The 121,896-nt window shown below is 29.0% G+C and overlaps 7 protein-coding genes across 8 annotated transcripts; 3 read left to right on the forward strand and 4 right to left on the reverse strand.

Annotated features, from left to right (window-relative positions):
- Positions 1-6,160: 6,160 nt before the first annotated feature.
- LOC116767109 (venom allergen 5-like) lies at positions 6,161-9,161 on the reverse strand. The gene is made up of 5 exons (XM_032657288.2): positions 8,921-9,161; positions 8,264-8,385; positions 7,124-7,384; positions 6,823-7,018; positions 6,161-6,702 (listed from the first exon to the last, which is right to left on the reverse strand). Exons 1-5 carry the CDS (start codon positions 9,000-9,002, stop codon positions 6,425-6,427), a joined length of 939 nt encoding a protein of 312 aa, XP_032513179.1. The 5' UTR covers positions 9,003-9,161; the 3' UTR covers positions 6,161-6,424.
- A 23,655-nt stretch (positions 9,162-32,816) lies between these two features.
- On the reverse strand, positions 32,817-42,922 carry LOC116767067 (serine protease nudel). The gene is made up of 22 exons (XM_032657221.2): positions 42,873-42,922; positions 42,672-42,782; positions 42,182-42,432; positions 41,480-41,637; positions 41,220-41,347; positions 40,955-41,135; positions 40,310-40,632; positions 39,748-40,046; positions 39,553-39,668; positions 39,317-39,476; positions 38,040-39,231; positions 37,448-37,617; positions 36,966-37,079; positions 36,595-36,772; positions 35,956-36,375; positions 35,467-35,655; positions 35,247-35,394; positions 34,995-35,154; positions 34,256-34,450; positions 33,923-34,154; positions 33,586-33,714; positions 32,817-33,341 (listed from the first exon to the last, which is right to left on the reverse strand). The coding sequence occupies exons 1-22, from the start codon at positions 42,911-42,913 to the stop codon at positions 33,029-33,031; spliced, it is 5,208 nt and encodes a 1,735-aa protein (XP_032513112.2). The 5' UTR covers positions 42,914-42,922; the 3' UTR covers positions 32,817-33,028.
- A 200-nt stretch (positions 42,923-43,122) lies between these two features.
- LOC133318956 (uncharacterized) lies at positions 43,123-45,126 on the reverse strand. Its single transcript, XM_061521610.1, has 4 exons — positions 45,047-45,126; positions 44,069-44,138; positions 43,871-43,984; positions 43,123-43,793 (listed from the first exon to the last, which is right to left on the reverse strand). The coding sequence occupies exons 2-4, from the start codon at positions 44,133-44,135 to the stop codon at positions 43,123-43,125; spliced, it is 852 nt and encodes a 283-aa protein (XP_061377594.1). The 5' UTR covers positions 44,136-44,138; positions 45,047-45,126.
- A 335-nt stretch (positions 45,127-45,461) lies between these two features.
- On the forward strand, positions 45,462-46,635 carry LOC116766905 (2-iminobutanoate/2-iminopropanoate deaminase-like). The gene is made up of 3 exons (XM_032657049.2): positions 45,462-45,687; positions 45,949-46,175; positions 46,312-46,635. The coding sequence occupies exons 1-3, from the start codon at positions 45,611-45,613 to the stop codon at positions 46,452-46,454; spliced, it is 447 nt and encodes a 148-aa protein (XP_032512940.1). The 5' UTR covers positions 45,462-45,610; the 3' UTR covers positions 46,455-46,635.
- Positions 46,636-49,519: 2,884 nt separating this feature from the next.
- Positions 49,520-58,984, forward strand: LOC116766996 (uncharacterized). Of its 2 annotated transcripts, XM_061521621.1 has the most exons (7): positions 49,520-49,588; positions 50,256-50,483; positions 50,912-51,105; positions 57,479-57,600; positions 57,879-58,054; positions 58,290-58,325; positions 58,474-58,984. In XM_061521621.1, the coding sequence occupies exons 2-7, from the start codon at positions 50,298-50,300 to the stop codon at positions 58,882-58,884; spliced, it is 1,125 nt and encodes a 374-aa protein (XP_061377605.1). In that variant the 5' UTR covers positions 49,520-49,588; positions 50,256-50,297; the 3' UTR covers positions 58,885-58,984. The 2 variants fall into 2 exon arrangements, with proteins under 2 accessions (XP_061377605.1, XP_032513030.2); XM_032657139.2 differs by lacking the exon at positions 58,290-58,325.
- Positions 58,985-65,615: 6,631 nt separating this feature from the next.
- On the forward strand, positions 65,616-85,773 carry LOC116767057 (corticotropin-releasing factor-binding protein). Its single transcript, XM_032657208.2, has 7 exons — positions 65,616-65,972; positions 75,364-75,463; positions 76,058-76,218; positions 79,791-79,986; positions 80,474-80,652; positions 82,396-82,504; positions 85,334-85,773. Exons 1-7 carry the CDS (start codon positions 65,898-65,900, stop codon positions 85,483-85,485), a joined length of 972 nt encoding a protein of 323 aa, XP_032513099.2. The 5' UTR covers positions 65,616-65,897; the 3' UTR covers positions 85,486-85,773.
- Positions 85,774-88,837: 3,064 nt separating this feature from the next.
- Positions 88,838-118,658, reverse strand: LOC116767117 (acetylcholinesterase-like). The gene is made up of 7 exons (XM_032657296.2): positions 118,515-118,658; positions 99,816-101,128; positions 97,171-97,313; positions 96,635-96,787; positions 91,945-92,108; positions 90,301-90,458; positions 88,838-90,028 (listed from the first exon to the last, which is right to left on the reverse strand). The coding sequence occupies exons 2-7, from the start codon at positions 100,999-101,001 to the stop codon at positions 89,916-89,918; spliced, it is 1,917 nt and encodes a 638-aa protein (XP_032513187.1). The 5' UTR covers positions 101,002-101,128; positions 118,515-118,658; the 3' UTR covers positions 88,838-89,915.
- Positions 118,659-121,896: the final 3,238 nt, after the last annotated feature.

Consider the following 121,896-nt stretch of genomic DNA (forward strand, 5'->3'; position numbering starts at 1 on the left):
AGCAACCACTGTTCTAGGTTTCTTCATAATATTAATTTAATTTATCTTGTTTCATTTTTCACAATTTTTTTGTTTAGAAAATGTTGCAATTTTTAGTTGTTGTCATTCTTAGCGTGGAGTATCAATGTCAGTGAAGACTTTGGATTTTAATTCACCAGAATTTAGTTATGAGTGGTGATATGATTAAGTATTTTACTTCCTCTTCCGTTGGATAAAACCAAATAATAAATACGAAAGTTTGTGTTTGTATATATATTATATATTAATGTGTTTGTTACAAATCACGCAAAAGGAAAGGAAAGAATATAATAATTATTTAAAGAATAGAGAATACACATGAAATTTAACTTACGAAATGAACAAGCCCTTAGAGCAAGTCTCGGGAATCACTCATCTCGTTAAAATTTATAATCAAATAAAATAAATCGCTTTGCACACATATTTGATTATTCTGCAATAAAATAATATTATTGCTTTAATTTAGTGGATAAATAAATTGTTGTTGACGTAGAAAATCTAAGCCCAAAAACCGTGATTCCACGCACGTATTCGAAAGCTTGCACATAAATAAGGGCTGAAACAATTTACCTACCATCAGTGACGTATTCTTACAGCTGTTTGCTTCGTTTAATAAACCAGCAGCGTATGTACGTGTCAAGAATTGTTTGGTGGATCGTTCATAAATGTAACATAGTGAAGTCTAATATAAATACTTACAAATTGTGCAACTATAATAATTAATAAATTTGATACAAACTAACAGACTCCGTGTGCTTGTCCTATTTCATTTAAATAAATTTATAATTTTGTACTAAAAAACTAAATACTTGTATTAATCTTTAACCTTTTTTTTAAAGTGAATAGAAAATAAAAATCTGTTTAAATTTAATAAAAATATACGTAGAAAAAATGTATCAAATATTTAATAAAGCTTTTCCGTTCATACATCTCACAGCACTTTTGTATAGGCACAAACAGCAATTGCGTTTCACATGACAAAGTGGACACTCGACAGGTTTCGAATCATTTGATGTAGCCTCGGGTGTTGTCATCGACACTGCTTCGCTATAACTAATATAGTTCGAGTAACTTTTAACTGCCAAGAAATTATGACTGTATTTATTTCTTATTAATAAGTTTACTCATTATGTATATGTATAAATAAAATAAATAAGGTTTTTGATACGAGTTTCAGTTAAATGATACTAATATTTTTCGGATAAAGTAAGCGTGATTTATTTTTGTAAAAAACTACATACTCCCGACGTTTCGGTTACTTTTCAGCAACCGTGATCACGGGCAGACTAGATGTGAGTGTCTGTCAGTTGGTTCTGTTATTTATCATCTACAGCCATCGATTTCTTAAGCCATCCACAGTTGAGCGACAACTTGCGATATCACGATACGTGAAGGAAGTTACTGACAGAATAGGCAACATCTTGATGAATGTTTCGATCAAGACTATTTACAAACCACATAAGAAAGTGAGAAAGTTCTTGAGACCTATCAATAGTATCATTCCTTTGCAACCAACCGGTGTTTACAAAGTCGATTGTGACTATGGCTTGTCATACATTGGACAGACAAAGAGAAGCATCGGTACAAGGGTGAAAGAAGGCATCTCAGACATCAAAAACAGGCGCGCGTCGAAGTCAGCAGTCTGTGAACACACAATGGACAAACCAGGCCACTACATTCGGTTTGATAAACCACAAATCCTCGCTCGTGAAGACAAGTATATACCGAGGTTAATCCGCGAGGCTATTGAAATTAAAAAACATCCCAATTTCAATAGAGAAGATGGCTGGAATCTATCAAATACCTGGGACCCCATTCTTAAAAATATAAAATCCCATGTCCGTAACCACACCGTAGCACCACCGCAGCACCACCGCACCACCGCACTGCCGGCATCCAGAGCGGTACGCCAGAAAATTAAGAAATCGATGGCGGTACATGATAAATAACAAGGACCAACTGACAAACATTTACATCTCGTCTGCCCGTGATCACGGTTGCTGAAAAATAACCGAAACGTTGGGAGTATGTAGTTTTTTACAAAAATAAATCACGCGTAGTTTATCCGAAAAATATTAGTTTCATTTAAATGAATAAAACTCGCGAAAATCTTAGATCTCATTACGTGTTTCAGTTCTCCGGATAAATTCAAGGTAATTAATTATAATTCACTAAAACTTTAATTTATAATTTTCATTTACTCAAGTAATACCTACGTATGTCCTTTGAAACTGCTAAATAATTTATTTTTAAAGGCCTTAATAAAATTGATTTTTTTCTTAATATATCATCAAAGTTAGTACAGAGTATAACTTATTCTTCTTATTTCTAATTCAATTCCATTAGGACTTATACTTGTTTCAAATTTTAGGCGGCCAGTAGAGCAAACAAGTCCAACGTGGGCGTCAATTGCTTATATTAACTGACCCTGTAGCACGTATTTATAGCTTTTGTATTTCGATATATTTACTATGCAGAATGCAGATTGAAATTGAGAGTTAAACACGTATTTTTACTATGCAGATTGAAATTGAGGGTTAAAATTTTTATTTTTATATCTTATGTTCTAATAATACCACTTCCATTTCCTATTTTCATGTTATTAAGATATGTTGTATGTAATTTCGATTTTCATAACCCAAATGTAATTTTTAATTGAATTCTTACGAGACAAAAATCAGTTTCGATCACAACGTAAAACTACTTTAATTAGTCATAAATTAGTAGCAATCTCACAAATTCACAAACTTTCTCGTTGTCAATAATAATTGTTGCAATTATTAATTTTCTATTGCATCTCATGCGTCTTGACCTCCTTCATTAATTCGTAAGGTTCACTGTATTAATTAACTTTGAATTTGTATGTAGTTTTTTGGTATAAATATCATTTGATCAATTGTGGTTGCAAGAAAAACAGACACGCAGACAGGCTACAAATTTGAAACCACAACCTCAACTCGCCTAATTGAAACATTAACTCGGCCACAGCACAAGAAAAATAAAGTATCCATGTTAATTGTGTTTGGTTTTGTTTAATTCACCGTCATTTTAACGAATCTCGTACTTTACAAAGACAAACATACCTTTTAACATTAAGCCCTTTGTGGGTGATATCTACTTAATTATGATTTATTTACTTTTTTCAGTTACAACTTTATTACACAAAGAATTTGTGGGAGGAATCTCTAAATATAGTTACTGCTGTATATTAAGATAATCCTTTTTAGATTCATTAATAAAATCTAGAGGATAAAAAATTTACATGTCTTGTATAGCTGTATAACAGTGTACAAAATAGTCCTAGTTATTATGTATTATTTATAAAAGAAAACCAACTGATAACTTTATGGCCCTTTTAAGGGTGCGCGAGCAATATCCACGTTTCTGCAAATGTAACGTGTGTTGGATTGAAGTGTAAAGTTTTCGCAAAATGTATTTTTAGATATATAATATTTCAGGAGAAGGTTTCATGGGCCTTATTCGAGTACTTTTTAACTTAAATTTATGATAATGTCTAAAAATGGGTAGGATGTAAATATTAAAGAGTACGTTTAGATTATTCCTACAAAATTTTATAGAAATCAAGCAAAATTATTTCATGTTTCCATTAATTAAATAGATTAACATATCCAAAATCTATATAAAATTCAGAATGAACTTTTAAACTTGAAAGTTAATTATACAAAACATAAAGAGACTTGAAGAAAAACAAGCACTATTTTTCCATACTTTCATTTGCATTACACGACAACCGTTACCGGATGTTTATTAACACGATGACGATGGCCATGGCTAGACCAAGTTAAGTCAATAAAATCAAATTTAAAATTACATTCACAAATTATATGAATTATATCAAAGATTACTGCTCATATAAATATTATTAACTTGGATATAACTATGCAGTTTCGAGAGATAAAATGGTTGGTGTAATATTATAATGTACATATATTGTGAAGGATGGATAATTTTTGTAATAACACATAAATTAAGGTGATATAATTTGATATATAATAGCCACAACCCGGTTTAGCGGATTGTGGCTTCAACTGGAAACCTATTACTCATTAATATACGAGAGCAAATTTATCGTAGAAAGATATTGCTATATACAAAAGCCCATGAACATGCAAAGCAATATTCACAAACAGCTTTACCTAGCTGCCCTCTATGAACTTCTACATACACTAATTATACTTTAGTAGGCAAAACACCAAAGAGTTCTTTGGTTTGTGCAACAGATGACAGTATAAATATTTAAATGTTAACCAATGATAACAAGAAAAATAATTTAAATTTGGAACTGAAAATAAGAGCAGAAAAAAAGGTGTTAAAGACAAAATATTTTATTACAAATCATTACTTGTCATATTTTAATTTTCTAATAATTTTAAACATTTATTATTATACAATTTTATAAGTGATAACAAATGGAATTTAATCTGAATAAGAAAAATATATTAAAATAGAATATAAAACACTTCTATGATAGCGACAGCAATTATGTAATCATAATTTTCGCGTTTTTATCTCGAATGTAAAATGTAAATATTCACAGTGATAGGCTCCACTTTGCATATATAACGATTTTAAAGTCTACACTTCGGTTTTCTCTCACCAAACGAAGTTTTTATCAAATAAGTGTAAATTAACCTTTCGAAATCAAAATGGTCTCTTTACCGGCTGTGTGAATCTAATATAGATATTTAGTTTTATTTAAATTATCATAATTTCTCAATAATTGATCATAAGAGACGTGAAACATTGAATTAAACTGATTATGAGGATCCTAGGTCAATAGATACAAATCCAAGGTTTGATAAAATAAATATATACACAACAAATATATGTTTTCCTTCCCATTTATAATGTCCTTAATAATGTAGTTAGTAGCACTCAGATATTGCAGACATTCAAATCAATTTGAAAAACAATGTTTCGGGTAACTAATAATTATTAATTGATATCTATTAATTATTAAACCTGAAGCAATATTTTACATAATATTATGTCTCGTTTCAGTTAGTACCCTGTATAGAAAAAAAACCGACAGAGTCCAAAATCTGCTTTTTTAAGAAATCGAAGAAATAAAAAGATAGAAGTAAATACATACCATCTTTTCTTTATAACGGGCGCGGGCGTGCAAAAGAAGTACATATACATACACATATACAGTCGAAAACTATAACCCTCCTTCGATCGCAGTCGGGTAAAAAGACATTGACTTTGACACCTCTAGCAATATTTGTTCAAACTTTTTACGTAACGTAGAGGCTGAGGACAACCGCCGGTTCAAGGCTTAGTTGTTGTCAAGGTGAACTCAACAATTATGAAGTATTTTAAATAATGTGAAAATACGCTCATAAGGTTTATTTATTGGTAATCAAATGTTTAATAGATTTTTCCTGATTAAGATTTTCACATAACTTTTCATTTTAGAATAGCGTCTTGTTTTAGCTCTACCGTAACATTTTCAAATTAGTTATAGGAGAAAAAAGTCTTCCTAGTTTTATTTAGTGTACATCCTTTTAACTGGGTCCCAATTTCTAAACGTTACAAAGATAAGCCAACTTTTTTTTTCAATATTATTATGTAGTGATTTACGTAATCTAATCAGAGAAACTATTAAAAATATCTGATATATCAAGTAATTGATTCATTCATTTTTAAATAAACAGAAGTTATAGCATTTTAATCAATATACGACAGCAATATCAGACTTTGTTGTATGGAGAGAATATTTATTTTGCACCAGATCAATCACTGTTAGCTTATCCTTCTGTTGTCTGTCTACTTTGTAAACTCTGACGTGAATACAAATACGACAACCAATACATATTCTAGTGTAGTTAATCAGTACAAGCGAACATCACTTAGTTCTTGTTTAACAACATAATATTTGTGTTTGATTTTATATGTAAAGAGCAAAGTTTAAACTTTAAAAGATTTCAATACATTTTTAAACATTGCTGTCTTCTTACTTTGCATGGTAAACCGTTTCTTTTTTCCTTTTCATATTAGTATCGGGGCTTTATTTATAGTATTGTAAATAACAAAACTCTCTTTATTGACTAAAATATTCTATATTACATTATAAAGTAACATTGAATAAAAAAATAAATTAATATTATAAATTTTATTATTAAATAAAAATTCACTAAATAACAATATACTTTACGTTTGATTAATACTAGAAGGTTATTCTCGACAGCGTATTGTTAAATTCTATAGAACCTTCAATGTTTACGTACAATAAACTGCTATAGACCTTATGTTCCTTGTAAAACCAAGGAATGTATCTACTATGTTCCGAAGGCTGCGTATAACAGATTCGAAAAATCAGTCAAGTCACTCTTTTATAGTAGTGATACAATACTGCTATTAGTTTTAAGTACTATTTTGTAAATTACAAGAAGACATTGCCAAGCCGAAAGCCCTGAGACTTCGGTTTGGTAAACAAATTTGAAGCAGTCTTGAAAATACTGATTAAAGGCCTGAAGGTAGAAGTTTCTTGGTAGTAATTTCTTGGTGGTTGATATTGATATTGATATTCGTTGTTGAATTGTTTGAAAAATTGGAAGTTATAGCCTGGAGCTTCCGCTGTGCTGTCGGGAATGACATTCGAGATGTAACCATTATTATTGTCCACGTTTTGGTAACTTGAAGTGGCAGTATAGCTCGTTGCTGAAATAAAAAGAAAGGATTACTTTACGGAATCTTGAAGCTTATATAAAATTCATTTATTGCAGAGAATCGATAAAATTGTTTGAAATATTTAAATATAAGAATAGATTCATAACTTACAGCAAAGACCAGAATATTTCCTTGAATCAGCGAGACCATGGGCGCTGCAAGATGGGCTGCCCTTCTCGTAAGGATTTGATCCGATCACATTTCCACCGGGCCCGTAGTTACAAACATACAGCTTAGTGTATCCTCGGCTAGGGTCGTAATAGAAAGTGTAGCCACAACCAACATGTGATGTTTCTCCCCATACGAGCTACAATAAATATAACAAATCATTATTATGACCATTCACAAACAAAAGTATCGAAAGTATCATTTATTTATTTTAAAATTAGAAGCATTTGGAGTTCTCATTTACCTGAGAATAATGGCCGGTTCCATGACCACCATTGATGGGTTTGAAACCGTAAATTTTAACTTCATCGAACCATGCGTCAATTTGCTTCATGAAGTCTGGTTCGGAGTCTGATTGGTCAGATGGTGGGCGGGTTGTCCAAGTGGCTGCCAAATTTTGCCCCACAGGGAAACGTCCAACATCTCGTTGAGATGCACGATCATGTGCTGGCGTACACTGATCAGACCAGCGCTGTGCTGTCGCCGCAAGTTCATCGTCCCATACCTAATAACAATAAACGTAAGTTGTTTTATGGAAGTGAATTTTGAAGTAACATAATAAGAAAAGTTTATTTAATGGCATTCTATGTACGCTCAGGACGCTGAACCTTCCCGAGGTCAATGTCATAGACTCTAATGTTAATAATGTTACGCTCATACGATCACTTTCGATTAATCTCCCGCTTACAACAAACTCTTTGAAAATGTTTAAGTAAACATATTAAAATGAAAAGTGTCTTTTTAATAATTAAAAATGTATTATTATGATTTCAACTGTGTTTTAAAGCAAATTGATATATTAATTTCGCTTCCAATCTTTTAATTCAAACGACGAAATACAAATTAGCCTCATTAACTTTTAGTATCCCGTTAATTTTTTTTTTTATTATAATTAAATTTTTCCTGTGTGGTCATTTTGCTTTGTTTAATAATAAAATACATACATATGTATATATTTGATGCTGCACATCAAACTGAATTGATATTTTATGCAAAACGAAATGGTGTCACGTTTAAATAAAATTTACGAAAAATCATTAAAATACTTCATTGTGAATATATTTGACATCAATGTTCCGAATTATTTTTATTTAATCATAAAACTTGTTTTATTTATTTTTATTGGGAGAATTTGTCAAACCCTCTCACTGGATTTGTTGGAATACGTTGAAAATATATATATTTTTTTATAATACAACGGATATATAAGAGATATGGTACAAACTAACAATATTTTGTGAATAAATTTATTGTGACATTTTAAATTTTTATTACTTCATTCATACCCTTAACCATTTTGTGATGATCGTTAAAATTTCAACATTTTGTTAAGCATTGATTTTTTACACTTTACGTTGGCTAATATTTTAATTTTATTACATACCATTTCCATCATATTGGCTGCTGGAGGCTGACTTGACACTTGACCCAAAGCTACGGACTGCCTTAGACGGTTGTGTGCATCTACGATAGCTTGCTTCTCATATGCAGTTAGTCCTCCAGATCCTTAAGAAAGAAAAAAAAAACATACAAAATTAATCCTTATATCGTAAAAATTCATTGTATTTTTATTCGAAGCTCAAAAATTCTCTAATTATAAAAAAAAAAATCATAGTGATCATGATCTTTAATATCTATGTGTCAAGGTAAAAGATAATACAATTTCGTCTATGATTTCATAATTCTACACCCAAATTCAAAGGACCCGTGCGTGTTAAGGTGTCTCCATCAATAAAATTTTATTATCTTGTTTGATACGAGTATGCAAAAGAGATATTCTGATTAAAATTCACTCTTGTAATCTAGACTTAGTGGCGGTGGCTTAATTTATTAGTGATATAACTATAATTAAAAAAAAAAATCGTATTAGTAAAGACAAAACTTTATTTTATAAAATGTTAGGGGTAGAAATTTACTCTGGACAAATAATTACCAAAAACATTCAATGAATACAGTTATTGATTCTGTTTGAAGAAGTAATATCTAATACTAAAATTAAAGTGTAAATAAATAAATGAAATGTAAATCTATTTCAACTTACGTAACATCTGCTTTCCAGGTCCACAACCCTCTGTTCCTGCGAGGAATGCTCCCAAAACAAACACTAGGGATATCATCTTCATATTTTTTCACAACACTTAACTGAAATTAAAACACTTCTTACTTTTGAGATTCGTAACAAAAGCTTCCACTTATATTTACGAAACTTCAAATATAATTAACCGGTAACCGCTGCACAGTGCGTGCGGCGCGCTCTCCGGATTTTAGCAATCTAGTGTTGTTAATAGCTGGGCGCGCGCTTAAATATCATCCGCCCCGTTACCATGGAGACATCGAGACGCCACCACACGTTGATTCTGAACATAGCTGCTCTAACACCAAGTCGTGCCTACTGCCAGTTTCATTCCAATAATGTTATACCTTTAAAAAACTATACTATTCCAAAATGTTATTTACAAAAACACGTTAGTTAACATCAAGTATCATATATATAGCTTATGTAGGGTTTTCAGTTATGAAATAAATAAAGGTTAAGCGGACGTCGTTCAGCTACTTTTTATCTGCAGTAATAATTTAAAACTCATTATTCGGCAGCCGCTTGTTGTCAATGAAATCGAGTTCTTGTGATACGTCTGAGCCAAAGGTGGAAATATGTTGACAGATATTGGTCGGAACGGAAGTGGTCTTTAAGTAAAATTATAGGTGGCTAAAAACAAGGAAAGAATAACACAGCCATTTATGAGTCAGAGGCTACTTAATTTTATGGTTTTCACAATATAAGGGAAGATGGTCTCATAGGCATGTAAACAGTAAAATTTCGTGTTGCATTTTTGCATGCTCGATGCCATCTTTGTTTATAAAGAAATGAATAAAGTTCTTTTCATACTTTAAAATAATTATTTATTTTTCACTCCTATTCTAATAGTCATAATATTAAACATATTATGTTATATAATATATAGGAGTCTATTCTGTTATTATTTATAGTATAATAGGAGTTTATTCTTATATAAAAGATCATTATCTGTTAGTTGAGTTTCAATAATTAATACTAAAAAAACAATGTTCCGTTCAAAAAATTATATTATTCAGAGCTGATTAAAAATCATATAAAATAAAAAGTTTAAGCGCTTTATAAGATTCAAGTTTTTTAATTAAATATTTAAAATCACTTTTAAATATTAAAATGACACGTTCTAGGAGCCACCTTGTCTGTTGGCAACTGATCCGGTTTATCAGTTGAGTTGGATTTTGCCTGTAGTTATTTTATTTGCATATTAATAACCTTCATTTTACAAAAATACATGATGGGTATTTAAAAATTTGAAACAAAATTGAGATCGTTTACTTAAATTAAGTATTATATTTCAAAATATTGCTATTTGTTCCTTTTTGGGGTTCTGTACTTCAGACGTGAAAACGGAATCTTTAGATTATTATCTTTTCAAAAGCGCGCTGTCAGGAATATTGCGATGTATGAAATTGTAATATATATCAAACACTTATTTACTCTATCGTTTGAAATAATGAAAAGCTAAAATTATTTGACAAACACAATCTAAATAAAAGGTTTTTAACGTATTATGTATTTCACATAATAATGCTCGTCAGGATGTTAAGATCTAAAGAAATTTCTAGTTGAGGAAAGAGCATGATATTGTGGTAAACTGAATGCCGTGTACTTTACGTCAAGTAAATAATTTTAAATTATATCACAAAATAAATATTTCTTTATGGTTCTTAAATGATTCAAGATTTATCTTCATTTGTATTAACTTATTAATGATAATAAAAATTGTAATCTTTATTTTTCTTTAAAAAAAAACGACTGCTTTAATTAATAGCTTAAAACGATATTAATATAATATTTCTTTATAATCAAATAATTTTTTTTTTATACGGAACCAATAAATTGCAAAATAAGACTTGCAACTTCCAACATTTTTAGAATGATTATGCGATCATTTTTTTTATATCCTATTTTAAATACGTCTAGTCAATAATATATAAATATCATTTTTATATCGTACAAAAGGATAAAGTTTTAAAAAAGGGTAAATTAATTCGGTTAATATATTATTGTATCGATAGGCAAATTGACAGTTTGATGAAAGTTTCTAGAGTTTCGTCGGATTTATCAAACCTTGTTCCTTTGACCTTTAAATAAGCGGTCGTATAATATTATTAAATAAACCAGTAACCAGATAATAGGCTGTCAAAATTAATAAGTTTTTTTATGAAATATTTTTTACTACGATCCTTACAACTATTATGTAAAAATAGCTAACTGAGCATATTTTTTTTAACATAAAATTACTCAATTCATGAATTGAAATTACGACACTCGTTGTTTATGCTAAAGCAGTAACCGCTATAAATGAGACATTAAAATTAGGTAGCTTAAAATCAGGAAAACCTTAAAACCTGCCTTATCAAATTATTGTAGTCCTCTTTATTTGGGACGAAGTTAACAGACGAGTATAACATTTTATTTATGCATTTGTACGAATGAGTAATTGTTCAAATTATTAAAATCCTTGATTTATGATATCTTTGACAGTGTTTGCTTTATATAAATACGGAAGCTCGGTCAGAGTAGATGCATCACTCGGCATAAATTATGTAAATTATTCACATTTAACTGTTTGATTGTCAAATAATAAATCAGCTTTTAAGAGGGAAAGCCTAAATAGACAAGGACAAGACAAGTATGTAAGTAAGTAATTTACAGTGGAAGAATGTTATTCTGTTTGGTCACAAAACTAGGCGGTTGACTTTATTTTAACGCTATTTTAAACTTTATTACCCATATCTATACTTATTTAATTAATAATCAATAATAATCCTATAGTATGTTTTTTAAAATCTTTGTAGAATCAGCCTTATACAGTTTTTTTTAGAACACGATGTCTCGTCATGTTTCCTTAGATATATGTGCGGAGATGATTTCAATCCCATCAGTCATACATGATCATTTACACTCTGTATTAGGATTATTTGGTTTACGATAAATAAACAAATGTCATTATTGTAGTATCAGCCATATTTAGACCGAGTACTTATTCAAAATATTACCTGGGGAAACACAAAACGATTTTAATGTATTACAGCATTATTATTATACAATAGTTATAACAATAAATTTGAAAAGAATTTTGTGACAATCGCTGCAATTACCCTGAAAATAACGAATTTTTTTATGAACTCACGATCTTAAGGATCCTTTATTCAAAGATGTTGTTAACAATTTTTTTTTTTGAACAGACGATGCAAAAGACGTGTTTCATTTAATATATTATAAAATCATGACTCGTATCAGGAAATGATATAAGGATGGGTTTGAAGTTAATGTCTTACGTTGTCAGCCGTAACAAATGTATAGAGAATATAAAGATATCAAACAATCAGATAATTTATTTTTTTTACATATAATTCATCTTTATCTATAAAGTTTAAATGCCAATATGTTAATAATTATACTTATAAAAAAGTTCCTTAAGATAAACCACAGAAACGTAAAAAACTTTGCTGTTTTGTTTCGTGTGGAGCGTTTCGTTTTGCGAGTTATTCTTGTGTATTCACATTCATATAACCTTTTTTTTAACGCAAAGTGATTAAATCTACACACAATTATTAAAATTTAATATCTCAATAAATAAAAGTAATATGTTAAAATTTAATATCAGTTGTTAAAATTTAATATCAATTGTTAAAATTTAATATCTTCAGTATTTATTATTAAAACTTCTAAATTAGTCTAACTTCTAAAGACTTTAAATGTCCACTTTACATCATTCATCATTAAGCTTAGTCTTAGTTTACAGCGTTACAGCGTTAGTTAGTCTAAGTCTTAGTCTAACACGTAGCGTAAACATTTTTCACACATTAAAAAGTATAAAATTAAGTTATTGAATGAAAAACTCTCGACTCCTCGTATGTAGTGTTAAGATGCATACTTAGACTATGCATACTTATTTATAAAATAATTTTAAATAAGTGAACATAGCGTGTGATGTTTGGTGAGCATGTTTGACCATCACCAACACATTACATCCTGCTAAAATCTTTTCCAAATATTATACGCAACACCGTTTATAATACAATAAATATCATACAAGTTAGTGTTAATACCAGTTAGAAGTATATTATGTACTTATAATGTTTATATGCTTTATCTGTTTTATAGGTATACTAAAAATCTTTATCTATGATAGTTACATATTAAAACAAACATATTAATTGTTAATGAAATGGTTATTTCAGTAGAACTGTACAGATAATCATATATTAAATGCAAAATCACAGTACAAAATCTCGATCCAGTCGCCACACTGTCTGAATATCGAGGTTATTAAATTAATAAATCAATTCAGCAAAATAACTTTAAGATAAATATCAAGCTATTAAATCGGACGCTTCATTAATAATTAAAAACAGCCTTTAAACATATGATTTGTTTTCTTCTATTTAAGAACAGATTAATGATAACGATTTAAAAAACGGTAGTCGTTTTGGAAGGGTCATGGTAAATTTTTATAAGTTAGGAAATTTTGTAGTAGTTTTATTCCATTTTATGTCTTAATTACGAAATTATACAATAAGGGAACGAGATGAAATATTTATAAACTTTCGAATAAACATAGATTAATTGATAATAATAATTTATGCATAATAGATCATTAGTTTTGTTTACCTCACATATTTTTTTACCAAAAGGAAAAGATTTATTTTGGTGTCGGAACTTGTTTAAGATTTTAATTTCTCAGAAACTCGCTCTTGTTCCAAAAATATTAATGATGCATGACCTAATAAAATAATGTGTTATTTGATATTAAACAATATTTATTGGATTTTATAACGAGAGTTATGTTTAAAAGAGATCATTTATTTTTGTCTTAATAAATTCGATCGCAGTCATTTCTGATAAGGATGTACATTTGAAAAATACATTAATTGGCAACTGTCCTCAAGTAATAGTACATGCAGTCATGGCAAACTGATTTCCGTCATATGAAAGTATAAACAAATATTTGCTTCTCGGAACCGAGAACTACTTTCCCATTAATCATCAATAATATACATACATACTTTTACCAGACTGACAATGACAATTCTGAATAAGTACTTTCTCTATTTGATTGACAGTAATCACACACTTCCATACTTACAAAGAGACTTAAAAATATGTTACGAATACTAGTTTTGCATGTGGCTCTGCTGGATTTTTTAAGTAAAATAATCTTATTTCTTTTCCTATACCTTTTTCAATATTAGTAGAAACTTCTGATACGAAAGGCTGAATAAGCGAGAAGATACAATGAACAAAACAAGTTGACGATTATTATATTCATAATATTAGTAACACACATTCTTTGTATGTTTTTAGATATAAGAATGATAATATTATATTGTTTCAATGAAAAATACGTAAATATTGTCACAATTTATAATGTAACGTCAGCTTGCAATGTCATAGTAAAAGTATTTTATGATACGCATATTTTTCCTAAGTTGTAGTGACCTTTAAGTATCACCCCAATTAAATAAAATTGTGTCCAAAATAAAAGAAGCAGATTTAGTTAAAGGCTAAAACTATTATTAAGCTACACTTAATTGAATGCATATTTTTTTACAAAGGCCAACAGAAACATACAGCTCACTATGGATGTGACATAAATTATTTTATTTAATGCCAATAGACAGGTAAGAAATAAAAAAAGTTTGTCACTTTTATTACTGAAATGTAATAGTGAAGTGAAAGTGCAAGAAGAAATTGTTAGTCCAACAATTTTCCTGTGGTATTTAATTGGTAATTCAGAGTAAATGAATTCCGATATTATAATGAATCACAGCGACTTATAGCCATATAATTAAAGGATCGGATTTGCCAGTTTGTTAAACTAATTTTATTTAATTAATTTAATGAACAGCGAAGAATTCGTTCGCATAACGTGAGTAATCATATGGACAATTGCGGTGAGCTGGTGGTAAAAGTAGGTTGCATTCTTCTTCACATAGTTTTACCAGGAAATTTCCTGGCCTAAATTGAATGAGTCACTGCAATGAGGTTGCTGACCGCAAGACTTGGGCCGTGATTATGCTGACCTCCGATTGTTTTCAAGAAAATAGGGAAAGTAAATAGCATTTTATAAACAATTTAAGTTCAATTATAATAACTTTAATATTGGGAATGATTGCACCATAATCTTAGGATTTAATCTTTTATTATTAATATACATATATGTATATTGCAAGGCTTGTTTTTAAGAATTATACTTATATAATTACTTCTTTTAATCAATCAAGTAATTAATTACATAACTCACTGAAATTTAGGTAATTAAAAATTACTTCGATAAAATCACAAATTAAATTAATACTTTTGATTGTTTATCTTATTTTCCTATTAAATTATTTAATTACATACTATTATTCTTTTTATATTTAGATTTATTCCACTATACTTGAAGTGTGTATAACAATAGGAGTTAGTGATTAAAAGATTTCTATTTAAAATAACTAAACAATTATGCAGCAAAAGGCTCAGAACACAGATGAAATTCACTTCAGATTTTTTTTATATATAGTACAGTAAAAACGACTTACCCACAGCTATCACAGTAAAAAAAATAATACAACGTTAGAATATCACTGAAACACGACATTTATCCATCGAATAGATACAATTTTCCCTGCAAGCTTCCTCACCGCTGCACTTATAAGCGCTTTGTGAACCGGTAAGTCAGTCGATAAAATATGAAAATGTATGGATACGTGATGTAATCGGGAATCGTGATACTCGACTTCTTTTGGAGACATCTTTACGATATATCAAAAGAATGTCCAAAAAATCACGCCTCTTTATATTCCATTTTTGTGAAATGAATAAATCAGATGATAAATTGCCGATAACAGAGGCTTTTACTGTAAAGTAGATGGCTGGTTACGAGAGTATTAAATAGATTGTCATTTTAAACGTGTATTATCTTTGGTAAAGGGGGAATACAAATTAATTTATTATATTGCTTCTTTATTGGGGCCATGTCATAAAGGGTAACGCTTTTTACTTATATGATAACCTCGACCAAATGTCTAGAAAGTGACAGACTGCGGTTTGAACTTCGATCAGAGACGAAGTCAGTGAAGTTAAGGACTCAACCAGAGCAAAATCAAAAGAGCTGTTACATAACAGCTCTTTATTGAAGCATACTTCCAATATTTTAAATGAATCCGAAATTCTTCTAATGGAAAATAAATTTTTATATAGTACCATTACTAAAATTAATACAAACAGTAAAAAATTGGGACAAATAATCATCTCAGAGTTAAAAGAGATATAACGATACTAATCATATTCTTAAACACGTAAAAAGCTTAAAATGAGGTTGATAATTTAAAATAACGTTTAAGTTGAAATGTCATAAAAACGGTACACTCAAAAAATAACCGTTATGAATATAAGGTACTGAACCGTATAAGGTTTTATTCTGCTTTATTCTAATTTTAAAATTATAATATCTATTACTTACAGAAAACAAATTCGTTTGATTTCCCTTGTAACTTAATAAGAAAACAGCGATATTGGATTTAAATAGCTATATTATTTTGATTGAAGAGTAATAAAGTTTATACAATGTGGATAGGCCGTGACGATCGTAGGGACATTTTCCTTATTTATTAAGTACAGCCTTCAGCTTTAATAACATACACATCCGGATGGTTGATAAATTGCACTGAAATTAATTAAATTTTTACGTAATTATAATCTAATTGAAACTTTTATTACTTCTTTTAATTGTTTTTTTTTTTCTTGTTTTTGTAACCTTATAAAACAATTAAACGATAAAATACAATTCTAACAAAAATAAACAGTTACACTGTAAAAAAAATATTAAAAGCTTTTATGATCACATTTAATTTTTAAAAATAAACCTGATAATTCTACAAATGGCTTATTTGTATGAATAAAATAAATTCAATTGAGACTTCGTAAGAACGAACTTAAGCACATCTCGATTTCGTCGTTTGATACCTGTCTTGGTTTAAGGGGAATACAAAAATTGGATCTTAAAAATCAAATGACTTCCGCACGAGAAAAATATAAGCTGATGGCTGAATCGATAATGTGTCATAACTTACTTTGTGACCGACAGTGTAATAAAAATATTGTTTTGTCTTTTGTTTTTAAAACAAAATACTTGAAATTGGTAAATGAAACGCAAGAACTAAAAAGAAATTACACTGGTATTTATTTACGATGTCACGTTTTAGTCTTTGCTTAACTTTACATAACAACTGTATGTTAAAACAAACACAACGTGTTTGCATGTTGTAGGAACAATTTGTTTTAGGTAGAGATATTATTATACTAATAGTTAATTGTTATTAATTAATATAATGTATTTTTTAGATATATTGCGTGCTAGAATGGCTGAAATTCGTTAAACGATCCTCACTGCGTAGGAAAATGTCTTAAAATCAGTATAATCAATCTTGTTTTCTAATAAAAAGCTTCAAATTATTTTTTTTATATTATTAAATAGGGTATTTTTTTATAGTTTTAAATAATATACCTAATTATAATTTTTATAATAAACGGACCTATCAACTCAAAATACTTCAATGAGTTTTAATAACACTTAAACCGATCGTATTTAATTTGACTTCAGATGTAAAATTTTAATGAACACCGCATGTATGGACCGTATGTACAGATTTACAACATGTTTACATTTTTTTAAAGGAAACATATAACGAAAGCTGTCTACTTGTCGAAATTCTTTACGATCAATTTTGCACATACATAGCCGGCGATAATGGATACCAAAATGATAGAATTCGTTAAGACACTGTGGAAATTCACCCATGTTTTATTTATATCTGTTTAACATTAATTGTTTTCTATATGTTATTAAATAAATATATGGAAAGTTCCGATTTGTACCAACATACTAATTTATTACCCATTGCCAAGTGCTTTGACAATAGTAAGTCAGAGTCTAAAGAAGATAATTAGATATATAGTGCTAGGTGCTGTGAAATGAAGTATGTTTAGCATTGAAGAGAAGCGTCTGTCGGACACGTGTTTCGATATTTGTGTAACAAATTTACGTGTATTTTTATTTGTAAATGATTAAAAAAAAATTGCATGTCCATTTTATAATATTTAACACTTTTGAAGTACATTTCGGACGAACTTGAATATGTGACAAGGAAGGAAAAAAGACAGTTTCTGATGAAGTCATGTTGCAAGTTCAATGAAACAAACTCTCTTTCTTTCATTAAGAAATCCATTATAAAGCCAAATTAATCCTTTGTCACGCAGATTAGAAACTTAATAAATTATTTATTTAAAAATTCATTATTATTTCTTCCACGTTAATACAAAAATAAAAAAGTACAATTTTTAATTGATGAATCTCCTTTAAAATATAATGTGATCTTGTCTGGAAAATTCTCAAATTTTATCTTTATTTTATTTATAAATGTTATGAAACCGCTTTTGCTATAAATAATAAAATTTTCACGACATCCAAGTAATGGATAATGTTTTGAAGAGAATAACAACAGACAGTATAAACATGTGAATGTTTTTTGTCACGCCTATTTACATTCAAACTCAGTCGTAGAAAATACAAAAAAATTAATGTTTGCTTTCCACATATGTTAATTAGATGTTGGCAACGTTCCGCACATAAATAAATCTTTCTTGTTAATTTGACGCAAAAACAGTGCAAATTTAAGTGCGAGCATTTGTGAGCATGTTTGTTTGATGAAGGTGTATCTCATGCGTCATTTGTAACTAAACATCAAAATTTTTGTCTTTCAAAATTGTGTCCAAAAGACATTTATTTAAGTATTGCTATCAGTGATCGGAACATATCTTTTATGACGTAAATTCGAAGCACATTCAATAATAACAATAGGATTATGATATTGTCAAACAGGAAGATCCTGTTCTTTTGGTAAAATATTTTTCATTAATATATATGATAATTCATAATACGAAAAATGTGTTATATCAAAAAGCACCGCCTGTGATTAATTGATATGCGTGGTCCTTTATTAAGGCGAGGATGGATGTCCGACATACTGAACTTTTGACCAATGACCTTAACATTTTGTTCTACTGTAATCTTTATCATTGACATTTATTATAATTCAGTAACTCATAATTGCCATAGCTTGCTCGAACACTGACACACATAAATCAAAAGTATCATAAAAGAATTGATATAATTAATTTCGATACGTTGATACAGTTAGTGTTCCATAGACATTAATTATGCAATCCAATAAAGATAGCAATGTTTATATTTAAATATTGCATATAATTATAACAGCTAAAACAATTTTTATCAGGTTATAAATAATGAAATATGTTTTCAATTTATTATTGCTTTATTTAATATTGATTCTAAATGTCACGCATATAAAACGATCTTTTTATTAATCTTCAAAATTCAATAATAAAATAAAGGACAAGTGCAAGTCGGTCATGCAGAAGCGGTGTTCTGTACTTATACTCATCGAAGATAGTTTATTATTTTTTCTTTTTTTTCTTTACATATGATATATTTATATAACTAACTACACACAAACATTATTTTTTTTTTACAAATTTAAAATAAACGTTTCCTCAAACATAACAATGACATGCAAATTAATGACAATTTAAAAAATCTATATAATACAGATTTTCTTGTGTGTTCTTTTTGAAATTCAATAAATGTAATAACTGTCACTTTTAAAACGATTCTTTTTTATTACTGCTTTTCTAAATTCACTATAACCGGTTTTTCTCCACAAAAAGAACCCTATTTATTACTTCTTTTTACCTTAATTTTTCTTTTCAGCTACGGTGCTGTGATTACTTTCTTACTTTTATAATATATTGCATTATTTCTGGATAACAACACATTATAAAAAAAAAATATTATTATTATATTCGCATGAGAAATCATGATTTTGCTAGATAGCACTTCAAACAAAAACATAGAAATGATATTTATAAATTAAGGAGTTCCGCAGCTGTTTTAGAAATAAATAAAAAATATATATTTTATATTGATTAAGTAATCAGAGCATAAGGTAATGGTAGTCTTTTTTTACTTGAATAATTAAAATTTTTATTTCATATATTTTTTTATATTAAGGAGTGTACATTTTTACAATAATTATAAAAAGTATTAAAATATCGTTCAATAACTTTATCTTTATGTTCATGAATGGTGGTATTATAATAATTCACCTTAAATAGGCTTAAATACTTTAAAATTAATCCGTAATTTTATATATATTATAATATTAAATAGTTCGGGAACGGTTGTTTTATAAGCTGATAAACATGAAGTATTATGATGTAACACTTATTTAAAATGCTCTAATAAAAAACTAATTTAAAAAAACTACTTATTTTTTTTTAATCTTAATAGGATTTCTTTCTTTTGGCTTTTTATTAACCTTAAAATATATTTTGACGATCAATAAAATAAGAGTATTAATTGGTGTTAATTATTTTCCACATAACTGCTTAGTGGAGAGCGTAACCTTATGTAAGTTGTTTTTTTTTATAATATGCAAATTTATCAAGATATTAGAGCTCGGACTGTTTTCGAGTGTCATTATTCGTTTTGGGTTGTATAAGGTTCAGTACCAAAAAAACAAAATACGAAATAAGAAACGTATCGATTTCATAGTGTTTATTATTCTTAAAATTTTTTGTTTTTCAATTAATATAACATTGGCTCAGTGGTAAGTGCATAACAAATACATTTATATTACTATTCATATTTAAAATTTTATAAGAGATACAAAAAAATAATATAAAGCGAAATAAATAATTTTGTTGGCGTTATTTTTGTTTCTGATCACATTAAAACTTACATTGGGCCTTGTGTAAAGTTCGTTACAAAGGACTAGAGTTCAAGGTGAAATTAAGTAATCAAATATGCAAATTGTAACTCTATTGATTATGTTTGATTAATTGTGATATTTAAGAACTCTAATTAGACAAAGTCAATAAATCTGAACACTATCACACCTGGAGGTGATTTTAATATTTTTATCTATTTAAAAATATTTTATATATTTAATAGATACTATTCAATTTATTTTAAAAAGAAATTATTTTTTTTAAATTCTACAATAAAAAATATATAAACATAATCAAGTGATAAAGAGGAACAATCTAAATTTGTACTCGACGTATAATATTCGGTCTATATATGGTTATATTTGTTTTCTTCTCTCAGTTTTATCGACCTTAACATTATTTGGAAGTCATTTTGAAGTGAGTATTTTGTCAGGAAACATTTTATTTCATAAATAAAAACGTAATTGGTGACCCGGTGTATTTCCGTCCGTGTTATACAAAATTATTGACCACTATTTTATCCTTAATAATTTATTATTTTAACATTTTCACTAACATGAATATGTTGTCATTGTGTACAAGATTTAAAGGCGATTTCAGTGAGTACAGTATGTGTATATGTTGTCCGAAGACAAAAAAGGAATCTATGGAATTACATCCATAGAGGTTAATTGATTGTAAGTTGACTATGTTAAAGTAACGGTAAACTTTTTTTATTTGTTAAAGAAAGTCAGTATTTCCTTATAGTTTTGATATCATATTAAAATATATTTTCGTTGACGATCTGAATAAAATGAAACCTAACAATGCCGACTTCATTCATAATAAATAATGATTCCAGCGCCTTTATGTCAAAGTAGGTATTGTTACGGTAAAAAGTGTTAAAAATTGGAACATCTTTGTGAAAAACACATTAAATATCCATGTTACATACTATTAAAACGATTTTTTTCTGTATATTGTGCTACTTTTCTTTCAAAGCTTTAAATACTGTTTTCATGATAGAATTCAAACAGAAGATATTGTTTAAATTCCAGTCTTAAGAACAACATGATTCAAAAGTACTGAACACAAATATGAAAGTGCGTCATGACCACGATGACATGTATGAGTTGTCTCAACCACATGATTTCTTTGATTTCCATATAAAAGTGTAAAAATACGGAAAACCTTGAGCATATTTCAATATTGCAATTATTTGGTGCATTAATATTAGTTAAAGAGAATTCGTCAAAAATTCAATTTACGGAAAAATCTGATGCATTCCAGATAGCACGAATATTGAAAAGAAATGAGCAGATTATGCCGTTTAAAATAAATCAATAAATAAACGAGCAAATAGTAAGGCATTTCAGTAATTGGCGCAAAAAGCGTTTAATGCTACTTTTACAGCGGATGATATATACAAACTAAATCTACTTTTAAGTTCTCAGCTCATATAAAAACATACAAAACTTTAAACACTTTGCACCATACAAACAAGTCTATTATACATTTCATTTGTAGGTAAATGGCTTAAAAATAAATTATAGTACAATCGAAAGTTTAGGATTTGATTTATATAATATGACAAAGATTAGCGTTTCTGTCCACAGAACGAGATAAGTACCGTTAGATTTGTCTAAGAGGATAATAAATTAATAGCTTCGCCTTATTTAACAGGCCTTTCACCGTATTTATATTTCATGCTTCTTAATTAAAAAACAGTTAAATTCGTTTTACGGTGACATAAAATAGTAAAAGTAATTCTTAAATTAGATGCCGTAAAAGTAAATTAATTTTAAAGCATGTGTAGAAAATGCAGATTATATATCATTCGATGAAAAACTAGAATTTAATGAAAAATTTTCGTTATTTTGGAAATCAAATACATTAATATATAAAATTTCCTTGCTATAACTTCTTTTTAAAAGTAATTCTGAATAAGATACCAGAAATTTTGACTGACGTTCTCATATAGATATTGTTTAGTAAAAGTAAATTGATTGGAATCATATCTTTTGTGACACGTTTAGCCCTTCTATATGGACAAGCTTATTTTATACATAATACAAATTTCTTGATACTAAGTCTGAGATACAAAACTTACTACAAAAATATTCGGAACCCCCACTAGGTTAACTAGTTCCATCACTGATTATATTTACCGGTTAATCGGGTCTCATTTTACTCACAAAATTTTAAGCAGAACTGTAAGTGTCATAATAAAAAGCACATTGACCTCCGAATTATTCCTCTTGGTGATATATTATTGGACGTTATTACAATACACTAGTATCATATTTTATTTGATATGATATTTACGACTCATTTAGATTGGTCGACGTTTTGCCCTCATAATATGTAAATGGGTATACTGTAGACAGTATGGCAACAGAGCACCGGTCGAGACACCTGATGATAATAATCAAAGTTAATTAAGATTTTTTTCGGAATAATTTTAAAATATTATATGCTCTGATGTTTGAGCTTATTAAAATTTTTATTTTATTTTTCTTTACCGAAAAGAAAGTTGATCTTATCAGCGAAACCATGCGGGAGTCGAATTAAGATAACAGCCTTTCAAGTTGTCACAGACGGTTTCGTTCCACTTAAACTCGTTCAGATCGACTTAACCTACACTTTAATGTATCGATTTCAAATAATGGTTTTATTGAAATATCATTCTTTTTTATATAAAAAGAATAATAGAAATATATAATAATTATTATTTGTTGATTGAAAATAAACTTTGACATTGAAATTAAATTTCAGTAAGTACATCAGCATTAAACTGAAGCACCCGACCTTATAAATTTGTCCTTGGTATGAAAAGTCAATATCATTTATTTTTAAAGATTTTATACAGTTTGATTTTATTTATTTGTCAATATGGATATTGCTTTATTATCATTCGAAAGCCTGATTGTCTCAAATAGATTCTCGGAAAACATAAAGTTTATGGCGGTTCTGACCGATCAAAATAAAAAACCTTATTATTTTTCTATTTTGGACTAGCGTATAATAAAATTAACATATGTAATAAGATACAACAAAATTATTTTATTATTTCAAATTATACTATTTTTATTACATTATTAAGTGTGCTTTGTTTATTGGTCGAAATGATCTGAAGTTATTAGATTAAATTGCCGTGTTAAATTTCTTTTTATAATTATAATGATTTACAACACGTAAAAACTTCGCTAATAAACAAAGAAATGAGTAAGGTTCATTAAAATGTTATACAATGTTATATTCTTTACCAAATTCTCCTCAATTTATCTGTGACAAAATAGTTATTTAATAGATTTAAAGACAATGAGAAACAGACACAAAATGTAAATGTATTAAACATCTGTTAGATAGTATTTTACTTCATATTAAAGGAACGTCGTAAATTTTTATGCCTTTTTGTATTAAGTTTACTTTAGCACCTTGTTAGCCTTCGACGTTTATGTCGACCCGATACCTACCGCAGCCTCTCCGTATAATACTTACAGACTTACAAATTGTAAGAATATTGTAAAAAAAATGTTCCGTGTTAATAACATCGTACGTAAAATTATCATTTTAATTGATGATGTTCGTTTGAAGTCTCTCTTTTTGTCACAAATTGTGTTTTACGGATTCCATAGTATTTTTTAATACTGTAACTTTTATTATATATTTTTTTTGATTTAATGACGAAATGAAAGTTGTATTATATGTTAATAAATTTGAAAATATTTCACCATCTCCCAGCTTAAGCATCCTAAACAAAAAAATATATGTATAAATAAAGTAAAAAATGAGTCACTCTTATATTTAACGTATTTTTTTAAAGGAAAATAACTAATATAGTATTTAAAAAAGATTCATAGAAAATCTTATTATTGTTTTTTGTTAGAAACATTTTATACTTTGCCACAAAGTAAATTTCTTATCAGAAAACACCGACTAAATTAAAAAAACATACTGCTTTCTTTAGCCGTTACTAAGTTATCGTAATTGCTTTTAGAGTTGAGATTAGAATTCAAAAGGACTGCTTTTGGGTCATCCATAATTAACTCTTAATTTGAATTATCTTGAAAGTAGAATTTTATTCGCATTTTAACAAAGGAAGGGAATCGATGACTCAACTTATATGTTCCCTTTTGAATAAATCAATGACTCATTTACTAGTTTGGTTTGATGACACCGATGTAAAGCTTGTCGTGTACCGCTTACTTTTTTTTATTTGACATTTTAATATTCAGAGTTTAGCGACTTTAATTATTATTTTTCATTAATCAAGGAATCAATTAGATATTGCCTTTTATTAAAAAAAAATAATAATAAATAACAAAATGAATCTATACGAATTAATTTACTTATGTATGTATATGCAATCAAATTTTATTATTTTGTTTAGTTTAATACAACACAATATCAACTGTAAGCATGTTTTATTAAGTCATGGACAAGTGTTTTTCTGATTAAATAAACTAAAAGTAACTATTACCTATAATAAAATGCATACCAACTCATCGTTTCTTCCGTCAGGTGAGATTAAGGGGTTTAAAGCTGAATTCTATGAAGAAAAGATGTTTAATTATTGTGAAAACATAACACATACATTCTAATTTCATAAATATCCATACAAACATAATAAAGCCTTTAATAAACCCTTAATTCTTCTGAAAAAAAAACAACGCAGAACCTCCATTCCATTAGGATGGTTAAAAATATATTTATAACGCTTAGTCACGTCATTTACATTTATAAAAGAAATATAGGTTTTATGTCATATAATATAACGATTATAAAAAGATTATCTTTAGCTGTAGCACAAGTCTAAAAATGCCGTGCCTAGGTCAATAGTTCAAACGCAGTAACTATAATTCTTATTTTTAACAGTTTCTATGTATATGAATGAATTTTATAAATGACAGTGAAATAGTTATGATCTCAGTCAATATGACTCACCTAATTCATATTCTTAAATAAAATGACGAACTCGTTTGTAAAAGGAGAAGAAAAACACGATTCTAAACACAAAATTCTATATTTCTTAACAAGCCGTGCAAAGTTTCTTCTAAAGTGATTAAAAATATCCAAGTTCATTAATATCGTTATTGCATGACTAATTCTACACATTGGTGGACTTAAACTAATTGATTTTTACCCGAGCCAATCAGAATAACATTCTGTTTTTAAAAATCTAATTTATGTTAAAAGTCTAGTTTAATATAAACTCACGAATACCTATTTCAATATTATCAATCTTATTATTTTACTGAAATTCTTTTGTGTACATATAAATATTTTTACGACAAGATGCAATCATTAATGTCCTTTATGATTATAGATTTCTTTTTGTTAGATTTTAATAGAAATACAGTTAGAGTATCGCTTACATTAATTGGCATGTTCAATATCAAAAGGCCAAAATAATATAACTTATTTAGTTCCTAGGATATACACCTGAATATTTTAGCATAAATAACACTTTTTTTTTAAATTATAACTTTTTTTAAATTATAACTTTATTAGTCTTTTTTTTTAACTTCTTTACTTTAAAATCCGGACGGTAAAAGTTTTGAGGGTTCCGTACTGAGAAATTTATTAATTGGTGTATGAATTTGAAATTAAAAAAAGAAATTACTCTAAAAGGAAATAGAAAATAAGTCACGATTTTGAGATTTTATCCTTTTTCTTTAAATTATCTTCGATATCTATTTATTTTCCACAAATTTAATGTCCCTAAACTACATAAAAGGCACATACAGGTTTTAATTTAATTAAATTTAAATAAAAAAATAAAAAGCCTTAACTTTAATATAAACATAGATATCCACTTCCGTCCAGTGAATTCTCTGAGTCTCCCCACGAGTAAAACAGTACTGAATAGCTTTGTATAACTTAAAAGGACGACAAGCATTACATTCCTAGTGTGTTAACTGATTTTGAATAAAATTAAAGTCTATAATAGCTAGAAAACCTAATGCAAAAAGAATTGTCTTAATCAGCTTATAGCAGATGTAAAATTACTCATTCAAAAACACATTTAAAATGTACACAAATAAGTCAATTAATTATCTTATATATCATTCTTACAGGTTACGAGGCAAAATATTGAAACGTGAAAAAAATACATAAAAAGATACGTTTGATTGGGACAAAAACTTGTACATTTTTGCAAAATGCTTCTATAGGTCAAGTGTTATTACTTGAAGTTGTCGGAAGCTTCAAATGTATATTTATATTTTTGAGTATAATTCATTAGAAGTCGTTTTTAAACAGTCAACAGTCAAGTTATTTTGTGAATGCAATTTATACTTATTTGGCGATAGGCAAAACAGCCCATCATATTTATTTATTTTTATTTCGCCGTATCTTTCAAGAGATATATACGAGTATGCATATAACATGATAATTCCTATTTATCTACATATTTTATATATGTTAAAATTATTCATTTATTTCAATTTCATTAAATTAAATAATATTGCTTTCAAATGTCACAGTGTTTGAAATCAGTTATGTTAAAAATACTATTTTTTAATATTTATTTTATACTTTTTTTTCAAACTTATTGTAGAAGTAGTACAAATAAGACATGAATTTGCTATAACACACTAAAGTCCTCTAAACCATTAACTTAGTACTCCATATTGTTAATTTGTGGCGGAACCTTCAATACAAAAATGTCAATCGAACTTGGCTTGCTTTTTTTATTGGCTTGCTTCGATAAAAATCGCCAATAAATGTTGACTGACGGATTTATTACTTGCGCAAGGCGATGTTGCGTCGAGCTCTTCCTGATTAAGATATTACCTATATTTTGTGTCAAACTAATAAAATAGAGTTCTCTGAATTAAAGTTATTACATACATATTGTCTATGTCGGACTTAATTGATATTTATAGTTAGAGGACTATTAACAACGTCAGAACAGTAACGACGTAATGCAGGTTTCGTTTTTTTTTTCATTTCTAGCTTATTAAGTTATAACACCCGTCAAACGAATCAATTTACAAGTAAAATAAAACGAGAGTCAATCAAAAGGTTGTTGTAAATTTATAGAATAACAATTAATAATTTTTTGACGTGTTTATTAACCTTCAAATGCTGTTATGTTATTTTCTATATAGAAAAAAAAAAAAACAAAAAAAGATCTCTGTGACCTATGGAAGTATAAAAATTTGATATTTTTTAATGAAAATTTTGTTCACTATTAGTTGAAGATTTTTTTTATTCAGTTCTTTATTGTATTTCGAATAATAGATATAACTGGGACTATAGAGAATAATATTAAATCAACAGTAAATTTGGTTATTTAAAAAAAGTTTTGAATAAATTTTAACACTTACATTTAATCAAAACTCATACTGGCACTATAGCGAAATTATAAATGTAAAAATAATAATAAAATATATTAAATAAATAATAAATTTGTTTATTTTAAAAATAGTTTTGGATCAATTTTAACAATGTTACATTAATCGAAACTCAAACTTTCGGAATACTACATGTTACTGTTAACGTTTAGTAATCCGAAAGTATTAGTTTCATTAATGTTACATTTTCTTATGATGACACTGGACATTCGACAATAGAAACTTGAGAGAAGATTTACAATATAAAACTATTGATACTATTTTTGTAAATGATTTTATGAAAGTAATATATTAAAAAGTTTCTTATATTGGACATATAACATATTAACGTTTACTACAATTTTTTTTTATTGGACTGTGGAATTTAAAATTCACAAAGTATTCATTTATAAATGAATGGTGCAAAAAATAAATACATTTTCCCATTTAATATTTCGCTTTACTTTGTAAATATATAATTGAGATATAATAACATAAAAATTTATCAGAATATTGTAATAAAACATATAAATAAGTTACGAGAAAAAAATATATGACTAAACGGACGGAATTTTTTATAAAAAATTACTTCATTATAAAGTATAAGCGGTGACATACTTATAAAATGATTCAATAAAGAAAATAAAATTGCATGTTAAATAAAATTTTGTTTTGTATAATTATCTTCGTTCCACTATTATCTTGTATCATATGAGTAATGGTGAACGCTTTTATCAGTTGAAAAGGAAAGAATTTTAAAATAAATTACCTACTTTAAGAAGCACATGCTCCCGATAAATGTTACGGTCAGCTTTAATGCGGCGTTATTGATCTTACACACCGCCCTGTTATTGATGTGATATCCTCTCAGTGATGAGTACAAGGATTTATTCCATAAATATTGTTTCGAATAATTTAAATTGAATTACAAGCGGATATTGAAGAAACCAACTGATATTAGATAGAAGATCCAGAAAAATGATTATTCTACAATAACTCCACTAGCAATTTTTTGTAAACATTCAGTGTAAGTCGGTTTATCTATACCGTTTTACTGATGATCTACTAAATAAATTTCAATAGAGTTTCAAATGAAAGTGTGAAAAAGCTTCAGCAATTCAAACGAATATTTTTTTTAAACGATAAACAAAAATAACATGAAGGCAGCAGTCGACAAAAGCTAGTATCAATAAATAAAAAAGTATTTACCTATGGACTGACGAAGGAGCGGGTGTTTTAATACTTAATGGAAATTTAAATAATTAATTACTCTTAAAACGTATGTACATTTAAAATTTTACCACAACATATGTTTAGCGTGGTCGAGGTTGCTGGAATCAACAGTTATAATACATTAAATAAATATTTGTTTCCCACTCTCTACTTCTATATCACGTTAGAAATAAAATCAATGTAAAATTTGTTATAATCAACCACATGTCCTTTTAGCACGTCTCATAAACACAGTAAGATCTTATTGTCACATCAAGTAAGACAGCAATAAAATGCAGCTGCGTATCTATTCCTTTGCTATTGAGCAGTCATAAACTGAGCGTGTAATTATGAATAATAAATTATATTTATTGCGAATCTTTTCTTTATTAACATTTAACATTATACTTCAAGCTGTTTATGTCATGCGAAGCTGATTTTCAAGTTAACTTCAGTATTATTTTACTTCCGTCTTTTTAATAAGCGCATTGATAACTAAATCTGAGCTTTTAATACTTCTACACAACTTTATTCCAACTAAAGGTCAGGGCGGCACAGACTACTCAGTAATTAAAGGTTATCTTTGATGATAACCATCAAAAAAATAGTTGGCTACGTGAATGTTTAAAAAAGCCGCCGATTCTCAGCGAACCTTGGCACGAAGGACCTAGCCGACAAAAAGTCAACCTATACGTTTATCACTCTTTGAGTTCGGTTAACATTAAAATTTGCTGTTTCCTCAGAGGCGAAATTCTTAATTGTCTGTAATTATATCGCCAATTTATATTATATTTACATGCTCCGTGAATACCATTTTCCAATTTCAGTTTATTTATCATTCGTATAATTAATGCGTTCGTCTCTTCTTTAAACTTAAATACGTCCCTTTTTTTTACAAATACAATGATGCACTTCATTGTTACACAAGTTTAAATAAGAGTTCGAGTGTTTAAGAAGAAAAATTATATTAGCTTATCTGTTCGTATCTACGAACGAAGCTATAAACGATCCATTAGTTTGCAAAGTCGTTAATTTTATTGAATGTTCTTTTTTTGATACAAATGTGTCTTTTATGTTTAACACCTTAATATATGTTTCCCGTGTTTATGACCGCACCTCTTAGATGTTATAAATAAGGACAATAAAATCTAAGAAAAAATATAACATAATTAACTAAAACTGGAATGATTTGATACTTAATTATTTATGCAAAATAATAACAGTACCTATCATAATTTTTAACCTCGTCCTTATTTACAGTTAGGTAAAATTCACAAGTACCTAACTGTTCATCGCATGTTCCATTGATACAACATATTTCATTCAAAGGATCATTCAAATATTTAAACTTTGCCTGCATAAAGGCAGTAAATACAGAAGCCGTCAGAATTGTCCTGTCCACCGCTAACTTTAAAATATATTTGGCGGCGCAAATTAAAAGAAAAGAATTATAATAGTGATTTATCACCGATATTATCATACAATGGGCTTACACAATTTATATGACTTTATTGAATGATAATATAATAGCTACATGAAAAATTTATATTTACCGTCTGGACTTTTTTTCTCTAAGCATTATGAACTGTCGCCATGTGTTTCTGTTATTAGCATAACGTCTTTTTATTAATATTCTCATTTTAACAGTATTCGGAGCAGACTCAATGGCGTCTGAATATTTATTCGGAATAGGCGTAAGTTTCTGTTGAATTTATGATATCATTTTAGGCGCTGTTGAATGTTTATTATTTAAATATTAATATTTATCATACATTTATAAATCACATGAACAGTTGTTTTACCATGTTAGCTTTATCGGAAAACCTACTTATGTTATAAATGTTTAATTTTGAAAAAAGTCATGGGTGTAGCTCGTGTACACTATTTTATTAAATAGATTATCATTTTCAATTAAAATAGTGTAATTGATTTATTGCGTAGGCTGTAATACACAAATAATTATATATTTTTTCATTAAGCTAAAACAGCTGTGCTATATGAAATAGATATTAATAGCTATGTACATTATTTTATTATACCTATATAAATATATTATCTTAATATATAAGAATTATAAAACCATGCCCTATGTCGTAGTTATAACTATTAATGAAGTCTTTTGAATCCATATTCTTCGTAGTAGTTATTTTGCATAATCTAATAAGATTTTGATTTTGAGCAACATACCTATCTTATAAATGTAATTTAATTCACAAAACAGAGGCCCTATAGGGTAAAATCAATGAAATCTTATCGAGTTTTGTATACAAAATATTAAAATTATATACATCCAATATATTTAATTCATATAATAAACTCTCAATCAGGTTTCATCGAACCAGTTTTAATATGAGTTTTTATCTAAAGACATATTTTATGTAAATTCGTCATTCCATTTTGGTGGCATAATTCTTTTCTAATGTTAAATAGAATGTATGAATCATTATATATTTTATCCTTATGCACATTAACAGATACAAAAATTTGACATTCTTGACCCCCCGAACTGGATTTGGAACAACATATAATACAAGTATATTACGATTTGATATGTCTCTATATATGGCCATATTAGATAACTACTTGTGTCTTATATGTGAATTCATTCCGTTTCTACAAATTGTTCTTACCACTTTTTGTTCATTTTATTTCTATAATTTAGTAATAAAATAAATATCTAAAATGTTCTTGAACTTTATTATATGGAGATTAATGTTTTTGTTAACCGAGTGCGTGGTTTAATTCTTCTGTTACAATAAAGTCGTGCTTTTTAAATGTTACTACGATACTTATAGTTCATTACGTGTTATTAATGTCAGAGATAATGTTTAAGCACATATTTTAATTTACTTCACCGTCATGACGTCCTTCCAGTTATGTGATATTTGCAATAATATTAACAGATCAGAGTAATATGTGTTTTAAATGAGTGAGAGTTGAGTAAAAATTAATTAAGGAAAAGATATTTTTAGTTAGTGGTTTTTAGCACAGGTATACCCTGGGAGACTACTCCAGAGCTAGTCCAGAGTCCAGAGTTAGTTACTATAGTCAAGACTCTGACTATAGTCGTGTTTTAATTTCTCTTTCACGTTTTCAGCATTCATTATTACAACAACAAAATTATAGTATCATTTTTAAGTAGATATCATAAGACAACAAGAACATATATGTAAGGTCTACAGATTAACAAATCAACACATAATATGTAGTTCCTTTAATATTCTATATTATCAGTGGATGTATTGCATGAAAAAAGTACTTCTTTTAGTTTCCCAATATTTTTGTTTTCATAAGAATAAAATTAATTGTATTAGTTAAGTTTTAAACTCAATTAGTAATAAGTTGTCATTTAAATTGGTTAGTTAATAATCATCTACTTTCTATATAATATGTTTATTTTATACTTGAGGCTTAATGATTATATCAAGATATTTTTTAAAACGATTTTATTATTACAAAACATTCATGATGTAACTTAGTTCGTTGCTAACAAAAAATTATATATATTTTTTCATTTAAATAATTACCTGGTAGATAAATATATCTCTTACAAAGTGACATCTACAGTTCTTCATTAAGTGACATCTACAGTTGCTTTGAGAAACAAAACAAAATGTTTCACAATAGAACTTGTAGTCAGTTTAGGGTATCAAACATAGATGGCGGATAAGTAATAAGGTAATAATAGACATTTATTATTAAAATTACTTTTACTGAGCGGAATTAAATTACCTACCAAATTCTAAAGACATTCTATAAAAACTGGATAACACTCTTTTATATCTTGAGTCACAGCGCGGGCGATAGGATTCGGTGTGTTTCTCAATTTTATTATTGTGTTATTATTTAGCATTACATCAGAAAACATGTCGATAACAATATTGTTGTAGGGATTTGGCATTCCTTTAGGATCTGGCAGTTGTTTTGCGTGTCCGCCAATGAAACCTAACTCTCTACAAATAGCTTCTAGTTCTGATTTCGTATGGTTTTGTTTGGTATAGCATTTCGAATACCACACGCCGTGGGAGCGAATTATTACTTCGCCAATGCCGTGCCTGTAATATAATGTCATATTAATAAGATTGAACAAATTATGGTTCGTGCTTAACATTACAGATATCTCCATGAAGTTAAGATGATGCGATACGTAATATGAAATCAATCAAAAAAATTAAAAATAAAGTTATCCTTCACAGATTAAGTAGTTTATCCTTCATGTACCCATTAATTATGACTGATTATTAACAGTTCTTCCCTCTTTATGGTTTTAAATCAATAAATATGGGGTTGAATACTTACGGTGTTCCCTGAGCCGAGCTCAAACCTATACAGGTTCGCTCATCATCTCCATTTGGACAATCAAGTACACCGTCACAAACCATGTCAGTTGCTACGCAGTAGTCCTCGTCAATCGACATTCCTGTGCACCTATATAAATACAATGAGCAATTGCATATATCAACAAAACTGTCGTTTCTAAATAATTGTAGAGGTATAAAGCGGTAAAACTATAAACTGGAAATATATAAAATGTAACTGATCTTGGAAATAAAGAGACTGTGGAAACGCTTTATATTATGTAGTTCAGTCCTCTGTGACGTAGGTAGTAAAAAAAAGAATATATTTTATTACTTACTTGTACGCCTTTTTTGCGAAACATTTACAGAATGTGGGATCTTCGTCACTCCTGTCGTGACAGTGAAGAATTCCGTCACAAAGTCTTGAAGGCATAACCCTCCTCAAGTAATCTGAACATAAAGTTTGACCAGGCTCATCGGTGCCATCACCGCAATCATTGCGGCCGTCCTTGAACAATTCTTTGGGTATACATTGACCATTATGACATTTTAACTGACCAACCGGACATTCTGAAAATAAATAAATAAAGACAATATTTAATTTTAAATTAACCTAAATGTTAAAATCTAACTGGAAATAAACTTTCTATGGTCAAAACTTAAAAACTTACCACATCCACGATAAAATGGATTTTGTGTACAAACATCATGTTTTTTCCGACATGATTCTTTAGATTCATCCGAAGAATCTTCACAATTCGTGACCCCATTACATACATCTTGTAACCCTACACAATGCCCTCTTTGACACCGGACTCCTTCGCAATTTGTAAACAAATGCCCATCGGAAAGAGGTAATGGTTTATCTATAAATATAAAAGGCTGTTTCAACAGATTTTTATTTATTTAGGTTTCGTCATTTGTAGATCAGATTTAGATAATTTTACTAAAGATTATGTCAAGTAAAACCTTATATTTATGTAAAAATATATTCATTATAAGAATTCTTATTTTCGAAATGCTAAAACAGTACTGTTCTAACTGAATAGTTTAATTACATAAGAAAATTATTTGTGCCTTTTCAAAATTTTCCTAAGAAACTAAAAATTAAAAAAAGGAAAGTAGTAAATAACATATTATTTGAGTAAATTAAGTGTACAAAGACATACGAAATAAATTTCATGGGAAATATTTAGTAATGTCAAGTGTCAACATGTATTATTTAATTATGTAGGGATTAATTATCTGCTGATAGTGATGCAGAAGTAATTTTGTTTCCGTGGAAAAGACCTGATGTAATAAAAATAAGCTGGGACGTGTAGGTAAGGTATAAGCAAAGCTCATTACAAACAAGAAAAATAGTAAACGAAACAACAATTTGATCTTGTTAAAAACTAAAAATTGTTTTACCTTCGAAATATTTTATATCAATTTTTAAATTTCCAATGTCTGTTCCATTTATGCCATCAGTATTTTTACATATTCCCATGTCTTTAACAAACGACGCTGCGGGATACCATCCACGTTTGTTGTGACAACTTATTATACCGGCCCATTTTGCATCTTCAAACTGAATGAAAAATAGGAAAGAAAGAAAGTAATTATACCTAATTAATATTTTAAAATATTAGACAAGAAGGGTATAATAATATTAATACTTACGTTACAATAGCTAGAATTGACTAAAAGATCGAAACATCGATTGTGGGAATTGCATTTATCAGTTTCTTTTAGAAAAACGCTTGACATTTTATTATTCCTATCCTGGCCAACTGCTACGCATATCGTATTATCAGCATCATCGGAATATCTAAAAACATGATAACATTAGACAATATGTTTGAATGTTACATTAAAATATTTTTGGTAAATATAAACTCACAGAGACGTCACTACCATCGGCTTCACCATAGATGTGTATACAGCGGGTTCGTTGAGATGCAGAAGCATAACTTTTCTTTGATATAAATGTTTCTTTGCATCAACTCGATACACTTGCTCATAAGGTCCAACAGTTGATTTAAGAGTTTTGTGAGAACCAAGTATAACTGTTACATAGTGATAACTTAGCCTGTGATTTGAAATTATTGTCTATTTTTTAGCTGTTCACTGATATTAATTGTAATTATACTAATTGTAAGAACTTGTTGGTTATATATATTCAGCTGCTTTAGGAACTTTTAAGGGATATCAATTTGTAGTAAATGTAGACCGAGATTGTCAACAAAGTAACAATCTTCTTCTAAAATGGCTGTTAAATAAAAATCAACATTTCTGCGACAACTACATTAAACTGAGTGAATGGTCAACTTATTCAGCGCCCTAAAGAATAAAAAACCAAAAAAAAAAACATATTAAAATAATAACGTACTCAGAACTCGGTAGGCATACGTGATTTATTAGAACCCAAGACAAATCAACTAAAACTCCAGTGCATTTATATTTTCCGTCCACATATAATTTCGCAATCCATGGCCACATTTGATCAGACATCTTCTTTATTTCGTTCTTGATGTTCACTTCATCAATGCTATCAAAATGAGTGTACAAGGAATGATCGCAAAAAACATAAAGCGACATGCAGGTTTTCGTTATATTAGGAACACATTCCTCTTTAATTATTTGAGGTTCATTTATGACTACATGCGTGGAATCATTGTTTTCACTAGCTGTTCTATAGCTGAAGTGAACGGGCATCCTTAAGTCGATATTTCGTATCGACCTTTTATCTTTCATATGATGAAGTTTTTGTTTCACATTGATATATTTGATAACATATTTATTTGCTGAGCTGCAAAATAATGTATAGAAAACATTTAATGAGATTCATGCTAAGTTAGATATTTGGAAAACTTTTTTTATTATGATTAATTACACCACATTTTTGGTTTATCATTTCTTGTATTTTTTTCAAAAGTTGTAATTGCTATCAAGAAAAGGCAGTCTTAACTCTAAACATGTGAATAAGAATAAAAGGTTTTTGAATTTGAATATAAAAGTATACTTTTACCTAAATCCCAAATAGCGGCATATATGTGTAGCAGCTTCTTCTTGTTCTGAAACCGACATGTTGTCTTCACACACAACATGCCAGCTGTTTTGATACTTTTTAGTCAAGTAACCCTCCAATTTTGCCTCTGGTCTGCCGTGTATATCACGTTCAATATGATTGCCGTTTGTAAGAGCAACTGTTTAAAAAATATTGTTATTTTAAAGTTTCACGTTCTCATTTTATTTCAGAAGACTTTTATTTGTATGCCTTTTTATTACTATACAAAAAATGAATTGTATTCCTTAATCTATTAAAGAATCTAAACCATATATATACCCATGAATTGAACTTTATTTAACCTAAGTTTAGCCAGCTTTATCAATACTTACAGCAGTCCATTTCGTCTTCGCCTGAGGGACATTGTGGTATTCCATCACAAACGTACTTTGAATCGAGACACATTTCACTTAGTTTACATAGAAACTTATCCCCTTCACATGTATCTTTAATAAAAAAAAATATTTGCAGTTTTTTTTGCATTAACTTAGGTCACTTTATGTATTTCTAAAAATATAACTGTCTTTTACAGAATACCGGACCAAAATTTGAGAACTTTGGCAATATAGAAACAAATTTACATAAACTTAATTAAACTATTATAAAACTATAAACCTTGTGGTACCTCTAACCATATATTTTAATCAAAATCTTCGTAACTTTCTTTATTAGATTTATCATAATGACATGATTGATGCACGAAAGTATAGGTATTAGTTTATCTTTCAGATATCGTATGACCATTTCTAACTTTAGTAGAAATAAAATACTAATTTTTTTGTTCAATAATTCACACAGAATCATTATCACTTACAACAATTCACTTCGTCCTGTCCATCGGCACAATCGAAGTGTCCATCACATAACAGTCTATTATCAAAAGTTGTTAGGTAGTCAACACACGTACAATCCTGTTCATCTGAACCATCTTCACAGTCTGCTTTATGATCACAACGAGTCGTGTGGGGGACGATTTGATAAATGCTGAAATAATTTTGATGTACTTAATGAAATGATAACAAGGAAAATTTATTCTATTCAACTCCTCTTTGTGAATTAAGCAAATATATTTTAAAATATTAAAAAAAAAATTTGAATACGTTCATAATAAGTATTTTGAAAATAACAAATGAGTTTCAATAAAAGATGAGAAAAAAAAATTACCAGGCAGTTATTTGAGATTCGTAATATTTCTAATACTTAAAATGAAATACGGAAAATACTGTGACGTAATGATAGAGAGTTAATAATTCCATTGTGAGGGTTGAAAAGAGAATCCAGACTTATTCTTTTATTCAATAATGGCGTTAACGATTTGATTTGTTACAAAATCAAAGTTCTCGCATGGTATAAAACGTATGTAAGCATAAATGATATATCATTTTTATATTATCGTAATTACTTACCGCCTGCATTGAAACTCAGTAGGCGTTGGTATATATTTTTTCTTTTTTGCTGATTGGAGTTCAGTCAGAAACGTGTCTTCATTTTTATCGCTATTAGTGTAAGTAGTATCCATCGGCCTAATGGGTGTTAAATAGTTTTGTTCATGATTCGTTTCCGAATTTATTTGGTCGTATATATTTGGTTCAGTAGTACTTTCATTAAAATTATTGCTACCATTATAAGTTGGCACATAATCATTTGTCGATGGAATAGTCTTATTATATTTATTATCTGCTAAGTTTAAGTTATCCTTTTGATCAATAGTATTATTGAATATATTGTTATTTAAATTATTTTCGTCGGATGTATTAAAATCACTTGATTTTATAGTTACTGTTGTAGAATCAATATCCGAATCTAATCTAGAAATGCCAAGTGGTGATGTTACCAAAGTTTTCTCTGTCACCTTAATATTTGTGAATATTTTCTCTTCTTTTTGAGGGTTATCTAAAATCGAGGACATAGACTCTATTGCGTATCTAGAGTTTAGGTTTATATTTATATCATCAAAATATTTGCTTGTAGTCGTTGTAATAATTGAATCTAATGTAATTGATTCATTTGGATCCAGATCATCTATGGATTCTCCTGAATAATCAGGAGATGGCATTTCTATTGTTGAAGCGTGTTTTATATCATCGTAAAGGGAACTTTGTTCTAAACTTATTTCAGTTGGGAGTGGTATAATATTTGTAAGTTTATCATCATTCTTGATGATAGATTTCTCCGTGGTTACAAACAAAGTAGATTGGTCATGTACTTTTGTATCAGTTATTATATCTTTATTCGATAAAAATGTTGTAGTTTCAAATTCATTTAAATTAGATGAGTTTAATTTCGTATTCACATTGCTATCAGGGACTGAGATAATATTATTACTTGGAAGATTATTGTTTTTTTCATTATCATTTATGTTGATAGTTTCTTGGTTGTTTGTTATATTTGCGACTTTAGCCAATGGATTGAGAAATAAATTATTTGGAAAAATATCTGCTGATCTCACTATTTCACAATTTAGTTCATCTTCGCCATCTAAACAATCTATTATTTTATCACACATCCTCTTTTTTGGCAAGCACTTTGAAATCCCAGAATCACATCTAAATCCCGGACATTCTTGTTTAGGCTGAATTATCGGTAACGCTTTTGATGCTTTAAAAATAAAATAATGTATTTGTTTAATTTTGTACCCAATATAATAATATCTTAATTAAACAAAAATACTCATTTCACTAACCAATGTGGTATCGTATCCAAGAAACAAAAACGCTGACTCTTGTATAAACTCCTGGTTCACCTTTTCGTGCACAACCATCGCCATGACTCACAATACCTGCTACATACCATTGCTGCGGATTGGCAGGATTAGTGCATAGAAGTGGTCCTCCGCTATCTCCCTGTATTTTAAAATACTTAAAAATAGAACAGAAAAGTACGTTCATTTAGAATAAACAACTATTATTTTTTTCATACTTGACAAGAATCTCTACCACCCTCAGCAAGACCTGCGCACATTTCACTGCCACTTTGATCTTCCTCATGTTTGCAGTGCTCCCATACAGGAACTTCTACCTCACGCATATGGTCCGCTATAAAAAGTAGAAAAGTAGCAATTAGAGCAAAAACTGTCTAAAATAATTATTCATTATATTTTTTCAAAATTCTTACGATCAGGGCCACGTTCTACAGTTGCTCCCCAGCCTACAGCTGTACAAGTCGTACCAGCAGGAGGTCCCCACATCCAGTCAGCACCAGCCACTTCAGGTCCAGGTAAGCAAATAGGTCGTACCCAGCGACTAAACTGAATGCCAGGTTTAACTCTCAATAAAGATAAGTCATTCTTCATATCTTCCTGATTGTAATTTTGATTCACTATTACGTGAGTAACACGGTGGTTCTGCTCTTGAGGTGAGAATGAAAACCGACGGAGCATACCGACTTGTACTTCATAGTAATGTTCCCAAAATCTTTGAAAATATTTACAAAAAACTTAGAATATATTACAATGCTTAGGAAAATTTATTGTTTTTTTTTAGCTTTTTTGAGATGTTTCTGAAATAAAACATCCTTATATACAGGTTACTTTAATATGTGTATTTATATTAAACTTTATGATTCTTTGAAGTCAAAGGAAAACTGATAATAAAACATCCATACTATATCTTTTTACAAAATTAAACTTAATTCACTCTTTTACTAGGAATAAAAATAACATTTTGTTATTACTCACTTGTTAACGCAGTGTGCCGCAGACATTATCCAATTTTGGTTAACAATAACGCCTCCACAATGAAACATTCCATCTCTATAAAGTGCTACTACCCACGGCCAGGCAGCTGGTTGACTAGGTTTTCCTCCCACTACTCTACTGTCTGATCTTTTGTTCCTTACATCATTAACCAAATCTTTTCTCAAATAATGGAATGGTTGGGATTGCCAGGCGTTGTTTATTGTATATCTCTTTTTTCGGTCACCGTAATATATCCCAGGGTATGATTCTTGGAAAAGGAATCTTTTATTCCGGCCAAACAGGTTGTCTTCCATATTAGCGTTCTACGGTAAAAAAATCGTAAAAATATATTATATTCATTAATACTATACTAAAATAAGAAATGTTTACTAAGAATAATGAAGTTTCAAAACTGTCATACCTGTAGTCACATGCATAACTATGCATGTGACTACAGGTATGTTTACAATAAGTTTATTGTGGTTGTGAAACTTTTAAAGCTTTAAATCAAATAAATTATTATATTCTAATGACTAAAATAAACCTTAACTAAAAGAGAGAGAGACTAAAATAAAATATTATTGCTGAAGAAGAATAAGTTACTATATCTGAAACTATATATAATAATTATAAATATACACAAACTTGTCTTAAAAATTCTGAGGAAGATAGCACTCGGGTTCCACACAATAAATCAGGACACGTGACGTACACTGCGGAATTGTTCCCGCAAGTATTTGTAGTGTGTATTGATCCTCCCAGCGCCGTGTTTATATACTTAACCTTTATTAAGGGATCTATTTGCACAACTTGAATATAAGGAGGCCTAAAAAGATAATAATTTACATTTTCTTTATATAGCACAAATTTTTAATTAGGTAAATATAAATAAAATATATAATAAACTTACCTTATTATAAGCCCTGTTTCCCGACGACACACATCATGTGCCCACATGTAAGGATTACTACAGACGGCATACCAGTTTCCTTTAAAATTTCTGTGCAGAAAGCCTTCCGTATTTGAAATGGCAAACAGCTGTACGAAATTAAATAAAATATCTTAAATTACCCAAACATAATATTGGTTTTTCGTACTTTCATTAATTTCATTCTGTTATAGATAACAATATCATTTTTTAAGATAAATTTTGGTTCAAAAATTTCTTACGGGTTTTTTGTGTAAGCTCGGTGCTAACAAGCTACAGTCAATTTCGTCTTTCTGATTTGGACAATCCGCAAAGTTGTCACAACGTTGCTCCTTGGAAAAACATGTGTTCTTTGAGTTAACATTTAGATCCTCACAACTGAATGTGTTGTCATTACAACCTGGAAAGAAAAGGAGCCTATTTGTTATTCACAAACGAAGTTTATTTACTCATCCCAAATTCTATTGGCAGTGTAAGGTACAGATGTTGAGTGAGAATATTTGAATAAAGAACAACTTCAGAAAAGGACGAAAGATAACATTGATTCTCTCTAATTTTATCTCTTTTATTTCCTTTAAAAAGTTTATTTATTGCGATATCGAAGCTATTTTAATAAGGTTCAGGGTTTTATAGAAAGTTTTTTTTATTTTCTATTTTTATCAATTATTCCCTTTGGTCTTTGTTTATTTCATACGTGGAATAATTTTGTTTCTTATCTTTCCCATAATATAAATATATAAAACTTGCCATAAAATACAATTAATTAATTTATACAATTTTTTATGATATACGTTGAGTTTGTCAAATATATAAAGAAAGAAAATTTCGATTGATTCACAATATTCGCCGACATTTCATGGGTAACTATGATCGATTTCAATGCCATTTAGTTGATATAACGTGTTGTTCATATGCTGTTACTAGCTTTTTGTATTTATACACACCATTACATCCCATTTCATCTTCACCGAAAGGACAATCAAAATAGCCATCGCAAATTCTAGAATCATCAACCCTTGATCTACAGTCACATTTTGATTCATCGCTGACGTCATCACATTCAACATTACCATCGCACCATTTGTGTTCATCTATACACAAGGCCCCGTTATTACATGAAACAGTTCCAACTGGACATTCTATTTCATTAAATGTCGAATTTGAACCAACAGAGTCTTTGGATGTCATGTCATATCTAAAACGAGTTTTTATATGTAAATTCATTCATTATATGGGAGACATTTTAGTAATACATGAATAAAAATATTATAATTCATTAATTTTAAGTTTTTTTATCACAAGGACATTTCTTTATCTTAAAAAACTGTTTACAAATTTTTGACAAAATATTGTAAATATGTATGTATAACGATCATATGAAAGTAAGTGCATATTTAAAAATTAAAATGATGTAATCTTTAACGCGATACTCACTTTGGTGATAAGAATTTCATAGCGATTCCGATGTCTTGTGGGTGAGGATTTGTCAAAAGTTCTTCTGAATTACGAGTTTGGGCATAATGCGACCTATAATTTGATATGGGCCTAGGAAGAGAAATAAAATTTATAAGATAAGAATAACTATTTTCTGATAAAAATATTTTTATGATGCGTTGTAATAAGTTCAATTCGTACCTTGAGTGGTGCGGATATTGCAGTTGATGATCTGAATACATATCTCCATAACCACCTAATCGAAAATAATTTGTATGAGTATAACTTGGGACAATTCTAAAATTATAAAAAGTAAAGGGGGAAACTTAGCGTTATTAATTGAACTAAAAAAGATTTTAGCAAATATATTACAATATCTCACAGCCTGTGCTAACAGTATATAGTATATTTTTTTGAACTATTTAAGAAAACTAATTCAAATTGATGCTAGTCAAAGTCTAAAATATTTTACACATAATGTAAACTGTGTGAGTAACTTGCCATGGAAATTAGGTTTTATAAGACGAGACATGAGACAGGAATCCGATAATGGTAGGTTGTTTAATCCGTGAGAATTTAAATGTGGAATTGTATCATACATTTGATTAGAAGGACCATAGCCACTAGCATCTTTCTCAAATGGTACACTTTTTGTAGCTCTCTGAAGTGGAACCGGGTTTTTTTTAGAAAGGTCAGTATCAGTGGTGTCTTCCAGTTTATTTGTAATAGCTGACTTATTTTCATTTTCATTTTTTTCATTTTCTTTATTTTCACTGTTATCGGAAAAATTATTGTCGGTCAGAGATTTAAGTTTCATTATAAGATCTCTACAAACATCCTTGTGTGTTGCTTCGTTGCACAAAACATCATGTTCTGAGATAATTTTTCTTGCCTTTTGTACTTGACTGTCCTTAAATTTTATTCTTTCATCTTTGGTATGAACTTGTGTTTTAGAGTTTAAGGAAATAGTTTCTCTTTTTGTTCTTGCTAACGGAAGAATACGTGCTGTTTTATTTTTCGATCTAAACAAAATTATCACTTCCGCGTTATCTTGTGAAAAAGAGCTATTTTGGGTTCCGTTTAATTCTGATACAAATATGATTTCAGTTGTATGAATGCTATCTACAAAAAGAAAAAGAAATTATTTTTTAATTTAAGACTTATTCAAATAAACTTATTGACTTAATCATTTTACTAACCGTCGACTTTTAAAAGTCTCAGAAACAAAACATAGATACCGATAGAAAATATAATTAGTGTGATGATAAATAGCGCTTTTTGAACAGCAGGTATGCACTTGAAACCATTGCGAACTGAAAAATATTATCTATACAGACAAAAGAAATAAAATAAACGGTATTAAAAAAGATTTTCAAATTTGAAATCAACTGTCTCACCTTTATTTGTCTCCGCCAAGTCCATCGGGAGCCCTACAGCTAACTTTTCATTTGTAGTTGTAGCCATGTTCTGTATATATATTATACTTATGTTTAATATTCTAACTGTACTACTATTCAAAATTTTCCTTTTCTCGTTATAAAGTAGGGACAAGTAAAAAGTAACAACTTTTAATATTGTTATAAAGTTTAGCATTTTAAATGTTCCAAGTACCTAATGTTAAAGTATTTAAACTGGACAAAGTCCAGAATATAATACTTTAATGTAATGCTTGATTAAAAGATTACAATTCAGTTTATTGTTCGTTATTTTATATTATACAGCGATATTAAAAATATAAGTGTAAACGAATATGTGAACGAATGTAATATGAGAGTATCGCTAATAAAGTGCTAATAATACGATATGATACATGAATATTGCCTATTTCAATGAAGCCATTCATAAAAACAAAATATTATTGAACTTTCTCTTGATACAACTAGAACTAAATATATATTAGACTTAACAAGCATATTCATATATTTTATATCAAAAAATAAATAGCTATTTCTATTCGTTCTAAAATTTTATTGCAAGTTAATAAAATTACCAAAACGCGTTATTTGAAAAATTCATTTCACAATATATATATATATTATTTTAAGTATTTCAGGAGATAAAACACTTAGGTCTTTATAAATTCGTCGGCCATTTCGATGGATATATATATATAAATATAATATTAGTATGTACGTCAAGTAAAAATGAAATTTTAAAATTTATTTATCAATTTAGCGGTTTACTCTACCAATTTCCAATGTGTCCATAGTTTAAATGATTTGAGGATGTCTTATTGGCAAAGATTTAAAATTAGGTAAGAAAAATTATTAAAAAAAAGATGGCAGGCCCACAAAAATATTAAACACCACAAACAAGCAATTTTCTTTACTCAAAATATTTACTATAAGTAGTGTTACTGTTCAAACAATACTTACAATCGAGTATCTTCAAATATATTGAAAAACACTTCACAGACTACACATGTTTTTTATTTAATAACTAACTGTCTCTTCAAATATCCTACGTTCACTGAGTTCTGCTCCCACAGATTGAGGTAGCAATTTTGTTTGTTCAGGCTTTTTGCAATAATGCTGATTATTTTCATTGTTGTACTTTTCGCATACGACTTGTTATGTACTTAATGCACGTCTCTTTAGCGGGTATTTTGTTAAATAAAATCATTTTTTGCACATTGAAGAGTTAGCAAAAGCTAACGTTTGATTTTCGGAAATATAAAAACAATAATTAACAAAATTATGTTATAGTGGTATAACTAATTATTCATTTCAGTTACTAAGACAACCTATTTAGTAAAAATGAAACAAATTATAAAACCTTACGTGAGATTTAAGTATTTATTTTAAATATTTGATAGAATGTCTCATGTTTGAAGTTTAATTGAATTTTGTAAAATTTTATTTTAATGTAGATATATAGAATTTATTAACCTATATGTTTAGAAAAATTCACGTGGCAGTAGTAAAAAATTATGTTTAACAATGAGCTCTCCTTCAGGCAAAGTTACTAAAGTTATTGTGACATCACCACACATTTACAAACCAGTAGGACCTTACAGGTGTTCCTTTATGATATTTTCATATCTAGTTTTGAATAAAACTGATTTCATCGTAGATATCAAGATTAAAAGAAGTTCGAAGATTTCTTTTATGATGCGCTGCCTTTTGTATCCATTATTGAGTTTTTCATTTTAAAAATTCATAGTGATAGCTTGTATTATTAAAAAAAATATCTCATTTTTAAACAGAAGTAATCATGAGTACTTTAAATATACCTGATGATATTAAAAGTCATATTTTATTTGGAAATTTTGTTTCAGTCAAGCAATTTTAGTGGACAAAACTCTATACATATCAGGAGTGTTAGGTTTAGATACGCAGGCAAAATTAGTAAATGGGGGAGCAGAAGGGCAAACAAGACAGGCTTTGGCCAACCTAAAACATGTCCTTGAAGCCGGTGGCTCTTCATTGGAAGCAGTAGTCAAAACCACCATTCTGCTAGGAAACATAGATGATTTTAAAACTGTCAATGAAATTTATGGCGAGTGTAAGTGATGTGCTAAGCACTTCAGGCTGTTTTTGTTTTGTGTTTTATGATAAAGGAGGTTCCTTCCTTCCGAACTTAAAAATATATATTTTTTTTTCATTATATAAATATATAAATATAAATATATTTTCAACAGTTTTTGTAAAAGACTGTCCAGCTCGAGCTACATTTCAAGTGGGAAAGCTGCCACTAGGTGCAGCTGTGGAGATAGACGCTATAGCCCTCAGTGGAAACCTCACAATTGCTGAAGCAGGCCCATGCCCCTGCAGTAAGGATTAAAACGTGATATACTTTTTTTCTATGGGCTGTTGTTTATAAAACGTTAATAATATTCTGTTTTTGGTAAAACGTACATAAATTATATTTTGTCAATAATTTAACCGTCAATACTTGTTTGTGAAAAGTTTTTGCAAAATTTAATATATAATCACGCTTCAAATAAAATGTTATAACTATTGAAGTCAAAGTTTTTTTTATTGTATGATCACTTTTAAAACGATATATATATATATCGTTATATATATATTGGTTTAAAAAAATATTATAATCTATTGAAATTTTATAATAACAATAAGTCTGCCTTAAGTGTAATGTAAAACAAAGTTTTGTCTAGGATGAAAACAAATTATTTTTAGATTGTGAATATTTATTTTTTATTTTGACTTGATAGAGTTGAAATCAATTGGATCGTGGAATAGGTATTAATAAAGCTTCCATTATAAATCCACGACTATTATAGCTTTGTGTATCTTTTATAAAAGAACTTTTAAATTATATTAATAATAATACAGCAATACAGTTATTGTGCGTATTTCAATACCCAAATGACAGTTTTAGAAATAAATCTGAAAATCCATAAAATATTTGAGTTTGAATTAAAGTCACAACCAGCTTTTTAAATGTGGGGCATTCAATAATAATATTCACTATCTGAATGAAAGAGATATTTTTTATTTTTAGGAGGCAAAAGCAACATATTTCGAATAGGAAATGGAAAGATTCAATAAACAATATTATTTTTATAATTTTTTGTTTGATACAAAGTTATACTAAAAAATAGTCGTGATGGCATGGAGGTTAAAGGACCGCCTCTCATACGTGAGGGCGAGGGTTCGAGACCTGGCAAGTACCAACGTGATCTTCTCCGAGTCATATGTACTTCCTAAGAGTTTTTAGAAGCCACTGATGGACGGCGAAGGAAATCATCGTGAGGAAACCTGGTCTTATAATTTCAAATTATAAGATTGAAATCGCCAACCCGTCTTGAGCAAGCGTGGTGATTAATGCACTAACCTTTTCCATGTGAGAAGAGGCCATTGTTCAGCAGTGGGCTCCGATAGGCTGATGATGATGATGATGATGATTGAAAATATTTTAAAATATACAAAAAAAAGAATATAAAAATTTAGTTGATTATAATAATAATTGACTATATTACGTTAGCTCGGTGGAATCTTAATTAACGATTGATGTCTCTTTAACCTAAACTAAGTTAAGATATCTCTCTTAATTTAGTAACTTATAATATGCTTCGAACGCAACTGTTTCTAATAAATTTAAAAGTTTGAAATCTTAAAAAGAAATTTTAATAGCGAACTTGTAATAAAACTAAAACTATTCTTTGTGTTTGCATATAAAAGTCCCTACAAGCAAAAGAATTGATATTTTGACGGCCTCTAAAAAACTTATTTAGCTGTTTCGTCGGAATAAATTTGCATCAAATGAAATACGATCCAACGTATTATATTAACAGTTTCAAAGACCTGCCGTTTTTATTTGCTTTTCCGGGGCAAATTAATGCCAGTTTACTTTCAAAGAGCTTCGATTTTTTTTTCATTTTTGCGCGCAGTTTTGAAATAACTTATAAAACATAAAAGTTAATATTTATTAAGGCACTTTATAATAGTGAGCAACAAAAATATATTTACCATGCCTTAACAATTTATGTTATTTAGTAGAATTTTGAGTACATACACTAATATATCTACGATAACCATTTCCCTTCACGTTCCACTCCTTGACACTGTTGCTACAATTTACCACCCATAGCGCGGATATTAAAGGGACTTGTATTTCATAACAGAAATTTGTATACGTATATATACTATGTACTTCACATAGTCCAAAAACTATTTAAATTTGTTTCAGTATCTTAAGCATTATCTATTTAAAAAATTAAAAACATAAATCACATTTATTTATTTTTCTTTATTGTCTAATAAATTGTAATTTAATGTCTATTGAGATCTTTGATAATAAATTAGTATCAAAATTGTATGAATAATATTAAACAACGTTCGCTGTCGTTTATGATTCAAGAGTATCGAGATTATCTTTTACAATGATAGATTACAATAAAAGAATTATTCAACAAAAGATCTAATCCTCTTAAATCTTGATGTTGAAGGAATGTCGACTCTTTGTCGTTCAAAGCGTGGGAGTCCCGAACTCAATTAATCCCAGATAGTATAAAAAGAAAAACCTTTTAGCTACAAACGGATCACTTATTTATACATCTCTAAATGTAAAAAAAAACTTTTGCGTCCTTTATATGATTACGGTTGAAAGGAAGAATTTTATCTACAAGGAAAAACAAAGAAGGTCGATGAAAATAGACTGTAACTTATTTGATTATAATCATAATTAGATAGAAATTTCTTGATTTGGCAAAAATAAGTAAAATATAAAAAAAAATACATTTAGTTTCAGTATTAAAGACTTTGACTCTAAAAATAATGTCTCAGTTGCATTGTCAGATGAGCAATCACGAATTTTTTGCTACGTGGCAATAATGCAAATATAAATAAAAAGTAATAAAAGTGCAACAATTCGTTAGAAATTTTTTTTCTTAGATGAATATATCGATAAGAGAAAACACTGAAGTCTCGAAATATTTTTATGATATTTAATGGCTTTTTATATATATAATTTCATTGCAGAATAAAATACCAGGAAAAAAAACTGGGATATTGGCATTTACTGTAAACCAAACACGTAACAAAAAAACGTATTTGTTGATCTTTGAAGAAATTCTTACTTTAAAAAAAAATTAAAACTACTTTGAAAATCTTTATTACACTGTTCAGAAAGTAAATTGTTGATCAGTTTTTTATAATTCCTTGATGTGAATAGGAATTTCTAATTATTGACCTGATTGTTCTTGTGTGCGTATTGAGTTTAACAAATGTCATGTATTAAGGTGAAATTAGTTCACAGGTCTAACGGTCACGGTAATAGATTTGCACAGACCGTCAACTATTAACATGATTTTGTGTGTAACCATGTATAAAATTGCTAACCTTAGGGGACACTATAAAATGAATGTATAGCTAGAATTAGCTTGCTTTCTGTGTTTACAATTGGAAGGAAAGAAAGAACGTTCTATCTGAACTCTACTTAGACTTCATTAGTATGTGAGTTTATTTTAATATATTTGTTCAAAGTTTTAAACATATCTCATTTTCATTATGGGTGAAAATATAGTTATTACTTTTTTAATTTTTTTATATAAACCTACAAAGGGCCTATAGGAAATCAATCCTATTTTTTTAATCACATCATATCTTTGCAGAAAATAATTATCCTTTTATGTTTTCACCACAAGGTAAAAGAATTCGAATGTCAAATTACGCAAATCAACTCATTTCAATGTCAATATTATTTATCAATTTATATATTTTGTTTAGCATTTCACTTTATAACTTTAGTTTATTATATTATCATTCTGTGTAGAATAGAATAATTCATATTTTTCTTACTTGCTTTTAAACACATTTTTTTTTAATACAGCAAAATGTTTGGAGTACATATTGGGAGTATGTGTGTCCTTGTGCCGTCAATGTCTTGTTCATAAAAATATTCTTACGTTAGCTTCTGATTTATATTTAATCTTAAGTGGTAACACTGTAACTAAGATATTGTAGCCAAACATAATTAAAATTATTATTCTAAACAAAAATTATATGTATCCAATAACTGATTTGACTAGTATCGGAATATCGTTTCATATTTTTTTATAAGAACTATTTATAAGTTATTATCTATTTATAATATATTTCTATTAATAATGACTATTCACAGATACAGAAGTAGAGTGGCAAAAGTCACAGGACACAAGAGAAAATGACTTACGTGACGTTGAAAGGCTCCAATATGAAATATACAACTATATTGCTTCTGATATTAATATCGAAATGTCACTGCGATCAGATAAGTGACACGGAATCATATTTAAGTAGGTTCATTGCGGATATGTGGCTCGAGGGATCGGATATTGTTAGAATTATTTGGAGAGATTGTTCGAGGAAGGTAATTAAACTCATATAATATAATACAGAAATTTCTTTAATCGTATTAAATTTTCATATATTATATGTAACAATCTAAAATATTGTATTTGATAATTGTCTAAATTTTATATACAACTCAGATTTTGGCCTAAAAAATAACTCACATACATCTGCAACTTGAACATCAGATAAACTATTACAAAAAAATAATAATTTTATTATAACGTGCATTCTTATGGAGTGACCTATTTTAAATATTAATAAAAGCCATTTCACGTTACACTGTCAACTGCACGAATAATAAATAATATAAAAGCGAGTGGTCACTAATGTATGTATGTATATATATTTGCTGTATGTTTACGTATTATGGTTTGACTTATTTTAAAAATTATATCCTCTTACCATTGAAGTTTGGGTAAGCAAGTTAATTATTTTCGTGTATAGTTGGTGGATGTTAAAGATACGATCGACCACAAAGAAAACTTTCCCAAATTTGTAAGATGTATGAAAAGAAAGACCTTGAGAGCTCTGGACAGATCCCTGAACCCGGACGTTGTGCCCATTGCAGATGGTATCAACTTCGTGAGGTTTGAAATAGTCGATCCTGCTGGGAATCTTGTGCCGGAAAATAATACCAGGTACATAAAATTATAATTTATTTGAAAATGCTACAGCACAAAATTTCTATTAATCTTTCCATTAAATTATTTTCATCATTGAATAGAAATTTTCCGATAAAAAAATATTTTAAATAATTGTATTGAACAAATAATAACTACACATTATTACACTCGATTTGTAAAGTTAGGGTCATCGTTCTTGAAGTAATTTGTCAACGTCATGTTAAACGGGTATCAAGCATAATTGCGTAAGCGCTCCACTTTCATTGTATGGCTAAACAATTCCACATAATTTTAAATTCAAATTCTCTTTTACAATTCGTATTATAAAATAGGTTACAATAATTTATAAATAGTTTTTGTTTTATTTTTGATTTTTTTCTTTTGTAAAATACTAAATGACATCACACTTCTTGAAGCTATCTATTGGTCACATTACATTATATAAGTGCAGTACACTTCGATCACGTAAAACCTTAAGTCTCTTAGAAGCGTGAGTGTTGAAATAACGTGCAACGTCAATGGAAAATATTTTAAAACATTAAAAGTTAAAAATAGTCTATTTGTAACCTTGCGTACCTTCCTGCCCTCTTAAGATCTTTTCTATTTCTTTAGAACTTGAAATATATATAAGCTAATATTGTCTTCCTTCAATGAAGGGTGTCATAAAATGTATTTAGAAAATAATAAAATATGTTCATGTTAAGTTTAATAATGTTTCATTTTTAATGTTATCTGTAAATTCTACTTTCTTAATTTGTAATTTATTTTTTAAACGGTTGAGTCTCCTCTAGTCATATTTCGTGATAATAACAAATATTAATCACCAAAGGCCGGTTTTACCAACACAAGTAACACAATAGTACAAGTGTTGATACCAAGCCTTAGCGTATCAAAATAATTCTAAGCCAAGATTTAGCGTATTCTTTTTACCTTTTAACTGACCTGGATACTTTGTCTAATACGGAAAAAAATTTGGTTTACAGTTGAATTGATTGTATCAAATTACTATTCTGTCATAACTTAATATTGTTCTGATATTATTTTATATTCCGAACCAATCATATTTTTGATCAAAATGGTAACTGTTCAAAATTAATTTAAATTATAACGTAAATAGAATCAATCAAAAGATGGCTTATTTAATATATTATCATTTTTATTTATTTATTGTCATTGAATTATTTATAAGTAATATAATATATACTTATTATTGTGTTATTTTTATCTTTAAATATATGTGAGAGCGAGGGGATCCTCGTGGAACCTTGGCCAAGACCCTAGTCCTTTAAAAGGCTTTCGAGTCTGGGCGTTAAGTACCGATGACGATGGACAGGATTCCATTTTGAAGCAAAGATAGTCTTTACTCAAAATGATACTTGTTCATTGCTAACAAATTCTTACAATGAATGTCAAGAATTGTATAGCGGAGATTCTACCACTGTGGCTCCTAAGAGCGACCAATGTAGAATGAATTCAGTACGATTATGCTTTGACTTTTATATGGTAAATTCTGTATTACAATTGTGGGTACTTGGAAAAAACTAATCACCTGATGTATTAATAAAATTATTAACATCGGTGAAGTGGGTAATATGAAAACAATTATAATGAACGAATACACGAAAAGGAATATTTTCGATACGAGAAGGCTGTCGGCGCGACACGGCCATACTGACGGTTGGTGCGTGCTCAGCGCCAACGTCTAGTTCTCATAATATATTGTGACTTCGAAATCAAATCTAAATATTTCTAGAAATTTCTTTCGATTTTCGATGCAAGGATGCGACTAGAATTTTGGAGAGGTCTATATGTGCATACACTACACGTGTTATGCCATCGGTTTGTAGAATTTTGTAGATGTGATGTGCATACACTACACGTGTCATGCCATCGGTTTGTAGAATTTAGTAGATGTGATGTGCATGCACTACGTGTCATGACATCGGTTTGTAGAATCTTGTAGGTGTGATGTGCATACACTACACGTGTCATGCCATCGGTTTGTAGAATTTTGTAGATGTGATGTGCATACACTACACGTGTTATGCCATCGGTTTGTAGAATTTTGTAGATGTGATGTGCATACACTACACGTGTCATGCCATCGGTTTGTAGAATTTTGTAGATGTGATGTGCATGCACTACGTGTCATGACATCGGTTTGTAGAATCTTGTAGGTGTGATGTGCATACACTACACGTGTCATGCCATCGGTTTGTAGAATTTTGTAGATGTGATGTGCATGCACTACGTGTCATGACATCGGTTTGTAGAATCTTGTAGGTGTGATGTGCATACACTACACGTGTCATGCCATCGGTTTGTAGAATTTTGTAGATGTGATGTGCATGCACTATGTGTCATGACATCGGTTTGTAGAATTTTGTAGATGTGATGTGCATACACTACACGTGTTATGCCATCGGTTTGTAGAATTTTGTAGATGTGATGTGCATGCACTACGTGTCATGACATCGGTTTGTAGAATCTTGTAGGTGTGATGTGCATACACTACACGTGTCATGCCATCGGTTCGTAGAATTTTGTAGATGTGATGTGCATACACTACACGTGTTATGCCATCGGTTTGTAGAATTTTGTAGATGTGATGTGCATACACTACACGTGTCATGCCATCGTTTTGTAGAAGTTTGTAGATTCAGATGCGTATATCCTGTACGTGTCAGAGAACCTGTAAAGTTTTGGAGAATTTGGTAGATGTTGTTTCAATTGGTATTCGTAAGCTTGTTGTCATCAATTTCATCAATCTGCGACACTGCCATCCGTTCGTGTGGGTTAGTTGCTTTAAGCAATTTTTCGTGGTTTTCCTCTTCCTGTAACATGCTTAGAAAAATAACGGTTATTATTAATTCTCTTAGGGTTCGCCAAGACCTAGGTCTAATGTTATATTCCCATCTATGTTTATAAAATTTAGATATTCTAATGGAGCAGTGATGATAATGGAGCAATGATGACGTCGTGTCAGTAAAGTTAATGGAGAAATGCTAATGTTTTATGACTTGTAAAATTTTAACGTTAGCTAAAGTCCAATGCAATATGCCATTCAGAAGTTACCAATTTCTTGATCAACATGAAACAATTTTTCAAGATGGATTGAAGCACTTTACTGATCCATTTGCTCGGCTAATACCTGGCTATACGGAGTAAATTTACTAATTCCAAAACGATCACAGAAAGTTTTAACCTCTCCTAACAACTTACTACCCCTGTCAACGATTATATTTCTGTCAACGATTATATTTCTTTTGGTATACCAAGTTTACTAGCAACGTACACGCGGATGACTTCAAATGCCGAAGAGTGATTTGGTATGGAAAGCAATCCGAGTTGTCTTGATACTGACAAACTTAAACATTTTCATCCATATTATGACCCGAGGGTAATAATATTCACCAGTGATTCTTTAAAATGGACAAGATTCGGACTGAAGTCAGCATTCTGTAGTCTATCACATTTCTTATATTCAACACCAAAATCAAAATTATGAAGGAAATCTCACCAACGGTAAATACGTGAAAGAAGAGCATCAGTAGTTCGTATTCTCCTATAACCGATAGCGTGCTGTCTTTTGTTTTAGGACTTGAATGAGTACTGCCCTATAACCAAGAGAGCTTGCCTCGACATATGTTTCTATAGAAGGGTTTTCTTAAAATATGGAGACAACAGGCTCAGCCGTTAGGAATTATATTATCATATTACGAGTCATCTCTTGTTCGTGAATCGAATTCCAATTATACTTTTCTTGGTTAAGGCGTTATGATGTATACAGAAATTGGTAATAGACTTTCTAAAACTCCCTTTAAGACCGTTGAATTGTATTTCTTGGTTAATGGTTCTGGAAATAGGGAGATTTTATAGAATTTTTTAATTTTTGTCGGCTGGGACGCACTTTTCCTTTTGAAATTACGTTACAGAGTTATTCAACACACTTTTTAGAAGAAAGAGCACTCAATATTAATCGAAAAACTACCGAAGCCATCGGCGAACATATGTCCAAAAAGAGCAAGCAGATGATTTTATTTTCGTCTAAGGTATTAACTATTCAGTATTATTTATTACGTCTATAAGTCTGAATCAATATCAACATTTATGAATGACTACGTTGAAGTTTTTAAATGGATCATTTTTAAGAACGAAACCAATACCAACCCCATATGTAACAATAATGGTGAGGCCGGTTTTTTTTTTTCTAAAAATTTGTTCCCAAGAACATCTCAACAGATCATGAGCTGACAAAACATAAATAAACTGATTATAGTATTATCCGAAAGGAATATGATCAGAACCGAACCGACTCCATCTAGTTCGTTAGTAAATGACGACCAAGGATTTTTTTTTTTTAAAGATGCTCTAATAAAGGCACAACCAGTACCACTATCAAAAAGGGCAGTGAGAGATAAATTTTGAACTTCTTTTACCATAGTGGTGAATGTAGACTGCTATGTTCACTTATTACGAGGAAATAACTTTAGTAATTGACATTACTGTTGCAGTAGCATCCTAAGGGTGACGTTGTTTTGCATCTATAGCAAAATAAGCCCGATCCGATGATAAAATGATAAGATCTAATAATAGTTTGAAGTGAAACGGGAGGTTTCTTGTGATAACCATCGTTAACTCGACTTTTTTAATCTTGCAATGGCAGCTACAAAAATCAGTTTAGGTACGGAATGAGTACTTACGTTCTTAATTTTTGTCACCTGCATTTTCAATAGCAGCTTCCACAAACGGCATTTTTTTGACTTAATTTGTCGTTGGTAACTCTTCGCCATATGTTTCGAACTTCTTGAAAGGAAATTACTTTCATCCGAACTTCCTACTCGTTCAAAGATTCTGGTTCCTCAATAGGAAACAAGATGCCCCAACGTCTTCATCTCAAAAATTGTGGTGCAACGGTTCTCGAGTCTTCAAAAATGTGCGGAGTTGTATGTTGAACCAGGCGATTTCATGTAGACGATCCGGCGGTTGAAAGTGTGGCGTAAGACGTCCCTGCTTCTGATGTGAGAGCGAGGGGATCCTCGTGGAACCTTGGCCAAGACCCTAGTCCTTTAAAAGGCTTTCGAGTCTGGGCGTTAAGTACCGATGACGATGGACAGGATTCCATTTTGAAGCAAAGATAGTCTTTACTCAAAATGATACTTGTTCATTGCTAACAAATTCTTACAATGAATGTCAAGAATTGTATAGCGGAGATTCTACCACTGTGGCTCCTAAGAGCGACCAATGTAGAATGAATTCAGTACGATTATGCTTTGACTTTTATATGGTAAATTCTGTATTACAATTGTGGGTACTTGGAAAAAACTAATCACCTGATGTATTAATAAAATTATTAACATCGGTGAAGTGGGTAATATGAAAACAATTATAATGAACGAATACACGAAAAGGAATATTTTCGATACGAGAAGGCTGTCGGCGCGACATATATATGAATTTGAAATTTTATTTTTCGATTGATTGATGATTGATTGATTGATCGATGATTCGATGGAACATAATTAAACAAATATGATCAAAGTAGACCTTTATCTCAGCGCTTAAATTGTTTGGGGTAAATTCTCCACCTCTTTTGATTAACAAAAATATAGTTTTAATTTCAATCTTGAGCACCAAAATTCTAAAACTATGATCGAAAATAATTATTTTTCCTTACATTTCTTTTTTATACGTTTAGTATAGCAATTATAACTTCTAATATAGATTTATAATTATCTTTTATTTTATATCAGATAAAAGCTAGGCAATGAAGCACCACTAGAACAATTTACACTTATCTAGTAGAAATTAAAGGAACAAAATTTACTTCTTAAAATGTTAACACTTTTTCTAGCTATTTTTTGTTACGAATTGAGGCTAGCGGACGCTATCATTGTTTCAAATCTATGTAGTATTTTAAGTTAGAGAGATAAGTAATGTAGGACAATAAACTAGGTTTTCTTTCTATGTTCGAGTGGAATAAAAAAATAAGCTGTGTTCAAAACGATGCATTTCTTATTCTTATGTAGAGAAATCATGAACACAAAATTTTTTAAATCAATGTTATTTTCCATAACTTTATACATAAAGTGGAGTACAATAGTGGGTATCGTTTAAAATTTAATAATTTAATGTCTCATAGTTACCAAAACTCAAAAGTTGTTTTGAGTATTGATACTATATAGCTTACATGGTAAATTTTCTAAAAACGTATCAGAACCAGAACTTTTTTCGAATATATAAGTGGACCCACAACAAATATATATATTCAAAAATTGCAATAGATATTTTAATTATTTTTACAATTACAACCCAAACGAATACATATGTAGCTGGAATATATACTTGATAATAATAAAGACGTTATTGATAATATTTTAACTTCTAGCTTTTGGACTGAAAAAGAATTAGAAGAAGGCGAATGGAGACACTTGGCTTTGCAACGTATGGCAAAAATTTTCCGTACACACGTCATAAAATTTGACCTAGATGATAATTTTATAAACAAAGGTAAATAAATACCTAATGGAAAACAAGTTAGTGTACATGTACAGGATATTATTCCGGGGATTTACATTTTCCTAATTCGTATTTAAGCACATCAAATTAATTTTGTAATAATTATACATAACTAGGAAAATTGTTTTCCTAGGGAAAACAATTTTCCCAAAGTTAATTAAAACAATTATTTCTTTAAGTGAGTTTTGTTATATTGAGTTAATGCTAAATATGGAATAAATATATTACATGGAATAGTCTGATGTAATAACTCACATTTCAAATTTTAGCGGAATTCCGAGGCAGGAGGCGTCATCATTTGATGACGATGATGATTTTTGGAGTAGTATCCATCGGTATGGTGATTATACCCATGGGTTTTCAATTTTTAGCTGTTCTTGGAGGAAAAGCCTTATTACTGGCGAAAATGGCTCTCATTCTAGCTTCAATACAAGGATTAAAAAAGGTAAATATTTAAGATAATAATCTCATGGTTGTACGATAAACGATTGAACTATTTAACAGCTTAAAGGATATTGACACGGAGAAAAGATATATATTTTATGAAAACAGTTTCTACTTATAGTATCCAAATAGTAATAAAATCCACCCATTAGTAGTACCGCCACAAAGCTTATTAACAACGACGAATGAAGCGAACACACAGCACTAACTTCGATAAAACTAACATTTTCTTTTAGGTAGACACTTTTGATGGGTTTCACGAAAGAGGGAAGGTATGATATAAATCGAATAGCTTCAATAGTTTACGATAACTTTATTTTAACTGATTTAATCTCGCATATAATAAGCACATATAACTGCTAGATTGCTCAATTACTAATCCTACACGGCAATAACCAGGTAACAGATGTTCTGTTCCAGATTGCTGCAAGTCCGTTAAGTTACGGCTTCTACCACTCCTATCCCTTCGATCATTACGACAAGAGAGGACTGAGTGAGCCGTCATCTGTCCAGAAACCACCATTCCCATCATTCAATTTAGAAGATCATATAAAAATTGATAGGGTGCTAAGAGATCCAGACATGAAACTAATTGAAAATGAAAAAGAAACTGGTAAATTTGATGTATCCGAACAAGTTAAGCATAAAGAAAAGCAATTACCTGTTCAAGAAGATATTACAATGCCTCCATCTGTCACACCTTTGGTTAATGACCCATCTCACCATTTAACTGGGCTTGGCGAGGTGCAGGCAGATTATGCTTTGGATTTACCCTACAACGGAATACATTTTCAAAGTTCCGATCCTGTCATTTCACCTAGACATATTTAGAAAACTATTTCTGTCATTATTTATAACTGTAACTGGTATATTTACATATTTTGCACAGATTTTATTCCCAGCTAAACCCGTATATTATTATATTTATTAAAAGTCCTAATTCATTTTATTGAATAATCTATAAAATAGTTTACTTTATAGCTATATTTATGAATAAATGTTTAGTAATTTTAAGTATTTTAATCAAATGTTGATGTAAAATGGTTAAGAAGTTTAAAAAGTGTAAATAATAAATGGTACTATGGTTTTTTCACTTGATCATTTCATTTACCCAAGACAGTACATCGTGTTGACCAGTTGGCGGTAGATATCTTTCCAGCTTGCCTCATAAGTTTATAGACACTAACAAAGATGTAAATGAAAATTTCCAACGTTTTAAAATAATAGAAAAAAATAATCAAGCTAAATCGCAGTCATTCCTATCCTTTGAGCGAATACGGCCATTGTGACCGTGTTACGTAGAATTTTATGACAATCATAACACATAATGGACTCTTTATTTTGAAAGCAATTAACAGCACTTTACATGCCTTTATGTATTTTATTTTATTATCCACTTCAGAGCGGTTTGAAAGATTTTTACACTTAAAACTTTGTGTATATTTTATGTACTATTATAACATATTATACCAATGAATTGTACATGCGAAAATTATACTAAATCTTATTGTTTTTTTTTTTTCTAATATATTAAACCAAATTTTTGATATAATTGATAATATCCAACAGTTTTACATATAATCTGGAAATAATTCTACAATATAAATTATATTAAAAGTAATATTATGAAAGTAAAGTAAATGAGTTATTTATATCTAACGGCTCGTGATAAGTCTTGAAATTATAAGCCAATGTAATATTTGTTATTTATAGTTATATTTTGTAAATTTTCTTACGATACTTTATTCGGTTAGGAACACACTAAAGTGATAAATGGCACACTATAGTGCAAAGTTAAGCTTAACTTTATTAATTCTGGAGATCTTTATAATAATTACTATAGTTGTGTTTGGTGAAATAGTATTCTAATGTATAAACGGTGTTGGGGAATGTTTTTTAAATATAGTTTTACCCCTTATCACTTTAAAATCCCGGTTCTAATTGTACTTACTCATTATAAGATTATGTTCTTGTGAAATCATCTTTGTCATTATATTGAATAAAATAAATAGATAGAAGATGGAATATTCAGAGAAAGTGCATTAATTTCAAAGTTAAGTGCAGACTAACAAAAATCTTGAAAGATATAATAAGTTCTCATAGCGTCGAGACATCAAATCTCCTTTGGTTTTCTTTTAGTTATTAGCATAAACATGAAGGTTTTTACATTTAATTTAAATCTTAACAAGCTCAGGTAAGCATAAAGTTCTTTCAAGGAGCACCAACTACTTTCGTATGCAGCGTTCGTTATAAATTTACAAGTAACTCTAAAGCCTACTTTATTTAGATAATGTTAGCAATACATCTGATAAGTCGGTCATAACTAAAAACTATATCAATTCACTCAACGATACAGTTTTATAACATAATTCAGGCCGAAAACCTGATTATTGTATTCTTTACTTGGTCAGTGAATGTAAAAATGCACCTTTTTGCTTTTGTAATAGATTCCTAAATTAAAACTTATAATAAGCTATTTATGATCTTATAAAATTCTAAGAATATTGTACTCATTTATTTATGTGTGTGTTGTTTAATTTGTAAATACGAATTCATGATTGTGTCATCACTTTTCTCTCAATCATTTGGCAATCGCTGCTGTGTACTCATTTTAAATCAGGTCGAAGAACAAAATTCTCTGTAATTTTTTTAATTATTAGGACGATTTATTTTTTATTATCTACACTTAAACTTTTATAGAACGGTGAAGCTAAATTCTTCATCCACAATGTAAACAAACACAAACGACTCAACTTAGTTCTCAAAACACGTGTTACTATTTATTTTATTTCCTATGAATAAAAAAGTAATTCTGAGATATATCGCTAATAACCAATAGAAGCGCATCATTGTGCATATAAATTTAGAGAACTATTATATGGATTAGTTCGTTATGTGTTACTTAAAATAATACAAAATTCTCAATCTAAAATCCATATCGAGGTTGTTTCTCTCAAACGACTCAATTTAGCTAGCAAAATATGCTTTTCCATTTTTTTATATCCTATCAGTATAAGGATGTCTGGAATATATCGCTAATAACCTATGAAAGCGCATCGCGCATATAGACTGCTATTATAAGACATCAGTTCGTTATTTGTTACTGAAAATAATATAAAATTCTTAATCCAATATATATGTATATATTAAATTGCTATTATATGACATAAATTCGTTATTTGTGTAGAAAAGGACTAATGTTTTTTACATATTTCCATTTTGAAGATTCCAAATTACCTATAAAAATATTTTTCTTTATTTGTAATTTTAAATGTTTTAAACGTGCTATTTGACTATACAAAGTATTCTCACATATTATATATTATATATATAATTTTCAACAAAAACATTATTACCTTATCACCATACGATATATTATAAAACATCTATCTTAGACGTATTTGTCGCCGTACATATTGGTATAATATTTTGTAAATAAACAAAATAGCAAATAAATACATAATGAATTTGGTTATCAGTATGTATAAAACTGTAAAATCTCATAAATATTCGATTAGTGGTATTTAAACGAGATATTCAAGCATCGGCTTCAATGTAACTTATTGATAATGTAAAAGGACAAATTTCCTTAAACCTTTTCTTTTATTTTTTTGAACATTTAAGTTTGGTAGCAATGAGTATTATTGAAATAAAAAATTTCGTTATTTTAGAAAATATAATTTTAATTATGAAATTAGGTTAAATTTTAAGTTTTAACATTATTAAGCGTAAATTGTGTATCGCCTTTGCAAACTATTTTACGATAAAAGAAAATTTACACCTATTACAGCTCACACTTTACCGAAAGTTGAGTTCCTGTAACTATGAAATGATTAATGGCATACTACTTGGCACTTTAATGAAACATCAAATAACTTGTTGAATATAACCCACATTTAAAACTTCGTTATAGATTCCTTTTCAAAATTAATCAGAACGTGGATCATTAATCCGACGTTTGAAAGAGTTCAGCTATGGTCGGTAATAAAGTCGTCAGGCTTATAATAAATTTATTGATTTTGACAAATTCAAAACATAACGCTTTATGACAAGGGTCAAAGATAAAGTCAAGTGAATATTGAATTTATTAACGAATTCGTGGAAATTACTTACTAAGATTTAAAAATGCTCTCTACAGTTAAAATGTTCCAAACTTTTAATACTTTGGAGAAATATGAGTTATTTTCATGTACTTTAAATATTATTAGCTGATTATAGAAAATTACATAACAAATTAATGACTATAATAAATTTGTTCACATAATCTTGTAGTGGCATAGATAAGTTGTTCTGATTTAGAAGTAAAAGATTACGTTTTACTAAATATATTGTAATCAATGTGATGGTCAAGATTATACTCTTATCTTTTAAAGAAAAAAGATCATAATATTAGATTAATATATTTAGTGTTAATAGTACTAATCACATTTTTTAAATGATGAAGTATACTCTTATACATCTAAATCTTACGGAAACAGTATAGTCCAGTAATGAGACTGAATATAATATAGTTCCTTTTCATAAGGAGCTTGCATCATTTTAAGATCGTTGACAACGAGTAAGTGCTTAAAGTATAGTAATAAATGGAGCGTTTTCTAAAAACACTACATAAAATCAGTTTGGGAAATATTCAAAAAGTTGTAATTTAATGATTAAAATATGTAAAAAACAAAATATATTTTTTTAAATTAAGTTTATGTTGTATTAATATTAAGAGTAAACACCAAGATCCTAGTGTAGTATTTACTAGCTAAAACGATTCGCTTTCTAACAGGTTATTACACCTGAATGAAAAATATAAAATAGTTAACATTAGAGATGTTGTCCACTAATATACAGGTAAATACGTTAGTGAGTGCATTTGACGTAGCGGACAGAGACTATATGTTAGAAACACATGATTGATTCAGGTTTAGTTTGCAAAGCTTTGTTTTTATTAGAAAATTCAATATAACAATTTAAAAAACGGAAATATACAAACCCAATATCATTGTCCAAAACAGTATGAGCTCAGATTTTGAATGCCAAAATGACTATGAGGGATCCTATTGTCAGCGTTTAATCCTAGTATTTTATATTGTCACATTTTTTATCCTGAATGAAATAAAAAATAGTGTTTTTAGGTTTAGTATACTTATTTTTTTTGTATAAAAATAACTAGTAGTTGATATAAAATATAAAGAAACTTGCATTCTGCAACTTGATTTGAAGATTGAATTCCATAAAACTTAATTCATATCATCGTTTTATCGAAATAGCTGTTACTTTGATATTTTTTAAATACGTGATAATAATATATTATTTCAGAGTCTACGCAATCCTGAGAACTTAATAATAATACTTTAATGAATTTTATACGATAGTTGATTACATCATATTTTTAAATTATATACAAATGTTGTAACTATTATACTAACGTATAAATATACTGACAATATCAACATATTTATTTCTATTTCAGTAAGTAACTACATACAAATATAAAAATCCCAGACATCTGATTCTAAGAAGTTCATATAAATTTACCATCATCTTCATCATTTATATCATTACTTTACCTTTGTATGAAATATCATTTAGTAAATAGTTTTGTGATATCAGCTAATGGCGTATTGAGCAAATCCGATTGAGATACATTCCAATTAAATGATACACTTATCTTAAGATTATGTTATATATTAAGACTTAATCTCACTATGTATTGAAAACTTTCACAATAGTGGTATGAACTTAGCTGGCAAGTCCTTAATTAAACACAGTTACGTCACAAGTATATTGCAGTGCTTATTACAAAATGCGTTGTCGTGTACACGTTTCAGAGATAATTAAAGATTTTACATTGAACAAATGTTATCATAAAAAAGTCTCATTATGAAGTTAATTTTAAAGTGATTGAGTTGAAGTCGTTTGTTCTAACATTAGAATAGCTTCATCAGTTTAAAATTTAATAAGGTATAGCCGTATACAATAAACTATTAAATGTTACCACAGTTTTCATTGGTACTACTGTGACAGAACGACCACGAAAGGTTGCCATCTAAGGCCTACTTATAGATTCACTTTGACCTTTCACAGCCTTTTAGTTATTATTACTAGTGTTATAACAAAATAAATTATAAAATTGAACCAACTAATCAAATCGGCTTTATAATTTTTCAGTCGATTCAAAAATGTATCCTGAATATAAATGATACAAAAAATCTCATTGTATAAATGGCTAAAATTTAATATCAGAGCAAATTGAAATCAGACAAAAATTTACAAGAGAAATATATTCGTATACTAGCGAGATTTTCAGATTATCCTTATTATACCTTAATAGAAATAAAATATTATTAAATGTTGGTATGAATTATCACACACGAGACGATATTATGTTTTTAATAAATCTTAGCGCTCTTCACATGCTTTTATAATACCAGGACTTCTCTAGGAGACACAATTCATTATATTTAAATATGTCTGCCTTGATAAATATTCAATTTAATTTAAGAAATCTACATTTATGTATTAAAATACAGCAAAAAGTTTATATGCAAGAGAACTCCGTAAAAATTTTAAAATTAATTATGTTCTTTAACTCATTTTCTCTTCTCGTTTACGACTTTCGCTGTTTTAGTATTTCAAGTTTTTTTTATATCTATGACATAATAAAATATAGAATTTTTGATAAAATTTCCATCAAAGGATGCTAATGACTCTACAGAATCAGTTTGCCTAGATTAAATATCTATGTTGACAGAAAATCATGATGTATAAGTATCAGAAGGCTTCAAAAAAAGCGCTCGTCTGACGCGTTTTCGTTATCTCTCTTTACAAGAGTACAGTGTCCCATATTCTATGTCTATTCAGAGATTCTATTTTAAATATTGATGGAAGATGGTTTTGAATGGAATAACTTTCTAAAATTACTTTTTTCATTCAGATATCCCTACTCTACTTCTCCAAATAAATATAAAAATATCTCATTAAGCGAATCGATATGCTAGGTTGAGCTAAGCCCTGAGAATGTTTTAATTCCACATTAAAACCATTTAAATTAATATTTATTCCCATACGTGAGTATGTTGTTATTAGTTATAAGCTTAAACGACAATGTATGTTAATTTTAACGATTTCAAAAACAAACTTGTAGTTACGATATAGAAATAAAAAAATATATATATTTAATATAAATGTGACCAAGAATTTTAAATAAATTTCAAAATACTCGCGTTATTTTATAATCGCACCAAGTTTTGCCGCCACATGTTGGGAGGCCCTTTTTGTTATTGAAACATTTTCAATCTTATCAACTTTGTTTCAATATATTCTAAATTGGAATATCTAGCTCAAAAATATATCCAGATGTTATTGCTTTCCAACTCGATCCGTTGTTTGGATGAGACTTAATCTTTTTAAAAAAATTATTATGATCATTTATTCAACTCTCTCTTTAACATATTTATAGTGACGTAAAAATAAGTCGAACATAATATTTTCGTAGTATTTTAATCTTGATATGAAAACGTGATAAATATTTGCTCTATAACCACTTGTATCTCAATTAAACGTTTGTAAGACAGCGAAGTGTTTGCGTTACAAATAATATAACTGATAAAGCATCGCCCGTGCTGTCATATTTAATATGTCGTCTATCCGCTGAGAGTATTGATGTGTCCGAATTGAAACGATATTAATTTTGAATATAGTGTTGTAATCGGGAGTCAGTAGTAAGGAGCCGGCGCATAACTTTGCGCAGAACATCACATATAAAGGCAGAGGGAAACTCGGTTCATTCACAATTCACGGGACGTTGGAGCCGCTACTCAGTGGAAACTTTGAAAATTACGATAAACTTAAATATGAATATGAGATTCATTTTCTATGTCGTTGCATTCGTGTTTGCTTGGAATGGTTCTAACGGGCTCATGCTGCCGGTAAGTAACCATTTTATACGGTATTATAATTATTTCGTGAAGATTTTGAATAGGGATATTATTAAATATAATATATATATTTTTCTACCGAGGAGACGAGTTGAATAAATGTTTTTAATATTTTTTATATAATTTCATCGTTGTCTTTATAAAGTTTTATAGAAAGAACGAAATAAACACTATTATAATACAAATTTAAGGAGAGTATAAAATGGGAAATCGAGTCAACTTTAGTAAAATTGTCATGATAAATTATAAAATAATAATATTCGTGACGAAATATTCTAATATATATTTATAGGCAGAAGAATTTTTAAAAAATTACTTGAAAGTTTCTTGAAATCACAAAAATTGATTTTAAATTCTAAGGAATTAAATCACTTCCAATAACAAAATCTAATACTGTATTAATTTTTTTTTTTGCATAGTGACATCGAGGTGAACTGAATAGTTCCTTATGTTATGTGAAAATTAAGTAAATCAATGTTAAAGTGTATTTAAATTACCGAAAATCATTTTTCAGATTATTGTTTGTCATATGTATTTAAAGTTTTCAAAACAGAACGAATTCTAATAAAAAAATGTATATATTTTTTAACATTGTTATAATAATTCTAGTCAACTTAATAGAACACGTCCGTCACGGCCTCATTAATCGTCACTTGTCATCGCGGTATGTCTCTTTCTATTCTCAGATTTGTTAAACAACATACCAAAAATGTGAAAACACGTTAAAACAAAAGCTCTGTATTTATTCACAGATTCCATTTTTGTAGTGTGTAAAGAATTTTAGAGAAAATTATTATAATTAAAGCAAATGAAGGTTGAATCAATTAGAAAGTATGATCATGTCATGAATTTTGGAAATTTTGACGTTTTTTTATATATCGAAAATATATTTGATATTTACGTTTTAATTGTTATTTATAAATTTTAATTCAGGTACATTATTTAAGTTGTTCATATCGTAAAATTCGCTTTAAACATACTGAAAGTTTTATGAAAGGTGAAACTAATGCTACGTAAACGTACGAATCCCAAGACGATTGATTGAGTTGAAAAAAAAATCATTTTTGTTTGAACCTGATGCTTCACTAGATACAAACTTAAAAGCAACATATAAAAAATATAATATTTCCCTCACTTCGTATGTACAGAACATAAAACCTTCTTTATAAACTGCTTTTGATGACATTTAATCACAATTTGAATATGACGGTATAAAGTGTGACGTCATATTTTTCCTATTAGAGTAGCTTCTAAATATTGTTAGCAATAATTTCTAGTTAATGGGCGATACGTGGTCACATTTCTATGAAACCCATCGACTACTATGACCATAACTCACATTTATCAATTATCTAATAGCAATGTCATTGATAACATGCAAGAGTATTTTAAGTGGAAATATATTTGGATGAAAATAATATTGAGGTCAAACACATAGACGACTTTTATGTCAATAATTGCAATAAAACAAAAATAAATTTAAATCAGAATCAAATAACGTTCATAGATATGTCTTTAAGATTTATCACTTAAGTTATTAACGTACGATATAGCTGGGAAATTTGAGAAGATTTAGGTATGTTGCATCCGATCATTATAAAATTTACTTGTTACAATTAAAGTAATAAGAGCCATATCTTTATAAACTTAGAGATTTAATTCAATTTAATGTATTTTTTTATTTGTCTTTAATACAAATATGGTTTCTGGATTTATAATATATGCATAATTGTACTTACTTAATAACTTTTTGGTTCATGCATTGCTATTTACTACAAAGCTAACTGTCAAACATACTAAGCAAGCTTTGAAATATCAATTGAATATATATTAATCGTATGTTAGTTATTCGTACGCTTAAACAAACCTCGTTCGCGTTACAAAAGGATGTCAGCATTCTGAATATTATAAATTACAGAACAAACCAACTGGTTTTGGAATTATGTTATGTTATTAATACATAATATGATATTTTTCCCCAAAGTATTCCATACTTGATCCTGAAAGTAAAGGACAGTTCAGTTCAGTTGGGTCAGCAACAGTTTAATTTAGAATTAAAGCTTATTTAATTCAACCGACTGTTTGGTTCAATCATTTTGGTTTTTTATATTAACTGTTATAATTTTAACAATTTTGCCCCTTAACTATTTGGATGTTTATAAAAATAATAATAACAATTCCTATTTAATAATATAAAAAATTTAAAGTTTTTAGTTAAACAAGAAACCAACATGGTTAAAGATAAATGTATAGTTTCATAGATTGAATATAGGACTGCAAGAAAACCGTCCAAAACGTTTAAGATACGAAGAAAATTAAAAAAGTTTGTAACATATTTCGTGTTAAAAATTTGTCACAAGTTCATGGTAGTAATGACACTAAATTCTTTATATACAGTTTGTCTCTTACTTGAAATAAATAAAATTAGAGTACATTTTTCAAGAAAAAAAAAAAGACATCTTCATAAAATTCAGCCCTAACAAGTATAGACTTGACAATATTGCTAAAGGAGAAAAGGTCGATGTGCTATACGAAAGACACTTCAATGCAATTTATTTAATGAAATTGAAATGTTAAGCTACCAGTTGAATACGGATCGAATCCGAAATATAAAATAAATTTTCATGTCTCATAATTTTCCACTCAAAATATAGCCAATTAGTAATTTTTTTTATTTTGAAAAAAAAATAGACGTCTTATTATTATTTACTCAATTAAAATTGCAAATTTACAAAAGTAACAAGAGCTTAAACATTTGTTATTACTTGTCTTCGCAATTTATATCCATCAGATTTTGTTATAAATTTTCAATTCTTTATGCGCCACCATTCTGTGTAAAAAATTAAACCGAGTTTTATTTTTTTAATCTACCTAACGGCAATTTAAAAAAGCTCCCAAATCTGTCTACCCTTTTAGAAAATTACTCAAAACAAACACACAATTCCAATCGGATTTTATATATGAATATTCTATTTTTATATGTCATTCAATTCAACTAGTAATAATTAAGTGTTAGAATTATTAAAATTTTTGTTATGAGCTACTACAAAACATATCTCAATTTTTTCTTCATTTATTATTTGCTACAAAAAGAGATCGCTTGGTTTTGTTGGAATCCTCATCTTATTGGCTAATAATAAACAAAATTTAATAATATACTAGTATTTGATTGTTAAAAGTGTTATATTATTTGGAACATTATAAGATAGTGAAATTGTTCCCATCATACTGTTAAAATCATAATGTTCTGTCATAAAGAATAAGATTCGTCAAATCATAAAACGATTTAATGAAATAATTTCGTTTATTTTGATGAAGATAAATTTAGAAAAGAGAAAATTAATACTAATAAAATATTTATTAAGAATTAACACCAAGTAATTTATTTCAATCTAGTTTAAAATAACAAATTTTTATTTAATGAAGTATTGTATTGTTTTTATAAAATAGATTACTGTTCTCCATTTACCTATATAATTGTTTTAAAATCCTATGTAAATGTTTAAAATTTTTCTATTCGGAAGGAAATCCTAATATTTATTTTTTTCATACGAAATAGATGGAGACATAAAAGAAAATTAAGTTACTTTTACCCCAAAAAACAGCTACCAGGAATGTGTCATCAATAAAAAAACCGTTACAGTTTGCTATCTTTTCTTCGCATTTTATTACTTTGCGTAAATGAATATGAAAGATAAAACCGAAACATCATACAGGCTTAATATAAAATATATATGCATATAATTTTATAACAAAATTAGGTCCTAACAATTGGTGCTGGGGTATCAAAACCTCAAACTTAATTGTATAGAGTAAAAGTAATTAATATGAGGATATTAAAAACAATCTCCAGTTAGTAGAAGATAAACGTCTAGACAGGACCTACAATTAAAATTTTGTTATCATTGTATAAGAAATCATAAAGTTATAAAAACAATCAATTACTTCTGATTTTCAAAGATCAAAGCATTTATTCCTGATAGGTTTGAAGCGTTACAATATTTGAATTTCCTTTAATCTAAAAGGTTTTTTTACGGTTTGACACGGAACATAATTTAATACACATTTATAGGATAAAATTGCCTAATTACAAACAGTAAACAAACACACACATACAGACACACACACGCACACACACACAGATTCAAAGCAAGACAAACTTTCATGTTATTAACATATACAAAATTCGTCTGACAAACGACTAACAAAATATAATTAATCTATTTGTATTCGTTAAAAATGATATACTTAAAGAATGATAAAATGCTAAATTGTGTTCATCTTGTTAATTAATTATGTTCCAACAACTTGGCAACAACTCAATAATGGTTTTAGTCATTGGCCCCGTAAATGAAACAGTTAATAGCTTATCAACAAGGAATTTGAATATAAATTAACAATTAATAGCCTTTGCAAGAAAGTAGGAATGCCCAAGAATAAAAGATAAACTGTACGAAGATTTGTAGTGTTGGCAAAGTAGAATTAGTTTTTGTCATAAGCTAAAAATGTCTTTATAATATTTGCTATTTAATAATATTAGCTATTTTATTGGATACTGCGAACTATTTCCTTGTGTACCAGAAAAATTAAAAATGTGGAAAAGATTGCAGTAAGATTTCTATGCAAATAATATTTCTATAGTTATATATTTTATTTATTGTTATTTATTCAGATCAATCGCACATATTATTAATGATACAAAATAATAAATGTAATTTAAGTTTCCGGATTTAACAAACCAGAATATACAAAAAATTTGATAAGGGATTAAAAGTATTTATTTTATGATCTCTCATAAATTTCACTCACAAAAGTAAGTAACCCTTGTGTATTTAAATAGACCTTTCACCGCAGATTTTATTTTGGTCTTTGATATATAAACAGCCTTTAACATCTATGTTATAATAAATTTAAACTTACGTTAAACTGAACAAGAACATATTTTTATACTTTTCAATATCAACATACCACATATGTTAATAACTAAAATAACTGTTTACCAGTGGCATATTTTAGCAGCTTATGTTTGAAATCACTTCACAGAATGTACTTCGTCGTGGATATCTCTCAGATATTAATTAATCCTGGTGGTAGGATTTCAATTGCACTCTCTGTCAGTAGATTTTTATTTTTTATTTTTATGAAACTATTCCTTACAAGTACTTGAAAGTTGAAACCACATCACCATCTATTGAGAATTTGACAAACATCTTAAAGGTAAAAATATCACTTAGAATTCTTTGAACTTACCTAACTCAAATTATAATTAAAAATATAGGTAGGATTTTCTGGGTTATTGAATTTCATGATGATTTTTATAAAAATAATTCCTAATTGATTTTGTAATTAATACATCAAAGATACATTTTAATAGCCATCTTGTCTGTTAAAGACAGGCTTCATGACATCAACCTTAATTAATATTTATTAGAAAATTTCAAGAATATTTTTATTTTACTAAACTTATGCCTTATAATAAAATTAACAGAGAAGCACCCCTAAGCTGATTGAACACACAGGGAGTAAAGTCTCAATAGTCTACCCAGATCGGCATGATATAGGTACAAAGATTCTATTTTATACGACTTGTTAACAAAATTTATTGTCTGGTATTGTCTAAATATTATGATATCAAATATTTATTTAAAAAATCATTTTTTTTTTCACGATCCAAGATATTTTAATTTTAAATTTTATGTTACATTAATTAATATATATATATATATACATATTGTTATATATTATATAGAAATCACAGACTATATACTTGAAATTCTATATTCTATTCTATAATTCTATCATAACATCTTGGCTATTATCTGTTCTTATTTGTTCAATGATGTCCAATATGTGGAAGAAAAATACTTTACCTGCTGATGATATCAAAGGAAAGCCATCTTAATTATGTCCACATTATTGTATTAAAATTACACAAAGAAGAACGCAATTTTATTCCTTTCACCTAAATATCTTTATAACCAATACCAATTTCTTCAAAAAGACCCGACTACCGATAATTAGAAGAGTTTCCCCATTGTGTAATCGGATGTATTGAAAAATATAGATTGATTTTTTAAAAACCCGCAAACTAACCAAAAGCGATAATAATTTTTTAATTCTCATTTAGGTGCATCAGCTAAAAAAAAAAACCTTTAAAAGTAAAAAAAATATATAGTTGATACAGGAGGAAGAAAACCTATAAATGAATTTTCACTTTTTCTATTTTTCTGTCCCAAATTATTAAGATTTCTTAGTTAAATCTATACGTTTTGAAAAATATTTTTTTAAAGAAGGTAAGAAGGTAATAAAGCGATACGATTTATCCTTCCTCATTCTCGCAGCAAGCGATTGAAACGCTTTGTCTGCGTCAGTTTTTCCATCCACTTACAATTCGGCTACCTTAGAGGCAAGAATTAGGTAATGGGCAATTACTTCAATAGTGCGATAACCACCTTCGGACTTCATTTCCACTTACCATCAGGTAAAATGATAGTCAAGAATTTAAAAAATGAAAAAAGAGCCAAAAGATTTGATTATTTTATCAGGCTTAATCTAAAGTTAAAAATCGAACTAGCAGCCATTTTAAGTTGGTACTAAAACGAGAGTTCTTTCATAAAATATGTTTATATGTAAATAATACTTGTTTAGACGATTGTTCACATATTTTATATAATATAATTTTTCTATTGGTTTCCATTAATCTATTTTAGCTAAATCACACATCACACATTAAGGATAACACTAAAATTAAGCCATTTTTGGGATGATCCACATGTGAAATAATAAATTAATCGTTGGTTGAAGCTAACTCTGCTCGCCTTAAGGGCTGGTCGTAAAAGGAATGCATAATAAAATTCTCTTATAAATTACTGTCTTTCTAAAGGTCTCTCACATTTGAAATGCAAAAAGGAACTAAAACAACCCATCATAATTTCATACTAACATTTTGAAAATTAGGTACTCCGTATACCCTTTTATATGTCTTCTTAAGAGCATGAAGAATAATAGTAGTAAAGACATACTTTCATATATAATAAAGATTTGACCGCGTGTCCTTGTGCATTTTTTTTAAACATTAAACAGATAATAACTGACTGTTTGAAATCAATGTATAATAAACTTTCATGTTTAACCACACTTGTAAACTTCAATTAATAGACCTTTGATGTCTTATGGCTCTGATAAAGTTTACACTCTAACATTAAGAAGCGCACATTCTTGATTGCTAAGTCCACGTAATCCTTTGAGTGTTAATTTGCATGAGATTATACCGAATATCAAGTAAGGAGAATCTCATTAATTGTGTTATTTCTTATTTAAACATCCATTTTAGTCACAAATGGTATTGTGGGTTTTGATGTATTTTATTTTCGCGGATGCTTATTGTTATAGAGTTATTTAATTTCACTTATGGGGTCTTTAAAAATCAGTGTTTGATAAAAGAGATGCCTTTAGAGTAAAATAAAATTTGTATATAAGTAAAATTAAAATTTAATAAAAATATTTAACGTAAACATTTTGTAATTTTTTTTTCTGTGTTACGCTCGTACCTGATATCACAGAATAATGAAAATTTATTTAAATCGATGCATTTTCATAAGTAGGTTCAATTCTGTTTATTTATTATTTTTTTTTGAAATCTATCCTTATAACAACAAGATAACATTTTATTTATTTGTATATCCAGACAAAAAGTAGTACTACACTTCTTATCAAATTTATGTCGTACAAACATAAATGAATTTCCAGATCTATATGGGCTATTGAAGAGATAATGAATTTTATCAACAATAAAAAGTGAGTTAATAAGTATTGCAGCGAAATGTAGAGCATAAAAGTGCGCTAGTTTATCTTTGGTGTTTAAGACTTAAGTCTTACAATTTGAAAATGATTTTTATTTTACACTAGACATTTGAAATAAAAAATTATATGCAGTAAAAATAGGAACGCTTATTTTCACGATTTGTGGTTTTATATTGTTTTAATTGAATATTATAAAATAGTACAATTAAAATAAAGACCAATATCTCACCTTCTGTATACATTATAATCAAGGCAAGAATAAATAGTCTTTGAACAATATTTTACCAGTATTTATAATCTGCTTGTTTTTTAATTTTGAATTTTTAAATTACCCTTGAAAATTTAATGAAATTTGATATGCAGTATCTTGAAATTTAAAAAACTCACGGTAACAACATACAGTTAGTTTCCATAGGCCATTATCAAGGGAGGATCATTTTATTTTCAGTGATTTACCCAGCAATGGACACGTACTATGATGATTTATTATAATAGAATTTTATCATCACATAATACATTTCCTGTGTATACACTTTACTTGCGCCTCACGTCCGTAGCTTTTCCTTCTATATTCACAGCAGACTCACACAAGTATTTTTATATTCAATTTTAATACCCTGCAAGTATTACTACAAACTTTTAGATTTAAGTGTTTATTTAATAATAAAATATATATAATTCTCACAACTATTAACTTCGATAGTACAGTACATAATACACCAATAGTATGTTTTATACATTAAATAAATTAGATTTGTATGTTCCTTTGTTGTAAATGTGTTCCTCAGGAAGAATACATTTATATTTCTTCCAAATAAATTAAATTAGAAAGTAAAAAAAAAATTAGTTTAAAGTTTGAGGTGTATAATATAATTTAATAAATACATACACCTATCATTTATAAAACATAAAAGTAATCTAACGTTTAGTTATACATAGGCTTTGAGGCAAGTGTTTTATTTTTAGCGCACTCGGCATCCTGATTAAATCTGCAAAGTACTCAATAGATGGAAGTGATTATGCATGCGTAGACAAAAGAACGCTAAGATAAAAAGACAAGAAACCATTGAACCTTTATTTCATTAAAAAATAACTATGCTCTTAACGTTATCAGAGCTGTGCTAGAAGGGGGAGAAATCAAATTAAATTAAACCTGAAAATAAACATTTCAAAAGACGAAATTGCCTAAAAACTTGTAAAATATGCCGAAAATAAAAAAAAAAAAACTATATAAGGTTTTGTATTTGGCACCGAAATTTAATAAATGTGCTCGTGGTCGTGTCAGTGAAACATGTGGCTAGCTAATTAAGTTTTCGGATACTGCAACTTATTGTAACCATTTATATTCATTCCAGTTCATTGGTCGCAGTCATTGGAACCTTTTTAAAGAAGAATATTTTTTTTTGTGTTTTTATTAAACATATCTTTATAGGAATAGCTGACTTTTCCTTTAACATAAATTAAATTTACCTAAGATATATTCTGATATTTATAAAAAAAATAATGGGTCTTTGTCTATATAAACTCTATGATTAGCTATTAAAGTAACTAGTATGAAACTAATACCTTTATTCTGTAGGGTTGGAGGGCCCAACGTGGCCCAGCCCAGGCTATGTCGTGGTTCTCCAGGGTGCGTCGCTATCCTCTCCCCTCGCATAGGATCATTGACCCCATCGAAGGTAAGTAAAATGTATTTCCTTCTTCAATAGTGTTTTTAAATGACATATAAAATCATATGTACATTTATTTGTTAAATATTAACTTCTCACTAAAAATATTACAAAGTATTTCTTACGTAGAAATTAGACTGTCTTGAAAATAAATAAACCTTTTTAAGTTATATTTGATTGTTTACGTCCCCAACACTGAATACTGATACTAATAAAATGAAATACAAATATTTGTCATACTATTGGGTTATAAAAACAAAGTTTGATCATATGAATAATAGCCGATAATTGTTTTTGTATGAAATTAATTAATACTAAGGAGAGGAAATTCGTAAAATGTATTACCAAAAGGTTTTTTTATTTTGGAAGCAGAATTTATGAATAAAAGGATTAATCTGTATTTGGGTATAGTGTTACCTTCTATTCCTCTTACCGAATAAAATCCTTTACACCTGTCTCAATTCAAATCTCTTTAAGAAGCTAGCAACAACTAGGAAGAGTTAGTTTATATGCCAAGTACTGTCATTTAACTGCATTTAGAATTAACCGTAACAAACTTAAAGCTATCTAAGGTTTTGTTTAATACTTTACTGAATTATCCAGATTGCTTCCTGGTTACGTCTGAAGAAGGGGAGTTGTTTTTCAAATCGCCTTCCGATGAACCGATTGTTTGCGGCATTTACATGATAGCTGATCCGGATAAACGGATCCAAGTCATCTTTAACTACCTCGACGTGCCATGCGAGAACGGCGGCTTGGTTGCCGTAAGTTTTAATTTCAAACAATTTAAAAAAAAAATTGCCATTTCACTTCAAAATATGTTAAATAGTTTTTAATTCACATTCATAATCACGAAATAATCGTATCCTGTCTATAAATGTGTTTTTTTTTTAATGTTTTAGACATTAACAATGCTCTCTATTTTAAATGATTTATAGCATCTAATAGTAAAATTTCTTATTTTTTCTATTCTTAATATATGTTATTTGTTTAAAATTGTGGTTGCAGACGGCGTAATTAAAAGTTTTTAATTTATTTAATGAGGTTTACCCTTCTCAACCATGTTTGCACACAAATCAAGTATTTCAAAGCATGAACCGCTTGAAGCTAATAACTCTTAACTTCAGCTGTAACAAGGTCGTAGTTATGAAACATGTATTGGTCCCGAAGAAGTTTCAGGAATACAAAATTTAAGCCGCTGAAAACTCGGCAACGCATTAGTTTCAAAGTTGTATTCGACTGCGAATAGCTACTTGCCTTCCGCTAAGCATAAGTAAAAAGGTTTGAAAATAAAATTATTTAAACTATAGTCAATAAAGTATTTATTTTTGCAAACAATATAATTAAAAACGAAACAAATTTTAATTTTCAATTCATAAAATTGCTCTCTATAAAATCACTTAGCTTCATAAGACTCAAATTAAAATATCTTATATCCATTAATTTAAAAGAAAAGTTATAATCTATACAAGCATATTTTACACTAACATTCATTCAATACTACATACCTAATAAAATACCTTAAGATTAACCTTTATCCTAAATAATTCTAAAACAATTACTCCCATAGAAACAATGTCATAATCCATAATGTTTCATGTCAATCTGATTATAACATCAACTTTCTAGGAAAGATAATATTATTATTTTAATTCATCTAGTTACTTTTCACTAACTTATAACTTCACGAGAAGTTTCTTGAGAGAAGTTTTAATATATTTAAATTCGTTACAATGTTAAATTATACTAACTTTTATAATCTTATCTATATAATCGTTTTAACATCGCGACTTAATTTATAACAGGGATCGAATGTGCTTTTATGCTAAGTGTTGACATTAACAATTATTAAAATTAATCATGCTTTCATATTTATCTATTCAGATAGATAGATATTTTTCATAGAGTATACATTTTTTTTTTGGCTTGTCTTTTGCTGTTAGCTCCAGTGGCTTTTACAGCGTCATCGGGGGATGGGGTATCCGAATGGGATGTACTCTTGAAACACAGACTCGAAGGGCCCGGAAAGGTACGCAGATCTGAGGGTACCTTTAAGAAGCCGGACCTTGAGTCAGAACGTCTTTGAAGCGAGTATGGCATCGGAGGATGCCGTTCTCCTATAGTGGAATGCCAATCAAAGTTTCTGTTTCAGAACCTCGTCTTCGCTGGCGAAGTCGATGTGTGTGCGTGTGTGAAACTTTGGTGTGTTAAGAGGAAATTTACCCTGTATTGTCAGTTGTTATATGTCGTCAGGATGTAACAGCACGTCTTCATGACCGCTTTTACCTTTCGGAAAGTTAGAGAACCGAGAGAAATTGGCGGTTTTTCTTAAAGATCGACTTGAAGTGTGTTGCTATTGAAAGATCGGAGTTCCTGATATACCAGAGTGCATGAGGTCATGCAAGTGAATCTATTTTGTAGCACTTTCAATTTGTTCATACCTACAGGACATGGCTAGAACTATACAGGTCTTGTATAGTGTGTCCTTACTTCTAAGGGACATTTGAATACAAAATGACACTTGATTTCGGTAAAAGTAAAATGGTTCTTCTTAATAGGTCACCTTTACCAAGGGGTATAGGTATACAGCTCTGTTCCTTACTATCTGAAAACACGGTGTTCTTTTTGAGATTTATTTCTATCTTTTGTGGGAGAAACGATTAGCATAAGGCATGATCCGTTTCTTAGATTATTCCGAAAATTTTAAGCAATCTAACCGTCGAGTTATCCATCGTTTTAGCAATTAATTGGGTAACGTGAGACATGGCAAGGTTCGCATCCTCTCTTTAGTGTAAGTGTAAAAATAAAAAAAATCGTTTCATATATTCATAATAAGAGTGGTTTTAAACTTAACGTGAGTTGTTATGAATTCAGAAGATAGAGAAATCAGATAAAGCAGTGTTGAGCCTGGTGGGTTCTGATATTCGATACCAATTTAGCTCGTGCTGCAAGTAATGAGAAGTAAATTTATGTGGAGGATGATAATAAACCACTCTTAAGCCGAGTTAATTTATTTTGTAGGTGGTAATTAAACGATACATTTTACAATTCAGTGGGTGTGAATATGAAAGCAGAAATATTCAGTAGATATACAAAATAGGTTTATCAAGTATGTACATAAAACCTAATTGGGTGTAGAATTCATGATAGATAATATAATATATATAATAAAGTTACATACTAGATTTCCAGAAAATGTTTATTGTTTTATGTACATCAAAAACAGTTTTGTATAGTGATGATATATTCTAATACAAATAATTTCGGTGCAAGAAGTAAGTACAATTATCCTAAGTGCAAAAACATATGAAGAAAGTAACTACATAAAATATTAAGTTTATAAACTTAATGAATTTACAATATTTTGAATAATTTATTCAATTTTTTTTAAGTCTTGTTTATGACACTAACATGAAAGTAACATGAAAGTGAGGAATATTAGATTTAAGGAAAAGTGAAAAGTTAAGCAATAATAACGAATAAAGAGATAATTTTATGTGTATATCTTGGAGGATTTAGCAGCTAGAGGATGGACCGTGACCGTTTTCGATGAATAGGAAGGGCTTTGGACTTGATGAATATCAGAATGGGGCAGTTGTTTGTAGTGGCTGTGTAGTTGATTATTTTGTTTATTAATTTTAAATTATGGTTTTTACAGCAATAGCATATAGGAGAACATTCGAGGCTGGGACAGGAGTTGGATATGTAAGAAGAAATAGTGTTCCTAAATCGTGTTTCCTGTCCAGCTATGTTTATTGACTAACGAACTTAAGACACTTCTAGCACTGTATGAAAGAGGAGAACTTTTCACCTCTTGAACCGCATTCACCCTCTAATGATTCAAGCATACTTTCCCCAATTGTGTAATATATAGTAAGTGTAAGTTCATGGAGTAGGAAACTAGGACGGCGTTGGAAAGGAGTGGTGTGCGATTGTTCCCAAGTTTAAATCGTAAGATGAGGTCCGTTTCTGCGTATAATGTGAGTGCTTGATTTTGCCGAGTGAGCAGATTTCAATCGATTATAGATTATATCTGGGTTATTTTTCGATTAAGACGGGTCTGCGGTCGGAATCTAGCTTGGATAGGGTCTTCATTAATTGTATCTTGAGGGTCACCTTAGTCTACTTTTGTTAAAGATGTCCGTTGTTTTTTATTTAATCTTTTTTCACTAATTATTTATTTCTACTAACTTATAAGGGAACAAAAATTTGTGTGTTTAAACGAAAAGCCGATGACAATTTTTGATTATATTTGCTCAAAACTAAAATTTTTATTTATACATAAGCCGATCTTTATTTATGCATATAAGTTTATGAAACACTGTTTTTTGTCTAGTGGGTAGACGGCTGGGAATTGAATGGCCAAGTATGGCCAGCTGATGCCTGGGACGATGACAGGGTCGTGGAGTCCTGCGACAAGCGTCCACAGCGCAAGTTGGTCTCCAAGCAGAACGCTGCCCTTGTGCAGTACAGAGTCCCAGCACGAGGAAAAGGATTTGCTATTACAATAAGACATATTAGAAATCCGAGACGTGAGTTTAAATATTTCTTAATCATTAACTCTGAGTATTTTTACTCTTACTAAATATATTCCAAATTATTATCATTCATATTCCACGTTCCAAATAATGTAATGTTAAAATTAATTTCAATATTTCATTTTATTTAAATAAGTAGTAATTTGTAATATAGTTTTTTTTTACTTTACATGTAAAATAAATAGAAAAGGTAAAAAAGATTTATCTCAATAAAGGCACGTCAACGCTTTTCATAACGCCATATAATGAATAAATGAGATGAAAATGTCAGGTTTATTGATAATAATTGTGACCCAATCTCCTTAACGCTCCATTTATCTAATAGGCTTAGCAAGTGACGAAAGCCGTGATTTTTACTATTCATGAATAAACATAAAATATTAGAATCTACCTTCTTAATACACAAATATTTTCAAATTTATAAAAAAATATATTTTATATTATTAAATATAATTTATTTAAAAATTCTCTTTATTGGCAGCTTGTAACTTAATGCTTTTTGGATCTGATGGTGTATACACTCTTCGGAATCATGGAGAGACAGGGAATTGTTCATTGCTGGCAGTATCTCCAGCTACTGTCCGTGTTTTGGACTTAGACGTGGGGCAGACTGTGAAAAGAAATAGCCTCCTTGAAGTCGAAACTGGAACTATACATCATGTAAGTGTAAACACTTATTTTACAAACCGATATCCTTCTCTTAAAATATACACTTGAAGTTCTTTAACAATTATGTTTTTTGTCGCATTGAGGTATTTATTTAATTTCATCCAAAAAGTAGAAATATTTTAAGGATTAACAAAAAAATTTTTTTTTGTGTCTCTCTTTGTCCTTTATTTAAGAGTGTACATAGGCAAAATACTATAAGCGTATAAAAAATAATTTTATCCATTCAATATACCTTAAGCGCTATTTAATTCAGGGTAAAGCTTGTTTACCGTTGTCCCGAATCCTGAAATTTCGTTAATCCTGTAACATCATATAATGAAACCTTATATTTTTAATACAAAATATTTTATCAAAACCACCGATCCCAGTTAACTAACTAGTTTAAATATGTTAGTCTTTGGAGTATTATATATTTTTTTTGTGACAAAAACCTTTATTTGTCGAGTATTGTTTGTAAAAGAAAGACTAAAGATATATATATAGTATACCACCTGACCTAACAAACGCTGTTTTGCCAACAATTTTTTTTTAAAGACACTTCTAGTATATAAAAAAATAACTAAATTATTGTATGTGAGGATGTGGTAAATGAGTGAAAGAAGCAAGGAGCGCGCTGTGAATGATGATGCAATATAACAATAACAAATTACTAAACATAAATTTTAATTTTTTTATGATATATTCCTAAAAATTATATCATTTTTTAATAATCTTTCTCAATCTTTTAGTGCTATAGCGTGAACAATATTTTTTGTTAGTACGTCTTTAGCTAACACCCACAAACTGGATGATTTACCCACTCGAGAACCTGCCACGCATAATTTTCCGTGTGAAAATGATGGTATGCTCAAATGTAAGGAAAATTTCCGTCAAAAACAGAGATCTTATAATTAAAAACAAAAAAAAATACCAAAAATATTAAAAAAGTAGATGACGATAACTTGGTTTTAATTAGCTGTTTCTCTAACATAACTTATACAGTGATAATTAATTAATCAGTTATCGAGCGTGATCTAAAATGATTAATTATTAAAATGGTTTTTAAAAAATACGGGTAAATGATAAAAGCGTCAGAATTTTGAGTTGTATGTATTTTTTTTGCCTCCTTATAACAAAATAAATAAATTGTCCGAAAAATTAAAATAAACGTTAGGGGTGGATAAAGCTTTCACTTAGTATATGAAAATAGACAGAAGTCGATTCTCAGACCTACTGAATATGCATAAAAAATTTCATTAAAATCGGTAAAACCGTTTCGGAGGAGTCTGCTAACTAACTTTGTGACTCGAGAACTTTATATATAAGATTTATATATATACCATTAATTGTATATTTTTTAGTGTCAAATTTTATTAACTGTTATTCATAAAACCCGTAATTTATATTTCTGTGATTTTTATGTTACATTTATTCATTGATTATTCTAGAACAGAAGAGATGTTTTAGTATTTCTTTAAATTAAATTTAATTTTAAATTTTAATCAAATAATATTTCAAACACATTTAACGTAACTGTAACTAACAGCTATGACTAAAAGTTCCGGAAGCCTTGTTACTGTTGTATTGAGATGTGCTTCTGAATATGTGGCTCTCATTATCTCACTGTCACGTGTTATCCTTCGGTGCTTTTCAAATGAACATGTTATCTAACTAGTTGTTTCAACAAAATTTCAATGTGAAAACGACTTTATGTTTGAGCTAATTAAGTCATGTGTAAACGGTGTGTTTATCTAGTGCACAAAGCGGGGACTTCACGACTACGTAGATATTGGCGGGGCTAGTGGGCTCGACCACACCAAAATGGAAGTGTATGATAGCTTATGTGGACTCGACTCAAACGAAGGTAAGCCGTTAACGTGAGTACATGACAATAGTCCAGTCTCTTCATGTATGAAGCCAGAATTCATATTGAAATATACATAACATAAGGTAGATAAATACATTCAACAGTAATACAAATATATTTATATATATATATATAAACATATATTATATATTATTTCTACCGTGTTATATAATATATTCTTTAACAGTTTCTTGTATTCTAAGTGGTTCGTTTAGTATAAAAAACTACTTTATAACTAAAGTAGCACATTATTTTATTCCACTCGGAGCCTGAACTTATAACCATTTCAAGGGCCCTTTTTCATTCTTCAATCTCTTTAACAACCTGTTGTCAGCTCGGTAAACTTCTTTTCTTTTTCTTCCATACATTAAAAGCATTTGACCTTAACAACAATAAAGCTTAAGAAGATTTAAAATTATTATGTATCCATAGATACTATATTTTAAATTATTATGTACATATATCGATAGAGAGTATATTTTTCCAAAGAACGTTTATATGTACATATTATGAGATAACTTAAATACATAGAAATAATTGGCGCAAAAATTTTACTTTTAGTTTGTAAACTAAATATTTTTAGCAATTCATTACCAATTAATCGGTATTTTGGAGTAACACCTTTTACATACAATTGCAATTGGAAGTCATTAAAATATCGTCTTCACTAACGATTTATATGAAATTTGAAACATAGTTATAAATTTATTGTATTCAAAGATATCTCATTAAATTATTTCAAACCAATTTAGCTTTTCACTTACTAGGATTAAAAAGTGTATTTAAGAAATATATACGATAAGAAATAGTGTATATGCTCCTATAACGAGACGGCGTTATATTATTACAATCTCAATATGTCACACAAGTGCTTTGGATTATGATATAAAAGAATAATAGGGGTTACAAAATATATTATTAATAACGTAAGTGGCACGAAGTGGTCTCTTCTTTCTGTGGCTGTTTCTGAATTCAATATTAAATATCGATAATAGACTTTGCCTTCCTTCGACATAATTTTATTATTTTCGGGAAATTTAATTTGCCTTTTAAAATAATACTTTTTTTATATTTATTGGTTTATTTGATCTATGAAATACAATATAAAGCTATTAATTAATTGATTTTCCAATTAATACCTATTCCTTATCGACCGTAACTCTTATAAATGAAAGTTTTTTTTCCCAAAATAAATATAATAGATATGAATATAAATAATTACACCAATGACCGCTTTTCTTTCGAAAATTGGCCATCAATTTTCGTTATTGCATTTAACAACTCAACCTTATTGTTAAGCTTTTAGCGGACGATAAACACTTTAAGATAAAAATGATGGCTCATCTTAGAATTGACTTAGAGATTTCTTTATAGATATAATTTTGATCTGCCATTCTGTTATTTTACTGTAAGAATTAACAATATGAAATAAAATATTGACATTTCTTTAAAAGAAAATTTAAATCCACTCTGTTATACTTAGTTTAACTTGTTGATAGTTAAACATTTTGTTAAAAACAAAAATTCCTGTATAATATTGTACCAAACATAGTTTGAAATTTTAACTAATTTATGAATAGTAAGAAATTTTGATAATAATTTTATGATTTACTGTTTGTTATACAGAATGGGAAAATGTTTTATTTATATATAATTTTTTTCAATTATATATTTTTTTCAATCTTATTTAATAAAAATTATAATATATTTATATTACCTCTGAAGGAAAGACGTGGTTATATAAAAACCAAGTAGAAAATATATAATTTTTAATGGAAGTCCTTATCGAGTCTTATACGGACAGAATGGACTTTCGGTAGCGTTTATAACAACAATTAATAACTGAAAAAAAAATTGTTTAAAATAATTGAAATCAATTCATTAAAAGATTTATTTTACGAATGACGTTTGAGATTTATTTATGTTTTTTTATTTATTGAATTCGTCTGTTACAAATATACGTTCATTTCATTGGTAGGCGTATGTTTTCTAAACTAAATCCAATATAACGTTCTAATCAAGGTGGGAATCTTACCCCAGCGACCAGCAATATGATATAGAGTATGAGCTTACGTCCAACGGAAGGATTTCAGAATAAGCTTTTAAGTTCATAAGCTCACATTCAGGCTGTTTTGTTAAACGAAACTCTATGGTGACACTCAAAACAAAAGACAATAATAGACAAGATTGAGAGAATTTTTTTGCTTAATCTTAATAGTTTATTACTAGCTTTTAATATAAATATTTTTTCTGTTTTAATTTTGAATTTTCAAAGTTTTTTGTTTAAGTAATATAAACATAAAATGTGGAAATCAAATATATATTATAAAAATTGAATCACTACAATGAGAAGCCTTAATCACACAAGATGACAGATTTCTTTGTTGAACTAGCGACAATGATTTTCTTTATCAACCGCAGAAGGAATGGGCACAGTTATCGTCATTCTCTGTAAAACGCTGAACATTGGAATGCTCAGAATCAAACAAACGATCCAGTTTGTCGAATAGCTATTCTCATAAATCACATTGTCGTCTAGAATTCCTAGATTAGTGTCAAAACCATGTTGCGAAATCAAGGATTACTTCTTAATACAGACAAAGAATTAGGAATAAGCTAGCTTGCTCTTTTCACAAGTAAATTAAATTGTTTAGCGGCAGCTTTAGTTATTGTACATCGGAAATGATTGCTTTAGACTTTAGCAGTTTTATTTGCTCTGACCACATGTTTTAAGGCAATTTTTCTGTATCTTTCACAAATACTAGAATCTTAAATTCTCGAGCCACTTTCCTGGTTGATTTTATATCATACAATTCTTTTTCCCAGCTCGCCGCTCAATGTACATAGCCTGCGAGGACACCGTCGTACGATTGGTTTCTAGCGGACGCTACCAAAATTCTGTAACCCTGGCCTTCTCTGCCCTCCCCCTGGAACACATCGAGCACGCTGATCTCATTTGCGGGATGAATGATATTTAAGGACGCTATCGTTCCAGACGTCGCTTTGTCTCTGATATTACGATATTCTTGGAGTAGTGTTAAATTATCAAGTTATTTGAGCAGTATTATCAATAGTGAAGTATTTATTGGAGCTCTTCAGGTAGATGCGGTATAGTATTATTGTACCTTGAATGTTTGAAATGAATTTCTGTGTCTAGTCATTTGGATGATTGAAAGTATCAATTGCCAATATATTATTTAAATTATGAAAGATGTTTGTTTCATTTTAATTATAAATATGTATGTAAATAAAAAAAAATAACGATATTCGTGTTTTATTTCCATCCAACTTTTATAAAGTTTAAGTTTTTTTTTAAATAAGAATCAACTGAATACTGCATAATAAACTAAACGAACAGTCCTGACACATTTTCACTCTAACATAAATATTCAAGCAAGTTAACTGCACTCAATTAACCTAATTTATTAATAAAAAGAGAATATGAAAGAAAAGTTCAATATATAAAGGATAAAGTTTCAAATAAAACGACATTATTTAAATAAAATTTATTTAATAGTTATTCGAATAAAGATATGTTATTTGATATTTAACACAAATTTTATAACTAGTATCTATTTTGAATAAATAAATATTTGGTTTTGGCAGAGAAATAAATCGTGGACATTGTAAAGTGATCTGTAAGACAATTATACCAAAAAGATTAAAATAAAATTATAATCCAATTCTTGCAAAATGGAAAACTAAAATTTTCATAAAATTTTAAAGTATTTATTTTATTTGTCTTACTATTTTATCGGGATTAAGACTGTCAAAATATAATACTTAAATGTTGATATATAGTAATTTCGAGGGTATATAAAACTAAAGAAACATAATAAAAAAATACAGATCACCACACAAAATATCATTATAACTTGTTATTTAACGTATAGTTTAAAGAATTTCCTAAAGACAACTAAACAGAAAACTATTGATGAAAGACTAAAAGCGTCGTAGCTTATGGTTGAAATCCAAAATTATCAACAGATATTGTCAATGTCATTTGCATTTCATTGTAATTGTAAATGTGAGTGCACATTACACTAAGTCTCAAGCTGAGACGCATCAACCGCTTATTAGAGACTAGTGTAATGTGTACCATCCTTAAGAGCGTATGGATATATGTATGTATACTTTAGATAGCACCTAATATAAGCAATATCTACAAGATCTTAACGTATTTCCAATGATATAATTCTCACATAAACAGATAATTTCATATATATATTTATGGGAGGGTTATTATGTACTCTTAAATTTGATAAAATTCTGATATACTAATTACGAAGAACGATACAGTTCAAAATCTTTAAACTAAGGTATTATTGTATAACAAGATTTATATCTGTCTCACACGTAAAACGTAAAATGTATGAACTATACAAAAAATATTATTATACTTACAGAATCTACATCAATAAAGCAACATATTTAAAATTAATGTGTTACGACTCAACGTATAAAGTGTAAATCTTATACCAGTATATTAAATATTTATTTATGTAACAAAATATATTATATGAATAAGATATATCCAGTAAGTAATTTTATTTATTTAATAATAACGAATTGTGATATGTATCAATAGTACTCTTTAAAGTTACAAACATTGATTGCTATTACAAAATAATATTTATTTTAAAAATTATTACATAGAAAATAAATTTCAAGTTAGCGAATGCATTTGATAACACAATAAAAGGTTTCAAAAAGGTTAGTGAATTATATAAAAATAAAGTAATATTCTATTGAAAATAAATGTCTGTCTGATAAATTAATTCATGTATATATATATATTTTAAATAGAATAAACAAAGAGAGGCATTATTTTAGTTTCCCTTAAGCGTTATCACGGTCCGGTGGAAAGATATTTTTATGATATGTTATAGTTACAAGTATTATAATGTGTGCGCTCAAGCAATCATAGCAGGCCTGTCCATGACAATACATGAGGTCTCGCTACAGGCAAATACACCATGCAAGAGCACCGTAGCTGATAACACTATTAATATTAATATTATAATTTTAAATCGCATAGAAACTTACTAAATAGTAAGCTGTCCTAACACGTAACATCCACAGCTTGAAATATATATAAGCCTAAATTCACAAATAACATTAAATATTTTTATATCTAACAAACAATACTTTTTCTAAGGAACTACACATTTATTTACCGTATTAATTCCGATCAAACTTTTATTATTCACTAAATTATTATAATCTGTTTCATTAAATAAATAAATTGTTATTTAATAATGATTATATTGAAAGTGGTATCTGTTACAAGAATATATTGTATGCCTGAGTGTATCATAGATCTTAAAATTACACAAGAAGATCTGCAACTGCATCTACGATTGCGTGGTATTTTAAAGTATTGAATATATTTTTCTTTATGACTGCAATTTTGAGAACTAAACTATTAAAGATAAAAATCATGAAACTAAGTAGATGACAATCGTTCCTCTTATTCCGTCCATTGAAGTCAATGCATTAGTTATTTAGATGATTGAATATTTTTAGGCCTATTAAAACCCTATTAACACGTTATTGACTTATGATTAACTAAATGAAAATACAAGTGATTACTTTAAATTATGCAATGAATTGTAATGAAACTCTTACTTTTATTTCGGTCATCTGAAAAGTTATACTAAGCTAAATAGTTTACCACTTATATCTTATTTTAACTAATTAAAGCTATCCCATACTTCACAAATTGTGCTTTATAAGAAAAAAAGCAAAATGGTGCTTTCGTCAGTACTATGCATGAAGGACAACCTCTTTTCAAATTCTATTAAGTGTACAGTCAATTTCTCTACGTGCTTACAGTTACACAATAATTAACTACTAAGCTTATATAATATATAAAAGAGGCATTTTTATTTGATTAAATGATTAGCATACTTTCTTTATATTGAAAACTATTGGATCCTTGGAGTAAAGATAAGTTATACGTACGTTTTCGAATATTATTTTGTGATTTTCCTTAGCGCAACGAATGGTTTTCATTCGTGTTATTTCCGAAATAGTAATTGACTGCACATAATTTATCCCTAAAGGTTAGTTTATATATAACGTTTTTAAATTCATAAGATGATTTCCAATTAAAGCATTATTATGCTAAGTTAGTCCATAAGTTGGAGAGACGGAAGGTATTCATCACTGCCATTACATTTCTTTTGAACAGCAACCTTGTGAATACAAGTATTGCTCTGCCAAACTGAACAATTGATTGCAACGTTTCGTTTTAATCCATCCTATACAATATTTTGTGTTGACTATGCAACCTTGTACTAGGCAGAGTTCGAATATTAGAAGTCCTACTAATAGATACTGTGATAGTTAAATTCGAAGGATTATATTATCTACGGTTATTTATTTATTTTTTTTCAATATTTTCATTGGTCATATTTTTTCATATTTTTTTAGGTTTTGTACAAAGTTTACTAAGATGGAAAGAAATGTGTCTCCTGGCAGTGCTATTCTAAATATTATAAAATGCACGAATTATATATCATACTTACTTTTACTTTATTTATTATTATTCCACTAAGGTTTAAATATACCGTCACATACATGCATAGAAAATTTTACATCTGTTACCGCGATCTAATTGTAAGAAGGTATTATTTACAAAATAGTTATATATTTTTTTGAAGTCATAAGATTTGGAATTCATAAGATCATGAAGTGGTGGTAACATTGATTGTTAGCATCCTAAATAGTATATATTTTTAAAAATTCGTCTCACAACGTACACTCATATACATATATATAATATAAATTTCTAAAATTTCGATCTAATTAAGATATGTAACATTTGCTATAAAGCCGAGGCACACATTGATATGTATAGTGACAAATTCAATGTCATGTAAAAGCTTAGCTTTAACAGTTAAAGCCGATGTTAAACATTGTCTAGTTAGTCTAACGCGTACGGTCTAGGTTGACCTGACCGAATCTAAACTCGATATACAATACCTACATGTCTACTGGGTAGAGGAACATTTTAGCTACTATTTAGCTAAGATGTTCACAAACAACAATATGAGAAAATGTTCAGCTGTCCACAATATCTACACCTCGTATTGTTATGTGTTTTATCTCAACCGATAGATCCCTTACAAGTAAAGACAAAAATTACAAAATAATTAAGTAAGGAGGTGTTCCCTTACCACATTAAATTGCATTACAAGTTTATTGCAGACTAATAATAAGGGATGCTAGTGAGAAACAGTCTACCCCATCTTTGATAACTGTACCAGTCAATAATGAAAAAATCGTATCTTAAAGTTTCAGTGCCATTTTCATAAACTTAATTATAAGATATAGGTGATTATATATAATTTCACAGTGGGAGCCCTACGCCGAGGCCATTATCACGGGAGTTTTTTCTATTTGTTTAAAGTGCTACAGAAATCGCAAGAGTAGTTAGTAGTACGATGGGTAGCGTAGTGCCAGCGACGCTGCTATATGGTCCGGTGACGGCTCCATCACATGGCACGTGCTCCAGTTCTGGAATGTTCATCAAATAATAATGTATGACCCATTTCATATCAATTTAAATAATATCGATTCTTGAACAATCGGTATAACATTTTATAGAACTAATATGTAACTAACAACAAAATGTATAGATTTAATCACTTACTCTTATTGAGTCAGGTACATGGATAATAAAAAACTGATGAATAACGCTTTTAGATTGAATGTCGAAGTGAGATATTTCTGCGTTCTGAATAACAATGTGTAAAAAATAATGGATAGCTTATAATTTGAATATTTACCATTAAGCTTGTTGAGGAAGTCGTTCCAGAAGGCGCAGGCGGAAGCTCGGGGACCACGCGGGCCGGCCGGGCCACTGGGGCCATCAGCAGTGTAAGTGTAATAGTGAGGGGCTGTCCGAGAGTAAAGTGGCCATTTCTCATCAGGCTTGTGAGGTTTACTGTAAATTTATATGATAACAGCTAAAGTTTTTCTTTCTTGTTATATACTCACATTCTTGTGGGAATAAATGAATAGGAGCATGGTTAAGGCAGTTTTGTAACTACATAGATAGTTTATTCATTATATAATAAGTTACTTTACAATTAAAAAATAAGGTTATATAGTGTTCGCAACTGACGACTAGCTCCGGATTGGCATTGCCACGTGTCTATTGAGAATAACCTAACCCTTATATAGTTAAAAATGGCTTCAGATCAGAGCGCGGCGGAGTTAGTCGTGTTAACCGAGTGTCATAGAGTTGTTTATCGGTATCGGCGTAGTACTGACCCTCGTATTTTTATTTTAGGATAGCTTCTAATACATACGTTTAAATTATGTTGAGTAAATTATCATATTGTTGTTGTGTACTATATTTATTGTTACTATGTCAGTACAAAACAGATTTCCGTTTACATAATAATTTTTAAAGTCACAATGATATGATATTTACATCTTAAAGAAAATTTTACAGCATTGTGTGCTTTAATATAGAATTATATATATTGCAGCATACTTTGCCATATCATATATCTAGACAGCATTATTAATATCAGCTAATAGTTGACTTAACTTTTGACGAGATTTGTGACTATTTATTCTATTTAAAAAAAAATTACTGGAACTTAAAATTATATAGAACAAACCATTCAGTCAATCTGTGTCTTTAAAATTAATAAGATGCTTAATAAGCAAGAAGATTTTCTTTCCTTTATGAAATAAACATCTTGACGAAGGAAAAGCTATCAGGAAACGTTGTTCCTTATTTAGCCGTTATGAGTTATGAAATAAAATGAGGTCAATAGTAAAATACATGTTTAGGTATATGATATGTCGAGTTCATATTCTTTACTTGTTGAATTCCTTGCTTAAATCTCTTATGAAAACAACTTTAAAATATACGAATGATTGAAAAATTACGTTTTTCGTCACTTCTGATGTAAATATTTGTTACTTTAAACTTTTTGACATAACTGAATTATAATATATCGTATTTTTAGTCAAAACAACTTTTTTATATTACTTTAGATCATTTTCTTTTATACAATAATGAGTATTTCGTGCAACACGACTTTGAAATTGAATAGAAATTTTATCTATAATGAGCCCTATAAGAATAAATAATTTTTAATAATAAAAGATAAAAATATCCGTTCATAATGCTTGACTAGCAAGTCAGGGGATCGACATTAAAATTCAATAACGCTTTATTTGATGGAACCGTCAGGAACATTTTTTCGCCCTTCCCATTCAAATAAATATTTAAAATATCACAGGTATGAAAACTTGAACCCAAAGAAGATTATTATCTTCTAGTGATAAATTATTCTAGCTAGATATAACTATATACATATACATAATAGTGAAATAATTTAAAATATGTGACACTAAAGTATTTTTTTTCTTTTGAATTTTTATTTGCTATTAGTATTGCAATTTACTCTTACCCGGTTAAAGCAAATCTGGTGAATGATTGCATTATGTGAGAAGCCAGGTCACGTTCACGAGTATGGTACTGTAAAGATATGTTCAGGGGATGCCCGAAGACATATTCCACTTCATCCCCATGAATCACTCCCATCCATTCACCCCAAGGACTTGTACTAGTTCTCTGAAATCATTAGGATAAAAACTTTACTTTCCATGGTCCATGTAATATTGACATATATAAATTATACACTGTTATTCTTTTAAAACGAAAGTTTAATAATATATGGGCTATGTTTATAAATACAACTTAGACTCCATACGCAGAAGATACTTTACTTCGGTTAAGACAAACTAATAATACATCCCACACATTATGGAGTAAGGGTAAAACCCACGCTGCTAAAACAATAACAAACCTATCTTACTTATTGTTACTGTTGTTTTGTCTGACATGATCCAAATACGATTTGAATTATGGAAGTTTGTTTGACTGTATATGACATTTAAGACATTCCAGAATCATATGTAATGTTGAAATACTTAAAAGTAAATGACACTTATATATTTTCGGATATACTACGCGGAATTTTTTATTTTAAAACTACATAATCCCGACGTGTCACATGTGTCACATCTCGTCTGCCCGTAATCACGGTTGCTGAAAAGTAACCGAAACATCGGGATTATGTAGTTTTAAAATAATAAAATCCCCGTAGCATATCTGAAACTATATTAGTTTCATTTAAATCAATAAAACTCGCGAAAGTCGTAGATCTCATTACTTAAAAGTAATTATTTTCACTTAAAGTCATGTCGACAAAAATGTTACAAATAAATGAAACTTATTCTTGGGATTTTTAAATAAAATACTGAAATGCCAGGCAAAATATATATAACAAGAACACAGCCATCCGACTCAGAGAGTTTTAGAATAGAAATTATAAAAATATCATAGATTTACATTTAAATACTATTAAATGTATTGATACATTTACAAAGTATTTTTTTTTCAAAAGACATAATAAATAAAAAGAAATTAAAGTAAAATAAATAAGTGTTATTAAATGGATTTAAAAATAAAATCGACAGAACTCATTGTATAAATGTTAAGAACCGAGAATTACGAATTAAACAGATTCAAACTTCATATAGGAAGCCAATTAGTATGTGTTTAATCACCTACTTTGGTGCATCTCATTTGAAGAGCTAATTTTGCAGTTTCTGACTAACAACCCGCTTTTACGATTTTTTCAATGACCTATTAAATTTTTTCTCCAGTGGCCATATTATTTAACTGGGTGTCTTCTTCATATTAAATCACCTTTTCTTGTATACTATTTTTCACTTATTCAATAAATTAGAATTCAAAATATATACATTAAATAATTATGATAATTGAAATTCATACGGAACTTCGTAGTCACACATTATATCCTTAATATTCAAATATATAAACATTTAGAAAATATGATTTTAAATTGGATTTTATATTTCATAATTGCAATAGTAAACGGACTTCTAGAAGATCTGAGACACAACAAGTTAATATCGACCGAGTATAACACGGATGCTTTTAAATCCAAAACCGTATCTATGTCGATGATCTTTTAGAGTTCGTTCCAGGAGTAATCAGTGTAAAATGTATGTGTGGTGTATTTTCTCCTGAGGTTTTTGCTTAATACGTATATGTGGGATCTTTCAAGCTTGCACAAGTTCATTATCAACCATTTTAATATCCTTTTATATTTCAAATGCCTATGGGCTAGTGCCCGCGAGCATTGATGACTCATGATTATGAGCGCTTACAAAGAAGCAGGGTGTACGACCGGTTGGAACTTTTTGGGATAAAAAAATCTGTAAGTATCTGTCAAGAATGTTCATGAGAGTACTTTTATAATGAGAAAAAAAAAACCTTTATAAATGTAACTGAAAACAAAAAGTTATATACGTACTTATATATCTATATATAAATAATATATTATTTGTTACTTAAAACTTCGTATTATTTCCATACATTCTGTTATCTTCGATATTTACTTTCTACTTTTGCTTTTAGACTTTTGAGTTTTGTTTACGATGGTTGTTTGTCGAAGTGTCGATAAGAATCGCTGTCATTGCTTTACTTTGATTTATATTCAGCCAATTCTTCATACTTAAGTATTCATTTTCCGATTAGAATAATAAATCGAATGATTTGTATACTCTTACAATGTAATAAATCAAATTTTATTGAGAATTATACCCGCGGCAATGTTTGCCTGTTTAATTTCGACTTCAATCACTTAATCCATAATTATTTAATTTAAATCCGATATATATTTAGTATAAGAAAATAAAGAATTTAATATTAAATCTATGATGTGCAATTTTATAACAATAATCTTTCAATATATCCACTACGTGATTTATATCAGACTACAGAATTTATGAGTGTGAAGTATATATTATTTTAGCTTCCGTTTCCGACAGTTTCAAATAAAAATAAAATTTTATTTAGATTCACCTCGAGAACTTACAATATGTATTCTCAACACTAGCATACAATACTTAACCACTAGAGCAAAAGTGTTAAATACTTTCGCTGTAAAAACAAAATTGTTCCTCTCATTGCGTTATATAACACTTCATGTGGGGTAAAACTGGGACACTATTTCATAAACATGTTAAAAGTTATGTTTATCATTTTTACTGTGTTTGCAAAATCGGAACACAGAACCTAAAATAGAACTGAAATGAATTGAAATGATTGCCCAGTCAACCAATACTTTTGCATGCCATAATGGTTCTGATCTCAAATTCAAAACACATCAGATGTGGGTATCATAATATTTTTTCTTTAGATTGAAAATAAATATAGCATAAAGATCATATAAATGTATTATTTAAATAAAACCTTATTAATTCAAATGTGTGACACTGGAATTTTATTATTAATTTCCATATCACGAACATTTAAATGATAATTTAAAAACGAATTCGAATTACAAAAGGCAAAAAAAGTAGATACAAATAAGATCTTCACTGAGTGAATTGATCAAAGTAGAATACAAACTAGATTTTATCTAACAACAAAAAGCAAATGGCCACTGCCAATGAGATGTACGCTTACAATAGGCAATTGAACTAGCAGTGACGCACTAGCTTACGAAAATAGTAAAGCACGTGGCTTGCTTCTGTGATAGTAACACGTGAGGAATGACCCTTTAATAAGCGCTTTTAAGATTAACAAATTGACAAGCCATTTGAAATCATCCGTCTATTTGAAATGAAAAGGAAAGGTTTACTTTAAATTCTTTGATTATATGAAAGTTGTCTGCCTTTCTGGAGTAAATTAATATAAATCACTTCGGAGCTCCCACCGGGTGAGATTTGTCGTTAGTGACCATTGTCTGTCTTACGTGATTCCATTCTTCTAGTATGTTTTCAAATAAAACTAGAGATCTTAAAGCATTGTTTCACTGATGGAAATAATTGAAAAAATCTGTAATTCTTCCTATATCGATATTGCGAATATCTGTTGCTACTAGTCTAGGAGAAAAACTATAGTTTTCGAAGTTTTTATTAATTACATAATATATTAGTAGTATTAATTAAATAATAGTTTTACAATCATTTAAGAAATCCATGGAAAAAGGGATAATTTTACAAATGCTGAAAAACGATATATGAATATAAAGAAGTTAAAGCGCCCTAAAAAGTCTAAGTTATTTCTTTCATAAACATAATAATTGTGTATTAGTTCAAATATATCTAATTACTTTTCCTTGCTTCCTACCCTTTTTAAAGACTAACCGAAATCATACTTCAAGCTCGGTTTTATTGATTACATAATTATTTTTAATTAATTTTGATATATATTTACATTAAAGATCGAGTTAGATAGAAATTATATTGCTGTAACGTGATGAGACTGAATAGTCCTTCATTTCAACACTCACATTTGAATACATTTTCTTAAGAAAATACAGTATTCTTTATTTTGTTACCAAAAGCCTTATTATAATCAAAGCCCCAGATGAAATTTCGCCCCAGTTATATAATACAAACTAAGTAAAAAACTTTTCAAATTCGACCTTTACTTTCACAAGAGTTATCAGGCCAAAAAATAAATGTCGCTTGCAGCCTCTTTGGAAGAGCCCTCGCATTTGGTTCGTTAGCCAAATTAACGTGTATGCGCATACCAGTTTGTAGTTTAAAGAGCTGCTGAATAAATAAATGTTTTCTATTTCTTCGTATATTTATTTTATTCAAGAATAGTGACATTCAAAGTTTTATATTATGTGTATATTTTGATATTTTGAATCAGTTTGACTTATAAACCCTCGAACCGTGTACAATTATGACAGAATCTTCGACGTATAATGTACAAAAACCTTGTCACGTCAGCTTTCGAAGTTTGACGGCTTAATTTAGCGGTAGCTGATATCAGTGGACAGGTGTCATGCTACACAATTACTTTCTTGGGGTAAATGACCTTTACGAGTATTATTTTTTATTAATATATTGCTTTTAAGTCAACAAATATATAATAAATGACTAACTATGTTATTTGGATTTACTTCGCATCTTTTATTATTCTACATTTTACCAAGCATTTCGATTACTTTGCGATACCGTGATCACGGGCACGTGAGATGAAAAACAGTTTTATTTTGATGTGTAACCTTAGATATCAAATATATTATGGACAAATAGATCGTTACTTACGTGTGTAAAGTAGTAATAGTAAACGTCTACACCAGAATCAGCGAGAATTTCAGCAAAATAATTTGTTGGGCACACGAAGAAATAATCCCCTACGACGTCAGCAACCATCTTCTGGTTCAAATAGCCGTCGGTGATTTCCTCCCAATCGGTGTACTAAATATAAACAAAAAAACACATCCCCTATATATCAAGAACGTAAAATATTTGTAAGATATTAGTAATCAATTTGAAGTAACTAAAAATATAAAACTGTATAAAATACAGTAAATCGACATAAGCATTTCTGGACAAGCAATTTTGAATGGGAAGTTCTCATCAAATGATTCTGCGAAAGAACTTATATTAGGTCAGGAGCAGTTAGCAAAAACATATTTAACTCAAACATGCAACCTATTACGAGCCAACGTGTAATTTATAAGGAGAGATATTAGAGGCATACATTTCTATGGCTTGTATCGGGTTCCAGGTGAATTAAAATAATATCTTACAATATAGATATCTTTACATGAAATATTCATATTGAAAACTTTAATTACCTGAAATACAATAGCTTCTCTTTTAATTTTAGAGAACTCCTTAAAAATGGTGTCTATTATGTCCAAAAACTTCTCCCTTTGCAGGAAACTTGGACCATCTTTTTCGAAGTAGTCGAGAAAATCGTAAAGCAGAAAGTATGTCCCTGCAAACGAATGATGACAAATATAATAAATATTATGATATAATTATAAATAGTTAATTAAATATTTGTTAGTAATAATGAATCTGCATTTAATTTCAATACATTGTTTATTTGTAATCTCTAAACATTTATACAAGATCTTTTCCAATACAATAATACTTTTAGTATAATTAATGAAATGAGAAATACTCTTGCATTTATTGGGTAAGTTGATCCGAGTACAGTTGCTAACGAGGCTTGTTAGGAATAAAATCAAGAACTATCCTTTGAATTTGTAACAACACTTGGAAGCCTTTATTGTCATTTTTATTTATTTAAATTAAAAATAAAATGAATCTTAAAACCTTTGACAAAAGAGACATATTTCAATAAGATGAAATTTAAGAAACTATTTTTCTATTCTTTCATATGATGATCTTAGCACCTTACATTCTTTTATATTCAAATATAATTTCATTAAAAAACTGCAACATTGCATGTTCAATGTCGCTTTGGAATTGATGTTGAAACTATTTCATAGAAATTTTTATTTTTTTTAATGGATTTCTAGAATTTCAGGTTAAAAATAACTTAGACGTTGCATTTATGAAAGAAAAAATAATTTTAATAAAATATACATTTCTTTCTTTATTCAATTCATAACTCACAAATATTGTAAATTTTTACAAATAAGTAAGAGCATCTAAATTATCTTTTATCTTTTTAACTGAATATTTGGATGTCTATATTATATAATTTGTACACAAAATGTTTTTGAGGTAACTACAAACTTCACATGTAAAAAAATATAAAACTGTGAACAGCCTAACGACTGTGTTCATTAAAATCTTGCCTGCCTTGTATTACCAGCAATGTTTCTTATATTTCTGAAACATATACATAACACCATATATATATATATATGTGTGTATGCATATAATAGCGCGGTATAACATTGGTTGTTACAAAGAGAAAAACATTTTACTTCTTCATAATAAAACCAGTAAATATATATACTACTACTAATACGCCAAAGATATCTCCAAAAATATAGTCATGAAACTGAATATCTGAGAAGAGAATTAGAAAAGAGTTTTGTATCAATCTGAATTAAATTATCTGTTATTTTTAATACCCGTAGTTTTAGATAAGTTGCTTTACATTCAATTTTGTATGAAGTTTGATGCACGTGTACACTATAATAAATAATGGGATATAAGCGGAAATTCTAATAGCTTGATTGTCAGGAATGGCAGACGGAGACGTATCACCGGATATTCGTTCGTGTTCAACCATTATATGAAGTAATCCGAAGTCACTACGAATTTTTTGTATTGTTTTATACTGTATTAGCATTTTTAGAATAAACGTTAAACAATTTCGTCTATAAAACATTAACGTTAAGATAACACTCCTCACCTGTATATTGAAAAAAAATGGTGGTAATAACCGCTATTAACTTTGTAATGATGATTGGAAATAAATGAACATTTCATATTACAAATTGTCAGAGCTATATTTGAAATATATTTTAAATATCGCATAAAACGGAGAATTCATACTAACAGGAGTTGTAGCAATTTTATTTAAACACAATTATAATTGCTTAAACTATGTATTGCAATACAATTATTAATAAAATATTGGATTTTTAACATAATTGCAATGTTTGATAAGGAATTATCATTCAAATAATGTTTTGTATTAAGGATAAGATAAACTATCAAAGCAAACCATAGCGCCAACGAGGAAACTCAGTCAATACCGTTCTAGAACTCTAGGGTGGAAAGGGGAGGCATGCGTAGCACCGGGTCGAAAGTAGGAGGATGAGAGCTTTCGCGTGGGCGAGTCTGTAGTACTTGGTAGTACAGCCAACAATCGCTGTGTTTACGTACCACTGCGCAGGCGTACCTAGTACAGGTGTAGCAGACGTCCTCGAATTGTATCTGATATTGATATGTACAATATCAAGAAAGGTCGTTCAATATAAAATGTTTCGATTTTCTATTATCTAAAATAACGCTATCAGTGCTTGCTACATGTTGATTTATTGGATCCCAATTACTTATATATTCGTTCTATTTAATAAAAGAACAGACTTGCATAAGAAATCACTTGGGCTTCTTGATAATAAGATTATATTAAAAGGATTTCTAAATAATTTTTAATATTAAGCTAGACTCTCGGATTTTGCAATAACTTGGGTAACATAAACATCTCAGTTTTGAAAATAAGCACATTTAATACGGAAAGCTAACATTTGCGGTCAGCCTTCAAGTATAATGCAAACATAGCGTCAGTAGAGCTGCACTTTAAATTAATGAGTTTTTACTTAAGAAAAATATTCTCTTTTAATGTAATTAAAAAGAGGAGTACCTATTAACTAAAATCTAAATAAATTATATATCAAAACGTTTATCAAAACTTACACTAGTTTGCGAGTAACACATAGTAATGTTGGTTCTGTGAAATATATAATTGCCATCATAAAATTTTGATACATAATTGAATTCATAATATTACCTTCGTCTTGGTTGCTTCCGAGAAGCACTTCTGTATTATGGAAATGACCTTCTTTCATCAACGTATCGGGATCTTTTGGCAAAAATATTCCATCCACAGTTGGTGCCGACGGAAAACCCAAAATACCAGTATAAGAATTCCATTGCTGTACTGAAATCGTCTTGGCATCAACACCTCGCATGCAATCCATTACTAAACTTGGGTCCGCACTTAATAAACTGCTGTTACAATTGCAGTCATCGACTAAAACTTTTCCAATATCTTGAGCTCTCTCTCCAGTCATCCAACTCCATGGAGCATTTAAAGTTCCAGATTGCAAGATTCCTCGTTTGAATAATCCTTTCATTTCCGGGGATAACATATGCAAGCTCACACTACTTCCTCCAGCAGACTCTCCGAAAAGAGTTATTAACTCCGGATCGCCTCCAAATGCTTTAGCATTATCTTTTATCCAGCGAATAGCCATTTGTTGATCCCAAAGACCCATATTTCCGGGTGCTTCCTCACTTCCAGGAGAAAAATATTTATTTAAATATAAAAATCCAAATGCACCAACTCTATATTGCATTGACGCTACTATAACATCACTCGATGAAGCCATTATATCTGCTTTATACAGGTCAAGTGTAGCTGTTCCACTCATAAAGCCTCCTCCGTATATCCAAACTAGAATAGGCACTTTTGGCCTTTCCGTAAGAGGCTTGTCTTGATGATGTCGAACTCTTAAATGTTGTGGTACCCAAATGTTTAAATAAAGGCAGTCTTCTGATATGTTTGTATTAGGATTCCACATCTCTTCTCCTTCAAATCCCGGAAAATATTCATACCGTTCCTGATAACAACTATTGGGCATAGCTGTTGCCTCTAGAACTCCATGCCAAGGGTCAATCGGGACTGGTTTTCTAAATCTTAGCGGTCCTAAAGGTGGTTTGGCGAAGGGGATACCAGTAAAAATATGCACTTCACGACCCATGACAGTTTTAGCATAACCTTTGATAAGTCCGCTTTTGGTTTCCACAATTAGGGGATCATTATGAAAATTTTTCGGTACAGGACTGGTTGTGGGTGTCGTTTGAGTCGTAGACGATGTAGTATCATGATGATTTGCCCACGATCGAGCCCACACTCGCGATATACAAACGCACAACAACAATTTGGTAAGTATAATTTTAATATGATAACCCATTTTTCTGGCGTCTTTTTTAACAACTCTTAACGTGACGTATTTAATCGGAAGTAGTCTGCCAATTTTATCAAGTATTTATCAAAATTCATCTCTACACTACTCAATCCTTAACCACTGTCTCGTGTACCTGCAACAGAAAATAAATTAATTAAACTCTATTTAGATAAACCAGAATGAGAAGTTTTTTCATAATTCAAGTACAACCTTCCTTCAAATAGATAGATGCAGTAGTAAAGAGGTACGTGGATCCATTAGCTGGCTTAAAATCGAAAGAGTTTTATTACCATTGAAATGGTGAATCAATCACAATGAAATCGTTCGAATGTGAGTGCTTCGGATCTTTAATGGCTATCAATGGAATAAGAGTTTATAGTGTCAAAACAATTCAAATAAGCTTTAGGGAACAAAGACATGTAAAAAATATAATATTGTTTAAGGTAAATAATGAAACTTTGATTCAGATTATTAAAGTCACTAGTAGAATTTCTATTATAAATTTGGTCCTCAGTAAAATTTTTAACGCGTTCTCTTAAATATTTCCTATATTACAACATTACCGTTACTTTGTACTCCGTTACATTCAACAGTTTGCCGCTACGTCTACGTATCTATACGTACGTTCCATCGAGAACATGAACCTTGGAACCCAAAGCCAGCGGGTAATAATTATTTCATCGGACATCCGAATCGGTATCTAGGGACACATTACATTGTTTCATCGTTCGATATAAAGTTGCGAATGAATATTGAAGTGAAGGCCGATAAAACCTCGGGCAACAGAGTCGAGGATTGTTCTGTTTGTTTAAACAGAATTTTAAATAATTTTATATTATATATGACAAAGTTCAACAAAAGATGCTATGATTTGTTGACAACTTAGGTATATTAAGAAAAAGATATATATATTTTATAAAAAATAGTATGTCGCTGGAAACTTAAATTTAGATGACTTTTAATTAATTTCTGTGAAATAACTACTTATATTAATGAAATATTATTATTATTATACGAATGAAAAACGATGAACAATACATCTATTTGAAAGAATGTTATAAGTGAGGTATATAAGATAGGATTCCAAGTAGAACAGAGGCGATTAATTTAAACTGATTATACACCTACGCAGACAAAGTAGCGGGCGACAGTCAGTTGTTAATAAATCGTTGTTCATATTGTCACATAAAATATAATAGAATAGCAGAAATTCATACAAAAAAATCGTCACTGTTTATTTAAATTAATGTTTGTTTTACAAATACTGCGTGACTAGTATTGTTAAACAGAAAATCATAGTACTCGTAATATTGATGTGAAATTTGGGTTATTTTTTGGTCATTTTTTAACCAATCATTTCAACCATTGTTATCATTGCCTCTAATACATTCACTAATTACATAAATGTATTTATACTTAAGGAGTCCCTCTGATATAAATTCAGGTCATGTATGGAATAGGAGAACATATCAAAGCACCGTTTGCCGAGATCAGCTAGGGATCCCTTGAGAAACGTCTTCACTGTAAATTAACTTAAGCTTACTCTGTATGCAGACGAGCGTGTTGTATAATGAGATTTAGACCCTACGGAACCTAATAGTTTATGAAATAGAGCTCCAAACTGTACTTGGTAACAGGGCATTAAATTTTGTTCTTAGTAAAATCAAGTATCATGAAAGTGTCTTGTGAATTTAGAGTGCTAGTTAAAATGGAGTATAAAATTTTAGTAGACAGATTTTGGAAAACGAAAAGATAATAAAATAAGGTCTTAATTCATATCACTGAACGACAGAAAATATTTCGAGGACACAAACATACCAATATTTTTTTTTTATTTTTATTAAAATATTTAATTATATTATGAAAAAAAATATATATAAAAAGGGTACCTATTTAGAACTTAAATACAGAAACAAAAAAATTGTTTCTTTTTTTAATAATAAAAACAATAAGATAAATTGAAACCAACACTGACACAGATAATAAAATAAAAACATTTCTATATTAAAAAGGTGTAATAGAATCTTATGTGGGGAGAGAAGCGTTAGGCAAGCCTCATTCCGAGACAGGGGGGGCCCCCCTTGCAGGGGCGAGCAGCGCGCGCCGCTCGATAAATCGATGGGCTAATACAATGCTGTGCGGCCTTGGAGGCTTGCAAGTCACACCCCCTACTCTCAAGTTCAATGCCAGACTGTATCCTGCCATAAATTATAATAAGCAGTACTTATAAGAAGATCTGACCCATTTTATGTTCTTGATAATGACTTGCTGGATGTTCAATTAATATTTTTTGTGGGGTTTAGATGGTCAAATTAACTATAACTAATTGACTCCCATGATTATGATGTGTTTATTAATATTATTGATACATAAATTATAGCTCCAACCGTTTGTACCACAAGTATATATTTATTTCAAAACACTAGACAGCTTAAAATTTATGGTATTGTCGTGACATCTTACATACGGATACGTTGTCATCCTTTTCGTATACACCACTCATTATATTCAGTGATATATGAAGGTTCTTTTCGTTGAAATCCTCAAAATGAATTTACTTATGACAAAATGAGATTATAAACATAATACTTATGAGTAATGTTTCAATTAATACATTAATGCTATGCTCGAATAAATGGATGCTAAAAATACGAAACAAATTTAACGTAAAATGGATTCGTATAAAAGCATTTATCATTTTTAAAGCCCTCGCTCATCAGTAGCTAATGAGTGTCCAACTGCAGACAGGTTTTCTTTTTTTGCCATATTTTGCCAACCTTAGTGACCAAGAAATCCTGTTCGTAATACAAGCCTGGGTTATGTTTACAATCCATGTTTATTCAAAAACCATGCCTTGCGTGAAGTGTACAGAGGTTCTTAAAAGTTAGCAACTAGTGGTCATACATAATCAAGTAGAATCAAAGTCCTAAGTTAAATTTATGTATATATTAAACAGTAAGGGTAAGTGGTCATTTTTTTTTCAATTCATTAAGGACGTCGCAGGGTACTGATAATATAAACCAATCCTATAGCATTGATTATACTTTCTAGTCTAATGCCAGTAGCCCTATTGGCTTTGAAAACGATACCGACAGAGTGTCGGTCATACAAATGGGACCTAACCTTGAAATGCGGACCTAAAGATCCCACTTCCGTTGCAAGTGTGATTCTAAGACGTCTGTAAAAGGAAAATAGCATAGGGAAATGCGATAACAGCGACAAAAGCGTCGTGGATGAAACGGATCATCATCTTTGCTGACAAAGACCCTGTGTTTGTAAGTAATTATGATGTTTTTTTTGGAACATTCATGTCTATATTATCGGTTGTTACTTGTTGTTAAGGCCTTAGCGCACGTCTTTAGAAGGTACTATGCCTTTCAGGGAATCGAAGTTGATGTAGTCAGTCGCTAAGATAACGAACCTGATTGGATGAAGTGTGAGAAATAGAAATCGTAGATCCTGATAAATCTATGGCTGTGTGTATCAACTATTAAGGTGTTAGAAATAATTCGTAGCGTTTGATGAGAGATGGCGTGGGTATTACAGTGTTTTTTATATTATTGAAAAAGTTTTCTACATCGTTTGGTTACATTCCGAAACGCAGAAGATCATGGGTTAAGCCCGGACAACCATCATCATCAGTGGCAAAATGCAATATTCAGGGATCTAAGCTCCTCCCTTGTATTTGGTTGGCTCAACAAGATGTTGTTTATTATGAATTGTTAAAACCCAATGAAACCATCACTGGGGATCCTACGGTTGCAATTGATGCGTTTGAGTCATGCATTGAAAGAAAAACGGCCGAGATGGAGCAAAATGCACGATAAAGTTATTTTACTGCACGACAATGCTCGACCTCACGTGGCGAAACTAGTGAAAATATACCGGGAAACATTGAAATGGGAGGTTTTTACCATCCCGCCGTATTTTCCGGATATTGCCCTTTCGGATTACCACCTGTTTTGATCAATGGCTCATGGTTTATCAGAGAAAAAAATAACATCTTATGAGGATTGCCACAATTGGATCAATTTATGAATTGCCTCCTTTTTTTGACGTGGCATTCGACAGTTACCTGAAAAATGGGGAAAAGTAGTGGCAAGCAATGGGCAGTATTTTCAATAAGGTAATTTTTTATTTTCATTTCAAATAAACCTTTACTTTTTTAATGAAAAAATGCTACGAATTAATTCCAACACCTATGTATATAAAATTGTTTTGTAACATGAGCAGTCTATTAATGACTGATAGACCAAGAATAGTCCATGGGTGAAGTACAAGCTTGCGCAAAACATGCTTGGAAATATGCGAGTCTCGTAAGGTGTGCCCTTATTTCTAAGGGTTTTATTTTTACAATAGATCAAGGATTATAGGTCCTATAGGAAGTAGGCATCTCTAGATGTTGACGGAAGGTTTTTTCTTTGTTATGTGTATTGCTGTTAGCCCTGCAGCTTTTACAGTATACCGGAACATGTGACAATTAATCAGGGTGACTCTTTTATATTCAGGTTTTTTGGCAAGGAATAGGATACTTATATAATCTAATTTGTCTATTGGAAGTGCTAACACTGCCTTGTCAAGTGAAATTGATCACGGTGCTTTTTTCGAGATTGATCTCTATCCTCAATCGATTCCTCCCTTTAAAGAAGTCTCGAGACCCTTTTTAAAGACGAGTAAAAATATAACCCATAAACTGCCGTCTCATCCCTGAGAATGTCACGATGGGTTGGTATTTTAGATACCGGGACATCGCTCAAGAACAATTAAAATGGAAGTGGATAAAGGATTTCTTAAGGTTGGGAGAGGTGAGTCGAAGATTTACTTCATGTGCCGAAAAAGCGATTTAATAAGTAGGCTCATATGGTGCCTTTCTGATGATGAGCCTGTGACATGAGCGATCCGGCTTACAAAGTTCTTGGCTTGGAGCACACTGTGACAGTGTGATTTTTCTCGTCGAGTTGTCTATCGATTCTGTCATAAATTTGATGATGATTTGGTGATCATCGCTTTCTCTACCGAATGGAGTCAGAGACTTGGGATAGTTTCGAAGAGCCAAACAGAGTTGTTGTTCGAGTAGCTTTTAATCAATTATTATTTTTTTCATGTTTTTCATGATGTTGGTGGTACAAAAAGTTTAGAACAGGACGATCAATCTAACGATATATATATATCATCATACATCGATATTTAGATCGATCGACCGATTGAATCGAGTTCAGCTGGAAGGCCACGTTCTTCGAAAGGGCTCAGTCAATCAGGGCAGATGTTGCTGCGGATTGAGGAAGATTAAAAATTTTCTTGAATGCCTGACTCTACTTGCGCAGCAGAACGTTTTCGACTACTAATTATCAACATTTAAAGACTTTGTCTTTGAAATCGATAAAAAATTTTCTTTTAGTGTTTTTAATTTCATTAATTTTGAAGTCAATAACTGCCTTCTCCGATATAAAAAGACTGTATAAAATAGTTCGGAATTTTAAAAGAAAATAATGATATGTTACATTTGTGACAAATTATTATATAGAGTCAATCCTTTTTTAATATTTTATTAGTTTCTTTATACAAATTATAGGTTGATGTATATTGAAAGGTCAGATAAAATCAAATTCAATAACGAGACTTTTAATCGATATAAGGCTTGAAGGTCCCAATGTACTTTTTTTACAAGTAATTGTAATTTTATCTTTGATTTTTACTATGAACATTGTACAAGTAGACCATACAGACGTTGCCTGGTCAAGACAAAGATATCATTCTGACCAGGTAGCTGAGTAAGGATCATATTTAATTTTTAATGCCAACCGTGGCTTCCTATCACAAAGTTTTTGATTTTAAATATTACTACTAATTAAACCAAGAATAATAAAATGGTACGTTAGAATTACGCGAACTTTTTAAGCGACATTGTAGACAAATGTATCTGAAAAATTATGAGACTAATAACTGGTGACAATTATTTTACACGACCTAAGCAATGCTATTACAACAATTATTCAGTTATTCGTTAGGCTTTCTTAAATTACTTTCTGGTTATTTCTCTCATAAAAACCTTTTTCAAATGGTGAGAATATATAGGAAATAAAATTTATGAAATCTTTATATCCATTCTTAATAAATATCGTGAATAGGAAAAATGTAAATTTACTTTTATATATGTACCTGAAGATATTAAACCTTACCTAACTAATATTTAAATACATATGTATAAACAATATTGTCGAAAATAAAGACGATGTATTACTCAAATTTAAAACTTGAAGATAATTAAATGATTATTATATCCAGAATATATAGGCGAGTTAGTCTTTATATAAAGACCTGTATTAACAATATCATATGATATCACACACTAGTAACTTAATAGTGCAGTACTATTGTTATCAGTTATAGTAAACAGCCACTACTTCATTGTTTTCCGTAGAGAATGGAGGATTTATATTATTCCACTGGGAACCGTAAACACAATCGTAATACCGATGATTTGTTTCCCTTACTCATTGTATAAATCAAATTTCACATTCTAATAAATATTGTAATGACATTTACTTTCGTCAGGATTGCTTTGATGTCGAAGTTACAGCTCCTTTTTTTAATTTTGATAATTCACTATATAAATTCACTACGTATATTTTATTTATTGTATAAGAGCGGTATTTTTTTATTACATCTATAATGTTTGTCCTATCATCACATTAATATTACTATCAAGTGCATTTATATGTATATAATTTTATATATTTATAACAAAAGTAGTAAATGTAACGTAAATTAAGACAGGAGTAAAAGATCACAGCGCTAAATGATCTCTTCATTAGGGAGTTTAGTCAGGCATCTTCAGCACAATTCACAGTTAGTTGTAATGCAACTTAAGCTCTCTGAACAGTAAGATCGTGTCTATGAACGTTAATTTCAATTGACAAATAATAAGGTTCGAATATATATTTTAAAAGCCATGATTATAGAAATAAATATGAATTATAGAGACGTTTATATATAAAATGATGATGATATTGAAATTTCTATAAAACTCGTATTAAATTCAGAACAATCGTTAATTATCGCCGATCATATATCATTAGGACGTTTTATAATGACGATGACATGGCTAATGTAATTGTGTCAATTAAAACTATTAATTATGACTGTATAAAATATTTATAATAAGTAATTTAACTTTTACTAGCTAAGGTGAGACGGTCATGCTATGCTGTTATATCTTAAATAATAATATCTTATAATAATAATATTATTATTTTATAATGTAATGTAGAAACTGTATTAAATAAAAAATCAAGACAAGCGCTTACATACACTATTATATCTATATAATAAGAACATATAAGCTTCTCAGTAAATATCGTCAGTTTTTTTTTACATACGTTTTAACAAAAATATATTTGTTTTATAATTAGCCTTGTTAATAAAATAATGGATTTTAAGTCCTTACATAAAGAATACTTTTTTTATAAACCACTAATAAAATATAATTTAAGTAACATTTTTGTCCTTACCATTTTTATCACAAAAAATAACCAAAGTATACAATCTCATCCTCATAAATCTCCCTAAATACTTACTTTTTCTTATATTTTAAGCCTTAAGTAAGAAGGAATAGTATAATAAAGAGTTACGTAACGCTTTTAAAAAAATGCTTTTTTTTCTAAGGAAAATGTGATATCATTCTGAGTCTTCCGACCATATATCATTTTGAGCTGATTTTCCTTAATATTTTGTTATATTCTTTACAAAATTTTCACTCTGTATAATTATGAACAGAATTTTCTCCAGTCTTATGTAATAATGAAAATACAAGCTATAATCATGGTAATAGGAAAGGTATTCTTAGACTATTACAGATTTATTTAAATATTATTAGAAAATATATTCGAAATTTATATTAATACAAATGTCAAAAATAGCCAGGTTTACCAACTCCGCTTATCGCGATCTATTTACTAATTGATATGTGACCCAAATTGATGTGGGCTGATTTCTATTAATTTTGACAGTTCGATTTTAAATATTTGTATAATTTATATGAAAATATTTCTATTTTTAAATATATAGATTATTTGATAAAGTGGAAGACAGTTTTACGTGACAGGTCTTTTAATAAAAAAAATATACAATAGTCTCGTAATTCATTTTAAGATTTATTTTATATGTCATGAGTTTAATATCTTAGTAAAAGTTTTAGGAATATCAAATAGTTTTTATAGATCTTTTTGTTACTCAGTGTATTGTAAATATTTTATCCGTCCATAATACATTTTATAAGAATCCATAGATCCTTTTATCTTTATACTTAGTAGCGATCACTTAGGCGACCTATTTTCTAATCAAGGCTTTTGTTGAAATCTGAATGTTTTAAGGATACTTATAGGGCAATCTGAACTTTGGACCAAACATTTTCTTTAAAAACGTATTCAACTGATGTTCTGGTAGCTTTACAGATATATATTTATATCATTACGTCCATATAACGCTGTAACGCAGATGATATCACTAATGTATTTGAATTGCAGTGAGGCCAGAGGTAACATGCTATTCATAAGATAGAACGGTGAGTTTCTGAAACATAAATTTGATATATCATATATTATATTTTATTGTGATACTTTTTATAATAATGAGAGCAATTTGCCCAATTTTTTTTTTTTTGGTCTTAAAGAAACATTCAGCGATATATAAGAGTATATTTTAACTTTCCAGACTATCTAGAACTTAAGCAGTTGAATTATAATTAACGTTTAAATTACTAAGGTTAAAGTGAATAATTTAGATTGCATTAAATATCCATGAACATAGCACGCAACCACAGTGCCCATCGTCTGATGCGATACGTTATATCTTATAAAAAAAGTTGTCAATCTGATAATATTATAATTACTTAGCTAGCAGTGAGATTAGTGAAAAACTCATTCTAGGGCTGTAAATCACTGAAAGCATATTTTATCGACGTTTTTTTATTAAAATTTGCACTAAACACATTTTTACGATGAAATAAAACATTAAATGAGATGAAATATTATTCCTTGTTAATCGACAACAATTTATAGAAAAAAAAAAACTATAATAAAATAATATCGATATCACCCTAGGCGTTTATGCTTCATAATAATTTAGCTGTACGAATTATAGACTAGTAGAATAACTTTTGAAGATAGAGAGAACCCCTCGAAAAAAATCTATTCTCCAATAAACGTTTACAAAAAGTAAAAAAACCGGTTCTCGTAGAGTCTGTGCGCAATTGGTCAGTTTGTGAAATGCGTTTAGAAAATGGGAGGGCTTCTACCAACGTCCTGAGATATCGATTTATGTAAATTTATGCAAGAAGAAGTTTTGCTTCCTGTCTTCAAGATAAAAAGCAATTTGTTGCTTTCAGAGAACACTTCGTATAATTTATGAGAAATACTTTCATGTATTTTTGAAGGCTCTATGCATAAAATATATGAAAACCTATAATAAGTAAGCTGTAATTTGACTGACCTGAATTCGACAATAATTATATATCTTAGATTGTACAAAAATGAGGAACGACTTTTTGACTACATTTAAAGTTGCCTAATTATTGAGGTTCTTTTATTTATAACACGCACAGTTTTAAAGTGGAGACCTCAATAAAATTGCGACTGTTGAAACACGCAACAAAAGAAAATTATTTATTACAACCGTTTATATTTTACGTCGGTAAGTTGTATCTTAAAGTAGCTTTTTTCACTGAAACCACCTGGATTTTATGAAAAAATATTTACTTTACTATTTTCACTAAAACTTACATCAGAATTAACATTATCAGTGTCTATCTGTTTTTATATTTATTCCAAATATCGTTTGTACTGATTTTTTTTTAATTTCAAAAAAAAAAACAAAAGACAGAAAATTGTTAGAGAGAAGTTAAAAATAATATACCATTTTATTTTTGTCATATAAATGAAATGGTATATTATTTTTAATGTTTTTGATAGTTTAGTCCTGCGAAATTAAAATTTTCTTTTATTAGAAATTAAACTTTTTTAAATTGAAATTATATTAGAATTTTTTTTTTTATTTATAAGAAACGACTTTTGACATTGACTCATTAGCCTAAGTTAATATTACGATATAAGAATTAATAAAGGTTTTATTTATCATAAAAACTTTGAAAAAGCTACTGTTTGGAGAATGAGGTAAAATAAGTTATTTCGCATATACATAATATATGTATAAAACGGCGATATTGTTAATGAGTTGTGTAATCTTGACTTGTGCTAGTGGAAACAGCGTAGATCGAAATGAGTGGTGACGTTAGGTCACGCCACGGTAATGTATGGTCTAGTTCCGATACAAACTCCAATTTAGAGGATGATTATTTCCTATCTTGTTTCAATTACGGATCAATTATGAAATTAGGGTCCTCTCTTGTGATATATTATAGAAAAATATTTGTTCTTTTACCTGAAGACAAGTATGTATTTATTAAATAATATTTTTTATCGTCTCTTAAATTTAGTTCTAAAACTCCGCTTCAAAGGAGTCTCCTATTATGTAAGGTTTCAGTCTCAGAGTTCCAGATTGTTAAATTTCTATAGACTGTACTTCAGCGGGCGAATAAAAGATCCATATGCTCCCTATTGTAATACTTCCACCGACTTTGTGACCTTCTTTTAATAAAGTCATAACATATTAATTCTCCTGTGTTGAACAACTAACAACTTCATGGAAATGTGACTTTTATAACGGAATGTAAAAGAAAGTCTATACATATAGTTTTATAACTTCTTTATAAGATAAATAATACATATACGAGATCTTTCAAGATACCTTTCAGCCAAATATCATCTGAAGTCTGATAATATATTTTTTACTTAAAGATTTTAGTTTGTTATTGTCAGTAAACTTAGTTTAAAAATTAAATTAAATGCACTGTAAATTTTACAACATATTTTTCTTACATAAATAAATCCACAAATATCAAACAATATATAATTAAACTTCAAAAATTTTACCGGTTATTATAGGTTTAAAGGTTACTGGTTATTTACAATCATTCCTTCAGTAAATGTACAAAATTAGCTAAATTCTTTAATAAGCTGTGTCTAACCGCAGAAAATGTTCTAAAATTGAGGTGACCTTTACCATTAACGTATATGTACGAGACCCAAAAACAAAGTTTAACCAAGTGAACTTTAAGGATCTTACAAAAGGACCATCCCTTAAGAATTGATTACAAAATAACAGACAAGAAAAATCAATGATCGATCGTTACAAGATCTTACTTGAAATAAAATCTACGTTAGATAATAATTATTGTTGTAAACATAATAGTTTTGGCACTTTATGGGTGTTAAAAAGCACATAGTATTGGATAGACACCAATCCGAATCTATTTGAAAATCATGCTTGAATAAGTTCCTAAAATGACTGAAATCAAATCTCTGTTGTTTAATTTACTTAAATGTTTAGTTTTCACGAATAAATAATTTGAGCTGTAAGAGTATGTACAAAACAAGTACTATTAAAACTATTTCCTTGTTTTCAAAAAGCAAAAACATATTCGAAAAGTGGAAAAAGCAAATTTTAGCAGGAACCTTTCCAAAATGCTTATGAAATAAATAAACTTGTCAAACTTTGTAACATAATTCGGAAAGCTGCAATTGCAGTCTTAAATAACGTTGACTTGAAGCTAGGATGCTTTACCTTTCAATTTTGCAGCCGTCTTCATTCGTTAAAAGCAATAAATGCAGACAATAATAATTCACTTAGATTTTATATTTAAAAAATGTCAAAACAAGTTTTGCTAATGTAAAATATAATACACCGTATTACTTACAATTTGCATATTGTTCAACAGATCTTTTTGCATTTGAATTTTTGACGTTTAAGCTTAACCTTAAAAGCCTACAGAAGGTCTAAAAGAATTTTGAGTATCAGTTTCATGATACAAGAATATTGAAGTAACTTTTCTTATAATAAATGACTTCGAAGTGACTGTATTGAAGCAAAATCGTCTTGTCATATTACTCTCACGCAAATAAGTCTTGAGGGCAAAGGAGCTCATAAAAGTCATAAATCACACTTAATTCTTTGTCAAAGACACTGCTTCCCCCCGTTCGTGAGTAGAATGACTACGCTCTGTTTTCTTTTACGAAATATTACATAGTTTTGTTACTTCAACGTATAACATACATTTACAAAATTATTATTTTTTCCAGGAAAATTACGCGAACTCATGTTAACTCATATATAAGAGACAGAGTTCATCTTCAATAATATAATTATATTGTATAAACAACTAAAAATAAATAAATGTATGATATATTAATAAATAAACATTAAATATTATTGACTTATGCATAACGAAGTATCAATAAAACAAGATCACTTAGAACAATATACATATAGATATATATTTGATTTAAAATTTTATTTCAAAAACTTTAATGTACATTATTCCCTAGGTGTTAGTCACAAAGGTCGCAACTGTCAGTCTCTTCAATATTAGCCAGCAGATATTGTTTTTAAATAAAATAAAAAAGTTCTTATCGTAACTCATACACGACGTATGCAAAGCACTATTTATTTTATGTATTGACTGAATAGGGTCTGATAAATTTCATTCTATATTGTGGTAAGTAGAAGTTAAACCCTGGATGGTAGATTTTTTTTTTGTAAAAACTTATTTACTGTAACCTAGAACTTTTTATAACTAAATCTATACTTTAGGACACTGATGTATATTGGGCTTGTGGTTTTTGTGCTGATATACGAACTCAACATATTTAAAATTTAATTAAAAACTTCCAAACTAAAATTTTGTAATTCTTTTATTATTAAGGTCTAACAAAGAGTATGAGACATTTTGAGCCGCTTCTATACTAGAGATTAATGGTATAAGGCAAATCAAAATTTGATTTGATTTCAATCCAAGTCAAAAGGAACAGCCAGCCAGAACTCTGTTCAAGTATTCACTCGTAGAACTGTGTCAATATGAGTTTCCAGATTATTATGTTACTTTTCAATATAGGTACATATTTATTATATTTGAACTTTCTCCATATGTTCTTTTCTTGTTATATCGTACTTCAATGGCACTATAAAAAACTATTATTTTAATGCTCCATTATTAGCGAATTCATAATATATTTATTAAATTGCCTTTAAAGAATTTATTTTATGGAAAAAAGATTACAACAGCTGATTTTATAACACACGTGTGTCGTATACTTCACGATAAAGCGGAAAAAGATAGCTTTTAACTTTTAAACTAATATTCGAAGTTAAGTGGATAATTAAATAAGGCATGTTTACAAGCCAGGGTTAGCCAAAGGAATGTAACGAATCTACCCACTACTCGGTGGGCGTAACGAATAAATAGGATTACTTAATAAAATTAATATCATGAGTATTTTTTTACGAATATATTATATAATATTAAATAAAATTTTATAAATATATAGAGAAGTTATTATAATTGTTGGCATAGTGAGATCAGTAACAGATCAGTAAATTAATGAAATACATGAAAAAAGTAAAAAAAAAAATATTTGGCAACTGTTCGTAACAGCCACATTGACATATGACATAATGACACTTTTAATACGTTCCGCCCTCGCCAGATCCATTTAGCTCCTTAAAATAATCGAAGCTTATCTGTTACTGGGTCATCTATAATTGGATAGCAGAGGTCAGACGGCAGCTACGTGAAAAACTAGTGACCTGAAAAGTGTTCTATATAAGGAAATTCCAAATTATTACAACTTTACAGGAATAAATTACCATCGCCCACGACGGACCTTTTGGGAGACCTTTGATATTGATACCAGATATTAACTAAATTCAGAATGATATCTCTTGGGGGCGAAATACTTATAAGGATATAAGATAATGCTCTTTATTTTCTGATCTTTACGCACAAATTGATCAAACACGAAAATTATACTAATATCATATTTACAGAAAAAAAAAATTATAAAGAAGATGACATATCATGAAATTGTACTTGAATTAAACTAACTTATCAATAAGTTATCAACTTAAAATATCACAAAGACGATATTTATTTAATATCATACTGCGAAACTCGTTAAAATGCACAAAACAATACAAATAACATCGATATAAACGGTAACTTTTAATGAAAAGTAAACATAACTCATCAATACACGTGATATGAATTCGAAATGATACAAATATTATATTCAATATCAATTGTTTTGCATAGAGAACAAATATAGTTATACAAATACGAATAAAATTCTAGATTCAAAAATAAAATATTATCAAAGACGAGACTGAAAGAAGCGGTTTATACTTTGAAATATCAGATAATCCTATGCAATAATGTTTTCTATTAATTTTATATACATTTTCTAAAGCTTTATAAGCAAAAAAATAACATTTAATGTATGAAGTAAGTGACATCGGATAAAAAATATTCATTTTAAATGAATAGAAAATCATTTTCGTTTAAGAATATAGACCTTAAAAGCTAAACATGCTCAGGAATAATATGTAATAATACGTCTTATAAAATGGTTTCTAAGGCTTAAATAAATGTTTCTTCTTTTTACATTAATATACGAGAAAAAATTTATACCTATTTGAGTATTTTGGATAACTCAATTATATTTCGAATATTCTATGTAATTTTTATTTGTGACCAGCAAATCCTTTTCATTATCTGCGTACATTAATGTTAATATATTTTAAGGATCTTTTCAATACTTAGGTAATATTAAATCTTTTGTTCTGAATAAGAGAACCATAATAAAGAAAGTCTAATGTGTGTGATAAAAAAAATAAGGAAAGCAGAAAACCGTATTAATATTCCATATCATTAATATACTTTTCACTTAAATCCTAAATTATTAAATAATAAGAAAGAAGTGAAGTAATTACTCATGTTATTTGAATTTCTGGACAATTCATTTCATATATATTTCCTTTGAGCATATTTGTGATTCCCTTTTTAATCGTGCCGTTTTTAGTGTTTACTAGAGAGCAATAAAATTAATTTTTCTTTTGAAATATATTAAAAAAAAACAATAAAGTCCCAACCATAACTCTTGTTACATAATTATGTACCATTTTATCCTTCAAGCTGGAAACAAATTTAATAAATATATAATGTTTATAACTTCAATAGTGTTGTTACGTCATAGTAAATGGGAGAAGAAAGAATATTTGTAATGTATACTAAGATAAATATGTTAGGGATAATTCTCTTCCAGCCAAATCTATACTCGTCTTTTCTCCGCGTAATATATAGAATAATATATTCTGATGGATTGTTCTCATTTCACTAAGCATGACTTATAAGGTTTTTCATGAAATAAATAATGATGTTCTGTGGTACCACATACGTACTTTCATTTTTACGTAACGTTATAGAAAGTGTAACATTTAGAAGTATCCCCGAAACTATTGCGTAATAATTCAATGTTGAACTACTGATAAGAATGTAACAAGTAGGTAGATACGAAAATAAAGAACAAGAATCGCAAATCTTTGAGTTAACATAGATTAAAAAAAATGTTCATAAATCGGAAAGTTTACACAGCAAGGATTCTGATGCTTGCCTTTTTCAATAGTAAAAGATTTCTTGTAATAGCAAGACAACTCCTGTTAAACTTGCTTTTAAACAAAGATTAATTTGTGATTTCAGATCTATATATCAATTTCTTCTTATCTGTCTTATTCAATGAGTGTAGATAACAAATACGATATTCAAAATGTTTGGCTATTCAATAATATTTTTTTAGCATATCATCATTATCATCATCGTCCTATCGGAGCCCGTTGCTGAGCAAAGGCCTATTCTCACATGGAGAAGGTTAGAGCATTAATCACCACGCTTGCTCAAGACAGATTGGCGATTTCAATCTTATAATTTAAAATAATAAGACCAGGTTTCCTCACGATGTTTTCCTTCACCGTATAATTAATTTTTTAGCAACTAACCCTAAAGCCTCGTTCCATATCGACTGATAATATATTAGTTATTTGTTTAATTTGTTCGAAACAATGGCAAGCCCATAAAAAAAGCAGATAAAAGTTTCAAAACATGTTTTACATCATGTGTTGCTACCAACAGCCAGTACTACAGGCAAAATTTTATTACCTGAATACATATTTTTATATACTGTATCAAAATTTTCAGTAGATACAACCCTTCTGAAAATAAATATTAGGGTCATTGCCTAACGCAAATAAAATAGATGCTAATAAAATGAGAGCCTCTTGTTTTTCGTAGTATAAAACTCGCGGAGCATATAAAAAATGTGATATTTTTGTTTGTTAAGGTAATTAGTATTAAAATGTAACTATCAGAAGTATTATATTAATATTTTAATATTGATCCGACTAAAAGTGTGAAGCTTTAAATAATTTGCAAACTAAAAATACTTTATAGACCGTGGTTGAGATCCGTCGTCACATTCATAGTAGGTTTAAAGACATTTATTCCCATTAAGACACTATTATCACTTACATGAGAATTATAGTAGTATTTAATTGTTAGAAATTCTATATTCAGAATTGAAGGAGATGCCTTAGTTTTAGTATTAATATTATGTATGACATATTTTGCAAAAAACTGATTTAATCCTACAAAAGATCTAATAAGTAAGTAAGATCTCGTAAAGGGTTAATATTTTTATAACAAAAGACAATTTAATTCTGTCAACGGACTGCCACAACGTCAGACATCTAACCACAGATTTGAAGCTAAAGTTACAATTATTTATATTTGAATATTTATGTCTTAAAACCATAGAATAGTTTTCAATTATTATATACAATTACTATTAAACTTCGTCTCAATTAACAAATAGATGATGACAAATTAAATGATTTGATCGGCTAACACGTCGAGCTTAAGAGGCTTGAGATATATCTCTCTCAATTTGATTGCCAGGTAAAAGATTTTGTTTTTAAATGTTTTGTATTAAAAAAAAAATTGTTATAAAAGGATTTTACATTTTTGTACTATTAAATTAATATTTATATATTATCACATTAATGTATATAATGTTTTCATCGCCATCCCTATTTTGATTTGCAGCTGTATAACGAGACTGTCCTCTCAGCATGAGATTTAATTAAATTATTTGAATGGATATGACGCTTCCGCCGCCCCGTAGTCGAGTATGCAGGATATATCAATTGACGCTAAAAACAATATAATCTTTTCATAATATCTGTTTGATTCTTTCTATTCTATCTACGTCTCACTATAACTGAAATATATACATTTAATTTCAAATAAAAAATTCGAATATTGAACTAGGTAAACATATCAAGTAAACGATACGTCAATAGCACAAAAAAGGTTTCGTTATAGGTAATTGCTAGCATCAAATTTAAATACGAGGAAAATGCAAAGGAATAACTAAAAGAATGCCACAAAAAAAAAACACTAGCAAAAATCATAAATTAAGGGACCTTGAACCAGAGCTGTTATTCACTTAAATTTGTTAACAAGCGGTTAGGCGTAATTAATCAAATAAAAATTTGACACTTAAACTTAATTTACTTACATAAGAGTGTGTGGCTAGAACAGGTGGCAATGATATGTATGTTCAATTGTTTTTAAAACGGCAACACTAAGTTCACAGTCACTCGCGCTGTGATATGTAAAGACTGAGAGCGATGTAAATCCCCCAAAGTCTCTAAGTAGACTGAACAAGTCCACCGCCAGCTTGGACGGAGTTGCCATGCGAAGCTTTATAGCTCCCGGGTTGCATAAAATATTCTGCAATCATATTGACCTTGACTCCTCTAAATGTGAGTATGTCATTTCATGAAAATGTATATTTTTCTATGACTGCTTGTGAAATGATAAGTACTATGAAACATAAATATACATATCTTGATTGCTTTATACATATTAGACGTTGTTTTGTTTAAATATTTTTACAATACGTGGGTATTGAAATTCAAGAATTATAATCGCAGAATTTTTTTGAAGGAATAGTATTCCATAATACAAGCGAAAAAAGCATTTTAATTTTGAATATCTTTGCCCTTATGTTAAGTTTTTATAAATGTAAATTTAATTCTAACCAGTGTAAATTATAGACTAAACTGTTAAAAAACTGTTACTGTTAAAAACTATGTATTTGAAATAATAATGCATACTTTATGGGTAAATTCACAACACTGGTATCCCTTTGTATAGATGATCACTCCTCCCGACTCCCGTTTCCCGGCCACCCTGTACGTTGACTGCCCAACAATGTTTTACCTCGCAGAGTTCCTAAATCAATGTACATTTTACATTGCTGCTTTAAATTGGTAAACTTAAACATTCTATAATATTAAGACGCAATGTTATTCGAAAACATGTTGTTAGTCTCAGAATAGATATATTACATATTCACAGTTTCCGTAAAGCAACACCTTGAATACGATAAAATAATTACAAATCGCAGAAGAGATGGCTCTTATATCTAGGTACATTTTCAAATAAACACGAAATGGGAACTTTCTCGCAAAACTTTGATTGCAATTAGCTCTGTACTAAACAAAATCTTCTTGTAAAGTAATTAAGAATTTTTCGAATTAACCAGATAAAAACCAATTGATTATTTGTCATTTGAATGCGGAGCCAAATAAAAAGATTTCATTGATGTTAATTACATTTGTATCAAAACTTATTTATTGAATGACTATTTCGACTAATTGTTTGATATTTTATAGGGATTGAAGTTCAAAAAAAATATTTTTGTAAGACTGTTATATTAATGAATTATATTTTATAAACACAAGTTTTTATTTTTTCCATATGCTTTTAATGTACCAAATAACAATTGTTTTTCAATGTGTAGGCAGCTTAACATTTACAGCGGTTTAAGTACTTATTTAATAATAAACAACTTTCTTTACATCAAACCCAGACGGAACCATCACAAGTAATTTCTACAGCGACAAATTGGCAACGTTATTTACGCTGTATAAGTTCATAGAATTCTGCGGTTACATTTGCGATTTGATTGCAATCAACAGGCAACACCCTTTTTCCAGACGAGAAATGCATTTACAAAATACATAATAACGAATATAGCAGTAACAACATTTTTATTAAATCACCATTTGTTTAAAGAGCATCTCTTGAATATATCATTCTTGTAACATATTAAAGCAAAACAGTTAAAATAAATCAAGAACTAAAAAAACAAGCTAAATTCAACTGAAATGAGAAGTGTAAATTAGTTACATAGAGCTCGTCTCCACGCTTAAAATAAACTGCAAGTTAACAGCGATAGTAAATTCTGGAATGGCATATTAAATTTTATGGTTCTTCACAATATTGTTAGACGTAATCATTAATAAAAAAAAACGTTGCTATTTGACAATGTAGCATCAGAAATACATATATGTTTAAAGATATATGGAAATTTCTTTAGTTGTCGCTCTTGTCAAGGACTGCATACAATTTAAAGTTTAACGAACAGTGTCTGAAGAATAACTGAATTTTGTTGTGACCTTTTCTATTATAGAGTTATTTTGTTACATGAAACTCGCATGAAATAATGTTTTTTTTTTTAATCAATTATAAGTTAATAAAGTTAATTACTAGTTTAACAATTTCCCTTAAACAAAATTGTGACATAAACATCCCATTGCCATCGTTTCTGCCATAAATGAATGTAATGGCTTTGTATAATGAATAAATAAAAAGGAACCGTTTGTCCTAAATTAGTGGTAATGTCGTTTTTGTTACCCGAGCCCCTAATTACAGGCACCGGTATTATGAAATATTTTTCCCGTGGATTATAAAAAAAAACTCAGTGATTATTGATAACAATACAAAACGGTGTGTCTTATATTAAAGAAAAATTTGGGAAGGTATTTTTTATGGTATTTTATTTTAATTTTGAAAATTTTGTATGAAAATTTAAGATAACCGGGCTTACATTATACATTTTAACTTTTATTTGAAATATGTAAACCGGATTTTAAGCTTTTAATGAAAAATTTTGTGCTGTATCTCGTATAGACATTGTCCTCTTCATTAAGATTTTTGATGATCTCATACTATGAATATATATGAATTCTGAAACGGTTCATATGAGGATGCGGGTGCAAAATTTCACAAGCTACGCAGAATTAATTTGTCCCATGGAGTTTTTTGTTTAATTTAATATAATAATTCCTAAGTACAAATTTATAAAAGGCAAGAAAAAAATGTTAAAATGTTTTCAATAGACGAGTAAGATTATAAGATTATTTTATAAAGTAGTAGTTTAGTAGTAGTGTAGTATAGTAGTGTAGTTCCTTATAAGATTGTCTTGTAAAGTAGTTTTTCACAGTAATAAATTTATGGACTAAAAGTAGGAATCACTCTTTCGCATAGAATTCAAAATAGTGGAGTATAACTTTGTATCAAGAAAAAATTATAAAAATAATATTTTTAATTAAATCTCATCGTTTCCTAAATATGTCGCTTTTGCCTTCTAAAAATAAAAAATATCTCTTTAATTCAGATAGTGAATATTATTATTGAATGCCCCACATTTAAAAAGCTGGTTGTGACTTTAATTCAAACTCAAATATTTTATGGATTTTCAGATTTATTTCTCAAACTGTCATCGGGTTATTGAAATACGTAGAATAACTGTATTGCTGTATTATTATTTATTAATATAATTTAAAAATTCTTTTATAAAAGATATACAAAGCTATAATAGTTGTGGATTTATAATGGAAGCTTTATTAAAACCTATTTCACGATCCAATTGATTTCAATTCTATCAAGTCAAAATAAAAAACAAATATTCACAATCTAAAAATAATTTGTTTTCATCCTAGATAAAACTTTGTTTTACATTAAACTTAAGGCAGACTTATTGTTATTATAAAATTTAAATTAATCAACATATAATACAAAAAGTATCCTATATTATTCTACATAATAGG

Source organism: Danaus plexippus, chromosome 10, assembly GCF_018135715.1.
Source record: "Danaus plexippus chromosome 10, MEX_DaPlex, whole genome shotgun sequence".
NCBI classification, from domain to species: Eukaryota; Metazoa; Arthropoda; class Insecta; order Lepidoptera; family Nymphalidae; genus Danaus; species Danaus plexippus.

What these genes read in the sequence shown, in the direction of transcription:
- LOC116767067 (XM_032657221.2), bottom strand. Translation starts at nt 42,913, where the DNA reads ATGTATTCAGATCATCAACTGCAATATCCGCACCACTCAAG. An exon ending in CCGATGGTAGTGACGTCTCT is followed by an intron (nt 35,395 to 35,466) that starts GTGAGTTTATAT and finishes TCATGTTTTTAG; the next exon opens with ATATTCCGATGATGCTGATA. An exon ending in TCAATTCTAGCTATTGTAAC is followed by an intron (nt 35,155 to 35,246) that starts GTAAGTATTAAT and finishes TTTTTCATTCAG; the next exon opens with TTTGAAGATGCAAAATGGGC.
- LOC116767109 (XM_032657288.2), bottom strand. Translation starts at nt 9,002, where the DNA reads ATGAAGATGATATCCCTAGTGTTTGTTTTGGGAGCATTCCTCGCAGGA. An exon ending in CAGCCAATATGATGGAAATG is followed by an intron (nt 7,385 to 8,263) that starts GTATGTAATAAA and finishes TATTGTTATTAG; the next exon opens with GTATGGGACGATGAACTTGC. An exon ending in GAACCGGCCATTATTCTCAG is followed by an intron (nt 7,019 to 7,123) that starts GTAAATGAGAAC and finishes TATTTATTGTAG; the next exon opens with CTCGTATGGGGAGAAACATC.
- LOC116767057 (XM_032657208.2), top strand. Translation starts at nt 65,898, where the DNA reads ATGAATATGAGATTCATTTTCTATGTCGTTGCATTCGTGTTTGCTTGG. An exon ending in AAACTGGAACTATACATCAT is followed by an intron (nt 80,653 to 82,395) that starts GTAAGTGTAAAC and finishes GTGTTTATCTAG; the next exon opens with TGCACAAAGCGGGGACTTCA. An exon ending in TGGACTCGACTCAAACGAAG is followed by an intron (nt 82,505 to 85,333) that starts GTAAGCCGTTAA and finishes TCTTTTTCCCAG; the next exon opens with CTCGCCGCTCAATGTACATA.
- LOC116766996 (XM_061521621.1), top strand. Translation starts at nt 50,298, where the DNA reads ATGACTTACGTGACGTTGAAAGGCTCCAATATGAAATATACAACTATA. An exon ending in GGAGAGATTGTTCGAGGAAG is followed by an intron (nt 50,484 to 50,911) that starts GTAATTAAACTC and finishes TTTCGTGTATAG; the next exon opens with TTGGTGGATGTTAAAGATAC. An exon ending in GGTTTCACGAAAGAGGGAAG is followed by an intron (nt 58,326 to 58,473) that starts GTATGATATAAA and finishes GTTCTGTTCCAG; the next exon opens with ATTGCTGCAAGTCCGTTAAG.
- LOC116766905 (XM_032657049.2), top strand. Translation starts at nt 45,611, where the DNA reads ATGAGCTCTCCTTCAGGCAAAGTTACTAAAGTTATTGTGACATCACCA. An exon ending in AAACCAGTAGGACCTTACAG is followed by an intron (nt 45,688 to 45,948) that starts GTGTTCCTTTAT and finishes ATTTTGTTTCAG; the next exon opens with TCAAGCAATTTTAGTGGACA. An exon ending in CAATGAAATTTATGGCGAGT is followed by an intron (nt 46,176 to 46,311) that starts GTAAGTGATGTG and finishes TATTTTCAACAG; the next exon opens with TTTTTGTAAAAGACTGTCCA.
- LOC116767117 (XM_032657296.2), bottom strand. Translation starts at nt 101,001, where the DNA reads ATGGGTTATCATATTAAAATTATACTTACCAAATTGTTGTTGTGCGTT. An exon ending in ACTATTACTACTTTACACAC is followed by an intron (nt 92,109 to 96,634) that starts GTAAGTAACGAT and finishes TAATGATTTCAG; the next exon opens with AGAACTAGTACAAGTCCTTG. An exon ending in ACCAGATTTGCTTTAACCGG is followed by an intron (nt 90,459 to 91,944) that starts GTAAGAGTAAAT and finishes ATAAATTTACAG; the next exon opens with TAAACCTCACAAGCCTGATG.
- LOC133318956 (XM_061521610.1), bottom strand. Translation starts at nt 44,135, where the DNA reads ATGGCTACAACTACAAATGAAAAGTTAGCTGTAGGGCTCCCGATGGAC. An exon ending in CTTGGCGGAGACAAATAAAG is followed by an intron (nt 43,985 to 44,068) that starts GTGAGACAGTTG and finishes AATATTTTTCAG; the next exon opens with TTCGCAATGGTTTCAAGTGC. An exon ending in GAGACTTTTAAAAGTCGACG is followed by an intron (nt 43,794 to 43,870) that starts GTTAGTAAAATG and finishes TTCTTTTTGTAG; the next exon opens with ATAGCATTCATACAACTGAA.